This window comes from Oryctolagus cuniculus, chromosome X (genome assembly GCF_051225735.1).
Source record: "Oryctolagus cuniculus isolate XC-2025 breed Fujian yellow rabbit chromosome X, ASM5122573v1, whole genome shotgun sequence".
NCBI classification, from domain to species: Eukaryota; Metazoa; Chordata; class Mammalia; order Lagomorpha; family Leporidae; genus Oryctolagus; species Oryctolagus cuniculus.
In genome coordinates this window covers 131839689-131962561 of record NC_142888.1, presented here as the reverse complement: position 1 = coordinate 131962561, position 122873 = coordinate 131839689, and the positions used below count along the sequence as shown (strand labels likewise).

At 59.1% G+C, this 122873-nt stretch overlaps 7 protein-coding genes and 1 long non-coding RNA gene across 32 annotated transcripts; 4 read left to right on the top strand and 4 right to left on the bottom strand.

Annotated features, from left to right (window-relative positions):
• The first annotated feature begins 12505 nt into the window (after positions 1-12505).
• Positions 12506-34434, top strand: L1CAM (L1 cell adhesion molecule). Of its 5 annotated transcripts, XM_051837447.3 has the most exons (29): positions 12506-12640; positions 14072-14177; positions 21289-21480; positions 24508-24522; positions 24920-25025; positions 25235-25437; positions 26271-26393; positions 26498-26668; positions 26904-27015; positions 27124-27308; positions 27415-27546; positions 27694-27837; positions 28101-28212; positions 28321-28487; positions 28567-28723; positions 28918-29042; positions 29133-29243; positions 29443-29640; positions 29738-29808; positions 29940-30162; positions 30641-30756; positions 30927-31128; positions 31208-31330; positions 31425-31595; positions 31711-31830; positions 31931-32086; positions 32262-32396; positions 32667-32739; positions 33020-34434. In XM_051837447.3, the coding sequence occupies exons 3-29, from the start codon at positions 21405-21407 to the stop codon at positions 33249-33251; spliced, it is 3759 nt and encodes a 1252-aa protein (XP_051693407.3). In that variant the 5' UTR covers positions 12506-12640; positions 14072-14177; positions 21289-21404; the 3' UTR covers positions 33252-34434. The 5 variants fall into 5 exon arrangements, with proteins under 5 accessions (XP_051693407.3, XP_089179798.1, XP_008248502.3 ...); XM_089323672.1 differs by lacking the exon at positions 24508-24522; XM_008250278.5 differs by lacking the exon at positions 14072-14177 and having other exon boundaries at positions 12512-12640.
• A 1573-nt stretch (positions 34435-36007) lies between these two features.
• On the top strand, positions 36008-58719 carry LOC149119769 (uncharacterized). Of its 5 annotated transcripts, none has more exons than XR_016227644.1 (5): positions 36008-36289; positions 36782-37163; positions 53886-55033; positions 55461-55631; positions 57428-58716. It is a non-coding gene; the product is annotated as an uncharacterized LOC149119769 (long non-coding RNA). The 5 variants fall into 5 exon arrangements; XR_016227645.1 differs by having other exon boundaries at positions 36015-36289; positions 55457-55631; positions 57615-58719; XR_016227643.1 differs by having other exon boundaries at positions 36015-36289; positions 55457-55631; positions 57428-58714.
• Positions 46284-50420, bottom strand: LOC100355249 (double homeobox protein A). 4 transcript variants are annotated; one of them, XM_089324937.1, is made up of 3 exons: positions 50312-50420; positions 48949-49045; positions 46284-47372 (listed from the first exon to the last, which is right to left on the bottom strand). In XM_089324937.1, exon 3 carries the CDS (start codon positions 47294-47296, stop codon positions 46757-46759), a length of 540 nt encoding a protein of 179 aa, XP_089181063.1. In that variant the 5' UTR covers positions 47297-47372; positions 48949-49045; positions 50312-50420; the 3' UTR covers positions 46284-46756. The 4 variants fall into 4 exon arrangements, with proteins under 4 accessions (XP_089181063.1, XP_089181065.1, XP_089181064.1 ...); XM_089324939.1 differs by having other exon boundaries at positions 48973-49045; XM_089324938.1 differs by having other exon boundaries at positions 48949-49134; positions 50312-50398.
• Positions 58720-62909: 4190 nt separating the features above from the next.
• On the top strand, positions 62910-85051 carry PDZD4 (PDZ domain containing 4). 4 transcript variants are annotated; one of them, XM_051837474.3, is made up of 8 exons: positions 62910-63618; positions 79550-79785; positions 80595-80685; positions 81054-81152; positions 81585-81647; positions 81923-82024; positions 82180-82290; positions 82428-85051. In XM_051837474.3, exons 1-8 carry the CDS (start codon positions 63559-63561, stop codon positions 83979-83981), a joined length of 2316 nt encoding a protein of 771 aa, XP_051693434.1. In that variant the 5' UTR covers positions 62910-63558; the 3' UTR covers positions 83982-85051. The 4 variants fall into 4 exon arrangements, with proteins under 4 accessions (XP_051693434.1, XP_008248539.2, XP_051693435.1 ...); XM_008250317.5 differs by having other exon boundaries at positions 79550-79803; XM_070066838.2 differs by lacking the exon at positions 79550-79785 and having other exon boundaries at positions 63600-63618.
• A 1893-nt stretch (positions 85052-86944) lies between these two features.
• On the bottom strand, positions 86945-89669 carry SSR4 (signal sequence receptor subunit 4). 2 transcript variants are annotated; one of them, XM_089323671.1, is made up of 6 exons: positions 89307-89478; positions 88342-88524; positions 87735-87809; positions 87555-87644; positions 87268-87333; positions 86945-87135 (listed from the first exon to the last, which is right to left on the bottom strand). In XM_089323671.1, exons 3-6 carry the CDS (start codon positions 87804-87806, stop codon positions 87031-87033), a joined length of 333 nt encoding a protein of 110 aa, XP_089179797.1. In that variant the 5' UTR covers positions 87807-87809; positions 88342-88524; positions 89307-89478; the 3' UTR covers positions 86945-87030. The 2 variants fall into 2 exon arrangements, with proteins under 2 accessions (XP_089179797.1, NP_001164835.1); NM_001171364.1 differs by lacking the exon at positions 89307-89478 and adding an exon at positions 89603-89669 and having other exon boundaries at positions 87031-87135; positions 88342-88460.
• Positions 89670-90047: 378 nt separating this feature from the next.
• IDH3G (isocitrate dehydrogenase (NAD(+)) 3 non-catalytic subunit gamma) lies at positions 90048-97307 on the top strand. Of its 4 annotated transcripts, none has more exons than XM_008250275.5 (12): positions 90048-90138; positions 93309-93350; positions 93930-94027; positions 94232-94344; positions 95215-95275; positions 95394-95526; positions 95737-95870; positions 96097-96199; positions 96344-96490; positions 96757-96851; positions 96933-96993; positions 97102-97307. In XM_008250275.5, exons 1-12 carry the CDS (start codon positions 90058-90060, stop codon positions 97201-97203), a joined length of 1170 nt encoding a protein of 389 aa, XP_008248497.1. In that variant the 5' UTR covers positions 90048-90057; the 3' UTR covers positions 97204-97307. The 4 variants fall into 4 exon arrangements, with proteins under 4 accessions (XP_008248497.1, XP_017194045.1, NP_001164834.1 ...); NM_001171363.1 differs by having other exon boundaries at positions 90058-90138; positions 93309-93365; positions 97102-97203; XM_017338556.4 differs by lacking the exon at positions 93309-93350.
• Positions 97308-97348: 41 nt separating this feature from the next.
• SRPK3 (SRSF protein kinase 3) lies at positions 97349-101786 on the bottom strand. 2 transcript variants are annotated; one of them, XM_051837476.3, is made up of 15 exons: positions 101571-101786; positions 101368-101498; positions 101104-101212; positions 100917-101004; positions 100583-100670; positions 99935-100041; positions 99699-99864; positions 99576-99601; positions 99162-99288; positions 98837-99076; positions 98651-98751; positions 98195-98302; positions 98047-98116; positions 97856-97948; positions 97349-97773 (listed from the first exon to the last, which is right to left on the bottom strand). In XM_051837476.3, exons 1-15 carry the CDS (start codon positions 101708-101710, stop codon positions 97589-97591), a joined length of 1779 nt encoding a protein of 592 aa, XP_051693436.1. In that variant the 5' UTR covers positions 101711-101786; the 3' UTR covers positions 97349-97588. The 2 variants fall into 2 exon arrangements, with proteins under 2 accessions (XP_051693436.1, XP_051693437.1); XM_051837477.3 differs by having other exon boundaries at positions 99162-99285; positions 101571-101784.
• Positions 101787-102566: 780 nt separating this feature from the next.
• Positions 102567-116313, bottom strand: PLXNB3 (plexin B3). Of its 6 annotated transcripts, XM_089324652.1 has the most exons (38): positions 116177-116264; positions 115214-115280; positions 114872-114988; positions 114111-114195; positions 112773-113828; positions 112499-112678; positions 111986-112114; positions 111795-111895; positions 111255-111387; positions 110911-111067; positions 110716-110824; positions 110518-110632; positions 110246-110371; positions 110054-110170; positions 109727-109820; positions 109466-109635; positions 109203-109354; positions 108830-108935; positions 108302-108432; positions 107919-108095; positions 107607-107802; positions 107272-107511; positions 107030-107191; positions 106802-106953; positions 106561-106661; positions 106250-106473; positions 105958-106136; positions 105781-105847; positions 105159-105486; positions 104973-105076; positions 104766-104859; positions 104382-104554; positions 104119-104279; positions 103728-103875; positions 103541-103605; positions 103394-103469; positions 103201-103275; positions 102567-102981 (listed from the first exon to the last, which is right to left on the bottom strand). In XM_089324652.1, exons 4-38 carry the CDS (start codon positions 114150-114152, stop codon positions 102877-102879), a joined length of 5745 nt encoding a protein of 1914 aa, XP_089180778.1. In that variant the 5' UTR covers positions 114153-114195; positions 114872-114988; positions 115214-115280; positions 116177-116264; the 3' UTR covers positions 102567-102876. The 6 variants fall into 6 exon arrangements, with proteins under 6 accessions (XP_089180778.1, XP_089180777.1, XP_089180779.1 ...); XM_089324651.1 differs by lacking the exon at positions 115214-115280 and having other exon boundaries at positions 116177-116313; XM_089324653.1 differs by lacking the exon at positions 115214-115280 and having other exon boundaries at positions 104119-104243; positions 116177-116313.
• Positions 116314-122873: the final 6560 nt, after the last annotated feature.

Genomic DNA, 122873 nt, shown 5'->3' with positions numbered 1-122873 from the left:
ACTGGTCCACTTCCCAAATGCCCACAAAGACCAAGATGGGTCTGGGGCTGAGGCCAGGAGCGCATCCACGTTTTCCCCATGGGCGGCAGGGACCCAAGGACTTGAACCGTGACTGCTGCTTCCCAGGGCCTGCGTTTTCAGGAGCTCGCGTGGGGACTGGTGCTGTGGCGGGTAAAATCTTTAGGGGAAAAAAGTGAAGATGGGATTCGACCCCAGGCACTTCAATATGTCATGTGAGCGCCTCTCTCTCTCTCTCTCCTCTCTCTCCCTCTCTCTCTCTCTCTCTCTTTCTTTCTTTCGGGAAAGATTTCATTTATTTATTTATTTATTATTATTTATAGATTACTGGGACGAGAGAGAGAGAGAGGATAGCTTCCGTCTGCTGGTTCCTTCTCCAGATGACCATCCAGGTCTCCCACATGGGTGCAGGGGTCCAAGCCCTGGGGCCATGTTCTGCTGCTTGCCCAGGCGCATTAACAGGAAGCTACATCAGAAACAGATTGGGGCCAGTGCTATGGTGTAGACGGTAAAGTTGCTGCCTGCAGTGCTGGCATCCCCTATGGGCACTGGTTCGAGTCACGGCTGCTCCACTTCCAATCTAGCTCTCTGCTATGGCCTGGGAAAGCAGTGTAAGATGGCCCAAGTCCTTGGGCACCTGCACCCACGTGAGAGACCCAGAAGAAGCTCCTGACTCCTGGCTTTGGATTGGTGCAGCTCACTCGCTCTCTCTCTCTCTCCCGCTGCCTTTCTGTAACTCTGCCTTTCAAATAAATACATGAATAAATAAATTTTTTTTTAAAAGAAGCAGATCAGTGCCACTAGGCCCGCCCCTGGATGTGAGCACCTTAATATCTGCACCAAACGTCCAGGACAACATGTTTGACTTTTGTTTGTTTGTTTGTTTTTTCGTTGTTGTTTTTTGACAGGCAGAGTGGACAGTGAGAGAGAGAGAGAGAGAGACAGAGAGAAAGGTCTTCCTTTGCCATTGGTTCACCCCTCAGTGGCCGCTGTGGCCACTGGCGCACCACGCTGATCCGAAGGCAGGAGCAGGTGCTTCTCCTGGTCTCCCATGGGGTGCAGGGCCCAAGCACTTGGGCCATCCTCCACTGCACTCCCTGGCCACAGCAGAGAGCTGGCCTGGAAGAGGGGCAACTGGGACAGAATCCGGCGCCCCGACCGGAACTAGAACCCGGTGTGCCGGCACCGCAAGGCGGAGGATTAGCCTAGTGAGCCGCGGCGCCGGCCACATGTTTGACTTTTTCCAAATACTTACCAGAAGGGTTACTGACTCACATGATAAACATTAGATTTAAGTTTATCAGAAATTCCTGCATTGTTTTCAAGACTTGTTGTACGCTTTTAGATTCCTGCTAGCACTATCTGAGATTTCTAGTTCTGCATCTTGGCCAGGTTTAGATATTATCAGTGTTTACATTTTTAGCCTCTTTAATTTTTAAAAAAATTTATTTATTTATTTTTAAAGATTTATTTATTTATTTGAAAGGCAGAGTTACAGAGAGGCAGAGGCAGAGAGAGAGAGAGAGAGAGAGAGAGGTGTCTTCCATCTGCTGGTCCACTCCCCAGATGGTCGCAATGGCTGGAGCTGTGCCGATCCGAAGCCAGGAGCTTCTTCCGGTTCTCCCACTTGAGTGCAGGGGCCCAAGGAGTTGGGCCATCTTCTACTGCTTTCCCAGGCCACAGCAGAGAGCTGGATGGGAAGTGGAGCAGCTGGGACTAGGACCAGTGCTGATATGGGATGCCGGCACTGCAGCCAGTGGCTTTACCTACTACGCCACAGTGCTGAACCTCCAAATTTATTTATTTATTTATTTATTTATTTGAGTCAGGATAAAGCTGCCAACTGCCACCCAGCCACCCAGCTCTGGTTGTTGCGGCCATTTGGGGAATGAACCAGTGGATGGAAGACCTCTCTCTCTCTGACTTTCAATAAATACATCTTTTTAAAAAAATTTTAAAAACTATTTATTTGAAAGAGAGAGAGGAAGAGAGAGAAGGAGAGACCTTCCACCCACTGGTTGGCTCCTCTAATGCCCTCAACAGTTGGGGCTGGGTCAGGCCAAAGCAGGAGCCCAGAACCCCATCCGGGTCTCCCATGTGAGTGGCACTTGAACCATCGTCCACTGCCTTCCCTGATGTGTTAGCAGGGAGCTGGAAGGCAAGTGCAGAATTTCTGGAACGCGAACAGGCACTGTGATATGGGATGTAGGTGTCCCAAGTGGTGGCCCAGCCAGCTGTACCATGGCACCCACCTCAGCCTCCTTATTATTATTTTTTAATTTTATCTATTTGGAAGACAGAGAGACAGAGAAAGAGGTCTCCCTTTTGCTGGTTCACTCTGCAGATGTCCACAACAGCCAGGGCTGAGTTGAGCTCGGGCACTCCACCCCCTGCTGCCTTCCAAAGTGTTCTGTAGTGGGGCTGGGGGCGGAGCCAGGACTTGAACCCAGCAGTTCCAGTACGGGCTGTGGGTGTCCCAGTCAGTGACAACCTCCACACATACGTGATGTTGTTAATTTTCATGTATTTATTGGAGAGGCAGAGAGAGAGAGAGAGAGAGAGAGAGAGAGAGAGAGAGAGGACAGAGTGAGAGAGAACTCCTATGTACTGGTTTAGCCCCCAAACTCTTGCAATGGCCAAGCTGGGCCCCGGGCTGGAGCTGAGCCGTGGGCTGCAGGAGCTGACTTGCGTGAGCCGCCCACAGTGCAGCCTGCCAGGTGTGCCACAGTGGGAGACTGGAATCGGGAGCAGAGCAAGTGGGACGCAGCGTGCTCGCCGGTGTCTGAGCCCCTCACTGACACTCGAATTCGCATCGCCCTTATGGCTGCTGACGCTGAGGACCTTGGATCGAATTACTTGCTTTTGTGCTGAAGCGAAGTTCTGCTGTGCCTGTGCGTCTCCGGGTGTTTGCAGACTGTCCTAGCGTGGGCGCTGCGTGCACTAAAGACCGCAGCCTTAGCCGCATATTCCAGGCTCTGGGCTCGGGTCTGCCTCCGCCTCCACCTCCACTTCTGAAGATCCGGTGTCCAGCTGACATGCTCAGGAGGCAGCGCGTGGCGGCTCCAGTACTCCAGTCCCTGCTACTCATGTCGGGCTCAGATGGAGCCCCTGGCTCCTGGCCTTGGCCTGGCCCAGCCTCAACTGCTGTGGCCATTTGGGGAGTAAATCAGTGGATGGAAGATCTCAATCTCTCTCTCTCTCTCTCTCTCTCTCTCTCTCATCTGCACCTTTCAAATGAATACATAAATACCCTGTTCTTTCTCAAAATTGGGGCTGCCTTGACGTCTACAGATAAATCTGGGCAGGATGACACGTTGTTTGCTGGTGCACTCAAGGTCTGCAACAGCCAGGGCTCTAGCAGGCTGCAGCCAGGAGCCAGGCGCCCAATCTGGGTCTCCAGCATGGAGGACGGGGACCCAAGTACTTGAGCCGTCAGCGGCTGCCTCCCAGGGGCCTCATCAGGGAGCGGGCTTGGAAGCAGCGCAGGAGAGGACTTGAACTTAAACTTTCGGGCCTCAACATACGAAATGTACTAACACACAGTAGAATTAACAAGTGGATTTAGCAAGTTGTGGGAGAAGTAGAATGAGGAGAGCCATAGCTTGCAGTTTTCAGGGGACAGAGTTTGTGCTTTCCGGGCCACGAGGCAGCCCCGGTCTGTCGCTAGTGCCCGTGGTGCTACCGTACAGCTCTCGCAGGCACCTTTGACAGGCGCAGGAAGCTTCCCTGTATCCTTCGTGTACTGCGGCTCTTGAACTTCGCCACCTTTTTCCTACGCTTACTGAGGCCATTATTTTTTTCCTGGGAGAAACCCTACTTGGTCATGATATATTATCTTTTTAATTTTTATTTTTATATAGGTATCTTTTTAAAAAATATTTATTTGAAAGGCAGAGTTACAGAGAGAGAGAGAGAGAGAGAGAGAGAGGTCTTCCGTCCACTGGTTCACTGGTTCATTCCCCAGTTGGCCACAATGGCCAAAGCTAGACCTGGCTGAAGCCAGGATCCAAGAGTTTCTTCCTGGTCTTCCATGCAGGTGCAGGGGCCCAAGGACTTGGGCCATCCTCCTCTGCTTTCCCAGGCCACAGCAGAGAGCTGTATCGGAAGTGGAGTAGCCGGGACTCGAACCAGTGCCCGCATGGGATGACGGCGCTGCAGGCATTGGCTTAACCCGCTGTGCCACAGCACCAGTACCCCTTTTTTATACATTTTCAGATTTGATTCGCTGAAATGTTGTTAGGCATTTTTATCATGTATTCATGAGGGAGAGCGGTCTGTAATTTCTCTTCGTGTAATGGCAGTCCCTTGGGGACAAGTGCCATGCTGATCCTTGTTTTCCAGAGGCTTTCTGTAGAATTGCTGGTGATTTTTTTTTCTCTTTAGCAGTTTTCATGGTTTTATTTAAGCACAAACAAGACGTGAACCTGCGCTATCTGTTCTGTTCATTTTCTTCCCTGCGCAGCCTGGCGTCGGGCTGGCTGCCTCTGTGGCCGGCTGGGCTGCGCCTGCCACAGTTTTGCGGTTCTTGGAAGAAACACTGCAAACAAGCTCAGCACAGGGAGATCTACTCCTTTATATTGTGGACTAGGAACTTGCAGAAGTCCCTGAGGACATGTGCTCCGATTTCTTGTTGCTCTTGTAACCAGTGGGGGCTGGCGCTGGGGTGCAGCCGCCGCCTCCAGCACCAGCATCCCATATAGACACAGGTTCGAGTCCTGGCTGCTCCACCTCTGATCCAGCTCTCTGCTATGGCCTGGGAAATCAGTGGAAGACGGCCTGAGGCCTTGGGCCCCTGCACCCATGTGGGAGATCCAGAAGAAGCTCCTGGCTCCTGGCTTTGGCCTGGCGCAGGTCCAGCCGTTGCAGCCACTGGGAAATGAATCAGTGGATGGAAAATCTCTCTCTCTGTGTCTCCTTCTTTCTCTGTAATTCTGCCTTTCAATAAATATTTTAAAAATTATTTAATAATTTGAAAGGCAGAGTTACAAACGGGGGGGGGGGAGAGAGAGAGAGAGAGATCGATCTTCTACATGCTGGTTCATTCCCCAAATGGCTGCAACAGCTGGGGCTGGGTCAGGCTGAAGCCAGGAGCCAGGAGCTTCTTCCAGGTCTCCCACATGGAGGCAGGGGCCCAAGGCCTCAGGCCGTCTTCCACTGCTTTCCCAGGCGCACTAGCAGGGAGCGAGATTGGAAGTGGAGCAGCTGGAACTCAAACTGATACTCACATGGGACGCCAGCGCCATGAGCTGCAGCAACAAATCTATCTTAAAAAAAATAAATAAATAAACTAACCAAAAAATTTCCACTCTGGTGGCAGATACAGAGCTACTTAAGTTACCTATTTTTCAGCATTGGTCATTTGTCTTTCCTCTCCACTTTTTCTGATCAGTCTGGCTAGAGGCTTACCAACTTCATTGATCTTTTCAAAGAATCAGCTGTTTCCATATTTTTAAAAATATGGAAAATAAAAATTTCATTTGAAAATCAGAGTGACAGAGAAGGGGCGAGAGAGAGCTCTTCCATCCACTGATTCACTCCCCAACAGGCTGCAACGGTCAGATCTGGGCAAGGCTGAAGCCAGGAGCCAAGAACTCCATGTGGGTCTCTCATGTGGCTGGCAGGGACCCGAGTGTTGAGCCAAATTCTGCTGCCTCCCAGCCTCTGCATTATCAGCAAACTGAATTGGAAGTGGAGCAGCTGGGAGTCAGACCAGACACTGCACTATGGGATGCTGGCGTCACGAGTGGCAGCCTAACCCACTGAGATACAATGCTGGCTCCTGTTTTCCTGTATTTACCCTGTCATTTTCCTGTGCTCTGTTTCACTGACTTCTTATCTTTATTATTTCCTCCTGTTGCTTATTTTGGATTTAATTTGCTCTTCCTTTTCTGGTTTCTTAAAGTGGAAGCCTATATAATTGATTTGGGACCATTCTCCTTATTAGAAAGGCAGAGTTACAGAGAGGAGAAGGAGGGAGGGAGGTAAGGAGGTAGGAAGAGAGAGAGAGAGAGAGAGAGAGAGAGAGAGAGAGTTCCAGTCACTGTTTTACCACAGCACTGGGTCACTAAGATTTTTTTACTTTCACTTGTGATTTCTCCTTTGATCCATGGCTTAGTTGGGAGTGTATTTTTTCATTTCCACATATTCAGACATTTCCTAGGTATCTGTTGGTTGCTGATTTCTAACCGAACATCACACACACCATCCTTTGTGATGTACTGAGTTTGGTTCATGTGCACTGGAGAAGAGCGTGTGTCATGCTGTTGGGGTGTCGTAGTCTACAAATATCTATTAAGTCAATGTGGTAGGTGGTGTTTGTGCAGTTTGTTTTCTTATGGATATCTTTCCTATTTGTTGCATTAATGACTGAGAAAAGAATGTTGGATTCTCCAAGTAGGAGGGTATTTCCAAAAGTTCATGGGAAAACAGAAGTAAAAGATAAGTTTATTTATTTTGGTATAAACATTTCTGAAATGCATATATGATTTTTTGCATAATATGCATCTTCCATGAACTTTGGAGTTATCAATGTTTGTTGTTTGTATTTGAGAGGTTTGTTATTAGTTGCTTACTTATTTGAAATGATTATGTCTTTGTTACTTGTCCGATTTTCATTATGAAATGTCCCTCTTTATGTCTGGTAATATTCTTTAACTTGAATTCTGCTCTATTTGATTTTAGCATATCTAGAGCGGTTTTCTTATGCTCAATGTTTCCTGTATTTTTTCCCATACTTTTGCTTCTAGCACATCTGTGTCTTTATGCGTCAAATGTGCTTCTTGTAAATGCCAACAATAACTCTCATCCCACATGCTCTTCGGGACCCTCACTGTGTGCCATCCCAAGGCAGGATCCTCACTCTTCAGGCCTGGAGCCACCAGGTCAGCCCCTTGAGCCTTCCTTGGCTACAGAGCTATGAGAAAGCCAGAACCAGTCAGCACGGGAGACCACCTGCAAGGACTGGAAGGTGACAAGAAGAGGGAGATACCCAGGCAGCTTCTTCAGCCAGTGTCTGATGGCAACCATGTGGTATACCCTGAGGCACACCTGTCCAGGTGCTCCCTTCCCGAATTCTTTTTGCTGTTCCTAATGGTCATAGTGGCAGGTGTTTCACCTGGGGGTTAAGACCCCAGTTAAGATGGCAGCATCTCGGGCTGGCATTCTGGTGCAATGGGTTAAGCCATGCTTGCAATGCCAATCTCTCTCTTTCTGCTTTTAAATAAAATGAATACATAAATGTCTTTGAAAAAAAAAAAAGACCCCTGCATCCCACATGGGAGGCTCTGAGTTGGATTCCCTGCTCTAGCTCCCAATTTTGGCTTCTTGCTTATGATTGGGTCCCTGACACCCATGGAGGAGACCGCATTGAGTTTTGACTCCTAACTTTGATCCCCAGCATTTGGGAAGTGAACTAGTGAATGGTAACTATTTCTGTCTGCCTGTCTGTCTCTCTCTGTCACACACACAAATAAAAAATATCTATATATGGGGCCGGCGCTGTGGTGCAGCCGGTTGAAGCCCTGGCCTGAAGCACCAGCATCCCATATGGGCACTGGTTCTAGTCCCAGCTGCTCCTCTTCTGATCCAGCTCTCTGCTGTGGCCTGGGAAAGCAGTGGAAGATGGCCCAAGAGCTTGGGCCCCTGCACCCACGTGGGAGACCTGGAAGAAGCTCCTGGCTTCTGGCTTCGGATTGGCGCAGCTCCATTGCAGCCATCTGGGGATTGAACCAGCGGATGGAAGACCTCTCTCTCTCTCTCTCTCCCTCTCTCTCTCTCTCTGTAACTCTGTCTTTCAAATAAATAAAATAAATCTTTAAAATCTATCTATCTATCTATCTATCTATCTATCTATCTATCTATCTACAGTTGGATGGAAGACAGACATAATTTGACACCTTAATCATTTTAAATGTACCAGACCAGTAATCGCATCTCCTGGTGACCTGTAATCTACCTTCTGGTCATAGAAGTGGAACCATTCGATATTTGGCCCTTTGTCACTGGCTTCTTTCACTTGGCAACATGTTTTCAAGGTTTATCCATGTTGCTTGCAGCATGTGTCAAAACTTCATTCCCTTTCATGGCTGAGTAATATTCCGCTGTGTGGATAGACTGCATTTTGTGTGCCCACTCGTCTGCTGCTGGACATGTAGGCTGCTTCTGCTGCAGGAATCTGCGCCCCTGCTTCCTATTCTTTTGAGGGTATACTTAGCAGAGGGATTAGAATTATCATGTGCTAATTCTACGTCTATAGGTTTTTGAGAAATTCCCTTCCCATATCCTCAATTCACACACACACAAAACATGAATAATAAGCAAATACTTGTTGTTTTTTAAAGATTTATTTATTTATTTTTTAAAGGTGGAGTCACAGAGAGGCAGAGGCAGAGAGAGAGAGAGAGAGAGAGGTCTTCCATCCACTGGTTCACTCCCCAAATGGCTGCAATGGGCAGAGCTAGGCCGATCTGAAACCAGGAGCCAGGAGCTTCTTCTGGGTCTCCCATGCAGGTGCAGGGGCTCAAGCACCTGGGCCGTTCTCCACTGCCTTCCCAGGCCACAGCAGAGATCAGAAGTGCAGCAGCCGGGACCAGAACCAGCGCCCCTATGGGATGCCGGCACTGCAGGCGGCAGCTTTACTTGCTGCGCCACAGTGCCAGCCCCAATTGTTGTTCATTTAAAACAGTAAATTTGAGGGCAATTTGGGGCCGGCGTGTGTTAAGCTGCCACCTGCGGTGCTGGCATCCCATAGGAGTGCCTTTGTGAGTCCCAGCTGTGCTGCTTCCACTCCAGCTTCCTGCTAACGTTCCAGGAGTTTGAGCTGCACTGGGCGTGGCGGGCGTGGCCGAGGAATGGGGGTAACACAAGCGGCTCTGGCTGGCCGTTCTCCATGTTACTCGGCACCAAGGCTCTGCCCATATGGGCTCGTCACTGTCTTTCTCCAATGCCAGAGATGTGGGAGCAAGCAGGAAGCAGAAAGTAGAATGGAGCAGCAGCAAAGTAGTTGCTGCGTGGACAGAGTCGCCCTAATGGCCGCGCTGCGGTAGGAGGCTGGCAGTGTGGACCCGAGACCCTGGCCCCGCCTCCACTCTCTTCCTCATTCGCACCGACTCCCCTTCGATGGAGACACCGCAGCTGATGTGCAAGAGAAAGCAAAGCGCAAGCACTCCGCAGACTGGCCACAGGGCTCGGGGCACTGGGCAGGCCTGGGCAGGAGTCCCCAAGGGCAGGGGACTGGGCAGCACCTCTCAGAGGGAGGAGAGGCCGAGAATTTGGGGGCTGACGTCAAACAACCACAATGAAAGAACAGAAACAGGGCCCACACCCACCTGCCCGCAGAGGGTGGCTGCGCTTGGCTGTGGGCACAGCAGCTGGGCTCGGTGGGCAGCTGGGCCAGGCAGGGGTGCCCACAGGAGAGCTGGGCAGGGCCTCTGGGAGTTCCGCGTGTCCAGCCGGCAGTTCTTGGTTGTTGGGACTCTTGTGACAGAAGCCAGGAGCCCGGAGCTCCTTCTGGGTCTCCCACGTGGGTGCAGGGGCCCAAGGACTTGGGCCATATTCCACCACTTTCCCAGGCCACAGCAGAGAGCTGGATGGGAAGTGGAGCAGTCGGGACTCGCCCATATAGGATGCCGGCACTGCAGGCGGCAGCTTTACCCACTATGCCACAGCGCTGGCCCTGCAGCGGTATCTTTTTGAATTCAAAGGTGTCACTGGTGGCACAGGCAGCAGCTCCCTCGTGGAGCTATTTCTGCTGGAGCCTTCTGGGGTCCCGGCCTGGCGCCCACTCCTCCAATGCACCCAGCCACTGACTACACACCTGATGCTCCGTGTACACAATGCCTCTCTGCGCATGATCGCTTGGGGAATGTCTGCTTCCTGCCACCAATAGCCAGGCATACATAAGCCCAAACAGAAGGACGGCCATCGCAAGTGTCAGGCACGGGGGCCAGCAGCACCCTCCCGGGTGGATGCACACAGAAGCCTGGGTGTGAATGCTTGGAACAGCTAGAAACCACCTAGCAGTCTCACTGGGCAGCTCGCTAAACAGCCCACGATGGAGCCGAACAATGGAGTGCTATACTACTCAGCAACGAAAAGGCACACACACAAGGCCACACACTGCACAACACGCGTGTTGTGTTCAAGAAAACACAGAACGCAGATTAGTGGGGGCCAGGGACCCGGGGCGGGGGGAGGCCGTGGTTGGGTGCAAAGAGGCAGGTGGGGGCTGACACTGTGGCACAGCAGGTTAATTTGTCACTTGTGACACCTGCACCCCGTATTGGTTGGAGTCCTGCCTGCCCCACTTCCCTTTCAGCTCCTCGCCAATGCACCTGGGAAGGCAGCGGGCTCCCTGGTAAATCGCACTTCAGTTCAACTGATTTTTTAAATAGAGCTACGCCTAAGCCATGAACACATGGAAAGAGGCACTTGACATTAACAGGTGGGTGGGTGGGCCGGCCAAAGCCATCTGCCTGCCTAGTGACCCCAAAAGTCCACAGCAAGCATGAGGCAGTGGACAGATTAAAAAATTATTTATCTGAAAGGCAGAGTTATGGGGGTGGGGTAGATAGAGAAAGGGATCTTCCATCTGCTGGTTCACTCCCCAGATAGTTGCAATGGTCAGGGCTGGGCTAGGCCAAAACTAGGAGCCGGGAGCTTCTTCCAGGTCTCCACATGCGTGCCGGGGCCCAGGCACTGGGCCATCTTCTGCTGCTTTCCCAGGCCATAGCAGAGAGCTGGATCGGAAGAGGAGCCGCTGGGACTGGAACCAGCATTGTACGCCTCCGTTTTCTCATCTGTGAACTGGGGACATGTGTGTGATGGGCTCAGGGAGAGCAAGTGAGGCTTCCTGGCGGGGCTTGCTCGTGGAGTTCCTTGAGCTCTGGGCTGCAGCCTCGTGGCATGCAATGCAGGGCTCCTGTCTGGAGGGAGCTGCGCTAACACAGGAAACGTGCTCAGAACAACAGCAGCCCCACAGCAGTGCTCACTCACTGATTTACTGTAATGGTAGTAATGAATTCTTTTTCGCATAAACACAGACTGCGCCCATCATTATGCATCGCTCCAGCCGTATGAACGCCATCGCGGTAACCAGCACGAAGTACTAGGCTAGGTCAGCGATTTGCAGAAGTTGGGGATGGGGAAAAGGCTGGGAGCGGAAGGTCGGGGTGAGGGGAGTGGAGCAGCAGCTGGGAAGGAGAGAAGCCCAGGCCGGCTTGGCCGCAGCCTATCAGAGCCTGGATCAGCGCAGGAGGAAGCAGGGCGCAGCTCAGTGCCTTGTGGAAAATACCCCCTCTGCCCAGCTCATGGCCCCTGCCTCTTGACCCAGGTCAAGAACCCTGCCCTACTGGATCCAATGGAACCAAAAGGTGGGCCATGGGCAGTGCCCTGGTGCCCTCTCTCGCCGCCCTCTCCCCGTTCTCAGTCTTGTCTAGTCTAGGTGGGCCACCCCAAGCCTCCCCTGCCAGGGCAATGGGGGCTGGGCAGGAGGTGATCCCACGGGGGGCGGGGACTCCTGCCTTGGGGGTTCTCAGGAGGCCAAGCCCAGGGCCTCGGGAATGCTTCACTGGGCAGAGGCATGCCCATAAAAATACCGTGGCCACCAAGGCTGCAATCTGCCATCTGGACCCTAGGGCTTCCTTGCCCTGAGGCTGCGGCCGGCTCGGCTCGGCTCGGCTCGGCTCGCTATGGAATTCCTGCCCCCTCTGCCTTGCGTCGCCTCGCTCGCCTGCTAGGTCACGGCCGGGAGCCCAGGAGGGGCGCTTCTCTCCGGATGCTTTCCTAGCGGGGCTGAGATTGGTGCTGGCGGCAAAGGTCGCGCTGAGGCCAATCGCGAGCACAAAGAAAGGAGACACTGGGCCCGGGGAACCCGGCGGGGATGTGCGGAAAATCTGCGAGCCGGGAGTGGCAGCCGGAGGGGCACCCTTTCCGAAACCCTTTCTCCCCTGGGTTCTGCCTCGCCGCCCGCTGCAAGGATCTGGCCTGAGCGCTTCCGGGCGCGCGCGGGGTGGGGGGGGATTCGGCGGAGGGTCGGGGACTCGGCAGCCCTGCCCAGTGTGTGGACGGACGACGAAAGGCACGGACATCAGGGCGCGGCCCGGAGCGCGTTGCGTACGGGTGCCCAGCGTTGGCCGGTGTCCTCTCTCCACCGCTCAGCTCTGGGTCCCCAGGAGCGCTCCCGCCCCGCGATTCCCGCTCCGCGCCTTCTCGGCGGGGGCTGCCTGGTGGTCCGACCGGGGCGCTCTCGGGCTGGGGTCTCTGGGACTGCGAGTGCGAGTGCGGTGGGACCTGGCAGCAGAGACGGGGAGGCTCCCTTCGAGCTCCAGGAAGGGACCACCGAGGGAGTCCCTAGTCCACGCCGGGGTCGGCGGCCGGGCTCTGCTGGGACGAGGGGCGACCGCGAGGAGGGGCGGGGCCGGTGGCCGGGGAGGTGATCTCACTCCCCTCCCCCTCCCCTCCGCGCACGCCCGCCCCGCCCCGCCCCGCCCCGCTGCCGCCGCCGCCGCCGCCGCCGCAGCAGCAGCAGCATCGGCACCGGCCTCGCAGACGCGCTTGGGCGGCGAGTCCGAGGCCGGCGTGCGCGGAGGCTGGGCGGGCAGCCCGAGTGGCGGCTGCAGCGCAGGTAAGGCGGGCCGGCCTGCCGTGGCGCCGGGGCCGCGGCTGCTACCCCCTGCACCCCCGCCCCAGCCCTGGCCCCGGGCGAGGACAGGAGGGGGCACCGTCCGGCTCTGTCGGTGGTAACGGGCGGCCGGGCTGGAGCCCCACCCATGCCAGCCCACGGCTGTGGGCACCGGGGACGGGAGCGGGGCGGGGGACGAAGGCTGGGTGCCAGAGCCCGGCAGGTGAGGGGGTATCTGGGCGGCGCCCCAAATGCAGACCTAGGAGGCTCCCGGAAGGAGGTGATCAGGCGGGGTCTGTGTGGACAGGTAGGAGCAAAAAGTGGCGTGTCCCCACGGGTGTGTGCGCGCGTGGGAGAAGGAAAGCGACACCGCGACCGAATGCCCCACATCGGCCGTTGTGGGGTGTGGCCCTGGGCGTGGCTGCCCCTCATTCCCAGTCCGGGGCCCTGTTTGCCTGGCGGAGGGAGACTGGGCTAACCTGCCCTTGCACTGGGGGGAGGGGAGGGAACCGGGCAGGGCGCTGCCGACTCCTCCACCCCAAAGTGGGGAGGGCTTTGTTCTCCGCCTCCTTCTTTCCAAATTCCAGCCGGGGCTCCGCGAGGCTCCCCTCAAAGCCTGCTAGGGAGCCAGGGTCTCCTCCCTTGAGGCGCAGGGGCGCCTGGAGCCTTCTCGTAGGGGCTCTGCGACTCATAACGGGTGCAGCGGGAGAGGGCACCCAGTCGTGTGCCTCCCGTGCATGGCTGTAGCATGTGAGCCCGCCAGGTAGGGGTGAGGGGAGGGCCACCGTGCAAAGCAGGATCCTGGGGGCCCTGGCCCTGCCCACGGCGAGTCTTCCTGTCCCTGTCACTTATGGCAGGGGCCTCCATTCCTAGTGCCACCTTCCTATGTCAGATGTTGGGGCTCCTGTTGATGGGCACGTAGCACAGCCCGTTCCCGCTGCCAGGCCTTGGCACCTGCAGTGCCAGCCTATAGCTGTCCTCCCGGGGAGGCAGGCCCAGGGCCATCCGCTTGCCCCAGGTGGATGCCCTACTTCTGCCTGACGCCACCCAGAGGGCAGGGGCTTTTGGACCGGCCCAGTGCCGTCTCTGCTGACTCACGTGGCCATGACGGCGAATGAGCCCAGTGAGACTTTCCCCTACAGGAGCTCCTGCTGAGCCTCCTCTTCCTCGCCCCCTGCTCTGGCCGCTCGCCTCGACGGGCTCCCTGCTGCAGGTGCTGGGACTCGCCCTGCCTGGCCTCTCAGCTGGCACAGCACCCAGGCAGCGCCTGCACATGTGCGCCCCTAGGCTCCCAGTCCTGCCGGCGCTCTCTGGCAAGGGCTGGGACCGGAACTGAGACCTCCCCAGCTCCCTGGCTTCTGGCCATTTCTCTTTGCTGCATCTCAGTCTCTCTCTCCGTCTTTATTTATGCTTGTGGGTATTTGATCCCAACAGTAATACATCTTGCTGTGGTACACTTGAGACATACAGCGAAGAACAAAAGAAATTAAGAAGCGCCGGTGATCTGACCACCCGGAGGGAAACGCGTTCAGCCTCCCTGGTTTGTTCTAATCCACTCTCTAGAGGCTCCTCCCTCGGTGCCCAGCCCTAAGCCCCCTGCAGAGCCGCAGGAGGGCCCACAGCGCCCCAGGGTGGCGGATCCGGATCCTGCAGCCAGGACCTCAGCAGCCTGTGGGTGGGCTGGCTGGCATTCGCCAGGCAGTTAGCCGGGGCAAACCAGCCACAAATGGGGCCAGCACTGTCCTTGTCTGCATGGGGTGTGGACTCATTTTTTTCTTTTTGGTTATCTGAAGGGGAGAGGAAGGCAGGGAGTGGGCAATGGCCTGGGCCGAGGGCTACTCCAGTGAGCTGTGCCTTCCTGATTGGCCACCCCCTGCTCCGTGCTTTCTGCTATTGGCCCAACAAGCAGGTGCCTTCCATGGCACGTACTTGGCCAAGACTGGCAGGGGAGGGCGGAGGAGGCAGCTCCGTGTGGTGCCATATTGGCCGCTTCCCCAAGCCAATGATTTGGGACAGTCGGGCCCTCGCTTTTTCTGGCTCCCACGTGACGGGCACACTCATTGATTCGCAAGAGCCCTTTCAAGAAAGCCAGTCCTTGGTTGGTGAGGGCAATGCGGCCTTGTGATGGGGCACGGCTTGCAGCACTGGCCAGCCGCAGGAGGGCCTGGGGGGCAGTGTGGAGAGGGCTGCCAGGCTGGGGATCCCAGCCAAGCATGCGTGGGGGGCCCCACCTCGCAATTCCCACAGCAGGGCAGGCAGGGATTCTGAGTCCCCCTTGTAGGATCCCAGGCCGGCTGTGGATCTCCCTGGGGGATATGTTTCCGCTTTCCACTTCCTCTGATCTGACCCATGCCAGACACCACCCCCCCTTGCTGCCTTTGCTCCCACCTGTCAGCTGCCACAAGCCGTCACCTTTCCTTCCTGCTCAGTGGGGATTTGCTGCGGGAGTGGAGACGCCCCCTCCTCCCTCTGCTTGCTGCCCCCGCCCCCCAGCCCTCCGATACCCAAAGCTCTCTCTGCTTCCCCTTTTGCCTCTGAGCTCTCTGCCCTCTCCCCTAAAGCCCCTCCCTCTCTTGGGGGCCCTTGATGGCCCTGACCTTGGCACTGAGCCGTGAACCCCAGCACTGGGAGGGGGGAGGGGTGACCTCAGTGGGGCTCCACACTTTTGGTTTGGGCCCAGCCTGCCTTGGGAGCCCTGTGTGACCTGCAGAGTGAATGGTGCACCTGGTGGCAACCAGCGCGGCCCAGCGGCCTCCCGAGATAGCAACAGAGTCTGTGGCTTCCTAAAGGCTTCGGTTGGAGGGGAAGGGAGGAGCCCGTGGAGGGCGGGAGTCTTCTGCGGGGGGGGGGTGCGGGGGGGAGGGGCTGGATGATGGGCTTTCTAGAAGCTTCCCTTTGTCCAGTGCCCCTCACCCAAGGCCTCGGGAGCTCGCCTTGGCCCTTCTGTATTCTCCCAAGGTTGGAAAGCTACAGAGGGGGTGTCCGGCTAATCGCAGCACTTGGCAGGGGCTTGGGTGGAGCAGGAAGCTGGCAGCTGGTCAGGGGGCACCTCTGAGCCCACGCGTCTCCATCTCCGGAGCGTGAAGGTGGAGTGCCCCAGGAGCCCCGGGAACTCAGCTCTCCCACCTAAAGCACCCAGGCGGGGCCGCGCGAGGAGAGCAGGAACCAGGCTAGAGATTTGCATGGGACGCGGTGCTGCTGGGAGTCTGGGGCTGTGTGTGTGTGTGTGTGGTGGTGGGGCTCCTAGGAGCCTTATTTGCGTGTGGGGGGGGTGATGTATCTGGTTGCACGTGTGTGCGTGCGGGAGCAAGTGCGCACACACATCCTCCCGCCCCCACGTGGGTTCCTCACATGCCCCAACAGGGCCTCTGCCGGGAAGGGAAGGGGTGGGGCTGCGGGTGGTGGCTGCCTGGCATGGGGATGGAGCAGTGGCTGCAGTGGAGGGGGTACTGCCTCTGGCCCCCTCCCCAGCTGGCTTCCTTCATGCTTTAGGAATGCCAAGGCCTTGGGGAGGACAGAGGCCCCATTGTCTGCCCCAGGCTTCCTGTGGTCCCTCGTGCCCTTTAACCCTTTGCGAGTGGGGAGCCTGGCCATGTCTGAGCTGTTTCCAGGGCCCCCAACGCTTGAGCCAGGTGTCCTGGGACCAGGCGGTCTGCACGGTACACCGCAAGAGGAGGCTCCTCCTTGGCTGCGGGCTCTGTTGCCTGCCCGGCCCTTCCCCACCTCCTCCTCCACAGGCCTGCCCCCTCCCCTGAAGCCCCTTTCGTGTTACACTCATCTGGCTCGCGGGGGGGAAGGCCCTGTCGCCCACTGCTTTCTCATGCCCCGGGAGGCTGGAGCCTTGGCCCGGCTGGCCTCGGCCTCCCTGCGAGCACAGAGCACAGCAGTGCGCCCTTGTTGTGCCCTCCGAGGAAGAGAGAAAGGGGTCAGAGCCGGCCGAGGTTGTGGCTCGCAGGGGAGGGGACCAAGCAGCCCAGCCCGTCCCTGGGCTGAGGCCTCTATGTTGTGGAAGCCCCCAGAGCCCCACGCTGAGGGATGGGGATGGCGCGGATGGTTTGGGGCCAGGCCCCTGCTCCGGGCTGAGACGCGACGTCGGTCACATCCCACTTGTGTGTGGCCTCCCTCCCAAGGTTGCGCTGCCTTCTCCCCACATTTGCCTGCCATCTGCCTAGCAAATAGGCCGCTGGGAACGCAAGCAGGCACAGGTGAGCATTGCCAGAGTGCCTGGGGGTAGGGAGGTCACCCAAGAGGAGCCTTTGGCAGCTTCGGGAGCCTCGACCTTGCTAAAACCTCACCCCTTCTGAGCGCCAGTGCACTTCCCGGAGCCTCGGTTTCCCCGTCTGTAAAATGGGAGTAATGGTAGCACCTCCTCCACGGGACAGTGTTGAGGATTAAACGTTTAGGAGAGTCCCTGTGAATGGACTTAGCGCAGCGGGGCCATTACAGGTGAGCTGCGGTTGCCTTGGAGACCAAAGCCTCAGGTGGGCTGAGCGCATTGGGGAGGGCTGCAGTGGGGAACCCAGAAGCCTCAGCAGCACTCTTAAGACTTCGGGGCCCCCAGGTCCCCCAGGGGCTCCCTGGAGCAGCCCCCTTCACGCAGGAGTATCTAAATAACTCAGCGGGCTCCAGCAAGGCTTTCCCGCACTGCTAGCAGAGAGCTGGGCTCCATCACCATAGAAACCCGCCAGCCTGGGGAGGAGGGTGAGGGAAAGCCTTAAAGGAACACAGTGCAGGGGTGCAGGTGAACCCATGGGCCTGGGGGCCACGCTCAGCCTGCGGCACACCTCCCAGCCCCGCCCCTGCTCTAGCCCGCAGGGTCACGGGCACCCAGAGAGGGCCTGGAGGTCCTTGTCTCTTCTTCAAAAGCCCTCAGGGAGGACCTGGGAGCCGGTGGGCTTGGTGTGCTTCAAGGTTGCAGGTGGCATTGCAGGGGCTCCAGAGGGACCTAGGGTGGGGCTCGGGGAGAGTCTCCGCTGGGGCCTGCAAGGAGCCCCTCCCTCGGTGCCTGACGCTGGTCTCCTGCGCTTGTCCCCCTCGGTTCCTGCTGTGCCCTTTGTCCCTGCCTGCGTCCTGTGTGTGTGTGTGTGTGTGTGAGTTCCCGATGTTAGGTTGGGGGCTGGAGCGACTTGAGAGCAGCCCCACCTTTGTACACAGTCGGCGCACAAACACACCCACACGGACACACGCTCACACGCTCGCTCGAGGTGGTGCCTGTGGCTGCGCACGCACCTCCCCCGCCTCCCCCGCCCCCCCGCCGGGCGGCTGTTACTCACTGCTAGCAGCAATCTTGGAAGGATCCACTGGGAGCCTCTGGCTGCTTCTACCCCTCCCCTCGCTCTCCCCACCGGGTCCCCACCTGCTCCCTGGCATGCCTGGGTATGCCAGCAGTGGGCCATTCATCTTGTCTTACAACCAGCCTCTGGCCCCAGCGCCACAAGTGGGCAGGGTACTTGCCGCTCTGCAGCTGAGGGGCTTTGTCTGCCTGCCTGCCCTTCAGCCCTGCTCCTCCGTGCAGCCTGGACTGCAAGCCTGAGGAGCCCCCTTTGCCGCCCCAGACCCATCTTCCTCCCTTCCCTGCCCCTTGCCTGGCACACCCCCTGGGGACGAGGACGCTGCGGAGGCGCAGGCGCAGGCGCACGCGCGGGGGCCCAGCCCTCGCTTCTCGCCGTGTCTGCCATTTCTCAGCGGTGCTTTCTGCGGCTGTCTCTCACCCTTTGTGCTCCCTCTTCCTCGTCTCTCCGTTTCTCCCCTGCCCCGGTCTCTTTCCATATTTCTCCATTTCCCTAACAGCTCCCATCCTGGGTATCGAGCTGCCTTTGTTTCCTCTCGGCTCCCGGCCCCAGCCGCTCCTGTCCCCTCCTGCCTCTTTTCTCACCCTGTCTGTCACCTTTGGCAGACCTGGCCTTGACTCCATCTGTAGTACACTTCCCCCTCCCCTGCTTCCTTGCTCTTGGTGGTGCTGATGGGGGGTCGGGGGCCTGCTGAGCTGACAACCTTAGCTGCTTGCTCTGTCATTGCCTGAGGGGTGGTGCAAGATCAGAGGCCCAGCAGCAGTGGGAGGGGAGGAGGGGGAGCCCCGCTCAGCTGTCAGGGGCTTCTCAAACCTTCTGGCTCCTTCCTGCCTGTCGCTAAGTGCTCAGGGTGGTGACAAGCTGCATGGCAAATGCCAGGAGGCTGCCGGTGAAGCCAGGGGGAGTTGAGATGCGACAGAGAACGGGGACCGGAGGCTTGGGAATAGTGTGTGTCCGCTGTGGGTGCATGCAGCACCCCGTTCTGGGAACCTAGACTTGGAGGACAAATGGAGGAACCGGCACAGGCACAGCAGGAGCGGTCACTGCTACACACAGCACCCAAGCTCCTCGCGGGAGGAGCAGCCTTCCTCCAGCTTCCCTCCCCTCCTCCTCTCAGGACCAGAGCTCCCAGCTCCCAAGGCTGCTGCTTGATCGCCTGCTCTCTGATCTGAGTCTCCTACTGCTTCCGACAGGCCTTGAAGTCAGGCCACCTGGGGCCCACCCTGATCGTACTGGTTTTGTTGGGGGAGGTGGGGGCTGAAGCAGCCTGGCTCTTTGCAGGTTGGAAACTGGCCATTCGTGCTCCGCTTCCGTTCTCGCTGCCCAGGCCTCAGGCAACCTGCTGCCTTCACTGCTGTCCTTGGGTTAGCCCCTTACATGAAATGATCTGCGGATCCTGGTTGGCCGCTTTCTCCCAGTGTCCAGATGTCAGCATGGCATCGGAGGCCACTGGACCCACTCTTCCAGTGTTCAGCCTGATGCTTAGTCCCCCTTTCACAGGTGCCTGGCTGGGATTTAATAAGGGCATCTGGGGTGGAGCTCTTGCTGGAGCACTCACTCTGCCCCCTCCCTCCCCCTTTTTGAAAAGATTTATTTCTTTATTTAAAAGACAGTGTTACAGAGAGAGAAAACACGAGAGACAGACATATTCTATCTGCTGGTTCACTCTCCAGATGGCCACAACGGCCAGGGCTGAGCCAGGCTGAAGCCAGGAGCTTCTTCTGGGCCTCCCACATGGGTGGCAGCCACCCAGGAACCTGGACTACCTTCTGCTGCTTTCCCAAGTGCATTAGCAGGGAGCTGGATGGGAGGTAGAGCAGCCGGGACTCCAGTCGGCGCCACTGTGGGATTCCGGCATTGCGTGTGGCGGCTTAGCCAGTGCACCACCGTGCCGGCCCCAACACTCTGGCCTTTTCTGCACACTCGCCACTTGCCTCTCTCCCACACCTGTTCCTATTCCTATCTTCTTGGGGGTCTCTTTTCTGCTCATTGTCAGAGGAAACTCCTCTCCAGACCTGCAGGCTTTGGGGTCCTTTAGGCATGGCTGGCCGTGCTTGGGCTCGGAGTGGTCACATGCGTCAGCTGAGCCCTGGAGACTCAGGAAAAACCTGTAAGCTAGGACTGCCGGACACTAGAGAGGCACTAGGAATGCTGCCTTGGGAAATGTCCCAGAGCTTTCTCTGACCTCTGCCCCGACCCCAGCTGGCCTAGAGCATCTGGAAGCAGAGGCCACAGTGGCCTCTAGTATTCCCCAGGGCACTCACTTTTTTTTTTAACTTGAGAGGTACAGTTACAGTCAGAGAGAAGCAGAGAGAGAGAGAGAGAGAGAGAGAGGTCTTCCATTCGCTAGTTCACTCCCCAGTTGGCCGCAATGGCCGGAGCGGGGCTGATCTGAAGCCAGGAGCCAGGAGCTTCTTCAGGTCTTCCATGTGGGTGCAGGGGCCCAAGGACTTGGGTCTCTTCCACTGCTTTCCCAGGCCACAGCAGAGAGCTGCATCAGAAGTGGAGCAGCCGGGACCAGAACCGGCGCCCATATGGGATGCCAGCACAGCAGGCAGAGGCTTTACCTGCTGCGCCACAGTGCTGGCCCCTCCTGTCAAATCTTGAGGGCAGGCTTCCTTCCCCATTTTTTCTTCCTTCAACTGCACTTCAGAGAAGTGCAGCCATCTTGGGGCCATGTACTCACTTCTCTATCAGCTTTTTAGGTCTGAACAGCACCCAGGGATCACTTGGCTCTAAAGGCCATGGCAATGAGACTATGGGAAGACTTGTCTTCTGCACATGTGTGCATGCATGCGTGTGTGTGCACACGGACATAGAAGACATAGGGATTCTGCACAGCTGGCAGACACACTGCATCACACACACCACATTTCTCCAGATACACACCAATGCACGTCCAGTTGTGAGTGTACCCCACCCCCCAGAGAAGACATCCAAGCGTGTGCATGGCTGCACACATGCCCTGTGCGGCTCCACATCCACACACATTCCCATGGACACCTGCTCACAGGCACATCCAGACACACATGGGAATGGCGCGCATGGAGTGCCCTGCAGTAGGCACAGTGGAGCCGATGGGGGCAACAAGTTGGTGCTGGGGAGACAGCTGGTGGGAAAGAGGCAGACAGAGAGCAGGGAGGTAATGAAAGGCAACCTGGAAGCCCAGCCAGAGCTGTCTCTTCCAGGTTTCTCCCTCCAAGGTGGGGGTGGGGTGGGGGAGGCAGGGCGAGGGAAGCTGGCCAGTGGAGGGCGGATCTGTGGGCGGGGCCAGGAGCTCGGACTCGCCCAGATGTTAGTCACTAACGTCCGTCCCTTTTCTCCTCCCCCACCCTTCCCTTCCTTTCTCCCCTCTCCCAGTGCCTCCACCCGCAGCTCCCGCCCCCAAGCCGCCCACCAGCTCCTTTCCCTCCGGCTAGAGCCTGAGCCAAGCCGGGTGGTCTGTGCCGTGCGGAGCCGCCGGCGCCGCGGGGAAGATGGTCGTGGCGCTGCGGTACGTGTGGCCTCTCCTCCTCTGCAGCCCCTGTTTGTTCATCCAGATCCCGGAGGAATGTGAGTAGCTGAAGGGAGTCTCGGCGCCTCCCTTTGCCGCCGCGCTGGGCCGCTCTTTATCTTCTGCCACCTCACCTTCTCTCCGCTCCACAGCCTCCCCCTCCTTTCTTGGGGCGTAGCGCGGGCAGGAGATACCCAGGAAATTGGATGCTCCTCGAGAAAAGGGCAGGCTGGAGGGCTCGGGGTGTGTCAGCACCGCGGACAGTATCCAGAGCGGAAGCCAGGGGCGTTTTCAGCACCGCGGACAGCGGCGCCAGCAGGGCTCTTGGTCTGGGGCCTCTCCACCTGTCCTTTGCTGGCACCATCCCCGCCCTAGGGGTGTGGTGGGCAGAGAGTGGGCCCGTTCCCAGTCCTCAGCCAGCTTGTGCAGAGATCTGGATTCAGGTGTTGCGTGCATTTCTGACTTGTGTGGTCACATCTTGAGCCCTTCTTAGCTCTGTCTCTGAACAGAGACAAGGAAAAGCACGTGGGTCTAGCCTGGTAACCCTCCGGATCTTTTCACTGGGCAGTTATTTGGTGGGGGTGTGGTGGAGCTGCAGGAGCATGTGTCTGTGGTTCTGAGCTTTGTGGGGGGAGGTCACGGGTAGGTGTGTGGGTTTTAGAGAGTTATTGAGCTTGAGTTTTTGTGTATACTTGTGAGTCTCAAAGACTGTATTAGTATGTGTGAGTGTGTGGCATCATGGTTGATTAAGAGGGGGTATTTGTGAGTCTGACTTTGACTTCCTATACAGGTAAGTGTATGCATCACTACAGCTGTTAGTTACTGATCAGCTTTGTGAAGGTCTGTGGGTTGTGTATTTTTGTGAGTGGGGCTGTGGCCACATGGTAGGTGTTGTTAGTGTGATGGTGTTTTCTGTTGTGTATGAGGGAGAATTGGAAACTCACTGCACTAACGGATCCTGTTGGAACTTGTTGGGACATTTCCAAGGGTATCATGGGGTGGGGAAAGCTGTGCCAGGACAAGAGCTGAAGGATGTGGACTTGGGAGGTGCCTGGTAGTGGGAGGACTCAGTGAGCATTTGAAGGAGGTGTAGGGGTCTGACGGAACCAAGGTTGGCTATGCCCTCTGAAACACATCCGTGGAGGTCTACACAGCCACCCACCACAGGTTCCCATGGATCCTCGTACCCGCTGGTAGACACGGATACCTGTATGCAACCAAGTGCAGAGCTAGCAAAGGTACAAAGATGCTGACTGGCCACACAAACAGAAACACAAGTACACAAGCGAGGGTTTTTAAAAGATTATTTACGTATTTATTTGAAGGTCAGAGTGACACAGGCAGAGGGAGAGAGAGATCTTTCATCCACTGATTCACTCCCCAAATACTCACTGAGGGCATCAGCCAGATCTCCCATGTGGGTGGCAGGAACACAAGTACTTGGGCCATTGTCCATTGACCCCAGACTGGACTCTAGCAGGAAGCTGGATCAGAAGTTTGAGTAGTCAGGACTCTAACCAGGCTCTCTGATGTGGAATGTGGGCAGCCCAAGAGGTGGCTTTACCTGCTGCACCACAATACCCACCCACCCACCCACCCCAAATTAAGCTTTTATTTTTTTAATTTTAAAAAGATATATATATATATATATATTTGAAAGGCAGAGTTACAGGGAGAGAGAGAGAGAGAGAGAGAGAGAGAGAGAGAGATCTTCCATCTACCAGTTCACTCCCCAAATGGCTGGGCCAGGCTGAAACCAGGAGCCAGGAGCTTCTTCTGGGTCTCTCACATGGGTGCAAGAGCCCAAACACATGGGCTGTCTTCCACTGCTTTCTCAGGCCATTAGCAGGGAGCTGGGTCAGAGCAGCTGGGACTCCAACTGGTTCCCATATGGGATGCCGGTGTTGCAGGTGGCGGCTTAACCCACTGTGCCACAGTGCTGGCTGCCCAGATGAAGTTTTTAGATACAGAAGATGCAGAGGTGGATGTACAACACAACACTCCCCGCTGAAAAGTAAGCGTGCAGAAAGGCCTGCAGCTTGCTCAGGGAAGGTAGAGCCAAGTGCAGACAGACACACGCTGCAGTGCGTACCTCCAGGGCATCCGCAGATTCTTAGTCGTGTACTTGCTTCCCTTCCCTCTCTGCTTTTCAGGGACTGTCCCCTTACCCCAGGCACGAGCCTGCCCTCCTACCAGGTGGGCACACACATGTCTGTGTGTGGCAAGGTTAGGGAGAAATTACAGAAAGATGGTAGTGGGGACAGAGAGAGAACTAGGCCAAAGCCCATGGCCCGGGGCATGGACCCGCACCTGCTGTTGACCCCAATACAACCCAGCAGGCTGCTGGGACTCTCCCTGTTGAAGCCAGCCTTCCCACTCTCCCTCCCTCACCCCTCCAGCCCCCTGTCATTTTCTGCTTCTTCTACCCACTTGATTTTCCCTCTCCTGTCATTCCTGCCTCTCCCCAGCCAGAGCCTCTGCCTTGTCCCCAGGGAGCGCCCACCTCCTGCCTGAGCCCTTACGCTGAGGACCTCTGCAGAGACAAAGCGCCCCTCCCCCTCTGCTGGGCTGAATCCCGGGGCTGGGGCAGGCGCTCTGGCTGGCTGGGAGGAAGGAAGTGCAGAGAGTGCTGTGGGCCATGGAAACTCCGATGCAGCAGGGCCTTGGGGAGGGGCTGGAGCGGGAGGGGCAGCGGCTCTGCAGGCTGGGCCTGGGTAATTGAAAACACTGAGCTGTGCTAATTGGATTAGGAGCTGGGGGGGGGGGTGCTCTGGCTGCTGGCGTCCTGGGTGGGTGGGGTCAGTTCTGCAGGCCACACTGGGCCCTGCCTGGGAGCGGTGAGGTCACTCTTGTTAAAGAAAAGATGTTCTTCCTGCCCTTGCTCACGGTAGCCCAGGGGCAGCTCTCCCCCTGCGTGTCTCTAAGCAGGGGAGCCCTCTGCGGGTCCCAGGCCGGCCCAGGAGGAGTTGCCCAAGCCCAGTTGCCACCACCACAGCCTCCTCTCCTTCCCCTTCGTGCGTGGGCCCTGCCGAGGCTGCCTGTCACTGTTTCTCTCCGTTCTCTCCCTGGCTGCCGGGATGGCTCAGATGAAGGATACCACGGTGAGTCGAGGGAGGAGTGGGTGTGTCTCACAAGGCCAAGGCACAGCTGGGTGCGCGCCAGGCCGGTCCCAGCTCTCCTGGCTCTTGGGTCCTCTGTGCCTCTTGCTCTGGGGCCCGCGTGCCGCCCCACCTGGGTTTCTGTGTGAGCGCACACTGTGGCCCTCTCCTTCTCCCTGTCAGGGATGTGTGCTTCCTGGTTGTCGGGCCTCCGGCCTTTGCTTCGCTTGCGGTCATCTGTCTGTCCCTCTCTCTTCCTACATGGGGGTGTCTGTGTGCCCTTTTCTCCCACGCTGATGCTAACCCCTCTGAGGGCTCCAGACCCTGCTTCCCCGCTCACGCCAGGACGGGGTGGAGGCAGTGATGCCAACACGCCACTCTCCCCGCTGTGTGTCCGCAGTGCTGGAGCCGCCGGTCATCACAGAACAGTCGCCACGACGCCTGGTTGTCTTCCCCACAGACGACATCAGTCTCAAGTGCGAGGCCAGCGGCAGACCCCAAGTGCAGTGAGTGACCGTGCCCCCGCCCTCGGCCTCCGGCTCTTATGACTCCCTGCCCCCCCTAAGTTCTGAGCCCCGAAGCCTGCAGACCTCCCTCAGGGCCGGCGGTCCTTGCCTTCTCGCAGGGCAACCCTTGGGGCCCCTGGCTGCCTTCGGCTGTGCATGCAGCCTGTCCCAGCTGCTGTCCCCGGTGCCAAGGCCCTCTGCCTGCACAGGTTCCGCTGGACGAGGGACGGCATCCACTTCAAGCCCGAGGAAGAACTGGGAGTGACTGTCTACCAGGCGCCTCACTCCGGCTCCTTCACCATCACGGGCAACAACAGCAACTTCCCCCAGAGGTTCCAGGGCATCTATCGCTGTTTCGCCAGCAATAAGCTGGGCACAGCCATGTCCCACGAGATCCAGCTCATGGCCGAGGGTACGGCGCGGCGGTGTGGCTCTGCTGGAAGCTACTGTCGCTCGGGTGGCTGTTGAGGGTGCAAAGGGTCTGGGTGGCTGCCAGCCCTCAGCCCAGTGGCCTCTTCCTCTTTGGCTCCGGCCACGTCCCTTTCCTCACTCCGTCTTCTCCCCTCTGTGCTGGTACTCACTTCACGCGCCTGCCTGGTGGTGGCTGCTGGCGAGCTTGGGCTGCCAGACTCGTCTCAGCGCCTGTTTGTCCCTCTTTCTGGCCAGCCCTGTCTGTCCGGGTCACTGCTCTGGCTGGGTCTCTGTCCCTGTTTCCTCCTCCATCACTCCTGGGTCCTCTCTGCCCATGTCTGCAATCTGTCCAGCACCTCTTCCCTCGGCTTTCCCTCTGCAGGCTCCTCCGCCCCTGCGCCCCCTCGGCCCCTCCGCATGCCAGCCCCCCCTCCAGCCCCCTCTCCTGCCTGCTCCTGGGCTCCATCTTTATGTACGCAGTGCTTTCCCTGGGGTCTTCCCTCTGCATTCCGTCCTCCCTGAGCTTTCTGCCTCTTGAACACTCTCCCCTCCCCTCCCAACCCCTCTGGTTACCTTGGGAACCGTTGCCATGGTTTCCGTGTCAGGATGATGGAAGGGTCTGTGACTCCCAGGCTGTCCACAGCTCCCTCCCCCACTGCTGCACCTCAGCCTCCCCCAACCCGTTCTCATCCTTTCTTTGGGGAGAGGCATGGAGGCTTAACCCTTGATGGCCACCTGGCCCCCCCGCTCGCCGGCTCCTCCTGCCCTGTCCATCCCGGGCTAGCCCGCCCTGCTGCTCTCCCCTGCCCTGCACTGCCTCTCTGTGCCCCCTAGGGGCCCCCAAGTGGCCAAAGGAGAGGGTGAAACCTGTGGAGGTGGAGGAAGGGGAGTCGGTGGTGCTGCCGTGCAACCCCCCGCCCAGCGCGGAGCCGCTGCGCATCTACTGGATGAATAGCAGTGAGTGCCAGCGAGGGCTGCCACGGGGGCTTGGGGTGGCAGCGGGGGCTGTCCCCGATGGAGCCCCTGACGCCTGCCCCGCCCCGCCCCGCCCCGCCCTGCAGAGATCCTGCACATCAAGCAGGACGAGCGGGTGACCATGGGCCAGAACGGCAACCTCTACTTTGCCAACGTGCTCACCTCGGACAACCACTCGGACTACATCTGCAACGCCCACTTCCCGGGCACGCGGACCATCATTCAGAAGGAGCCCATCGACCTCCGGGTCAAGGCCAGTGAGTCCCAGGGGCTCTGGAAGCCCTCTCTCACCTGTGGCTGTGCCCGTTGACCACACAACCTCGAGGGCCACTTGGCTGCCGTGTCCACCCCGCCCGGGCCCCTTCCCGGGCCAGCAGGGCAGAGCTGAGGCTCTCCCCTTAGAGAAGCGAGCACAAGCCAGGAGCTCAGCAGGGGGTGAGCAGGGTGGGATGCGCAGGGTGGCCAGGCCACCCACACCCTCTCTCCTGGCAGCCAACAGCATGATTGACCGGAAGCCGCGCCTGCTTTCCCCCACCAACTCCAGCAGCCACCTGGTGGCCTTGCAGGGGCAGCCTTTGGTCCTGGAGTGCATCGCCGAGGGCTTGTGAGTCCGGGCGCCTGGGGCAGGGGCAGGCCAGGCCGAGGCCACCCCAGCAGGGCCCCAAGACAAGCGGCCTGTCCTCTCTCCCTCCCTCTTTCCTCCCTCGGGCAGCCCCACGCCCACCATCAAGTGGCTGCGCCCCAGCGGCCCCATGCCGGCTGACCGCGTGACCTACCAAAACCACAATAAGACCCTGCAGCTGCTGAACGTGGGCGAGGAGGACGACGGCGAGTACCGCTGCCTGGCTGAGAACTCGCTGGGCAGCGCCCGGCACGCCTACTACATCACCGTGGAGGGTACGGGGCTGTGGCGTGCACGTTCCCCTGTCTGCCCCAGGCCCCCCACAACGGCCGCTGGTGGAGAGCAGGCCCCACGCTCAGCACGCCTCTGCCTTCTTCTCAGCCGCCCCGTACTGGCTGCACAAGCCCCAGAGCCACCTGTACGGGCCGGGGGAGACCGTCCGCCTCGACTGCCAAGTGCAGGGCAGACCCCAGCCAGAGGTCACCTGGAGAATCAACGGGATCCCTGTGGATGGTGAGCAGTGCTGCGGCTGGGGCAAGGGGTGCCGTGACCCTGGGGCTTTGGGGAAGGAAGAGACATGTGAGGTGGGGCCTCTACACAGCTCAGTCTCTGGCCTGGGCCCATGGAGCGCTCTCCCCCCCAACCCGGCTGCCCCCACAGAGCTGCCCAAGGACCAGAAGTACCGCATCCAGCATGGTGCCCTGATCCTAAGCAACGCACAGCCTAGTGACACCATGGTGACCCAGTGTGAGGCCCGCAACCGGCATGGGCTCCTGCTGGCCAATGCCTACATCTACGTTGTCCGTGAGTGACCCCCTGGGGCTGCCTTTCTCCTTGCTGACACCTTTGCCCCACAGCTACCCGGGGGCGGATGGCAAGGGCAGGGGCTTGGCCGCTAAGGCTTTTGGGAAGAGGCAGGCTATCAGCTGCGCCTGAGGCACGGCCGGTGGGGAAGCCCTGTACACCGGGCTCTCGGGCCGAGCGTGCACTGGTCGGAGCATGGCTGGTTTCTCTCAGCAGGGCGGCCCTGAGGCCAGCCCTGTCTCCCGGCCCTGTTCCTCCCCCAGAGCTGCCGGCCCGCATCCTGACTGGGGACAATCAAACATACATGGCAGTGGAGGGGAGCACTGCCCACCTGCTCTGCAAAGCCTTTGGGGCGCCCGTGCCTACTGTCCAGTGGTGAGCACCCCGTTCCGTGGCCATGCAAGCTGGGGAGAGGAGAGAGCCCAGGCTGGTCGAGGACAGCCGGGCCCCCACCCCCACCTCCAACGCGTGCTCTCTCTCCAGGCTGGATGAGGAAGGCACCACGGTGCTGCAGGACGAGCGCTTCTTTCCCTACGCCAATGGCACTCTGGGTATCCGTGACCTCCAGGCCAATGACACTGGGCGCTACTTCTGCCAGGCTGCCAACGACCAGAATAATGTGACCATCATGGCTAATCTGCAGGTCAAAGGTCAGGCAGGTCCCCGACGGGACTGCTCAGGGTCTCTGCAGGACATCAGAGTGACCCGCTTCCCCTTCCTCGCCCTCAGAAGCAACTCAGATCACACAGGGGCCCCGCAGTGCAATCGAGAAGAAAGGCGCCAGGGTGACGTTCACGTGCCAAGCCTCCTTTGACCCCTCCTTGCAGCCCAGTATCACGTGGCGCGGCGACGGGCGAGACCTCCACGAGCTTGGGGACAGTGACAAGTGAGGCTTGGTGGAAGGGGCCCAGTGGGAAAAGCCGGAGGCCCACACCCCTCGGCCGTGGCCATGAGGAGGCGCTCCCCTGCTTTGAGGGGGGAGGTTCTGCAGAAGGAGGAGGAGACGGAGGGGAGGGGAGCCCCCGGGGCAAGGCAGTGGCGGGTCTGCTGGGCACCAAGGGACACACAGCCCCCTTGCAGGTACTTCCTAGAGGCCGGGCGCCTGGTCATCCACAGCCTGGACTATAGCGACCAGGGGAACTACAGCTGCGTGGCCAGCACTGAGCTGGACGAGGTGGAGAGCAGGGCACAGCTCCTGGTGGTGGGTAAGTTGGAGGCTGGTGCCATGCCTCTAGTGGGGGGCAGTAGGGGTGGCTCTCCAGGGGGCCAAAGAGTGTCCCTGCTTGGCCCCCCAGGGAGCCCTGGGCCCGTGCCTCAGCTGGAGGTGTCAGATCATCACCTGTTGAAGCAGAGCCAGGTGCGCCTGTCTTGGAGCCCCGCGGAAGACCACAACGCCCCCATTGAGAGTAAGAGAGCTGAGTCTTAGGTCCTCCCTCCTAAGGCACTTGGCTGCAGCATCGCCCTCCGCCCTGGGACAAGCACGTGTGTTCCAGGGGCTCAAGGCTCCTCATGGGAGACCCAGACTTCTGCCCCGTCGCCCCTTTCCCTCGCCCTTCTCCCAGAAGCACACAGTGACAGCTCCGTGGCCCATTCGCTTCTTGGCAGAGTATGACATTGAATTTGAGGACAAGGAAATGGCGCCGGAGAAATGGTACAGTCTGGGCAAGGTGCCAGGAAACCAGACGTCTGCCACCCTCAAGCTGTCGCCCTACGTCCACTACACCTTCCGGGTGACCGCCATCAACAAATATGGCCCTGGGGAGCCGAGCCCGGCTTCTGAGACCGTAGTCACACCGGAAGCAGGTGGGACGGGTGGCGCCCGCTCCTGGGCCCCGTGGACGCAGGTGGAGTGGGCGCATGGGGGGCTGCAGTGCCGATGGCTCCACGTATTCCTCTGCAGCCCCAGAGAAGAACCCTGTGGACGTGAAGGGGGAAGGCAATGAGACCAACAATATGGTCATCACGTGGAAGGTGAGGGGCCCAGGACTCAGCTGTTGGCTGCTGCCCCTTGGCTATGCTAACGAGCAGGGGGCCAGGGGCGGGCGGGCCCCAGAGGCGGGAGCTCTTGGCCAACCACTTCCTGTTCTGCTGCTCCCCTGCAGCCGCTGCGGTGGATGGATTGGAACGCCCCCCAGGTTCAGTACCGCGTGCAGTGGCGCCCTGTGGGGACCCAGGGGCCCTGGCAGGAGCAGATTGTGAGCGACCCCATTCTGGTGGTGTCCAACACGTCCACCTTCGTGCCCTATGAGATCAAAGTGCAGGCCGTCAACAGCCAGGGCAAGGGCCCCGAGCCCCAGGTCGTCACTGGCTACTCAGGCGAGGACTGTGAGTATCGGGGCCCCGCCCATCTCCGGACACTTCAGTGCGTGCACCCTAGGCTGAGGATGTGCCGTCACCTGCACGCATGGCCGTATGAAACCCCAGAGACTCCACAGCGGCGCTTTTTGTGACTGGCAGTCCAGGCTCCACGTGCACCTGCTAGCGGCAAAGCCCACCGTCCCTGTGGGGGGCGGACCTGGGACAAACACCCAGTCCTGCTGCCTTACTTCTCTTGAGTCTGGGGCGATGTTTCCACATGTCAGCTTTGATGAGCGTCAGGGTTTCCTCTGTGTCAGCTCCTCCCAATAAGTGGCCCATACAGAGACCCTGGTACCATGCAAACGCCCTGGCCCTCATCCAACTGCCCTGGCTCCATACAGCAGCCACACCCACCTTCCTGTGTGGGGTGCGGGTGGGAGGGGGGCGCCTGGCTAGCTCAGCGGAGTGGGCTGTGGCTCCCTCCGAGTCCACTGGCTCTTTGCAGACCCACAGGTGGGCCCTGAACTGGAAGACGTCAAGATCCTCAACTCAAGCACGGTGCTGGTCAGTTGGTTGCCTGTGGACCTGGCCCAGGTCAAGGGTCACCTCCGGGGATACAATGTAAGCGTGCAAGGCCTGGGACCCAGGGAGCGGAGCCCCAGGGTGAAGGGATGGGACCGAGGGCACAGCTCTGCCAGCTGGCAGCCACTTTCCTGGGAGCCCCTGGGTTGGGAGGCGAGGGCCCCCTGCTGGATGCTTCTCTCCCGTGAGCGCTCCTGTACACTGTGCAGGTGACATACTGGTGGGTTGGCAGTCAGAGGAAGCACAGCAAGAGGCATGTCCACAAAGGCCACGTCGTGGTACCCGCGAACACCACCAGTGCCATCCTCAGTGGCCTGCAGCCCTACAGCTCCTACCACCTGGAGGTGCAGGCTTTCAATGGGCGGGGACTGGGCCCTGCCAGCGAGTTAACCTTCAGCACCCCGGAGGGAGGTGTGTCTTGCTCCCCGTTCTCCATGCCCCGCCCCTCCTCCCCGGAAGTACGCAGACTACCGCCCGTCTCTGCCCACAGTTCCCAGCCACCCCGAGGCGCTGCACCTGGAGTGCCAGTCGGACACCAGCCTGAAGCTGCACTGGAAGCCCCCGCTGAGCCACAACGGCGTGCTCACGGGCTACATGCTCTCCTATCACCCTTGTGCGTGCCGCACGCCGAGGAGGGCGGCCCGGGGCGGGGCGGGGGGGACACAGCTGGCAGCTGAAGCCAGCCGCCCTCCCGTCTATCCTCGCAGTGGGGGACGGGGGCCAGGAGCAGCTGTCCTTTGATCTTCCGGATCCTGACCTTCTCACGCACAACCTGACCAACCTCAGTCCTAACATGCGCTACCGCTTCCAGCTACAGGCCACCACCAGGGAGGGGCCTGGCGAGGCCATCGTGCAGGAGGGAGGCACCATGGTGTCCGGTGAGCTGGGGGAGGGTCGGCCTGCAGCTGAAGGGGCTGCGGAGGTGGGGAGGGGGCAGTGCTTAGGCAGCCTTGCAAGGCCCACACCCGTGCCCCGGGCTCCTGCATCCCCCAGGGACCCAGGACTTCATCAACATCTCGGCCACGGCGGGCGAAAACTACAGCGTGGTCTCCTGGACCCCCAAGGAGGGCCAATGCAACTTTGGCTTCCATATCCGGTTCAAAGCCCTTGGGGGTGAGCAGGAAGGGATCCCGGGGGCGGCACGCGTGCTCTGGGCCCCAAGGGGTCACCCAGCGCTGCCGCTCACCCTGCTGCTGCCCCATCACCTCTGCAGACGGGAAGGTGGGCGCCTACCTCCCATCACAGTACGTGAGCTACAACCAGAGCTCCTACACGCAGTGGAACCTGCAGCCCGACACCCACTACGAGATCCACCTGTTCAAGGAGAAGATGCTGCTGCACCAAATGGCTGTGAAGACCAACGGCACGGGTGAGGCACCCGCCCCCCGCACAGCTGCCACGGCCCAGGCCCCTCCCTCCCCCACCCCCGTGCCAGACAAGGCCCAGCCTCTTCGCTCACCAGAGGCCAGGGCACAAGGCCAGGACTTGGGAGCGCGGTGCCTCCCGGGGGCTGGTGTCTCACTCCAGGCCATCTCCTGCCTAAGGCCGTGTGCGACTGCCTCCTGTTGGCTTCGCCGCCGAGGGCTGGTTTATCGGCTTCATCAGCGCCATCATTCTCTTGTTCCTCATCCTCGTCATCCTCTGCTTCATCAAGCGCAGCAAGGGCGGCAAATACTCAGGTACCCGCCTCCTGATCCCAGCACCCCAGCACGGCTCTGCGGGAGGCGCGCGGGGCTGCGGGAACAGAGGAGCGCCCAGCCACCCCGCTCTTGTCCCCGTGCTCTCCTCAGTGGGCTGGGAACATCAGTCGATGGCGGTTAGGCCAGTGCCACCGCGGCGGGGGTGGGGTTAGCCCTTGAGGGTGCTTGGCACCGAGGGTCCTGGGGTGCGGGAGGGTGGGGTCAGGCCAGGGTGGGAGAGGAAGCTGGCTCCTCCCTGTGCATCTACAGTGAAGGATAAGGAGGACACCCAGGTGGACTCTGAGGCCCGGCCAATGAAAGACGAGACCTTCGGCGAGTACAGGTGAGCCACAAGCCACAGCAGGTGCACCGGCCCCCGCCCCGGCCCCAGCCTTGCTTTCGTATCTGACTCTCTCCCTCTCTCCTCTCTGTGCTGCGGGTGACGTCAGGTCCCTGGAGAGGTAAGGCAGCCCACGCCCCGCAGTGTGTGCTTCAGGGTGCCGTTTGCTCCCCAGCTCTGGGGAATGCAACACAGCCAGCTGCTCCAAGCAGAAGGCGCCTCCAGCCAGTTGCTCGGCAGCTGTCCCACTCACACCCCCCCCCCCTCCAATCTGCCCCTGCAGCGACAACGAGGAGAAGGCCTTTGGCAGTAGCCAGCCGTCTCTCAATGGCGACATCAAGCCCCTGGGCAGTGATGACAGCCTGGCCGATTATGGAGGCAGCGTGGACGTCCAGTTCAACGAGGATGGCTCCTTCATTGGCCAGTACAGTGGCAAGAAGGAGAAGGAGGCGGCGGGAGGCAACGACAGCTCAGGGGCCACCTCTCCCATCAACCCTGCGGTGACCCTAGAATAGTGGGGTCCGGCCGGGCAAGCTGAGGAGGGCTCGGTCCAGGGCCAGGTGTGCAGGAGAGCCAGAGGCCAACATGCCCCAGCCCGATGCCTGGGTGGTTCCCTGACCTTGCGGTCAAGGCCCCTCCTCCCTCCTCCCTCCTCCCTCTCTCTCTGTCTCTCTGTCTCTCTCTCTGCCTCCCTCCAGCAGGCCCGGGCAAAGCTTGAGTTGGGGCAGAGGAGAGGAACTCACTGCCTCAAATCCCCGTCTTACCACCTGCGTCCCACTTGATTGCCAAAACCCAGCCACACCCCTTCCTGGCCACATGCTGCTTCGCCCCACTCACGTCAGGGGCCTTTGGGTGCTGCTTTACCTGTCCGTCTGGGCAGAGGCAGTGGCTTGGGGGAGAGGAAGGAGGGTGGCCCGGGAGCATCTCTGGGCTGCTGTCCTTCTTGCCCCCAGTCAGGGTGGGGGGCGGGCCTGCTGGTGTCTCTTCTGGACCAGGGCTGCCACCTCCTCCCCCTCCCCCAGCCACTCCCTGACCAGCCTGGCTGGGACTGGGGACGGATCTCGGTGTCCCCACCATCTGTTCCCTTTTCTTTGCCATCTCTGCTCCAACCGGGCTGAGAGCTGTTCACGGGTGCGAGGGAGGCCATCTGGAGATCCCAGAGTTTGCAGCCTCCAGTGTCACACACAGGTGCACGCCCCAGCTCCATACACACGCTGCCTTCGGTGCCCACCAGACAACGTCCAAGTGGCCTCCATCTCCGCCGGGCACGGAGCGGGCACACGTCCCCCCGTTGCCTACCGCCCGGTGCCTCCCAGCCGCCAGCCAGCGCACCCCAGGACCCCTCAGCAGCCCTGCCCTCGCCCAGCCCTCCCACCCCGCACCTTGGGAATGTAAATACGCCGTGACTTTGAAAGTGTGTGCCCTTGCCCTTTCCCCATATGCCACTAGTGTGTAGGCAGATGTCTGAGTCTCTAGGTGGTTTCTAGGATTTCTAGCAATTAGCTTTGATGATCCCAGCCCAGGAAAATTTAAAACAGACAAAAAACAAGGAAAGATTGGTTCTCCCAGCTCCGCTGTGCCCCTGCCCACATGCCTTTGCTTGGTCTGTTGATGAGCCGTCTCCAGAAAACAAAAGTCTCTATATATATGTACATAAATATCAGAACTATAATAGGCGAATAAAAAACTGCAAACGCACAGACTCTCACGTCCTTTGCCCTGGCGCTTATCTCTGGGGCCCTGCTCCCGACTCACTCCCTGTCTCCGGCTGCAGCGGCTGGATGCTCCACGCACCCTTCCGGGCCTCACTGTCCACCGCATGGGTGCTGTCCTCCTGAGAGGAAGCCCTGGCTCTCGCCACAGCTGGGTCTCTCATTGCCACAGGGGGTAGGCGTGGGTACCTGCTGCCACCTGCCCGGGAGCACCTGACTTGCCTAAGCCACTAGCAAGCAGGGGCGTCCGTCTCCCTGGCTCTCGGAGGTCTCCACCTTGGCCCCACTACGTCTGGCCTGCTCTTTTCTTTTGCCATTGGATCAGTCCTGCTAGCATCCAGATCGTCCACTCGTAGCACCCGGAGCTCTGCTCCTATTCATAGTGCCCGTGGTCCGCACGTGCTCACCTGGAACAGCACCTGCGGGCTCTCCCGCAGCCTTGTCCCAGCACCCTGGCCACCAGGACGCACATGCCATGGTCATGGTGGGGATGAGGGCATCCCAGGCACTGCGCCACACACCTCCTGCCTCCCTGGGTGCTTGCTTTGTTTTTAATTAACACATTTTTTTTAAAGATTTATTTATTTATTTGAAAGTCAGAGTTACACAGAGAGAGGAGAGGCAGAGAGAGAGAGGTCTTCCATCCGATGGCTCACTCCCCAGTTGGCCACAATGGCTGGAGCTGCACTGATCCGGAGCCAGGAGCTTCTTTTGGGTCTCCCAGTGGGTGCAGGGCCCAAGCACTTGGGCCATCTTCTACTGCTTTCCCAGGCCATAGCAGAGAGCTGGATTGGAAGAGGAGCAACCAGAACTAGAACCGGTGCCTATATGGGATGCCGGCGCTTCAGGCCAGGGTGTTAACCCACTGAGCCACAGTGCCGGTCCCAACACATTTTGTTTTTTAAGAGTGATCTTGGGTTTAAATAAAAATTAAGCTGAAAGTAGAGTTGCCTGGTGCCCCTCCCCCTACTTTTTTTTTAATCTGCTTAATCTGGAGCCACCTCTTTTATTTTTTTTTTAAGATTTATTTATTTATTTGAAAGGCAGAGTTACACACAGAGAGAAGGAGAGGCAGAGAGACAGAGAGAGGCAGAGACAGGTTTTCTATCTTCTGGTTCACTCCCTGAATGGCAGCAACGGCTGGAGCTGAGCTGATCCAAAGCCAGGAGCCAGGAGCTTCCTCCAGGTCTCCCACGTGGGTGCAGGGGCCCAAGGACTTTTCCACTGCTTTCCCAGGCCATAGCAGAGAGCTGGATCGGAAGTGGAGCAGCCAGAACTAGAACCGGTGCCCATATGGGATGCCGGCACTGCAGGCGGTGGCTTTACCCACTCCGCCACAGCGCTGGCCCCTGGAGCCACCTCTTGATCAAACCTGTGCCTGTCTTTGTGTTCTGCCACCTGCACTCACGGCCCACCCGCTCCCGAGGAAGGCGCTTGCTACTTCACCCCGAAGCTGGCAAGGCACGCCTTTGGCAGCAGCTGAATCCAATCTTTGGATTTTCCAACACCTGCAAAGCCAGCTTTGTGGATCCCAGCTGGGAGCACCCGCACCCTCAGCCCCGCCAGGCATCGGATTGCCAGCTCAGAGACGCCAGCCAGCCCCTCCCCCTCACAGGTGGGCGGTCCCAGCCCCATGGGGGCCCTGGCTCCATGTCTGAGCTGTGTGAGCCCAGCGCCAGGTACACACTACCTGCCTCAGCGCTGACGGCCCCTTGTCTGAGTTGCTGAGTCGGAGGAGTTCCAGATCTGGCTGTTTGTTCTCCGGCCTGAGGGGCTAACAAAGCCCCCCAAGCCAAACTTGATTCTCTCCCACTTTTGGAGACCACAAGTCCAAGATCAAGGTACTGGCAAGGCCAACAGTGTTGTGAGTCAGTGGGTTAAGCTCCCACCTGGTATACCCGCATCCCTCTGAGTGCAGATTTGAGTCGCAGCGCTCGGCATCTGATCCAGGTCCCTGCTTATGCCCCTGGGAAGGCAGTGGAAGATGGCCCAAGTGCTTGGGCCCCTGCACCCATGTGGGAGACCTGGAGGAAGCTCCTGACCCCTGGCTCCTGGCCCCTGGCCCGGACCTAGGCCAAAGGCAGTAGCGAGAAACTCCATCCAGGTCTCCCACGTGGGTGACAGGGGCCCAAGTACCTGTCCATCTTACACTGTCTCCCATGCTGATCAGCAGGGAGCTGGATTGGAAGCAGAGTCGCACGGACTCGAACCAGGCACTCTGATAGGGGATGCGGGTATATGAGGTGGGAGCTTAATGTGCTGTGCCACACCTCCTGCCCCTCCATCTGCCCATTTATTTGCATTTTTAAATGTTTTCTGTATTTATTTGACAGAGAGTGAGAGGAGAAACATCAGTCCTATCTGTCTCGACGGCCAGATCTTAGCTAGTGGCTCCATCCAGGTCTCTCACACCGGTGGCTGGGGCCCCACAACTTGAGCCCTCATGACTACTCCCAGGGTCTGCATTAACTTAGAGTCGCTTTCAGGTGCAGGGACTAGGACTGACTACTTGAACCGCAGCTCAGCTGTGGCTCTAAGTCAGTGACACTGCCTTCGAGAAGGAAAGCGTAGCTGCTGTTCTTCCTGAGGCCTTGTCTGTGGCTGTCATGTCGCCCTGGTCTGCTCCGTTGATGACACCGTCCTCGCTGGCTCTGATGGGCGGCAGCCAAAAGCACATTGGAAGCCTCCGAAAGAGGGTGGGAAACACATCTCACGGTAAGTTGGGAGCACCAGACATCAGCGACGTTTCTGGGGTGAGAGGCGGTGCTGTGTTAAGGAGGGTGCCGCCCATTGGCTGTGTAACTCACAAGGCCACAGTTTTCAGTGGGGACCAGAGCAAAAGACAGCAGGGGCGGGTTGCAGCACGAGCTGCTCCTCCAACTGGACCTTAGGACCTGCAGCATGGGCATCGCTGTGCACAGCCCTAAGGCTTAGTGGGAAATCCATGCCCTCTTCTTCCGGTCACTCTTCCCCCATGAGAAATAGCTTGGCTGTAGTAGCGGGCCCTGGGGGACCCTGAACCCTTCCGATGGCAGCGACCTGATGACCTGAGCGTCCCAACCCAACAGGCCATGGCACAGCACCTCTGAGCACGAGCCACACGCTCCGCTGGTGTCAGGAAGCAGAGCTGCACGAGCAAGTGCCTCTAGTTCCTTTGACATCAACTGTGCAGCAGGGCCCCTCTCCCTCGGTGCATGGCTGGGTCCTCCCAGAATGCTCAGCGGCAGGAGGGTGACTCTTGATGCACAAGGCAAAGGATGCTCCTGCCAGTGGGCATGGCTGTGAGCTGTGGGCTCACTGCCTTTTCCTCTTCTTAAAGATGTATTTATCTGAGGGGCCAGTGTCGAGGTGTAGCAGGCATCCCGTATGAGCACTGGTTTGAGTCCCAGCCGCTCCTCTTGCGATCCAGCTCCCTGGTAACGCGCCTGGAAAAGCAGCGGGAACATGATTTAAATACTCGGGTTCCTGCAGCCACACGGGAGACCCAGATGGAATTCCAGGCTCCTGGCTTCACTTTGGCCCAGCCCTGGGTCTTGTAGCCATTTGAGGAGTGAACCCGTGGATAAAATATCTCTCTCTCTCTCTCCCTCTCTCTCTGCCACTTTGCCCTTAGAATAAATAATTAATTCCTAGACAAAATGAACCAAATAAAATAAAAATCAAGTTTGGGGATAGGCGAATAGCACAGCAATTGAGCGGTCTCCTGTGATGGCTGCTTCCTGTTTCACAGTGCCTGGTTTGAGTCTCGGCTGCTCCACTTCCCATCCAGCTTCCTGCTAATGCACACCCAGGGAGGCGGCAGAAGGCCGACCAAGTGCTTGGGCGCCTGCCACCCACGTGGGAGACCCAGATGGAGTTCCTGGCTCCTGCTGCATCCCTTGATGTTGTGATCATCTGGGGAGTGAACCAGTGGATGAAATTCTCTCTCTCTCTCTCGCCCTCTCTCTGTCACTCTGCTTTTCAAATAAATAAATAATTTTTTTAAAAATTAATCAATTGTGGGCTCCTAAACATTACAGAAAGAAGAAGTGTCGCAAGGGCTGGTTTTGTGGCGCAGCAGCTTAAGCTGCACTGGCAATTCCGCCACCCCATAGTGGAGCGCCAGTTTGAATCCTGGCTGCTCTGCTTCTCATCCAGCTCCCTGCTAATGTGCCTGGGAAAGCAGTGGAGGATGGCCCAACTGCTTGAGACCCTGCCACCCATGTGAGAGACCCGGATGGAGTTGTGGCTCCTGGCTTTGGCCTGGCCCAGCCCTGGCAATTGTTTTTATCTGGGGAGTGAACCAGTGGATAGAAGACCTTTCTCTCTCTCTCTCTCTCTCTCTCTCTCTCTCTCTCTCGGTTGCCCTGCCTTTCAAATAAATAAATAAATACTTAAAAGAAAAAAAAGACAAGTGTTATAGCTTTGTATAATTTCTCCATTAATTATGTTGCTTTAAAATATAGATATTATGTATATATACATATATAGCTAACTAACTTCTTTTCCTTCCCCTATTTTGTAATGCAGCAGTTGGCTTCAGTTTCCTGTTTCGTCCTAGGTCACTGGGGCTGGCTCCCCGCACCCGCCTTGATTCTTTGATTCTGGCCTCTGCTAGGCGCCTTGAGAGCAGCACGAGACGGAGAGTGGCGGGCTGCCGGGCTGGGGGAGGCTCTCGCTCCTCCCTGTTTGCTTTTGCTCGCTCGCTCTTTTCTATTTTTATTTTTTTAAAGATTTATTTATTTATTTGGAAGACAGAATGAGAGAGAGAGATAGAGAGAGAGAGAGAGCTCCTCCATCCTCTGGTCTCAATGGCCGGAGCTGGGCCGATCTGAAGCCAGGGGCCAGGAGCTTCTTCCGGGTCTCCCATGTGGGTGCAGGGGCCCAAGGACCTGGGCCATCTTCCACTGCTTTGCCAGGCCACAGCAGAGAGCTGGACTGGAAGTGGACAGCCGGGTCTCGAACCGGCACCCATATGGGATGCCGGCACTGCAGGCAGCGGCTTTACCCGCTACGCCACAGCACTGGCCCCTATCTCTCTCCTTAAAATATTTACCGATTTGTTTGTCTGAAAGGGAGAGAGAGAGAGAGAGAGAGAGAGAGAGAGAGAGAGTCTTCCTTCCTCTGGTTCACTCCCTAAAGGCCACAATGGCTGGGGTTGGCCAGGCTGCAGTCAGGAGCCAGGAACTGCATCCAGAACACCAGCACAGGTGGTAGGGACGCAGGAAACTGAGACGTCATCTGCTGCCTCCCAAGCACATCACAGGAAGCGGGGGCCGGCGCTCTGACACAGTGGCTTGAGCTGTGGCTTGCAGTGCTGGCCCCCATGTCAAGCAACGGTCTGAATCAGGCTGCTCCCCTTCCAGTCCAGCTCCCCGCTAATGCTGCTGGGAAAGCGGCAGAGCGTGGCTCGAGCACTTGCGCCCCTGCGCCCGTGTAGGAGACCCAAAGAACTCCTGCCTCCTGGCTGCAGCCTGGCCCTGTTCTGGCCATTGTGACCCTTTGGGGACCCTTCCAGCTGATGGAAGATCTGGTCTCTCTGCCTTTCAAATAAAATAGAAAGAAAGAAAAAAATTAAAATTGCAAAATGTTGCTTGAACCGCACTTCTGAGAAGCATGCAATGTTCTCCGAGGTTACGTCAGCATTGTCCCCTCGCAGAGCTGATGGCAGAGTCACAGGCAAGGGATTGACGCTTGGAGCTCAGGGCTCACCACCAACAGAGACCCCAGAATCAGTGTAAACTGGCCCTGGCCCCGAAGGCACTATACTCACGATTTGGGCTATTTCAATCCCTGGAAACTGGACTAGGGTGATCCAGGATTTCTTTCTTTCTTTCTTTTTTTATTTAACAGGTAGAGTTATAGACAGTGATAGAGAGAGAGACAGAGAGAAAGGTCTTCTTTCCGTTGGTTCACCCCCAAAATGGCCGCCATGGCTGGAACTGCGCCCATCCGAAGCCAGGAGCCAGGTGCTTCTCCTGGTCTCCCAAGCGGGTGCAGGGCCCAAGCACCTGGGCCATCCTCCACTGCCCTCCTGGGACACAGCAGAGAGCTGAACTGGAAGAGGAGCAACCGGGACTAGAACCCGGCGCCCATATAGGATGCCGGCACCACAGGCGGAGGATTAACCAAGTGAGCCATGGTGTCAGCCCCTGATTTCTAGTGCACACCAGCCTTCACTGCGAATGATTTTTCCTTTGCCATACACGATGTCCAGCACACAATAGAAAATAAGCAGGTGATAGGAAGAGAAGAAAGTGTAATAAAAATCAAATTAGAAAAGCAACAGACAAAAAAAAAAAAAAGCAGCAGACAGTATGGGCCAGCGCTATGGTGCAGTGGGTTAAACAGCCACTTGTGACACCATTATGCCAGTTTGAATCCTGGCTGCTCCCCTTCTGATCTGGCTCCCTGCTAATGTGCCTGAGAAGGCATCGGAAGATGGCCCAAATCCTTGGGCCTCTGCCATGCATATGGGAGGCCTGGATGAAGCTCCTGGCTCCTGGCTTTGGCTTGGCTAAGCCTTGGCTGCTGCAGCCAGTTGGGGAATGAAACAACAGGTAGAAGATGGTTTTCTCTCTTTGTCTGACTCTGTCACTCTGCCTTTTAAATAAATAAATAATTTTTTAAAGCAACAGGTACAAGGAACAGAGCCACAGGGATTCCAAATAATGGCATGAACAGATACTTTAAAATATATTTAATACATTCAAAGAAACAAAAGGCAAAATTGAGAAATTTAGCAGACAGTTTGAGATTACGAAAAGAAGTCTCATGGGGCAGGGTTGTGGCTGAGCAGGTTAAGCTGCCGCTTGGGGTGCCTGCGGCCCTTATCAGAAAATTCTTTCTTTAAAAAAGATTTACTTATTCATTTGAAAGCCAGAGAGAGAGAGAGAGAGAGAGAGAGAGAGAGAGAGAATTGATTTTCCATTTGCTGGTTAACTCTGCAAATGGCCGCAACAGCCAGGGCTGAGCCAGGCTGAAGCCAGGAGCCAGGAGCCAGGAGCTTCTTCCGGGTTTCCCATACGGGTGGCAGGAGCCCAAGGACTTGGGCCATCTCCCACTGCTTTTCCCAGGCCATTAGTAGGGAGCTGGATGGGAAGTGGGGCAGTCGAACTTGAACTGGTGCCCATATAGGATCCTGGCATCACAGGAGGCAGCCTCACCCACTGTGCCAGAACGCAGGCCCCAGAAAACTCTTTTTATCCCTGGACACACACCTTTCATAATGGGAGTCAGCTTCTCCTAGGAGAGATAGGGGTCCTTCCCCCACTCCCGCAGAGCTAGGCTTTGGTTAATTGGAAATTAATAAACATGAGGATGAACAGGTGCTGGTATATTGGGAATTTCTCCCTTGCCGATCATTGGAATGCCGTAACTACCACCTTGTGAATCCATATGATCGCAACCGGTGGAGCAGCTTCCCCATCAAGGCTGTCACTCCAGCCACCCAGCTAAGCCCAGCTCATCCTGCTGGCCTACACACCAGCCAAGCACTAGCCGTGTTCTGTACGGCATCCGCTGCGGATCCAGTGAAATAAAGACATTTTCAGGGAAGGAAACCTGAGCCAATTGTTTCGTAGCAGGGTTTCCAGGAAAGAAAGCACTAAAGGGGCGGGCATTTGGTGCAGCAGTTATAGGGCACCTACCGCTCACATCCAAGTGCCTGGATTCCAATCTCATCTCCACTCCGCAGCCCAGCTGCCTGCCCGTGTGGGCCCTGCTTCCTGCCACCCATGTGGGACACTGGAATGAAGTCCTGGGCTCCAGTGTTGGGCCTGGCCCAGCCCTGGCTGTTCTAGATGTTTGGGGAGTGAAACAGCACATAGCCGATCTGTCTCTGTGTCTCTCATGCTGTCCCTCTGTCTGTCAAATAAAATGAAAATGAATCACACACACACACACACACACACACACACAGAGAGAGAGAGAGAGAGAGAGAGAGAGAGAGAGAGAGAGAAAGTACTGAAGGGCATTTGTCTCGCCTGTTTTGTGCTGCTATAACAATACCACAAATTTTGTAATTTCTAAACTACCAATGGGCTGCGATGATTGAGTTCCTCACCCAGTCCTGGCTACTGCCGGCATTTAGGGAGTGACCCAGTGGACAGATGGACAGAGAGCTCTCTCTTTCTTTCTGTTTCTCTGCCTTTCAAAGAAATGAAAAGGAAAGAAAAAATTTGCTTTGTGAGTCATAGATGGTTTGAGGGGCATCTCGATCTTGCATAGTATGACCAAATTACAGTGTCTTTTTTTTTCTTTTTTAGATTTATTTATTTGGGGCTGATACTGTGGCAAAGCAGGTTAAGCTGCTGCTTGTGACCCTGGCATCCAGTAGGACCGCTGGTTCGAGTCCCGGTTGCTCTGTTTACAATCCAGCTCCCTGCTAATGCACCTGGAAAAGCAGTAGAGGATGGCGCAAGTACTTAGGCCCTGCCACCCATGTGAACCAGTGGCTGAAAATCTCCCCATCCCATCATATGCCTCATACCTCTCTCTCTCTCTCTGTTACTAATCCCTCCGGAGTGGCAGAGAGAGAGAGAGAGAGAGAGAGAGAGAGAGAATCTTTCATGTGCTGGTTGTGACAGCTGAGTCTGGGCCAGGCCTAAAGCCAGGAGCCAGGAATTCCATCTTGGTCTCCCACAGAGAGTACTGGGGCCATTATTTGTTGCCTCTCAGGTGCATTAGCAGGAAGCTGGATCAGAAGCACAGGAGTTGGGATGCACTGTGAGATGGGATTCCAGAGTTGCAAGTGGTGGCTTAACCAACTGCGCCATGATGCCGATCCCCAGTGTGTCTTTATTTTAAGTGTTACTTATTTTTATTTATCTGAAAGGCAAAGCAAGATGGAGGGAGGGAGGGAGGGAGGGAAAATCTTCTGTCCTCTGGTTCACTCTCCAGATGCCCCCACAACAGCCAGAGCCAGGCCAGGCTGAAGCCAGCAGCCAGCAGCCAGGAATTCCATCCAGGTCTCCCACATGGGTGACAGGGGCCCAAATATTTGGCCTGCCACCTCCTGGGGTGTGCATTAGCAGGAAGCTCACTCGGAAGTGGAGGTGGGACTCAAAGCCAGGCACATCCCAAGGCCTGCCCCCAAAGGTTACTGAAAGTTGACTAACTGTGAAGATAGTTTTTTGGAATTGGCTATTGATGAAAGATTGAAGATGAATTTTGAGAACATAGCATCACTCCATTTTAGGTAAAAAGTAAAAATGAATATCCTGAATTTGTGAAATTTACCTTTGAAACTCTTTTAACAACTTGTTCAGAGGCTGGCATTGTGGTACGGTGGGTTAAGCCACCTCTTGGGACACTCACATCCCATATTAGACACGGTGCCTGGTTTGAGTCCTGGCCACCACTTGCTTCTGATGCACCCTGGGAAGCAGCACTGATGGCCCAAGTACCTGAGTCCCTGGCACCCACAGAAGAGGCCCAGATGGAGGGCCTGGCTCCTGCTTTCAGCCTGGCTCAGCCTTTGCTGTTGAGGGCATTTGGAGAGTGAACCAGTAGATGCAAGATGTCTTGCTCTCTGTCTCTGTCTTTGCCACTCTGCATTTCTTTTTTTTTTAAAAAAAGTTATTTATTTATCTGAAAGCCGGGGGGAGGAGGGGAAGGGCGGAGAGAAGGAGCCATGACTTGAACTAGGGCTCCTGTGGGATGCTTGGATCTCAGGAGGCGGCTTAACCCACCACGTCACAGTGCAATGTCAGCTCCTCTGTCTTTCAAATAGATATTTTTTTTTGCAAATAAATTTTTTAAAAGATTTATTTATTTTGAAAGTCAGAGTTACACAGAGAGAGGAGAGGAGACAGAGAGAAAGGTCTTCCATGTGGTGGTTCATTCCCCAAATGGCCACAACGCCTGGAGCTGGGCCAATCCGAAGCCAGGAGCTTCTTCCAGGTCTCCCATGTGGGTGCAGGGGCCCAAGGCCTTGGGCCATCTTCCACTGCTTTCCCAGGCCATAGCAGAGAGCTGGATCAGAAGTGGAGCAGCCAAGACTTGAACTGGCACCCATATGGGATGACGGCACTACAGGAGGTGGCTTTACCTGCTACGCCACAGCGCTGGCCCCTGCAAATAATTTTTTTAAAAAATATTTTATTTACTGGCCGGTGCCGCGGCTCACTAGGCTAATCCTCCGCCTTGTGGCGCCGGCACACCAGGTTCTAGTCCCAGTCGGGGCGCCGGATTCTGTCCCGGTTGCCCCTCTTCCAGGCCAGCTCTCTGCTGTGGCCAGGGAGTGCAGTGGAGGATGGCCCAGGTGCTTGGGCCCTGCACCCCATGGGAGCCCAGGAAAAGCACCTGGCTCCTGGCTCCTGCCATCGGATCAGCGCGGTGCGCCGGCCGCAGCGGCCATTGGAGGGTGAACCAATGGCAAAAGGAAGACCTTTCTCTCTGTCTCTCTCTCTCACTGTCCACTCTGCCTGTAAAAAAAAAATTTTTTTTATTTACTGGAGAGGCAGAGTTATAGACAAAGAGAGATAGAGACAGAAAGGTCTTCCATCCACTGGTTCACTCCCCAAATGGCCACAGCTGGGCTGATCCAAAGCCAGGAGCCTCTTCCAGGTCTTTCATGAGGGTGCAGGGACCCAGGCATTTGGACCATCTTCTACTGCTTTTCCAGTTGCATTAGCAGGCTGTTGGATTGGAAGTGGAGCAGCTGGAACTCAAGCCAGCGTCCATATGGGATGGCAGTGTCGCCGGCAACAGCTCTGCCCACTGCACCCTAGTGCCAGCCACTAAGGGATAATTTCTAACCCAACCTACTATACCCTCACACTTTCAAAAGTCAAGAAGCTTGTTCCCCTAATCCTCGCAAATCCCGTGACTGCCGGACCATTGTCTGCCAGGCTTCCATGCATACTTGATGGATCGCCTGCATGGGCTTCCTCTGTTCCTCTATGGGATGACACTCAACTTTCATCGCCTCTTGCTTGGGGCAGAGGATTCGCCAGAGGTTTGGGACCATCGTTCTTTTCTCTGGTCTCACGATTCCATCCGAGAGAGTGACAGTGGTGCCACATGCGTAGCAGACTTTTTCACACTAGGTGGGACAGAGGTCTTTAGACAAATTGCAAGGTTGCTAAAGGCAATATTTAGGAAATATTTAGGGCATCTGTTGTCACCTGTGGGGCTGCTCATTTGGCAAATAAAATAGCTCCCTACCAGCAAAAAAAAAACCCACAAAGTGGTCATTTGGTCTCTAGAATCTGAAGAGGTTTGGGACAACTGAAAGTGGCCGCAGCCTCTCCTCGGATTCCAGATTTGGTTTCCCTGCCAAGTTCTCTGTTGTCCCTTCCCATTGCACGTGCCATCACGCTTGCTCGCTGGGGACTGCAGTTGAGCCTGCACAAGCACATGGCTTAGTAGCAATGACTTGAGCTACAATTCTTGACAGTAGACTTAAAATGAATACTTGTGTATGGGGACTCTTTCAAAGAGTTCATTGAAATCCATATTCTAAAAAACTTGGGCATGCATTTCCATTGTTAATGTTTAATTTATTTCAAAGGCATAGTGACTGAGCCACAAAGAGAAAGAGATCTTTCAGCCAGTGAGTGGTCCATTCCCCAAATGCCTGCAACAGCCCTGGCCACAGCTAGGAGCCCAGAACGCTGTCAGGATGTCCCATGTGAGTGGCATAGACCTGAGTACTTAACCCATGAGCTGTTGCTTCCCAGGATACAGGAGCAGGAAGCTGGATTTGAATAGGAGGAGCCAAGACTCCCACCAGGCCCTGCGATAGGAGAGGCAGGCATCCCAGGTGGCAGCTTAACCTGCTGCCCAAACACACCTGCCACAAATTTCAACATTTTTTGAACTAAAATAAATTTACCTTTTTTTAAAAAAATATTTATTTGATAAGCAGAGTGACAGAGAAAGGGAAAAAGGGGCATATAGAGAGATCTTGGCTGTCTCCCCAAATGGCTACAATGGCCTAGACTGGATCAGGCCAAAGCCAGGAGCCAGGAACTGCATCTGAGTGTCCCATCCGGATGGAAGGAGCCCGAGTACTTGGATCATCTGCTGCTGCTGTCCCGGCACATCAGCAGGAAGCTGAATCAGAAGCGGAGCAGCTGGGTCTTGAACTGGTGTTCTTATGGGATGGTGGCATCACAGTGGCTTAACCGCGGCACTGCAACACTGGCTCCTGTTAGATTCGTTTTCATTGTCCCAATGTCTGATGACTTTTGAAACCAGGATAGGTCAGTCGGGCTGTGTGGCTTCTCTTGTATTTGCCTCGTGAAGTCCTGTTTACCATTTTTTGAAGGTTTGTCTGGAAGTCTCAGGGAACAGGTAGATTTCTTGAAAGACTTGAAGCAACCTCAGTGCTCTTCTCCCTGGTCTTCCTCATCAGACTTTATTTTTCTTTGCCTATTGAATCTGTTTCGCCGGTTTTGAAACCAAGTTTGAATTCTTGACTCAGAAACTCCGGTTTCTTTGGCAAGTTGTTCTCTGCAATCAATTCCCGGGTAAGGGTTTTCCGTAAATGCCTTGATGAGGGTGTGCAGTTGAGAGGGGCTGTAGTTGATACGACACCGTCTGGGTTCTCTTTGTACAGTAGAGAGATTTTGAACTTGCTCTTGAGGACAGTCTTCTCCATGGCCTTGGCTTGAGTCTGAAGCTTCCTTAAGCTCTGGTCTTTTCTGGAGTGGGTATCGTGCTCTTCGATTCTGGAACCAATGTTGGATTCTTGACTCTTCGATGTTGAAGTCCAAAGCAAGCTTCTGTTTGGTAGCGTAACCAGGGTATGGCTTTTGGTTGAAGACGTTGATGAGGATTTTCAGTTGCTCTTCTGTGAATCTTGTACGACTGCGGGGATTATTCTTTGATAGATTCTGGTTTGAACAGTTGTCTTCGGCCATGTTGGAAGACAATTGCAGACACTGCTGCTGGAGCCCAGCAGGCGAAGGAAGGCAATCCCAGGATCTAAGCACCTGTCTAGGACACCAAAAAAAATTTATTTATTTGACAGGCAGAGTGACAGAGAGAGGGAGAGGGACACATAGAGATCTTCCATCCTCTGGTTGTCTGCCCAGATGGCTACAATGGCCTGGACTGGGTCAGGTCAGACAGGAGCCAGGAACTGCATGTGAGGGAGTGTCCCATGAGAGTGCAGGGGCTCAGGGACTTGGATCATCTGCTGCTGCCTTCCCAGGCACATCAGCAGGAAGCTGGAGCAGAAGGGGAACAGCTGGGCCTTGAACTTGTCCTCATATTAGATGTCAGTGTCACACGCAGCAGCTTAAGCCACTGCACCACAATGCCCACCCCTCTATAAACCTTTTCAAGTACCCTCATGTATTTGGTGTCTGTCATACCACAGGGAAAATTTGGAAAACTATAGGATTTCAGGATTTCCATGGAAACTAAAACATCTCACGTAGAACTTGGTAGTTGATTCATCAAAAGCTATAGCACAGGGGCCGGCGCTGTGGTGTAGTGGGTAAAGCCACCACCTGCAGTGCCGGCATTCCAGATGGGTGCCAGTTCGAGTCCCGGCTGCCCCACCTCTGATCCAACTCCCTGCTATGGCCTGGGAAAGCAGTAGAAGATGGCCCAAATCCTTGGGACCCTGCACCCACGTGGGAGACCTGGAAGGGGATCCTGGCTCTGGATCGGCACAGCTCCGGCTGTTGTGGCCAATTGGGGAGTGAACCAGTGGATGGAAGACCCCTCTCTCTCTCTCTCTCTGTGTAACTCTTTCAAATAAATAAATAAATCTTAAAAAGAAAAACTATAGCACAGCCTGCTCAGAGGTCAGTAATAATTCATTACAGAGCTCACACAGAGAAGTCTCTAGAGGCAACAGCTATCTGCAGAGCTGCAAAGCACAAAGGGTTACGCCATCCCTTCTCTGAATCCCTCATGTTCCTTCTGGCTACTCTGCTTTTGATCCAGCTTCCTGCTCATGTGCACCCTGGCTGACAGCAAATGTGGCGCATGTACCTGGGTCCCTGCCACCTACATGGGAGATCCAGATGGAGCTCCTGGCTCCTGGCTTTGGCCTGTCCCATCCCTGGCTGTTGTGGCCATTTGGGAAGTGAACCAGTAGATGGAAGAGTGTTCTCCCTCTCTCTCTCGGACTGCCAACGTTCAACACTGGAGTTCAGTCTTTACTAGATAATGACTGTGGGGTTGTTTGATCAATTACTTAAGGGCTGAAATTCTCAGGTATATGTGATGCCCTTTATCTGTTTGATGAAAAACTCCAGAAAATTTGGGGGGCCTTGCTATGAAAATTCTTCATCAAAAATTTAAATTGTAAGACTCCAGGGTTAATCTACTGCTTAGGCTTGGTTAGGGAAGACTTTACAAGGGTCTACGAAACAGTAAAACTAATGGACCGAGAATCTCAGCCATTGGAGCTTGGTGCCTGAAAGCAGATAGAATTCCCCTTCCTTCAAGAAATCAGCGCGATCCCTCCTGGGGGCTGCACTCCACCCTCTGCGTTCTTTTCCAAGCTTGACAGCCTGAGAACAGCTGGCTCAGCACCACCCCCTTCATTGTCCCTTACCTGGCTTCCGCGATATAAACTCACCCCGTCGCCACGCTCCTGCCCTCTGCCACAGGTTCTGTCTGTGCACGCTGGCAGTTGACCACCTCTTTTCCTCCTGGAATAAATTCGTTCTGGCTGTGAGTTCGAATCCTGCCTCCTCTCTGTTCTGCCCCGCCCTTCCTTAGAGTTCACCACAGCTCCAGCCTGCAGTGGTGAAGAGGTCACAGATGCTGGTGAAATGAATGTGCCCGCTGCTTAGCAAGGCTGTGATTTAACCTTTCCCCAGCGGTGGGTCCACTGAACGGGTGTTCTCCCCAAGGCGAATATTGCACTGAATTTAAACAGCCACTCTATTGTAATTCTGATCCTTGCTCAGGAAAAGGGGAAACAGCGGAAGTAGGAAGCTAGGCAGTTAGCCTATGCGTGTGTGAGAGGGGCCTGAGGAAGACAAAGCACCTGCAGAAGCCCACCTAGGAAGCAGCCCAGGACTTCACACTTCAGTCCTGCCCGGACCCTGATGACCTTCCAGGTGGTCTCCGCCTGCCTCCAAGGGAAGCTCTCCAGAGCACCCCCCAGCACAGCAGCGCAAGGGTTACCAGGCCTTCGAGCAGGCAGCTGCCCTAGGGAGGCACCTGCCGGAGCCAGGTGGGCTCCCCAGGCTGATAGCACCGAGTAGGAAAACCTGGGAGGAACGTGCTTTGTCCTGGAGGGGAAGGAGACGGCGGGAAGCACTGAAGCCCTTCTCCTTGTGAGAGGGGCCACTCAGCGTCCTGCTGAGCTGCCCGCCTGCCCGAGTGGCCCACCGGCAGGGTCTCTCTGTTCTGATGGATGCCCCGCCCCACCACCACTGCTCTCTCAGATTCAGAACAAGAGGCTTCCTTCTGCCCCCTCCCCTTTCCCTGTGGGCATTTCCATCTTCGTCCTTTTCAAATGTATGTACATCTTTTTAATAGCCAAGAAGAACTCTGTAAGCCATCATCCTGGAAGATGCTGTGTCTGGTCCCCCCAGTTCCTGGGAGGAGGTGGGCTCTGAATTGCAAAACCTCCCAAGTGGACAGGCTGGCACCTGCTTCTACTGGTTTTTTGTTTGTTTGTTTTTTTTTTTTTTACATTTATTTTACTTATTTGAAAGGCAGAGAGAGAGAGAGAGAGAGAGAGAGAGAGAATCTTCCATTTGCTGCTTCAGTCCCCAAGTGGCTACAACGCCCAGGGCTGGGTCAGACCGAGTTGGGAAGGAAGTGTTGTGGAGCAGAATTCTAAGCACAGGCTCAAACATGGCACGCAGCATGCTAAGGTTTACTTACAAAGTAAGCGTACACGGGCGCCTGGGGCGTCATTTAGGGAGAGTGAGCTAGGAAAGGGAAAAAGGGAAAACTCATACCCTGCTCTTGTCGTCCCAGGTCCACAAGCTGAGAAAAGTAACCGCTTGCCCCTTCACTGGGCTTTTATTGACTTCAAAAAAGGGGCGTGGTTACATCGTATTCCCCCCCCCCCCCCGCCCCCACCGCCCAGGTCCCAGGTGAAGGGAGGTGCATCTTGGGTCATCTGATTGCTGATAGGCTTACATGGTGGGGTAGGTGTGGGCTGTAGCCCATGAACTTAATCTGTCTCCCTGAGTTTTCCCACTTCAGAACGGGGAGCTTCTTCTAGGTCTCCCACATGGGTGCAGGGGCCCGAGCACTTGGGCCATCCTCTGCTGTGTTCCCAGGCGCATTAGCAGGGAGCTGGATGGAGAGTGGATCAGCTGCAACTCGAACCAGCACTCTTAGAGGATGCCAACAACCCACTGAGCCACAACGCCAAAGCCCTCTCGTCTACTTGCAGAGAACTTTCCTGGTTGGGGAGATTTTGCTTTTGACCAGAGCAGTGGGGAGAGGCTAACATTTCACTACATGAAGCTATGTCAGTGGAATACCCACGTGGAGGGAAACCATTTTGTGCAAACCTTGATTCAAGCAGAGCATACAGAAGGAGAAAGTGCACAGATGACCAAGGCGCAGTGGATGCGTTTTCCCAGAGCGGATCAATCCACATCACCCAGAACCCAAATCAAGCAGTGGACCATCAGGGCCAGGCCTCGTGTGCTCTGGACACTGGCAGCCCGTGTCGCAGTGCCTGTTCGAGCCCTGGCGTCACTGCTGGCTCCAGCTTCCTGCTGATGTGCACCCTCGGAGGCAGCAGGCGACGGCTCAAGTGCTGGGGTCCCTGCCACGCACGTGGGACTCCTGGCTTGGGCCTGGCCTAGCCTGAGCTCTTATGGGGGCATTTGGAGAGTGAACCCCTGGATCAGAGACCTCTGTCTGCATCTGTCTCTGTCTCTCTACCTCTCAAATAAAGCAATCAAAGCCAAAATTAAAAAGGAAAAACAAGAAACAAAATATTAGATACCCATTAGGGCTGGCGCTGTGGCAAAGCAGCTTAAAGCTCCGGCCTGCTGTACCAGCATCCCATATGGGTGCCACTTTGAGTCCCGGTTGCTCCACTTCTGATACAGCTCTCTGCTGTGGCCTGGGAAAGCAGCAGAAGATGGCCCAAGTCCTTGGACCCCTGCGCCTGCCTGGGAGATCCGGAAGAAGCTCCTGGCTCTTGGCTTCGGGTTGGCGCAGCTCTGGCTGTTGTGGCTAATTGAGGGAGTGAATCAGCAGATGGAAGACCTCTCTCTCTCTCTCTCTCTCTCTCTCTCTCTCTCTCTCTGCCTCTCCTTCTCTCTCTGTGTAACTCTGACTTCCAAATTAAATAAATCTTAAAAAAAAAAAAAAGGAAGCCCTAAGTGGACCTTGAGATAAGAGCCAGCAGCCCTTTCCTGGGGGGGTGGGGGTGGGGGTGGGGGAATCTTCTTTCTGAATTGTATTTATTTATTTATTTAAAAGGTAGAGTTGCAAAGAGGCAGAGAGAGAGAGAGAGAGAGGTCTTCCATCTGCTGGGTCACTCCCCCAAATGACCGAAACGGCCAGAGCTGAGCTGATCCAAAGCCAGGAGCCAGGAGCTTCTTCCAGGTCTCCCACGTGGGTGCAGGGGCCCAAGGACTTGGGCCATCTTCCACTGCTTTCCCAGGCCATAGCAGAGAGCTGGATTGGAAGAGGAGCACCCGGGTTTCGAACCGGCTCCCATATGGGATGCTGGCACTGCAGGAGGCGGCTTTACCCACTAGGCCACAGTGCTGGCCCCGCACACAAAATCTTGATCAATGGGCATCTTCTGTGTGCTGTGGGCCAGCACCCGGCCTGTGATCAGGCTCAGTCTCCATTGTGTGTTCCCTGGGCTCGGCCGCTCCTCTTTTATATCAAGCTCCCGTCACTTGCACGAGTGGCTGTTTCCAGTGCGCTCCCAATGGAGTTTTTGGTCCACTTCCTCCCGTCATCCCGCGAGTGCTGCAGCTCCTGTGGTTTGCCAGGTGGAGGAGGGCACAGGTCGGAGCTGAGAGACGCCAGCGTGGGCCCCTTGCCACCTGGCTGCACCACTGCTGAAGCTGAGTTGGGGGGAACCCAGGGCGTTGCTTCTGTGTGAAGTGCGGAAGAGTGGACGTGCTGCTTCTCTCGTTCCCACGGCAGGCTGCTCTCGGAAGCAGCGTCCCTTGTCTGTGCCCGGGAGTCCCTGTGGGAGTCCCACAGCCCTGTGCCTGTCCCACATCTATGCTCATGTGATCCGGTGACGCTCCTTAAATCTGCTGAGTAACGAGTTCTGTGGAATGATTGCTTAACATTGAATTATCCTTGTGTTTCTGCACTAGACCCGTCTTTTCAGCTTGTAAATGAGTTCGGGGCTGGCATCGTGGCACAGTGGTTTAAGCTGCTGCCTGCATCGCCAGCATCCCCCCTTGGAGTGCACGTTCGAGTCTTGCTTGCTCGGTTTCTGATCCAGCTCCCTACGCGTGTGCCTGGGAAAGCAGCGAAGATGGCCGAAGTGCTTGGGAAGCCCGGGTGGGGGCCAGGATTAGGCCTGGAGCAGCCTTGGCTGTTGTGGTCATTTGGGAGAGTGAACCAGAGGACACAGGATCTTTCTGTCTCTCTCTGTCGTTCTGCCTTTCAAATAAATACATCTTTTTGAAAAAGTCTCATTGACACACAGTGAATGTTCATGTTATGGGTGTTAGGTTTTAGGGTTCATGGAAGGACAGAAGACTTTACTTTAAGGCAGACAGAGTAGAGGGGGTGTAAAGACAGAGTGGGGGTTGAGCCTGTGCGGACAGAGCAGAGGCTTCCTTGGCTCGGGGCAGCAGGCACAGAGCCTGCGGGGCCTGTGGGGAGCTGCAGGGCGCCACACGGACCTGATAAGGGTGGGGGACATTCCACGAGCCTGCACTGTCTCCTGGGCCTGGTGTTCAGGTCCTGTGTTCTCACAGGTATTAAGAGCTAAAACTGATGCTGGTGCTGTGGCGGAGTGGGTAAAGCCGCTGCCTGCACTGCTGGCATCCAGTAGGGGTGCCGGTTTGAGTCCCGGCTGCTCCACTTCCGATCCTGCTCTGTGCTGATGCACCTGGGAAAGCAGTGGAAGATGGCCCAAGTCCTTGGGCCCCTGCACCCATGTGGGAGACCTGGAAGAGGCTCCTGGCTTCAGGTCAGCACAGCTCCGGCCATTGCAGCCATTTGGGAAGTGAACCAGCAGATGGAAGACCTCTCTCTCTCTCTCTCTCTCTCTCTCTGCCTCTACCTTTCAAATAAACAAATCTTAAAGAAGAAAAGCGCTGTATGTTCTAACATAAGATCAGTATTTAAAAGGCAGCTGAGGAGATTGGTGGGGATGGCAAGATTCTGTGGGATTTGGATTCCAAGCTTTTGTATCTGCTTTAAAACGGCCTGGTGCAGACACCGTGCTGAAGAGGGTGGCTCCGAAAGTTGTTCCGGAGAACCAAGGGGCTTCTAACAGAAGCTCCGACACTGGGATTGCTGGTGACAGGATTCTAGGGACTATGGATTCCAGGGTTTGGATTCTAAGCCTTGTATTTGCTTTAAAAGCCCCTGATGCGGACACACTGTGCTGGACAGGGGAGCTACGGAAGGTGTTCCAGGTTAAGGAGTTGCTGACGAAAGCCCCATCAGCAGGAGTTCCTGGGCAGGCCGTCTCTAAGAAGATCCTCTTGGGATCAGTTGCAGCTTAATGAGAGGGACCTTACCAGGTGCTACTGCGCACGACTACCTCCGTGCAATCAGGACTAAACCTCTGCCTCTCGAGTCTTCACACGTGAACTCAAAGACCCACCTGATTACTCCTGTAAGCCAATCAGAGACCCTAAGTACCTCTTCAAAGCAGAAAGATAAGCAAGGCCTTTGCCTTCCTCACATCGGGACTGCTGCCCCTTAAGGCAGACGTGCTGTATTTGCCTCTCTCGAGTCTCTCTGGGAACTGTTATTAACAATAAAACTCCTAATGGGTTCTTCTATTGTAACTCTATGCTCAACCTAAATGGGTTAGAATCTACTCAAGGGTAGCCTATCACCACCACTATCTGGGAGTCTGAAAGACATGTTCTTTTCACCTTAACAGGTACTCTATTTGCAATTGGTTTGTTCCAGTTTTGCCTTTGCTAATTAACAAACTTACATGTTTCAGAATTCGACTTCTGGGAATAACTGGCTATACAGGGGACACAGCCATGGGCGGTGACGGAGACTGCTCCAGCTCACAAAGCGAATTTGTTAGATAGGATAGAGACTTCCAGACCCAGGACAGGCAGGGCCTGCACTATGCCGCTCATAAGCAGGAAGCAGCTCCAGAAGATGGATGAGTCCACGCCCTTAAACATCCCCTAGGATTAAGCGAATGGAGTCTCTGAGGGGGAATGATGTAAGCAGCACACAGGATAAAATTGACGAGGTTTCTGAGCTGGAAGACCACGCCTTCACCACGCCCCTGTGTGACCTCATGCCCCTACCTGACCACACCTGGGTGCCCACCTGCCAATCAGGCTAATTAACCACAGCCCTTTGGAAGTGGATTAAAAGCCTGGGACGCGGTGTGCCCCGCCCTCTCTCTCCTTTCCTTGGCCTTTCACCAGTGCGTGGCTTGCTGTGGCCCTGCGCCTCCAGGGCGTGTAGCCTCCAAGCCACCTGCCCCGTGCTTCCTGGCCTAGGTGCTCCTCCATGTGGCTGGCTCCTGGTGCTCGGTATGAACCCAGATTTACCTCTCTCTTGTAGACAGGCCCAACTCTCCTATGCATTTCTCTCACTGAATAAAAGCTTAAAGATGTAAAAAAAAAAAAAAAAAAAAAAAAGAGAGCTAAAACTATACAATGGCTTTGTTCGTCTCCAGCTTCCGGAATACTGTTTGGTCAGAGGGAGCCTTTACCTCTTTGGCTATACTGCTGGAATACATTTGCTCATTGAATATTTAGAGTTGTTGCATTTGTGTTCCAAACTCGGAGTTCTTCCCCAGGTTTCTTTCTGTACTCTTTTTCGTAGTATTAGGGTTATTGTTGCTTTTGCCAAATGAATTAGAGGATTTCCATATTTTTGTATAGACTAGACTAGTTTAAATGATGTTAGCATTATTTCCTCTTTTTAAAAAGATGTATTTATTTAATTGAAAGGCAGAATTACGGAGATGGAGAGCAGAGGCAGAGAGAGGTGTTCCATCTGCTGGGTCACTCCTCAAATGTCCAGCAATGGCCAGGGCTGGGCCAGGCGGAAGCCAGGAGCCAGGAGCTTCTTCCAGGTCTCCCACATGGGTGCAAGGACTTGGGCCACCTTCTACTGCTTTCCCAGGTACATTAGCAGAGAGCTGGACCGGAAGTGGAGCAGCCGGGTCTAGAACTTTTGTATTGATAATTGCTACTATTTTATAGTTTTATTTTATTTTATTCATCGCAGTTTTTAATCACTATCCTCCAGTTCTTTTCCCCACCGTGGGTCTCTTCTGCTGTTCTTTTTTCTGGTTTTCCTTGAGATTTCATCCATCCTCCTCTTTCCTTTTCTAAGATTTACTTATTTTTTTGAAAAACAGATTTACAGAGAGAGAGAGATCTTTTTTTAAAAGCTTTATTTATTTGAAAGTCAGAGTTGGAGAGAGCGAGAGAGAGAGAGAGAGAGGTCTTCCATCCGCTGGGTCACTCCCCAATTGGCCACAATGGCCGAAGCTGTGCCGATCCGAAGCCAGGAGCCAGGTGCTTCCTCCTGGTCTCCCACGTGGGTGCAGGGGCCCAAGCACTTGGGTCATCCTCCACTGCTTTCCCAGGACACAGCAGAGAGCTGGATCAGAAGTGGAGCAGCCGGGGCTGGAACCGGTGTCCATATGGGATGCCAGCACTTCAGGCAGCTTTACCTGCTGTGCCACAGTGCTGGCCCCGAGAGAGATCTTTCAACTGCTGGTTTACTCCTCAAATGCCTACAATGGCCCGGGCTGGGTCAGGCCAAAAGCAGGAGCCTGGAACTCTCTCTGGGTCTCCCATGTGAGTGGCGGGGACCCAAGCACTTGGGCCACCAGCAGCTGCCTCCCAGGGTGTGCATTAGCAGGGAGCTGGGGTGGAGAGCGGTGCCAGGACTTGAAGCAGGCACTCTGGTGTGGGGTGTGGGCATCTCGACTTCTAAGGCAAATACCCACTTCTCTTTTCAATTTTGTTTTCAAAACTTATGCTGCAGAAAAATTGTAAAAATAGTACAACGATTGGTTTTATCCATGTAACAGTATACTATTTGGAAGTGAAATGTGGGGCCAATGTTGTGGTGTAGCGGGTAAAGCTGCCACCTGCAGTGCCCACATCCCATGTGGGCCCCAGTTCAAATCCCGGCTGCTCCACTTCCGATCCAGCTCTCTGCTATGGCCCGGGAAAGCAGGAAAGATGGCCCAAGAGCTTGGGTCTTTGCACCCGCGTGGAAGACCCAGAAGCAGCTCCTGGCTACAGCCTGGCCCAGCGGATGGAAGATCTCACTCGCTCCCTCTGTGTGTAGCTCTGCTTTTCACGCAAATAAAATAAATCTTTTCAAACAATGGAAAGAAATACCGATGCACGTTACAACATGGATGAACCTCGTGCTAGGTGAAGAAAAGCCGGAAGCAAGAGGCTGCATTTGAGATGTTCTCACTGCTCATGAAAGCTCAGAAGAGCAGAAAGGAGCCCGCGGGGCCCCGGGCTGGAGCAGGGCCGGCACGGCGCACTTCTCTTCCAGGTGGTGGCTGTATGACATTGTAAACCTACTTCCAGCCGTGTAGTGTCTGGACACTTTAAGGTGGCTAATATGGTGGCTTGTATGTTTTTGGTGGGATGGGGTACAGCGTTGTGGCGGCCCTGGCCATTGAGGCCGTTTGGAGAATGAACCAGTGGATGGAAACACGTGCTTGCGTGCGCTCTCTCTCTCTCTCTCTAACTCTGCGTTTCAAATAAAGGAAGAAAAGCACAGCACACCTATCCCTGAGCACCTGCGTGACCTTTATCCAGGCACACCGGTTGCTGCGTGTGGCTGCATTTGCAGGCAGTCACTAGGATATTTTTACCATCTTCTCCATTTGCATGGCTGCTCTCACACGTCTTTCTATTTTGCCTGTCTCATCTGATTATAACCAGAACACATGGCCAGATTTGGAGTTTGTGGAGATTTGTTTGTGGCCAAATACAAAGGAGAAGTGTCCATGCCCACAGCCCAGCTGGGAGTATTCGGCGGAGCCAAGGCTGCTTCTCCCCGAGCCAGAGGGCTGTGCTGGAGCTCCTCAACCGACTCTCACCATTCCCGTCTCGTCTCATCTCCCTGCAGGCCCGGAACCAAGCCTGGACCTCCAAGCAGGGCAAAACTCCTAGGCTGCATTGACCGTTAATTTACTATCTCAACGTGACAATGAACTATGTCAGAATACGGACAATATATATGTACAGCTTAAGGAATAAAAATAAACCGTGCACGCGGATGGAAACAGACATTCCCATGCAATTATTGTTTATGAAACCTGAGGAAAGAAAGCCCCGCAGCCCTGGGAGTGCTGAAATGACAACACAGATGGAAGCGGTAGTTAAAAAAAGAAAAGAAAGATTCTTCCTCCAGTGGAGCATTAGGCCCACGTGGTTTGACAGAAACTCTCCCGACTGTGCAAAGCAGGGCTGCTGCCCAACTCTGTCAGATCTTCATATTAGCCACACAGAGACTGAACACGCAAGGCCAACTGTAGGTCCATTCCAGGCTTGAAAACAAAATAGAAAAATATAGAACATCCTAGCAAACCAGGTCCAAATGTGTATCAGCATCTGTGAATGCCGGTAATGCGAGGGTGGTTACTACTAGAACATCTATGAATGGGCCGGCACTGTGGTGCAGCTGGTTAAAGCCCCAGCCTGCAGTGCCAGCATCCCATGTGGGTGCTGGTTCGAGTTCCAGTTGCTCCACTTGAACATGCTTGATTCCAGAAGCATTTTCTTTAGAATTAGCCCACTCCCAGGGCCTCTGTCCAAGCTTGCTCCTAGAGGTGCCAGCAACACAGTGTGAAAAAAAAAAAATTCCGTCATTATTGCTGATGAAGTGACCAGAAAAAAAAAAAAAGATTTAAAGATAAGTTGGTGGCGCCGGCGCCGCGGCTCACTAGGCTAATCCTCCGCCTAGCGGCGCCAGCACACCGGGTTCTAGTCCCGGTCGGGGCGCCGGATTCTGTCCCGGTTGCCCCTCTTCCAGGCCAGCTCTCTGCTGTGGCCAGGGAGTGCAGTGGAGGATGGCCCAGGTGCTTGGGCCCTGCACCCCATGGGAGACCAGGAAAAGCACCTGGCTCCTGGCTCCTGCCATCGGACCAGCGTGGTGCACCGGCCGCAGCGCGCCGGCCGCGGCGGCCATTGGAGGGTGAACCAACGGCAAAGGAAGACCTTTCTCTCTGTCTCTCTCTCTCACTATCCACTCTGCCTGTCAAAAAAATAAAAAATAAAAATAAATAAAAAAAAATAAGTTGGTGGCAATACCAAGAGAGTTCAGCACAGAGAAGCCAGCAGGGCTAGGGTGGGCGGGGGCTGCATTGTGGCACAGCAGGCTAGGCAGCCCCTTGCGTGCGGCCATCCTCCATCAGATCCTCGGTCTGAGTCCTGGCTATTCTGCTTCTAGTCCAGCTCCCCGCTAATGCACCTGAGACGGCAGCAGAAGATGTTCCAAGTGCTTGGGCCCCCGCCACCGCCGTGGGAGACCCGGGTGGAGTTCTTGGCTCCTGGCTTCAGCCTGGCCCAGTGCTGGCTGTTGCTGTCATATGGGGACTGAGCCAGCAGGTGGAAAATCTCTGTCTCTCCCTCTCTCTCTGTCACTCTACCTTTCAAATAAATGATAAAAACCTTTAAAAAACCAGCCAGATGGTGTGCGTGTGTGTGTGCTGTGGCATAGTGGGTTAAGCCACCTCTTGGGATGCTCACATCACGTGTCAGTGTGCCTGGCTCAAGTCTTTGCTACTCTGCTTTCATATCCAGCTTCCTGCTAATGCACATCCCGGCAGGCAGCAGATGATGGGTCAAGGACTTGGGTGCTTGCTACCCATGTGAGACACCCAAATGGAGCTCCTGCCTCATGCAATTGGCCTGGCTGGCTCTGGCTGTCCCAGGCATTTGGGGAGTGAACCAGCAGATGGAAGATTCTCTCTCTCTCTCTCTCCTTCTCTCTCTGTCTTTCAAATAAATAAGCATAAAAAAGTAGCATTAATCTACTTCCTGGAGCTGGCCCCTTGGCAGCCCCAGGTTGGTGTATTTATTTATTTATTTTTAAAAAGGCCAAGGGGCCAGCACTGTGGCGTAGTGGGTAAGGCCGCCCCCTGCAGTGCCAGCATCCCTTATGGGCTCTGGTTTGAGTCCTGGCTACTCCACTTCCCATCCAGCTCTCTGCTATTGCCTAGGAAAGCAGTAGAAGATGCCCCAAGTCCTTGAGCCCCTGCACCTGCATGGGAGACCTGGAAGAAACTCCTGGCTTCGGATCGGCACAGCTCCAGCCATCGTGGCCAATTTGGGAGTGAACCGGTGGATGGAAGACCCCTCTCTCTCTGCCTCTCCTTCTTTCTCTCTGTGTAACTCTTTCAAATAAATAAATAAATCTTTAAAAAGAAAAAGGCCAATTATGTATATACGACACTCACAAACACATAGGAAATTTTCTTTTGTAAAAAGAGCTCATGTACAATGGTAGCAAAAACTTCAAATTACTCAGAAATAAATAAAATGAAAGAGTCAGAGATTATAACCATGTTTTAAAAAATCTTTTTAGGGACTGGGGTTGTGGTGCAGTGAGCTAAGCTGCCACCTGCAATGCTAACATTGCATATGGGAGTGCGGATTTCTTCACTCCACCTGCTGGTTCACTCCCCCAAGGGCCCCAACAGCCAGGCCTGGGCCAGGCTGAAGCCAGGAGCCTGCAACTCCATTTGGGTCTCCTATGTGCGTGGCAGAGGCTCCAGTATTTGGGCCATTATCTGCTGCATCGTAGGAAGCTGGATCAGAAGCAGAACAGCCGGGACTCAAACCAGTACTCTGATAAGGGATGAGTGCATCCCAAGCAGCGGCTTAACCACTTGTACCACAAAGCCAGTCCCTAGTCATCTGGTCTTTGACCAATGAGCAAAAGCCATTTGATGGGAAAGTCTTTTCAACAAATGGTGCTGGGGCTGGCGTTGTGGTGCAGCAGGTAAAGCCGCTGCCTGCAGTGCCAGCATCCCATATGGGCTCCAGTTTGTGTCCTGGCTGCTCCACTTTCCATCCAGCCCCCTGCTAATACACTTGGAAAAGCAGCAGAAGATGGCCCAAGTCCTTGGGTCCCTGCCGCCCACGTGGAAGACCTGGATGAAGTTCCTGGTTGGCTTCCCCCTGGCCATTGCGGCCATCTGGGGAGTGAGCCAGCGGATGAAAGATCTCTGTCTGTCTCTCTGGAACTCTGCCTTTCAAATAATAAATATTAAAAAGAAGAACACATCACAAAGTTGCCTGTAAAATGCAGGGGGTAACGTAGGTGACCTTGGGTTTGCTGATGGCATCTTTGGATACAACACCACCAGCAGAATCCATAAAAACAGAGTAGCAGACACAGCTTCTGGGAAAGCCAAAGGCAAAGCCTGGGAAACAGGGGTCCTGAGTCGCACATCTGACAGGGTGGGATGTAGAGCAGGGACCATCCACTCAATGGAAGAAAGAGCCAGCCAGTCCAGGGACCATTTGCAGCTGTCTGCAATGGGTGAGGGGAAACTCTTCCGTGGGTGCCATGGTGCCCTGCGCAGGTCCAGGGTTCCTGGGTGGAGACATCGTATGAAACACACACATTTAACAGGAGCGCTCCAGGGACCCTGGAGGACCGTGGGGATGACAGCTCTCACCACGCGTGTCTCGAGAGCATGACATTCCATCCCAGCCTGGCTGTCCTACTGGGACAGTCCCTGCACCATTCTCTTCATGGCAAGTTCAGCTCACAGCAGTGCCCACATCTTCCTTCCCTGCTCTTAGGCCTTTGTATTTGTTAGGATTTTTTTCATCACAAGAAGAAACTGAGCAGGGGCCTTGCTTGGGTTCCGGCAGGTCCCGGCTGCAGTGCCAGCACGGCTCCAAGAGCCAGCCACCCTGCTGGCGCTGGAGGGATCTGTCCATGGTAGGTGAGCTGCTGTGTGCAGTGGCAGGGACTTGGAGCCAGCCCTGGGACATCAAGTGCCTATGCCAGTGGAGCTGTCCATCAGGGCAGAGTGTGGTCAGACCCGCCGGGTCCTGAGGCCAGGCAGGCACAGCAGAAACCCTATGCAAAGGGGTGTTCAAGCCCAGCCCAGCGCCCACTGCCCGACTGGAGCCCTGAGTCACTTCCCTGTCGCACACAGGTCCTGCCCCTGAGCTCATGCCTGCGGACTCCATGCCAGGAAACACAGGTGGCCGCCACATGGCAGCCCCCTCGGGGCAGGGACATCAGTGAGGGGAGCCCCTCTCAGGAGCAGCACGCTCACTTGTCCATTTTGTGCAGGGAGAAATGGCCTGAGATAAGGGCACTGGCACAGTAAGTTTGGCCAGCAAACAGAACAGGCTCGGAGTAGAGGTGCCCAAGTGCCATCACAGAGCATGCTCTGCCAGGGGAGCCCAGCAAGGCCAGGGCGGAGGGAGGCTGTGGTGGAAGGGCTGGAGGCCAGGCTGACCTTGGCACTGCCGGCAGTGACCCATGCTGAACCCTCAATGTGACAGCATTCCTCAAGGAGACAGGCGGGGCCTTTGGTGGCAGGTTGCAATTGGCACAGCAGCCCTGTCTGCAGATCCCTGACCCCTGATCTCTGGGAGCCACGTAGGAAGGAAGGGCTTTAGGGGCGCCTGTCCCAGTCGCGACTGTGCAATGAAGCTCGCAGCAATTTAACCCAGGGACCCTGGGCAGCCGGGCCAGGGACTCCCGGCAAGGCAGTCTCCCAGGCACCTCCTGGGGACCCCTGCTCTCCATCCGCTGCCGCTGCTTTCCAAGCAAAGGCCCTCTCCCTCCAGACTCATTCAAATAGACTGCACAGGTAGTGGGAGAGAAGAGGCAGACAGAGAGATGGCTAAAGCAGGTGCCACCCCCACCCCACCCCCGCACCTGAACGGCGTGGACAGCTCTCTGCACCTCCCCACGCCACGCTTTCCCTCTTTTCTCTAAACAAAGGTGTCCATTTCAGACACAGCGAGGGAATGGCTGAGTTGCGGGAGGCAAGCACTCATTAAGGAGAAGCCAGAGGGAGCAGTAGTGGCGTTCGGGCTGCCACGTCCAAGGCGCTGGCAAGGGCTGAAATCTCGTCCCCCTTCCGAAACCCCAAGGTCTCTTGGGGATCCGGGGGGCAGTTCCTCCCAACAGGACCCCTCTGTCTCAGAGCTGCAGCTTGCAGGCGACAGGTTCAGCGTCAAGTGCAGCCGGAGCGGACGGCAGGGGTCGTGGGGTGCCAGGGGCTCGCCCGGCCGCTCTCATCAAAGGTCCTGCCCTGGGCTTCCCGCGCCAGCTCCCGTGGCTTCTGCAGCCCCCAGCCGCTCCCGCCCCCACCCAGCCCGGCTCCACTCCCCCGCGCGCGTGCGCCCCGTCCCGCACCCCTCCCCCGCCGCCGCCGCCACCGCCGCTGCCGCCGGCGCGCGCGCGCGCGTGCCCGACGTCCCGGGCGGGAGCTGGAGACAGCCGGTGGGCTGCGGGCCAGAGAGCGGGGCGCCGGGAGCGCCGAGAGCGTGGCCGGGCGAGGTGGGAGCGCCGGCGCAGGCCTGGCCGCGGGCGGGGGCCGCCGCCGCGCCGCCGCCCCGCTGTCGGCCCGGCCGGGCCGCGGTGCCAAGCGCAAGGGCCGGGTTCCCAGGTCCAGCGGTCATGGGCGGGAGCCGGAGGCGGCATCGGCAGCGGCAGCGGCGGGCCCCGCGGGCGGGGAGGCGCGCGGCCCACGGCCCCTGAGGGTCCTCGGCGGCCCGGTGCTCCCCCGCGCCTCTTGGGGGTCGTAGCCTGGCAACGCCCGGTGCTCCCGCCCATCCCCCGCTGCCCTTTTTTTCCCCCCTGGCCGGGTGCGAGGGAGCATGCCCGCGCCTGGCCTTGGCCATCGAAGAGTTAAGTCGAGGGGCGTGGAGCTGTCCTCCCCTCGGGGGCGTCCCCCCCTCCCCCGTTAGTCCCCCCCTTCCCCGTCGCACTAGGGTATGGCCCCCGGGCCCGGCCCGGGACCGGAGGTCCCGCGCTCGGGCCAGTGAAAGCGTCTTCCCGTTCCCGCCCTCTTCCTTCCTCGCCGGCCAGCACCATGGGATGTAATATGTGCGTGGTCCAGAAACCGGAGGAGCAGTACAAAGTGATGCTTCAGGTAGGGAGGCTGGGCCGCTGGCGCTGGGGGGCGCGGCCCCGCCGGGACGGGGCAGGCTCCGTGGGTAGGGCGGGCGCAGTCCCGGCGGCCAGCGTGGCTGGGCAGGAGGGCTTGAGGTGGAAAATGCAGGGAACAATCCTCACCCTCAAATTCTGGGTTTGCTGGGTGTTGCCCCTCCGTGGGACCCAACCACAGATAGGGGGAACTCAGTGGAGGTGGGAGAGGGAGGCGCGGCACCCTGACTTGGGCACCCTCAGAAGACTGGGACACGAGCCCCAGGTCCAGATCAGCCCGGGGTGGGAAGTTGGGATCGCACTGGTTGGGGTGTGCTTCGGTCCTGGGCCCCAAGAGCCAGGATGCGCCTTGTGGCCAGCGCCAGAGCGGGATGGAGGTTGCATAGCAACCGGTTCCTTCCCAGCACAAGTCCTCCCCGCTGGACCCAGGGTAGAGGAGGGAGCTGGGAGCCCGCGGAGCTGGGGGCGGCTGAATGTTGGTCCCAGCGGGCCAAGGAGGGGTGGGTGCTCCCTTAGGCGCTCACTGCCAGGATGGCAGACTCCCAGGCCCTTGTGTGTCTTGGGTGAGAGCGTGCCACCAGGGTTGGCGAGGAGGGCAGCCTGTGGGCAACAGTGCCTGGCCAGCCTTCTGTCGGTCCCGCCTTGGGGGGCGTGCACCCAGCGAGTGGTGTGTCGCCGCTGGGGGAGGAGATGCCAAGCCCGGATCCTTGGCCCTGCCACCCAGCCCCACAGCCCTGAGTGGGGCTTCCTTGCCTGTATGTGGCGTGACTACGTGAGTGCGTGCCTGTGCCCCGTCTGTGTGTGTGTGTGGAGGCTCCCCTGGCCCCACACGTGTGTACTTTCTGTGTGCGCTCTGCGAGCTGTCTGGAGAAATGTCCCGGGTGGTGTGGACTGAGACCCACTCGTGGCAGGAGGGGGAGGTCAAGGTCAGAGGGAGTCCGGACCCAGGAGCAGACAGGGGCGCAGACAGGTATGCATTTAGTGGTTCTGGCTTCAAGTTCCGAGTTGATGGCTCAGGATGAGGGAACAAGTGCATGGTGGAGTGATTTTGGCTGGAGAAAATGGGGAGGCTTCTAGTCCAATAGGGGCACCCCTGCAGACATCACCTGGGGCAAGGGGGGCAAGGGGGCACAGCAGAAGGAATCGGAGGAAAGGGGGCAGGGAGGGGTATAAATCTCGCCCCAGGCTGGCTGCGTTTCTCATCTCCTCTCCTGCTGCCTGCCCTCTGCAACCCCCCCCCCCCGCCGCCCCGCCGCCGCCGCCGCCGCCGCCGCCCCCGCCCCGCGCCACCCTGTCCGACCCTTGCAGTTTCCCGGATTGACCTGGCTGCAGCCCAGAGGGCCTCGTGCAGAATCTGCCTTGGGTTCAGGGCTGGCTGGTGGGAGGTGGGCTGGGCCGGTTACTTGATGGCGATTCCAGATCCCATTCTTACTGCTTCCTTCTCTGGGTTCCAATGCAGCTGTCTTCTTTGAAATATTACAAAATTTCTTGCAAAATTTATCAGCGAGACAGAGAACAAGCTGCCCTCGGCTGGTTCACTCTGCAGAGGCCTGCAATGGCCAGTGCTGGGCCAGGTCGCACCTGGGAGCTGAGTGCAGGTCTCTCACGTGGGCGGCAGGGACCTAACTGCTTGAGCCATCCCTGCTGCCTCCCAGGAGCCAGAACATTGATGTGGGACACGAGCATCTTCACCAGGCTAAACACCTGCTGGAATGCGGCGGTCTTGACTTCCTTGGGGAAGCGTTGGCATGCTGCTTCATTTTTGGCTGACTTTCAGGGACCCGTGGAAAGGAAAGAGCACCCGTGGCTGGGACAGGATGCTGGCAACTCCCACGGCAGTTGGGGCGGGGTGGGGGGGCTGGGGCTGCCTTTGGGAAGGTTCCATGTCGGAAGAGGGCCTGAAGTGCACCTGGGTGGGAGAGTCCCCTCTACTTACTGAAAACACAACCCCAAATGGCAGACAGAATGGAGTTTTATTTATTGGTTTATTTTTAACGATTTATTTATTTATTTGAAGTGCAGAGAGAGACAAAGAGATCTTCCATCCACTGCTTCACTCCCCAAATGGCTGCCATAGCCACGGCTGGGCCAGGTCACAGTCAGGAACCAAGAACTCCATCCGGGTCTCCCATGTGGGTGCAGGGGCTCAAGCAATTGAGCGATCCACCACTTTCCCAGGCACATTAGCAGCTAGCTAGATCAGAAGCAGAGCAGCTGGGACTCCAATATGGTGTGTAGGCATTGCAAGCAGTGGCTTAACCTGCTGTGCCACAGCACCTGCCCTGGCTGCAGTTTTAAAAGCAGAGCTATGGGGCCAATGCTGTGGCATAGCGGGTAAAGCCAACGCCTGCAGTGCCGGCATCCTATATGGACGCTGGTTCAAGTCCCAGCTGCTCCATTTCCGATCCAGCTCTCTGCTGTGGCCTGGGAAAGCAGTGGAAGATGGCTCAAGTGCTTGGGCCCCTCACCCACATGGGAGACCCAGAAGAAGCTCCTGGCTCCTGGCTTCAGATGGGTGCAGCTCCAGCCATTGCAGCCAATTGGGGAGTGAACCAGCGGATGGAAGACCTCTCTCTCTCTCTCTCTCTCTCTCTCTGCGTGTAACTCTGACTTTCAAATAAATAAATAAATTTTTTTAAAAAAAGTGGAGCTGTCCTTTAAAATTAAGGGGGGCAGGCAGATGGAGAGCAGTGGAAACCTTTAGACAGCCCAGGCCACCAAGGAGAGAGCTTCCTTCCCATAGCTGCAGCCGCTCTGCTCTTCGCGGCGGAGAGGCCACTTTCGCTGCTGAAGCCCGGTCAGCTTCCTGGACGATTTGCCCAGCTCCGAGCACCGCCCCCCTTCCCCGGGCTCTCCTCCTTGTCTCCCTGAGGGAGCTCATCCACAGGCACAGGAAAAGGTGGTGCAGTCCACGGGACGGACTTGTAGCAGAGCCAGAGAGGCCTGGACCCTTGCCCACCGCCAGGTCAGCAGCCCTCAAACCTCTAGCCTTAAGCTGCAGAGCCTTTCCCCTGCAAGTGCTGCTTGGGCCTGGCGTTTGGCGCAGCACGGCCCTTGTCATTGCCTCGGCTCACATACCAGCTCCAGCCTCCTGGGAGGCAACACAGGCTGGCTCAGGGGTTGGGTTGAGTTCCACGGTTCCTGGGGCTCCTGGCTTGGTGGAGCCCCAGCTGTTGCAGGCATTTGGCGAATGATCCAGCAGGTGTCTGTCTGTCTGTGTCTCTTTCTCTGCCAATAAAATAATCAGTGGCTACTTTCTTGAGTTATATTTACCATAGCATACAGTTTACCCTTTCCAAGTGTACACACTGGTCTTTTTTTTTTTTTTTGTATATCACAAAATTATGGGACTGTCACCACTAGTTCCAGAACATTTCGTCACCTTAGAAAGAAACTCTGATGTGCCTGGGAGAAGCAGCCAGAGATCAGGTGCCAGGGCCCCTGACACCCATATAGGCGACTTGGATGGAGCCTGGCTGGTGCAGCCATCTGGGGAGTGAATGAGCAGATAGAAGCTCTCTTTCTCTCTCTGCCTCTCCCTCTCTTTCTGCCACTGTGCCTTTCAAATGAATGAATGAATGAATGAATGAATGAAATCTTTTTTAAAAAATTCTGGAATCCTTAGGAATAAGCTTCCCAAGCTTCCCAGCCCCACAAGAGCCTGGCAACAGCCAAGCCACTTGCTGTCTCTTGCGATTTGCCTATGCTGGATATTCCCTCTAAAGGAAATCACACAACACAGGACCCTGTGAGTCTGGCGTCTTTTCGCACCATGTTGTCAAGTTTCACGCCATCTGCAGCATGTCTCAGTGCTACATGATCCTTGCGGATGGTAGTCATTGTATGGGGTACCGCGTACTATTTTCTCATGAGCTGACGGGCGTTTGGATCGTTTCCACCTGTTGGCTGTTGGGAATAGTGCTGCTGAGCTCCCACTTTCCATTCTCCCCAGCACGGTATGAGGATTCCAACTTCTCCACGTCCTTGCCGGCACTTGTTCTTTGCTGGCTGTTTCTGAAGCCAGGAGCCAGGAACTCCATCTGGGTCCCCCACGGGGCTGCAGGGGCCCAAGGACTTGGGCCATCCTCCACTGCTTTCCCAGGCCACAGCAGAGAGCTGGATCGGAAGTGGAGCAGCCGGGACTTGAACTGGCGCCCATGTGGGATGCCGGCACTGCTTAACCCGCTACTCCAGAGCGCCGGCCCTAGCACAGTGGTTTAAGCCTCCACCTGCAATGCCAGGAAGCTGGCTCTGAGGTGGAGCAGCCCAGGCTTGAAGTGGTGCTGATGTGGGATGTGGTGTCACAAGCACCAGCTTAACCCACTGGGACACAACTCTGCCCCCGCCCTCCCCCCACCCCCCACCTCCTCCCGCCGAAGTGACCTTTGAATTCTGCAAGTGTGAGGCCTGTGACTTTGTACATTTTTCTTTTCAAGATTGTTTTGCGTATGCTGGGTTCGTTGAGCTTCCATATGAGTTTTAGGATCAATTTGTTAATTTCTGGAAAGTAAGGTGGGATTTTGATAGAAATTGCATTGATTGGGTGACTTTCCAGTTGTTCAGGTCTTCTCAAACTTCTTCCAACAATATCTGGTACTTCTGTTACATTTATTCCGTAGTTTAATTCTTATGATGCTATTGTAAATGGAATTATTTTTGTTAACTTCATTTTTGGTTTTCTGATTGCCACTGTATAGAGAGATAATTCATGCTGTATCCTCACTTATTAACTCTGATAATGGTCTTTTAGTGGTTTCCTCAGAATTTTCTGTATTGTAGGATCATGGCATTGGTGAATAGAGCCTTTTTCATCTTAATTTTGAATGTGGATGTGTTTTTTAAAAAAATATTTAATTTGGGACCAGCACTGTGGTGTAGAGGGTAAACCGCCTGCAGTGCTGGCATCCCATATGGGTGCCGGTTCAAGTCCTGACTGCTCCACTTCCAATACAGCTTTCTGTCATGGCTTTGAAAAGCAGTGGAGGCTGGTCCAAGTCCCTGGGCCTCTGCACCCGAATGGGAGACCTGGAGGAAGCTCCTGGCTCCTGGCTTTGGATCGGCACAGCTCCCGCCATTGTGACCAGCAGATGGAAGACCTCTCTCTCTGCCTCTCCTTCTCTCTGCCTCTCCTTCTCTCTGTGTAACTTTCAAATAAATAAATAAATCTTTTAAATATTTATTTTATTTATATGAAAGGCATATTGACAGAGAGGAAGAGATCTTCCATCTACTGATTCACTCCTCAAATGGTTGCAATCACCAGAGCTGGGCTGGTTTGGAGCCAGGAGCTTCTTCCGGGTCTCCCACATGGGTGCAGGGGCCCAAGCACCTGGCCATCCTCTGCTGCTTCCCCAGGCACATTAGCAGGGAGCTGGATGGCAAACCGAGCAGCTGGGACTCGAACCGGTGCCACAATGGTAACCCTCCCCCAACCTGGATGCTTTGTATTTCTTCTTTTACCAATGTGCTCAGTGCCTGCAGCACAGTGCGAGAGCGGGCATCCTTGCCTTGTTTCTGATGTGAGGGAGGCAAGCGCGTTCCTCACCCCGAAATCGGAAGTGAGCCTGCGTTTTTCCTAGAGCGTCGTGAGGTGGAGTGTTCCTGTCTTCAAGCCTTGTTGGATTTTGTCAAATGCCTTTTTGGCGGCTATTGAGGCCATCACCTGGTTCTGCTCCTCTAGCTCGCTGATCCGGCCTACCGCAGGCACTGGGAAGCCTGTCAGACCTTCAGCCCCATTTCGCACTTCCAGTCCTGGTCTCCTGGCTCACTTAATAGGCGAGGGGTTACAGTAGCAGGTCGGCTAGGAAAACAAGGGCCGGTAAGCTGCTGCCTGCGACTCCGGCATCCCGTATGGACGCCGTTGAGTCCTGTCTGCTGCACTTCTGGTCCAGCTCACCGCTAATGCACTGGGAAGGCAGTGGAGGGTGGCCCAAGTCCTTGGGCCCCTGCACCCGCGTGGGAGACCTGGAGGAAGCTCCTGGCTCCTGATGCCCCCTCCTCTTTGTCAGACCAGTCTACACTGGCTGTCCTCCCTGACACTCTTGCTTGGGTGGGCTGCACTCCTCGTGGGGCCGCTGGGACCCGAGGAGCAGGCCAGTGGGGAGGACACCTCTCCCGCCCTCTGGGCAGTCTCCCAGGGGTTGTTTCCTTAGCATCTACTTGCGGAGGCCCCACTGTGCAGCCCTGTCGCAAGTGCTGGGGGCGGCAGGGGGACACCCAGACCCCGCTCCCAGGGGTTGGGGGTTTCGGTGTGTGACACACCCTGCTCCACCTGCCCTGCCAGCACTTAGTGCAGTGCGTGGCACCAGAGGCCGGGAGAAATGCATGCTGTGGTGGAAACAAATGCGGGGGGGGCTGAATTCGGACAGCTGCAGGCCACCGCAAGGCCACTTTGGGAAAAGAGCTACGCAACCACACATGCATGCCCCAAAGGGGAAAGTCCGCTGCTGCAAGCGCTCAGCCGCACGCCAGCGGAGGCAGTGGAGCGCTGTGGTGATGTCAAGGGAGGCAGCTGGCTCCAGCCCTCACTCGCTGCTGTTGGGCCAGGGCAAGTCACTGAAAGTGTTGCTGGCTTAGGGCCTCAGTTTCCTTCCCTGTTAAATGGGAACGAATGGGGTGACTGGGACAAAATCCGCAGACTGTACATGCCCGGCAGCACTGTCCGCACTGCGACCCCTGGGGAGGGCAGTATTGCTACTGCGTGGCTGTGCAGTGGGTCGCTGTGGGTGGAAAGTGGCCGGAGGGGGCCAGCACTGTGGTGTAGTGAGTAAAGTCGTCCCTGCAGTGCAGCCCCCCCCCCCGTATGGGCGCCGGTTCTAGTCCCGGCTGCTCCTCTTCCGATCCAGCTCTCTGCTGTAGCCTGGGAAAGCAGTGGAGGATGGCCCAAGTCCTTGGGCCCCTGCACCCATGTGGGAGATCCGGAAGAAGCTCCTGGCTCCTGGCTTCAGATCAGCACAGCTCCGGCCGTTGTGGCCTCCTGGGGAGTGAACCAGCAGATGGAAGACCTCTCTCTCTCTCTCTCTCTCTCTCTGTCTGTCTGTACCTCTCTGTAACTCTGTCTTTCAAATAAATAAAATAAATCTTAAAAAAAAAAAAAAAAGCAAGTGGGCAGAGCAGCCTTCCGCGTGCTCATGTGACAGCGCCCAGGGAGAGCGCAATGTTCAGTGTGTGTTCGGAAGCAGCAGCACAGGTGAAGAGCCCTCGAGTAGCGAAGCGGAAGGTGTGAGCTGGGAGCTGCACAGGTAGGCTAGTGCACTCCTGGCGGACGGGCTGCGCCGCCCCTCTCCCCCTGCGTTCTGCCTGGCCGTGCTGCAACAGGCGCTGCCTCAGCGCTTGGCTGCCTTTTGCTCTGATCAGTGGGCCAGGGAGGGCTCTCGGGTCCTGCGTGTCCGCTGCCCTGCAGAGCAAGGGCCTCACATAGGCACTTGGGCTCCATCAAAGCACTATCAGCTGCACATTTAAACCCTGGGACACAGTTCTGGGTTAAAGGGGCGTGAAGCGCTAACAGCGGGTCTCCTAGCTGAGTGCCTGCTTGTCTTGATGCACAGCTCCGGCGCTGACTCCATCCTCCTGCTAATGCACACCCTGTCAAGAGACCGGAATGGACTCCCTCGCTTTAGCCTTAGCACAGCCAAGACAGGCACCTGTGAGCCAGCAGATGAGCGCTCTCCGACCCCTCCCCCACCCCGTGCCCTGCCCCCACCACTCCGCTGACTTTTTATTTCTTAAAATCCCGAGGTGTCAGTGTTGCGGTTTCGGGGAGGATGGGCATAAATGCTTCTTCAAGTACGGGTGTGTGCCGAGAGGGAACAGTCGGAGCTGGGAACCTTCTTTCCCAGCCTCAGCTTTTCTCATCTGCGGAGTGGGTTTCGGGACCCACCCCCAGCACCTGCCCCTAGAGTCACCAATGAGAGGGAAAGGGACCTTCTTCCTGGTCACACAGGAAGTCGCAGGCCTGGGCTCTTTGCTCGGCTTCCTCTCCCCGCTTCCCGCCTTCCCCAGGACTCGGGGTGCAGTGAGGGCTTCCAGTCGCGCCACGCGCAGTTGTACGCGTCCGCGGTGCGCGGGATGCGGGATGTGTGGGGAGATCCCTGGAACAAGTGCTGGGGAGGCGGGGAAGGCAGGCCTTGGGGCCCCCGAGGCGGTAGCGGCAGCGGCTGGAGGCGGGTGGGACCAGCTCCCTGCTCCTGCCGGCCCCGCACCGCTGCCGCCGCGCGTTCTTTGTCTTCGGTTCCGGGCTCCGGGGGGCGGGGCGAGCGCCACTGGAGCCCCGCCTTCCGCCGCCAAACCCTCTGGCTCTCTCGGGCCTTGGAAAATTTTTCTCATGCTCCCGATGCCTCTAGAGGGGACAATGCACTCCCGCATCCCCAAGCTACATCTCGAACTGCCCTCAGCCTAGGGTCTGCAAAAGTTCCCGAAGGCATTATGTTTTATTTCTTTCTTTTTTTGTATTTTTATTTATTTATTTTCATTTCTTTGAAAGGTATAGACATGATAGAAACAGGGACAAGGGAGCAGCCAGGGCTGGGCCAGGTTGAAGTCAGGGGCTTGGAACTCAGTCTTGGTTTCCTGTATGGGTAGCAGGGACCCAAGGACTTGCCATCACTGCAGCCTCCCAGGATGTACGTTAGCAGGGAGCTGGATGAGAATCAGTGGCGTGAGCACGCCGAGGCACAGGACACAGGCATCTCAAGCAGCTGCTTAACCCCTGTGCCAAACACCTGCCCCATCTCATCATTTCTTTTATTTCTTTTATTTGGAAGTCAGAGTTACACAGAGTGAGAAGGAGAGGCAGAGAGAGAGAGAGAGGTCTTCCATCTGCTGGTTCACTCCCCAATTGGCTGCAACGGCCGGAGCTGTGCCTATCCGAAGCCAGGAGCCAGGAGCTTATTCTGGGTCTCTCACGTGGTGCAGGGGCCCAAGCACTTGGGCCATCTTCTACTGCTTTCCCAGGCCACAGCAGAGAGCTGGATTGGAAGTGGAGCAGCCGGGACTCCAACTGGCGCCCATATGGGATGCCAGCACTGCAGGAGGCGGCTTTACCTGCTATGCCACAGCGCAGACCTCCTCATCAATTCTTTTCTTTTTCTTTCTTCTTCTTTTTTTTTTCTTTTTGACAGGCAGAGTTAGACACTGAGAGAGACAGAGACAGAGAGAAAGGTCTTCCTTTCCGTTGGTTCACCCCCCAAATGGCCGCCACAGCTGGCACACTGTGCTGATCTGAAGCCAGGAGCCAGGTGCTTCTCCTGGTCTCCCATGGGGTGCAGGGCCCAAGCACTTGGGCCATCCTCCACTGCCTTCCCGGGCCACAGCAGAGAACTGGACTGGAAGAGGAGCAACCAGGACAGAATCCGGCGCCCCGACCGGGACTAGAACCCGGTGTGCCAGCGCTGCAGGCAGAAGATTAGCCTAGTGAGCCGCGGTGCCGGCCCCTCATCATTTCTTAAATGAGGGACAGTTCCTAGCTGAATTCCACGACTACGGGGGACATGATCAAGCTGCTTTGGTGGCTTGGGTTGGGGACAGGGTATAGCTAGAGAGTGCAGGCTGGAGTGACACACACCCGCGGGCTGTCTCCATCCTGCCCCCAGGGGCCTTCCTCCCCAAGCCCTCGTCTCTTCTGGAGGGACACCTGAGTGGCTGGGCACTGGGCAGCAGTTGTTATTGCGGTAAAACATCCAGAGCATGAGACTTCCCCGTGGCTGACATCTAGTCCATTCACTGTCTACAGCAACAGGGACGCTCACCCCAGGAAGCAGGCACCACCCCGTGCCGCCAGCCCCTGGCATCCATTAGTCTGCTCTGTCTCTGTGGGTTTGTCTAGTGTGGGCATTTCTTATAAATGAATCTTACAATCTGTGGCCCCGTTTTCAGTCTCTTCAAGGTGCAGCATGTATCTTTAAAAAACGTTTTCTATTTATTTTCATTTTATTTCCAAGGCAGAGAGACAGACAGACAGATGGAGACGGGTCTGCCATCCGCTGGTTCACTAACCAGCAGCCCAGAACTGCATCCCAGTATTCCATGTCAATGGCAGGGACTCAAGTACTTCAGTTACCATCCGCTGCTTCCCAGGGTGAGCATTGGCAGGCAGCTGGATTGGAAGTATGAGCTAGAACTGGAACCCAGACCACTGTGGTGTGGGGTGCAGGCATCCCAAGGGGTGACTGAAGCGCTGCGCCACGTGCCTGTCCCGGGACCTCATGTCCCCCTGTGTGCGGACATTTGGGCCGCTCCCAGGTCTTGGCTGTTATGCGTAGCGCTGCTGCGAACATTTGTGTACAAGTCGCTGAGTGTCTCCTCTCAGATCTTTGGGGACTGCTGAGTCACACACAACAGCTCTGTGTTTAACCTCTTGAGGAGCTGCCAGACTTGTGCGGCAGCTGCCCCAGTTTTCAGTCCCGCCACCAACGTGAGAGGGTGCCGCTGCCTCCACATCCTCCCCGCCACTGCGTGGGTTCGTCTGCAGGACTGCAGCCAGCTCTGGGTGTACTGTAGTGTCTCAGTGTGATTTTGATGGGCACTTCCTTGGCGATTTGTGATGCTCAGCACCTCCTTTTTCCTGTGCTTATTGGGTGTCAGGGTTGAGGCCTCCCTGGCCTTGGTCCCCAGCCCAGTAGCAGCTCTAAAACAAACGGACTGACCACACCCCGCCGGCTGCACTGCCGTCCCCAGGGTTAGGAGTCGTGTTCGTCTCTCTTCATCAAGGCTTTCTAGGTGCCCAGTCATCCCACCCCGGGGCATCACCCGGGCCGCTCCCTGCTCACTTACTGCAGCCCAGCGTAACTTAGGCACAGGATGCAATCTGAAATGGCCTCATTATAAAAGCTATGCTCATGGCAGGAAATGCTATAAAGAAAAATAGAGAAGATGAAGTCATTACAAATACTGTTGTTTTTAAAGATTTATATTTTTATTTATTTGAAACGCAGAGTTACAGAGACAGGAGGGAGGGAGGGAGGGAGGGAGGGAGAGAGAGAGAGAGAGAATCTTCAATGCACTGATGCACTCCCCAAGTGGCTGCAATGGCTGGGGCTGGGCCAGACTTAAGCCAGGAGCCAGGAGCTTCTTCCAGGTGTCCCACATGGGTGCAGGGGCCCCAAGGACCTGGACCATCTTTCGCTGCTTTCCCAGGTGCATTAGCAGGGAGCTGCAATGGAAGTGGAGCAGCCAGGTCTTGAACCTGCGCCCAGAAGGGATGAAAGCGTCATGGATGGAGGCTTAATCTGCTACCCCATAACGCTGGCCCCACCTACAAATACTATTGTCCACTGATGAATTTCTTGCCATCTTTAATAAAGTAATGTGTCCGATTCATACAGCCATACGATATGCATGTGCATATGTAATGTGTGCGTCAGTGAGAAAGCCTTTCAAGAACCCCAGAGCCCATCGTGCCCGGAGCCAGTGCATCTGCAGACAGGGGAGGCGCGTGTGAGCTCCCGCACCCTCCCTGCCTGCAGCAGGTCCTCTCCCACGTGTACTTCACATTTGATCATGACACTGTTCCTAGGATCCAAACATGCTTTCAAGAACAATGTAGCCAGAGTTTAAAAATCTTTGGAGAGTAGAAAAAGCCCTCTGAGCTTTCCACTCTCCGCGTGCATCTTGCCCAGCCTCTCCTCATGCATGGATGTGTTTTATAGGAGAGTTCTCATGGCTCACCTGTTGCTCCATCTCTTTGAGAAACAGGCTGGGTTTTGGAAGGCTGCAGGAGAGGGCAGTGGTGCAGGTCCATTAGTTATACACTGCAGTAAAGGTCATCACAATGGGTCATACGATGGGACGTGAAATACTGTGGAATATCATGCAGCCATAAAGGCGGATGTGGTGGCGTGAGTGTTTGGTCTGTCTGTTATGATGCCCATCACTCATCTTGGAGCACCAGGGTCTGAGCCCCGGCTCCTGAGTCCACCTTCCTGCCAGTGCGCACTCTGGGAGGCAGTGGTGATGGCTCAAGTACTTGGGCCTCTGTCAACCGCTGGGGAGGCCCGGCCTGGCCCCAGGGAATAAACCAGTGGATGGGACCTCTGCCTCTGTCACTCCTTTCCCTCTAGCTCTGTGCCTCTCAAAGAAATTAATGAGCCATCCCGGTAAGCATTATGGTCAGGGCAGAAGTGGTCCCAAGAGGCTGTGTGTTCTATGAAACGCCTTGAATAGCCAAGTTCACAGAGATGGAAATTAGATCAGTGGGTGTCAGGGGCTGGGGCCGTGGAGGATGCGGACTGATTGCTTTACGGGTATAGGGTCACCTTTGGAGTGTTGGAAATGTTCCAGGATCAGATGGTAGGGATGGTTGCCTAGCACTGGGAATGCACTAGATACCTCTGAATTCTAACACTTTAAAATGGTTAGTATATAAAATGTTCAGTATATTTACCACAATAATAAGAAGTTTTTTTTTTTTTTAAAGCTGCTTTGGACATCCTTCTAGTTAAGTGATTGTTATGATTTTGGGCTAAATGACTTCGAGCAAATTCCCTGGGGTCAGAATCAGATGAAGAGGGGATCTAGAAAGGAGACCCGGGGCAGAGAGGCAGGACTTTCAGGTATGGGAAGTGTTGGAGGATCAAGTGGATTCCTTCTGGATTGTTCCGAGAGGTACGTTGCGCTTGATGAAGGAGACTTTTTTTTAATAGCGAGTGTTTTCTGACAACGGGCTTGCTTCGCAAATCCCAGTTTCCCCAGTACCAGAGGCAAGGCGGATTCCTTGCGGACTGTTCCAAAGGAGGTAGGTTTGCACTTGATGAAGGAGACCTCTTTGAAGCTGTTTTCCGACGACAGGGTCCAGGCCTCAAGTCTGCCCGTACAACCTTGGCGCTGGGGGCCCCTCCGTGGTCTTCTCCATCGCTGCCCTGAGCACTTTGACCTTGTGCTGGTCCTCTCGGCCAAGGTGTTGGATGAGTTGTCTTGCCGGCTCCCTCGTGGCTGTTACAATGCAGCCGCACGTGAAGCTGCGGAAGCTCTTGTGTGTGCCCCCCTCCTGGCTCCCCCTCATGCTTGCTGTGGCTTCCACGGTGGCTCCTGACAGTGACTCAGGCTCAGCCAGGGAACTCTGGCCAGGAGCGGGCGTGACTGCTGGTGTGGGTGTCTGTGCGCCTGTGTCTTCATCGTTTGCCTTTGTCACAGAACCTGCTCCTGGGACAAAGTGCAGGGCCCACAGTTAGCTGCGGGGGCGGGGCCTGTGCGAGGGTGGTGACAGTGAGACAGTCGGGGGCTCCTTCTCGCTTGTAGATGTGTCAGGAGGAAGGGCAGGATGTGACGGATCAGATCAGCTCCCATGCCAGATTGACAGAGAAAGATATGGAGAGCACAGGTGGAGAGAGATGGAGGGGCAGGCAAGGACACAAGCCGTGTGCAAAACAGTGCACTCTAGGGACGGTGGGCACAGTGGTGGCGGAATGAGCTTAGCGAGGAGGCCCTCCACTGCCAGCCCACACCCAGCCCTCCCACAGTGAGGGGGCTTCTCCCAGCCAGCTGAGACACTGTGGTTCGGAAGGCCTCCTTGCGGCTGCCCTCTGCGACTCCCCTTAGGCAACCAGCAGCCCCAGCCTGTGCTTCCTTGGCTTGGCGCAGCACGTGGGAAAGTACGGGACACCGCCGGGACGTTGCGTGTGCACTGCCATCGAGCCTCGCTGTAAGAACGTATTGAAGGGGGCTTTGACGCCACCCGTGTACACCCATCTGCAGCCTTTGCTCAGGTTGCTACCGAGTCGGCAGGAGCTTTCCATGGTAGGGATCTTCTCCGAGCCTGTCTTCCCCCTCTGAGTTGGAGTGTCCAGAAGTTGTGCATCTTTCCCATTATTGCTTGCCCTGTTGTGGTCATTAAGAATTTCTTGTCTGTTGCAATGCGATAAAGATGGTTCTGTTTGCAGAATGAACCAGTAGGTAGGCAGGGTGAAGGTCAGGGACATTAGCAAGTTTCAGAGCAGGGCGGGGCTCTGGCAGGACGGCAACAGAAGGAGGTAGCTCGCTCTGGCAGGACGGCAACAGAAAGAGGTAGCTCCTCGTCATATGCCTGGCCCTGGCCTCCACCTAGAGAACTGCCTCTCCGGGTGACAACCCAGCAGGCTGTCACAGGCCATCACTCTGATGCTCCCTGATCTGAGGTGCAGAGACTGTGCATGCGCCCATCCCCCTCCTGCCGTCCCAGGCCCTGCCAGCGCGCTCTTCCCCGTGTCTGCGCCCAGTTTCCATAGCAACGCTGCTGCTGGGTAACGATCGCAGGGAGAGACATTCCTGTGGTTCTCAGTGTCAGTGGAGCATCCCACGGTGCGGGTTGCCCTGCTCTGGGAATTGCGGGAGGTGCGATTCGCCCAGAGACACCTTGAGGTGAAGGTTGTGAAATGCAAAGCCCCATGCGGAACACCTGCCGCTGTCCATGGTGTAAATGCTCCCGCCAGAGCCACCGAATGACGTCACTGAGCGCGTGGTTGGGCAGAGGTGCACCTCCATAATCCTTCAGCTTGCAGACACACTGGATGGCAGTGACCCCGAGAACACATCGCAGACAGCAGGGGTAGTAAAATCACCAGCCAGGGATGAGGTTCGGGTGCAGGCTGCCTTTGTTCTGAATATCATCCGTTTGGTTAGACGTTTCTACGATTAAAGTGTTGACGGTGGCTGTTTCGCAGATGTCCCGGCATGTGCTGGCTCCAGGGACCCCGACGGGGCTTCCAGGCCATCCTTCTGTCCCTTTGTCTCTGCCTCTCCACTGCCCTTGCACCACTCTCACAGTGAGCACCTTAGTGGCCGGCAAGTTGTGCTTCCTTTGTACTGTTTGATGTTCTCTAAGAAATGTTCTCTAATTATGCACAAGATGAAAATCTGCCGGGAGGCCAGTGCGATGTGGGGCTCTGGGAAGTCTGGAGCTGCCGCGGGGCGTCCCATCTCTGTGCACAGGGCTGGATTGTTGTGTTGAGGCCATGACCAGATTGTGTAGTCCGACTTGGCATCGCTGAGAGAAATCCGGGGGAGGGAGGTGACGCCATGACAGAGGGTCCTTGTAACCTTCCAAACATTGGGACAACTCATTAAGGCAGTGAAAGAGCTGTCATGTGGCACAGCCATCACTGCCCACGGCCTCCTGTACCCCGCCCTGGGTGGGAGCGTGGGGGCAGCTTCACTCCCACTTCAAAGAAGCCTCCTCTCTCTTCTCTTGGCCCTTCCCTTCCTTTGCCCCCTGCATGCCGGGTGTCACCTACGTAGGGAGGGCACAGAAGCCTGTGCTGTGGGGCTTTGTCATCCACTCCCCAATGCAGGCTGCAAGCCACAGGCCATGAATCCGCGGCACATTTGCTAGGTCTGTCTTGGCCATTAGTCATTCTTCACCACTCCTCCAACGAGGACCTGCAGTCAACGCAGGCCAGGTGCTACACAAACTGGTGACAGGCTGGCGCCAGCCTTGTGCCCAGGGTACCTTGAGGTCACTGTTGGCTCCATCCACCTGGGGCCATCTGGAGATGGGGACTTTCCCTCTCCTGCCTCCAGCCCCCCACCATCCTGCTCTTTGTGCGAAGCTGCTCAGTGCATCTCGCCCAAGGTGGTTGGGGTCAGGATGCAGTGGGGACCCACTTGAGATGCGCAAGAAATGGGGATGGCCTGAGAGAGGGGCTCAGGCACAGTGTCTGTCCTCGAGCCTGCGACTGAGTTGTGGTGAAGGCAGAGTCAAGGGTGGCTGCTGCCGAACGAGGGGCTGAAGGCTGTTCCCCAGGCGGGGGCAGAGCCTCCAGCCCAGGGCGCAGACTCCGGGTCCCCCCGGCCCTCTGTGAGAAGCGGGGGTTTCCCTGGGCATGAGCGCCCCCAAGGTAGCCAGGGTCAGGGGCGGCCAGCAAACTGGCTGAGCAGAACTTCGGCTTGGACCCTCAGAGGGGAGGAGCTGCCCTCGCGGGTTCTCACAGGGCGTGTCTCTGCTGCAGGTAAACGGGAAGGAGCTCTCCAAGCTGTCTCAGGAGCAAACCCTGGAGGCCCTGCGTTCCTCCAAGGAGCCCCTGGTGATCCAGGTGCTGAGACGCAGCCCCCGCCTGCGGGGGGACAGCTCCTGCCATGACCTGCAGCTGGTGGACAGTGGCACTCAGACCGACATCACCTTCGAGCATATCATGGCGCTGGGCAAGCTGCGCCCGCCCACTCCGCCCTTGGGCATCCTGGAGCCGTACGTCCTCTCTGAGCTGTGAGTCGTCCTCAGAAGGGCCCTGCGCCGGGCCTCCGGAGAGCCGTCCCCACGTCCTTAGCCTCTGGAGCTGACCGGGGCACCCAAAGCCTCAGTTGCGTGCAGGCTTCCGGCGTCAGTCTGGGCACTAGATCTGCCCCCACGGCCAGCGGGGGCACCGGCCTGTCCAGGAAGCTCGCTGCCACCAATGCAGCTTCTTCGGCCAGCTGGCTGGCTGCGGGTCAGGCCCCGGCTCCTCCTCCATCCTCTGTCCTGTGCCGCACCATCGTCTTCTGCCTCACAAGCATCACTCTTTGCGTCTCCGTGCATTCCTTGTCTGTCCCATTCCTCCACCTGCTCTGAGCTCCCTCCATCTCTTCGGCTTCTCTCTCGGGCCCACTCGGACGATCGGCCGAGCACTGGCTCATTGTGCCCAACCGTAGGGAGGGCGGGCCTGGCTCCCCCTCTCTGGTGAGCCCAGCCAGCCCCTGGAGGTGGAGTGGGTCCCCTCTGCTCTGCACAGGTCCCCAGGGCCTGGGTGACTCTCAGGGGCATTGCATGAGTGAGGCCAGTGCTGGGTAGGGGAGTCTGATGTGGGGGCTGGGGTGAGGAGAGCAGGCCCACAGGGGTCCTTGGAGTGGACCCTGTGCACATGCCCGTCCCGTTGGAGAAGTGCTTTCTGGAGAAAGTAGCTGGGCCACGTGGCCTGGAGTGTGCACCAAGGCCGAGCACAGTGGGACCGGCCAGACAGGGAGCTGGGACGAGGGCACGGGAGGAGCGTATGGCTGGCTGATCCCGCTTCTCCTGGGCAGTCCCCCCATCAGCCATGAGTATTATGACCCGGCGGAGTTCATGGAGGGCGGCGCGCAGGAGGCAGACCGTATGGACGAGCTGGAGTACGAGGTGAGCTGGCCCAGGATGGCCGTTGGCAGCCTCGCGTAGGCCGGGCTCCTGCTGCCCCAGGTGGCTGGGCCTCGTGGCCCTTCCCGGTGTGTGCGTGACTGAGCCAGGGCGGGTATGGGTGAGGCTGCGGTTCGTCTGTGTCGCTGAGTCCGTGTCCCACGCATGTCTGTGTCCTGCGCGTCTTGAGTGTGTCTTGGGCATCTCCTGGTGGGGGAGACCGTCGCACGCACGCGCCACTTGGGATGGTAAGACAGTGAGTCGAGGGGGAGGCGAGGCACCAGTGGGGCGGCCACTGCCGTGGGCCTCCCTGCTCATGGTGTTCCTGGGGCTTTCTGCCTCTGCTTGCTCCCTGGGGCTCCTTGTGGCAGGAGGTGGAACTGTACAAAAGCAGCCACCGAGACAAGCTGGGCCTCATGGTGTGCTACCGCACGGACGACGAGGACGACCTGGGCATCTACGTGGGAGAGGTACGGAGCAGTGCCTGGGCGTGGTCGGGCACAGGGAGCACCCCCGCACACACTGCCCTAAGCCCATGACCTCTCCACGTGGCCCACGTGTGGCTTGGAGGCCACCCACAGACCGCAGAGGCCAGGAACGGGGGGACTTCAGCTTCAGCGTGTATTCAACTGCCACATCCCCCTCCTCCTTGGCTCTCCTCGTCTTTGGCAGGTGCACGGCCAAGAGGAAGGATGGGCCTAGCTCTAGCCTAGTAAAGCTAAGCTGCCTGGCCTGGCAGGCCTGGGGGTTCGCTGTGGGGGCAAGCACGCGGCCACCTGCACTTGCCCAGCTCCGATAAAGACCAGGCCTCCGGGCAAAAGGAGCTTGTGCGTGAGCAGGCTGCTTTGGGGGCCCCAGGGTGAGGCTGTCCCTCACACCGCCAGGATGCTTGTGTCCTGCAGGTAAATCCCAACAGCATCGCAGCCAAAGACGGCCGGATCCGCGAGGGAGACCGCATCATCCAGGTGAGTGCTGCAGGCGGCCAGCGGCCCACATCCCTACTGCTCTCCCATCACGAGCTTTGCCTCATGCCACGCAGTCGGCCAGACCTCGACCCCGGGCTGAGCCTCGGCTCAGCTGCCCCAAGTGGCCCCCAGGTGCACGGCCTCTGCTCCTCTCCCGCGGCCGCAGCTGTCCCGGAGAACACACGTGCTCTGTGCGGTAGCCTGGCTCAGCGTGCTCAGGGCCTGCCCGAGCAGCAGCCCTGGCGTGCTTGCTGACCATCGCTGGCCTGCTGCAGATTAACGGTGTGGACGTCCAGAACCGAGAGGAGGCGGTAGCCATCCTGAGCCAGGAGGAAAACACCAACATCTCACTGCTCGTGGCCCGGCCCGAGAGCCAGGTATTTGGCCTTCTGTCTGGGGAGCTGCCAGTGTCCGTGGACAGGGACCACCCGACACTAGGGGGCCAGGCTTAGGGCTTAGGAAGGGGGACCACGGGCTTGTCTGGGAGCGCCCTGGAAGCAGTGGGCTCACCATGGCAGCCTTGTGCTTGCAGCTGGCAAAGCGATGGAAAGACAGTGACCGGGACGACTTCCTGGATGACTTTGGCTCTGAGAATGAGGGGGACCTCCGCGCTCGGAAGCTGAAATCCCCTCCCGCCCAGCAGGTGAGGCGGGTGCGGCAGCATGAGGGAGGGGCTCAGTGTGTGCAGGATGGGGGGGGGGGCGTCTCCTTGCCAGCCTTAGCCTCGGCCCTGGCTGGAACAACAGCCGAGACCTGAAACCCCTTGGGGTCCTCCTGCAGCCACCGCAGCCCGGAAATGAAGAGGAGAAGGGGGCGCCCGATGGAGGCCCAGGCCTGAGCAACAGCCAGGAGCTGGACAGCGGGGTGGGCCGGACTGACGAGAGCACCCGCAACGAAGAGAGCTCGGAGCACGACCTGCTGGGGGATGAGCCCCCGAGCAGCACCAATACCCCTGGCAGTCTGCGCAAGTTTGGCCTGCAAGGGGACATGCTGCAGAGCCGGGACTTCCATTTCAGCATGGACTCGCTGCTGGCCGAGGGGGCGGGGCTGGCCGGGGGTGACGTGCCGGGCCTCACCGACGAGGAGTACGAGCGCTACCGGGAGCTGCTGGAGATCAAGTGCCACTTGGAGAACGGCAACCCGCTGGGCCTCCTCTTCCCCCGCGCCTCGGGCGGCAACAGCGCCCTGGACGTCAACCGCAACGAGAGCCTGGGCCACGAGATGGCCATGCTGGAGGAGGAGCTCCGGCACCTGGAGTTCAAGTGCCGCAACATCCTGCGCGCGCAGAAGATGCAGCAGCTCCGGGAGCGCTGCATGAAGGCCTGGCTGCTGGAGGAGGAGAGCCTCTACGACCTGGCGGCCTGCGAGCCCAAGAAGCGCGAGCTGCCCGACATCTCCGAGCTGCCCGAGAAGTCGGACAAGGACAGCACCAGCGCCTACAACACCGGCGAGAGCTGCCGCAGCACGCCGCTGCTCGCCGAGCCCCTGCCCGAGAGCCCGCTGCGCCGGGCCACGGCCGGCAACTCCAACTTGAACCGGACTCCTCCCGGCCCGCCCGGCCCCGCCCCCACAAAGGCGGCTCCTCCGCAGGGGAGCCCCGCCAAGTTCCGCTCGCTTTCCCGGGATGCCGAGGCGGGCCGCAGACAGCACGCAGACGAGCGGGTCCGCCGGAACCCCAAGATGGGCGTGACCCTGGAGCGCGTGGGCCCCGAAGGCAGCCCTTACCTCTCGCGCCGCCATCGTGGCCAGGGCCAGGAGAGCGAGCAGTATCACAGCTGTGTGCAGCTGGCGCCAACGCGCGGCCTGGAGGAGCTGGGCCACAGCTCCTTGGGTTTGGCAGGTGGCCCTCGGGTGGGTGGGGTGGCGGCTGCAGCCCCCGAAGCGCCCCGCATGGAGTGGAAGGTGAAGGTGCGCAGCGACGGCACGCGCTACGTAGCCAAGCGGCCGGTGCGGGACCGGCTGCTGAAGGCCCGCGCCCTGAAGATTCGGGAGGAGCGCAGTGGCATGACAACTGACGACGACGCGGTGAGCGAGATGAAGATGGGCCGCTACTGGAGCAAGGAGGAGCGCAAGCAGCACCTGATCCGTGCCCGTGAGCAGCGGAAGCGGCGCGAGTTCATGATGCAGAGCCGCCTGGAGTGCCTGAGGGAGCAGAGCGGCGACGGCAAGACCGAGCTCAACATCATCGCCTTGAGCCACCGCAAGACCATGAAGAAGCGCAACAAGAAGATCCTGGACAACTGGATCACCATCCAGGAGATGCTGGCCCACGGCGCACGCTCGGCCGACGGCAAGCGGGTCTACAACCCTCTGCTCTCCGTCACCACTGTCTGAGCCGCCCGGCCTGGCCCAGGAGCCTCCTGTGGCCTGGCCCTTCCTCCCCCTTAGAATGTAGTGTGTGTGTGTGTGTGCGCGCGTGCGTGCGCAACACACGCCTGCCTGTCTTTGCCTGTGCACAGGACTTAACAGATGGAAGCCCACAAGGAGAAAGGCACCTGTCTTTCTTCCTCTGCCTCCTTCTCCCCAAGCAAAGCACTGGAGGCACACCCTTCAGCTGTGGGTGTGGGTCGTGTGTGGGCGCGCACACCACACACACCCATGCACACAGTAGCTCTTGCTGCATGGCTGCTTGGAGACAGGGAAGTGGACAGCAAGGAAGCCAGCACCGCCACTGAGCGCAGCTTTGCCCCCTGCTGGAAGCCGCAGTTACTTGTAGACAAAGGCAACCCCGATTTTTGTGGTTTTTCTCCCTTTCTGTGCTTGCCAATAGTTGTTTTTCTGTTGTGTGGACCCGCCCTGGGGGTTGGCAGCTCCCTCAGGTGGTCGGACAAAGGTGGAACCCTGAGTGTTGGCTGGGAAGAAGGTGGGGGGAGGAGGAGAGGGAGGGCTGGGGTGGGAGGGGAGGGGAGGGGAAGGTGGGAGGAGGGGGAGCAGCTGTCCTGGTGGCCTCCACTCTTGCCGTGCAGGGATGAGGCTCACCCCTGGAGGCCACCTCCTCCAGTGAGCGACATAGAGTGAAGCTGCAGGGACACGGGGGGCAGCGCATACCCTAGAAGAAACCACTGCGCCCGCGGCTCTGCCCAGCACCCTCTGGAGGGGGCCTTGCTTTTGAGTGGCCTGAGGAGGTGCTTGGCTGTCCAGGGCATCTAGAAGCCAAGCCCCATGAATGACACAAGACCTCAAGCTGTGTGGCCTGGAGAGGTGGCACTCACCTGAGTGACAGGAGGGTGGGCCGGCTGGGAGGGAGATGGCCCCAACCCCCTCAGGTTGTACAAGTGTGCGCCCCTTCTGCCTGTGGGGTGCCCCTCAGGCTTAAAGAACCTGACTGGAGGCAGACAGGCTGGCCCAGCCCTGCCTCCACCTGCATCTTGAGAATAAAGCAAGCTGCCTTTTTACTCCGTGGAGTCCTGGCCTCTGTTTGCTTTTTTGGGGGGAAGGGGGCAGGGCTGGGGTCAACTGCAGGCCTCCTGTGCACACTCTGGGAGAAGCTGCATCAGTGTCCCTTGTCACTTCTGGGTGTGACCCAGCCATAGGGTGGTGCCCAGGTGCCCAGGCAGGATGGGAGAGGCAGGCTCTCCGTGGACACAACTGGCAAGTGGATGGAGCCTGAGGAAGGAGGTTAGAAGCTGCGCTCCCCATGTGGGCGCACCGCTGCGCCTTGCTAGGTAGCGCTGGGCTGCTGCACGTTAGTTAGAGCACCCCTCCCCCAGCCAGAGACCTATGGGTTCCAGCGCCCAACAACATGTCGAGATGGGCGGGAATGAAAACTGCAGGACTCCGAGGAGGCTGGGTCTCAAGGGCGGTGAGGCCCGTCACAAACCTCCCATGGGAGGAAGACAAGGGAAAAGGCTTGGCCTGTAGGTGAGGCCAGGCCACAGGAATGATGGCTCCCCCGACCCCCCACACCAGGGCCTCTCCAGCTGAGGGGACACTCAGGGCCCATAGAGATCCCAGCGCACTGCTGCAGAGAACTGGCTGGAGCTGGTCACAGGCCAACCGTTCCCTGGCCTTTCTGCAGCCGCTGGGGGCACCCCGCTCTTCCTCCCATGACATGTGGGCCAGAGGGAGGGCACTGTGTCACTTACCTGGCTCAGACAGAGGTGGCACCAGGACTGGCAGCACTCAGCTACTGAGGCCTGGGAACGGTTTCCCACTCAGGCCCCGCTGCCACTGTGCCTGCTACCCCCCCCCCCCACACGCAGGCCTCCTGCCTCGCGGATACTGACAGTGCGCCCTGCTGGGGCTCACTGCACTATACAATGAGCCCACCGCGTGGCACAGGATTCAACCGCTGGTCTCCTGGGTGAGGACACAGCTCTTCCTGGGGCCTGCCCATTCCTTTGGGTGGGAATCCAGGTTCCTCTCCAGTGCGGAGACAGCCCTCAGCAGGCAAAGCTGGGTCGAAAGTGATCCTCGCTGCACTGCACGCTGGCGCAGCCCGGGCAGGGGAGGGCCTCGGCACCGAGGCACCCGTCCTCCCAGGTCCGGGGCCTTCGCCTTTCCGAGTGCATGCCGGGGGATGGCGGCTGCACCAATGCCCCGACGCCCTGGAGTAGGCACTGCTCCCTCACACTGCAAAGGGCTCAGTGGAGATGTGCACCGGCCTCTTTGGTCCCAGGGCCTTCAGTGCCACCCCCGCCCCAGCTGTTGTGCCCGGAAAGCGGGCTGGGAGAGGCTGGGAGAGCACAGTCAATGTGCAGAGAGCAAAGGGTTCCTCAGAGGTGCAGTGGTGTTCGCCCGGGGAGGAACACGGAGCGGGCAGCCCGCTTCAGAAGGGCCGCCCCGAGACAGCTGTGTGCTGCACACTGCAGCTGCAGCTGCGGGCCCCGCCTGCATCAGCAAGCAAAGCTTGGAAAGCTTTGTGGGGCCCCTAACACAGGCACAGCATGAAGATGGGGCTGGCCGTGCCACCGCGTGTGACCCACGGTGCTGGCTGCTGGGTGTGGGGGTGTGGGGCAGAGCAGCCCCTTCACGGCTCTCGCGCCCAGGCTCGGCCAGAAAGGCTAAGGGTCCCACCCTAGCCCAGCGCCGGAAGGCTGGCAGCCCAGGGACAGGGCGAGGGCAGCAGTGGATGTGTGCTAGGAAGGACGGGCCAATCCTCGGGCCCCCAGCCCCAGGCCCTGCCAGCGAGCAGGACAGGGACTCGGAGAAGGTGGCCACTGGGCAAGCGGGAAGCAGGCAGGAAGGCTTCACTGGGCGAGGGAGCGCGTCCTTCGCCACTCTGCCTCTGCTGTCCAGGCAGACGAGGAGCTGGCCCCCAGATCGCACCGTGTGGGAAAAGCAGAGCGACACAAGGCAGCAGCCCTGGGTCCTGGACGCGCCGCTCGTAGCGCCCAGTGACTGTTTATTCACTAAGGAAGGAGGGCTGAGGGGCCTGCCACTCTCAGGCCTGGATGTGGGTCTTTGCGCTGAAGGCCAGGTAGTAGATCACTAAGCCAATGCCTGCGGCCAGCACCTCCGTGGAGACCCAGGGTCCGTTCCAAGTGCCCTACAAGAAAGATCAAAGCCAGCTCAGCTTCCCTCGGGGGCACAGACTCACTGGCCAATCACGGCCCAGCAGGCAGAGAGCACAGAACCTTCCCTCACCCCACACCCCCAAGCGAGGAGCCAGGCCACTCACCCGATGGTCCACACTGACTGTGAACAGGGGCGGGATGATGGAAATGTCCTCATTATTTCTCTGCGCCTGCAAAGGAGGGCAGGGGCTGGGGTCAGAGGTGGCCAACGGGGTGACGAGGGGAGGAGAGGAAGGGACGAGGGGCAGGTGGCACAGGCGTGCAGGAGCACGGGACGGGGCTGTCGCTGTGCCCTGCACCGGTGAGCCCCCGCCCAGTGCCAGCCGGGGCGGACAGCAGGGTGAGCAGGGCAGGGGCAGCTGCAGGACGACAGGTCCCGAGCAGTCCTCACCTTCCTCAGGAGGCTGTAAGACTCCTCGTCAAAGAACCTGACCTCGTAGGTGCCCGCGTGAGCGCTCTTGTGGTCCAGGCTCCAGGACACCTGGGCGGGTGGGCAGGGTGCACGTGAGGGGGCCGTGACACAGCGACACTCAGTGGGCCCCCGAGAGCACGCAGATCTGCCGTCGCTTACCTGGTACCGCCCCACGTCCTGACCCCGGGTGACAGGGAACTGTTTTCCACTGACATCAGCGTAAAGAGCCATGTTCTAGGTGAGAAGACAAAGGGGAGTCACCTCCTCTCTCTGGCCAGGAGCACCATGCAACCACCGAAGAGGTGAGGCTGGCACAACCGGAGCCACGCTGGGAGAGCAACACCCACCGCCTGCTGGCACTGTCTCTCTGGGTCTGTGTCCTCTGGGAGCGAGTCTGTTCCCGGAACCCGCGAGGGGGTGCTGGCGCCAGGGAGACCCCCACCATTGCCCAAGGAGGGCTGCCCTTCAGAAAGGGCCTACTCCCCGCTTGGGGCTTTTAGGAACGCGGGCCTGTGCAATCCCGAACTTGCGGCACACCCAGACTCTCTCTCTCTGGCAAGCGGCATCCAGAGCAGAAGGGCGAGGCTGGGCGTGAGCCTCGCTCTCTCCCGCAGCGCAGACCCAGAGCAGAGCAGGCCCGTAGGAAAGGGGCCTTGCTGTGCCCTGCCCCCTCCTGCTCCCCAGGAACTGAGTTCCAAGAGGAGCACCCCTGGCCACGCCCACCTCTTGCCCCTCCGTCCTCCTGGCGGAAGCCGCACTGCCCCACCTGGACCCTGTTCTTGCACGTGAGGGAGATCTCCACGATGAAGACGGTCTCGGTGGAAATCACGGCGTCAGAAGTGGTGTAGTAAGAAGGGGTGATCTGGGGCTCCACGCACGCCTCTGCTGCAGGGAGGAGGCAAGGCCGGCGTGGGCGTGCTGGAGCCAGGGCACAAGGGCCCTCCTGCCCCTGCCACGGGAGGTGTGCGACACACAGCCGGGGGTCAGGCACGAGTGCGATGGCAAGGGGGGGGGGAAGGCTGGGGGAACAGGGAGGGCTTTGCAGTGAGGACTCATGCCAGCGGAAGGGGGGCGAATGTGTGCAGGGGGCTCGCTTCAGTGCTGGCACCCACGACAGGGAGCCCCGGGGTCCAGGCCAGGATCAGTCCAGAGGACGGGAAGGGCATCTGCCTCCAGCAGCCCTGAGGACCCGTGGGAAAGGACGATGCCACCGAGGTGGCGGACAGGAGGCAGAGAGATGGCTCAAGTGCGCTAAGCCGGACAGCGCTTTGGCTCCGGGCAGGAGGAACATGCCGGGGCGTGGGGTGGAGGGGGTGTGTGTTGGGGGGGTGCGGGGGCAGTGAGTTGGGGGCCAGTCTTCTCTGCCTGCCGCTCCATTGGGCCTTTCCCTATGGAGCCCCCGAGGGGTTCACGGCCAGCTATGTCTCTTGCCAGACATCCCTGGTACAGGGCAGGGAACTGCGGGGTGAGAGAGGTGCGGGCAGTCGGGAGGGCCGGGCTGGCACCAGCGTGAATGTGCAACAACTCCCTTTTAGCCACACTCCAGGCTGACTCCAGGCTGTCCTCGACCCTGCCCCGGGGCTCGGAAGCACTCAAGGCCCCTGCTGCCCGTTTCAGCCCCACACTCCGGCTCTCTGGCCTGCTGGGGAAGCCTGGCCCGCTCCGCACTGCCGGAGGTGGATCCTGCCCGACCCCCCTCTGAAGCCAGGCGACGGCTGCGACGTGTGTCACCTTCCCTGCTGGAGCTGACAGCCGGGGCCCACAGTGTAGGCTTTGCGGCTCTTTATCACGAGCGGATGACGGAAGGATTTGACTGTTTCTCCCCGCAGCCTGGCTGCTTGGCAAACGTGCGTGTGGTCCACTGGTGGCTGCGCCGCGACGCCGGCTACCTCTCGGGGAAAGGCCCGGTCTGCAACAGCGAGCCCCGGGAAGGGCCTGCCCTCGCTTCGCCCGCACCCTTCCTCCCCCCAGCACCACCTGCCGTGGGACAGAGGCTCGCCAGAAATAAACTCCGGCCAGGCCGCTACCTGAGCAGCAGGACAGGCCGGAGAGCAGGAGCAGCGCCAGGGCGCCGAGAGATGCCATCGCCGCCATCGCCTCTTCTCTGCCGACGCGAAAAAGAGCGAGCTCGCCTGAACACGAGGGGCAGACGAGGAAGCGCGACGCGTAAGCGGCCGCGATAGCCAATCATGCTCCGGCGGGCCGGGCCAGGCTTCGTGACGTCGCTAGGGGCACTGACGTGTCCCCTCCCCGAGCCAGGGGCCCAGCTTGTCGCGCCCCCCCTAAGATGGCGGCAGCGGCAGCGGCAGCGCGGCCGGGAGCCGCGACGCTCCAGGCACCGGAAGGGGGCGTGGCCACCGGAGCGGCTGCGCGCATGCGCAGCGCCGGGCGCACGTCTGCCGTGGGGATTTCGCCCAGCGCCGAACTCTCGCGATAGCGATGTCATAACTGTTGGAATCTGCCGCGGCTCTCATTTTCCAACATGGCGCTGAAGTTGACGACGACTGCAGGTGCCGTCGCGAGGGCGGTGTTCAAGCCAGCCGTCCTCAGCCGTCCTTGGGAGGTGAGGGGGAGCAGGCCACGGCGCAGCAGCAGCGTCCGCTACGCGGGGCCTCGCACACCCTTACGGCCGGGCCGGGTTAGAGGCTCCTAAAACGGTCTGATGTTCCATTGGATGCGGGCCCCGCTAAGAGGCAGGGAGAGGGCCAGGGTTGATTGGCCGCTTCTGCTGTCTCTGTGCGTCGGGGGAGAGGGCGGGAGGTGTTTGGAGTGTGGGTGTGAGTATGCGGCTGTGGAATGGCCGAGATTGGCTCGGTCCGTCTCTCCCAGGGGTGTGTATCTGTTGGGCTGCGGCGGCTCCCTAGTGTCTGTGAGAGTCCTCCCGAGACATTCAGGAGTATCCCGGCTCGTCCCGTACTCACTTGCTACTCAGGTTACCTTCTAGTGCGCTTCGCCACCTGTCCCGATGGGGTGGAGAATCAGACGTTCCCAGTAACCCCCATCCCCGTGCCCCACCCCCCACTCTCTGTCGGCCCCGGACGCCCTCCGGAACCGCCTGGCGGGGGCGGGGATGGAGGTGGGGGCTTCTATCCCTCGGTGGTGCTTTTGAGGGCTTGGTTGTTTAGTGTGGCTTCCTGTCCCCAGAGCTCGTGCTCTGTAGCGGCGAGCCAGCCCTGGCCCTGGGAGATGAGAGAGATGACCTGCAGGCCTTGCTCTCCCACTGCCCCGCTACGTGGCCGCCTCTTTCTGTCCACTGAGGGGAAGAAACTTCATGTTGTCAACTTTGACCTTCAGGAAGTCTGTGACTTTGCTGACAGTCCCCGGAGACAGCGCTCTCGGCTGTGCACCTCCCCGCCCCTCCCCCGTGCCCTGAGGCTTTGTGAGAGTCTGTTTAAAAGCTGACTTCCCCCTGCTCCCTGAGGGAGTGACAGCAGCACAGACAGTCTTTCCAGAGGTCTTTCTCTTTTTTAAGACTTAACTCGTTTATTGGAAACTCAGAGCTGCAGAGAGAGGGAGAGAGGTCTTCCACCTGCTGGCTCGCTCTCAGATGGCCAGAGCTGGCCAAGTGCAAGCTAGGGGCTTCTTCCGAGTCTGCCTCCTGGCTGCAGAGGCCCAAGGACTCGGGCCATCCTGCGCCGCTTTCCCAGGCTCCTGCAGTCTGCAAAAGGCATTTCTCTCCCTCCTGAGCTGCGTGTGTGTGTGTGCCTTTGTTGGGGAAACAGCGGGGTGCACTGGCAGTGCTTTGCCTTGAGACAGGCTGCCCTGGTCTGGGAGCCCTAGACAAAGCTGCACGCCTTGGGTCCGGCGGAGTGAGACCTCCTGGGAAGGCGTGCAGCCATGCAGCCACCCCTGGAACCAGATGCGCGGAAATGTGCTAGAGGGAGACGCCTCGGTCCCAGAGTGGCTGCGGCTGCAGCTGCTCCGGGCTTTCTCCCGGGGACCCGGGGTGATCTGGAGGGCAGCGCACGGTGCATTTGGACTGAGGTCCTCCTGGTCTCCATCTTTTTCTTCGTTTTCCAGTTTTTAAAAAGGTGTATTTATTTGAAAGAGATAGAGAGAGACTCTTCCACCTGCTGGTTCACTCCCCAAATGGCCAGAACAGCCAGGGTTGGGCCAGGACAGAGCCAGGAGCCAGGAGCTCCAGCGAAGTGGCAGGGGCCCGAGTACTGGAGTAGCTGACACTGGAATCGCACTGCAGTATGGGACGCCAGCCGTGTAAGCAGCAGCTTAGCCTGCTGTGCCGTGACACCGGCCCCTCTTGCTTTTCTGATGTGCTTGTTTACTCTGGGCCACACGCTGTGCTGAGTTTTGTTTTGTTTTGTTTTTAGGTTTATTTATTTATTTGAAAGAGTTCCACAAAGAGAGAGATCATTCATTTACTGGTTCACTCCCCAGATGGCCGCAATGGCCAGGCCTGGGCCAGGCTAAGCCAGGAGCCGGGAGCTTCTTCCAGGTCTCCCCCATGGGTGCAGGGGCCCAAGGACTTGCGCCATCCTCCGCCGCTTCCCCAGGCGCATGAGCAGGGAGCTGGATGGGAAGTGGAGCATCTGCGTCTCGAACCAGTGCCCATATGAGGTGCCGGTGTCGCAAGCGGTGGCTTTACCCACTGCACCACCGTGCCAGCCCGCAGTGCTGGGTCTTGAGATGACAGTAGGGAACAGACAGACGTGGCCGCTGCTCTCAGGGTCCTGAGGGTTGGGGAGGGAGCAGTGCAGTGGATAACCTAGGGAGATGTCCGTTGCTGTTGGCGGAAGGAAGGAGGTAGGGCTTGGGGAGCCAGCTTTGCCGCCTCAGGGCATCGCGAAAGGCTTCTGCGAGCTTTATTGAGAGCCTGCAGAGAAGATGAACCCAGATAATTGACACGAGTGTCAGAAAGTGGAAGAATCCTGCGTGTGCCCGCACCTGCGGATCTGGGCGCCACGCAGATCCGTCGAGGAGACTTTGAGGCTCTGGTCCTAGTGGGCAGCTCTTTCTGGGCCCTGGCTTGTGACTGCCAGCTGAGTGGACCCAGACAGGTGATGTTAGCCTGCCTGCGCCTCCTGCGTTCTGCGTAGTGGGCCAGGCACAGGGCATCCCCAAGTAAAGAGCAGGACCTTGGCCCTGCCGCCGTCTCCTCGGTTGTGTTGCTAGGCGGCGTGCAGCAGGCACTGGAGACACGAGCCTCTCACTCCATGACAGTGGGTCATTTCAGAGCATCTGGCCTGTTTGGCCCTAGCTTTTGCACTGAGCTTTCACGGAGCTGGGGACATGTGCCATCTATCTAGGCCACGAATCATAGAGGCGGCTGCAGTCTGTCACCGTGGTGTGACGAGGGGAGATGACAAAGGCGCCCGAACGTCGCGGCTCTGGAGTGCGGTTTCTCTATTGCGCTGTGGTTGCTTTCCTCTTTTTGCTTGTTATGCTGTGCATTGCTGTGCAGTGATTGGCCAGAAAAAAAAAAATCAGAAGCCAGAAAGCAGCAGAGGCTGCCCACAGGTTTGGTCCTGAGCTGGTCCAGGAGCTGCAGGCCGCAGAGAGGTTGAGGGTTGAGGTGACTTCTGGTGCTTCAGCCACGCTGTGGAGGCGCGTCGGGCCGTGCATGGTGCATGCTGCTGTCTGCGCGCTGTGCTGCGCCGCTGGGGGCCTGTCTGGGCGCCGTGGCGAGTCTCTGCTCCCGACCAACTGCTTGGCTAGCCCTTGCCAACCCGACTGGGGGCCGACCCCAAACACTGGCATTTGGGTTCTCTTTGCCAGGTTCTAAGTACCCATGAGGCCCCCTGGAGGAGCATCTCCTCAGTAAGTACCGCCCATGTACATGCACGCGTGCCCTCGAGGATGTGTGTACGGGTGAGGCTGCCTCTGTGCGTGTGCACACACTGCATGTGTTAGTGTGCACGCTGTGTGTACGTGTGGCCCTGGTGGCCTGCCCTCGGAGCCACAGCCTCCAGAGGTCACCTACCTACCCACCCTTTGCCTTGCCCTGAATTGTGCTGGACATAGCCCTAGGGAACAGGCCCAGTCCGTGGTCACAGCCTTGTTCCTCCATCCTTGGCTGATCTGAGTCTTCTTCCTTTCTGTTGCCCACTAGCAACAAACAATTGTGAGTATTCTTCTTCTCTGCCTGTGAGATTTGGGGGGTCTTAGTGGCTTTGGGGTTCAGCCAGGTCCAGTCGGGCCCGGGGCTGCTGCTGACGAGGCAGGCAGCCCCAGGATGAGCAGTCTTGGCTGGGCTGGGGGTGTCCCAAGCTGGCACCTGATGATTGGCCAGCCTGCAGAGTCGGCACTGGTGGGGAGACGGGAACTGGCTCGGGCCCCTGCGTGCTGAGCCGGGACCATGTGGCCCTACTCAAAGTCCCCCCGGCCCTCTCCTTGCAGCCTCCATCTGCGAAATATGGCGGGCGGCACACAGTGACTATGATCCCCGGGGACGGCATCGGGCCGGAGCTCATGCTGCACGTCAAGTCTGTGTTCAGGTATGAAGCCCCTGGGCCTACCTCCCCTTGCCTTCTCCCCAGCCGGGGGGGGGGGGGGGCGGTGCTGAGCGCCCTGTGCCGACATGGGCAGTGAGCCCAGAAGCCCACCCCGTGCTAGGGGCACCCGGCACAGCAGAGTGCACGGCGGGCTTCAGCCAGCGTCTCCTCCCTTGTGGGCGCTGTCCTGAGCCTGCTCTGTCCCAGGCATGCGTGCGTGCCAGTGGACTTTGAAGAGGTGCACGTGAGTTCCAACGCTGACGAGGAAGACATCCGCAACGCCATCATGGCCATCCGTCGGAACCGCGTGGCCTTGAAAGGTGGGCTTGGGGCGAGGCTCGGGCACGACTCGTTCTCGTGGGGCGCCACAGCTGATGGCAGGGCTTCTCTGGCTGGGTGGGGGCCAGGTGGTTGGAAGCTCCCCCGAGCCTGTTCACGCAGCGATGCTGAGTTCCCGGTGGCAGTGGGCCGTGCCCCTGCCGCTGCCCCGCCTTCCCTCCTGAGGCAGCCCTGTCTGCGGGGGTCAGCCGTGACCTGAAGGCTCTCTTCAACCCCGTGACACAGAGCCGAACGTGCCCCTCCCGAGTTTCCCTCACTTGGGTGCAGGTTGTTCAATGGTTTCCATCATGCACTCTGCACCCTCAGCCCACCTGCCCTGTGAGAAGAGCATGTGAACAAAGCCGAAGCGGGGTGGAGCCCTGGGCCCTGGCACTCAGGTGGACACCGTCGGGCAGGGTGCGGAGGGGTGGACAGCCCTGGTGGGCTGCTGAGAGAGGCCTCTCCGCTTGGCACCCTGTCCCTGCCTTCTGCCAGTGGCTGCTGCCTGCCTGCCCGCCCCGGCTTCTGGTTCCCTTCCTCCGGGTACCCTGGGCCACTGGGCAGAGCTTGGCCGAGCAGTGGCCTTTTGCAGGCAGCCCCTGCCTACCCCTGAACTTGGGCTTGAGTGGCTTCTCGATGTGGGGCCTGGCAAGAGCTGCAAGGTGACCTTGCTGGCGCCACCCTGGCCGGCCAGCCTGTTAATAAAAGAAGTGGTCACTTCCTGTGAAGCCAGGTCTGCAGCCAGCTGTCAGCCCTTACTCGTTCGCTTATTCATTCATCCAGTAAGGCCTTATTGAGCGCCTGCTGTGTGCCAGGTGCTCTTCCAGGTCCTTGCAACCCCTGAGCCTCTCCGTCTCGCATTTGTCCCATAGGCAACATTGAAACCAACCACAACCTGCCACCATCTCACAAATCCCGAAACAACATCCTTCGGTAAGGCTCAGATGCTCAGGTGGCTGCTCCGTGGGGCCGGGGTGAGGGCTGCCGGCAGAGGGGCGCGGCCCTGGCCGGCTGCCAGGGAGCTCGCCGTGCCCCGTTCTGTGTCCCCCAGCACCAGCCTGGACCTCTACGCCAACGTCATCCACTGCAAGAGCCTGCCAGGAGTGGTAACACGGCACAAGGACATAGACATCCTCATCGTCCGGGAGAACACGGAGGGCGAGTACAGTAGCCTGGAGCACGAGGTGGGCAGGGCCTGGGTGACCCTGGCAGGTCAGGGGCTGGGAATGAGCCTGGCCAGCTTCCTTCAGGAGCTACGAAGAAGTGGGGCCTGCGCTCAAGGGAGAAGCCAGGAGTACTCGGACTCGGGTGCTTCGCGCCGTGCCCCACAGAGAGGCGCCCCGAGGGCGGGCTGCGACAGGTCACGAGTCTCTTGTCCGCTGTTCTGTTCTCAGAGTGTGGCAGGAGTGGTGGAGAGCCTGAAGATCATCACCAAGGCCAAGTCCCTGCGCATTGCTGAATATGCCTTCAAGCTGGCCCAGGAGAGTGGGCGCAAGAAAGTGACAGCCGTGCACAAGGCCAACATCATGTACGTGCCCCCACCCTCTGCTCCGGCACTTGGTGTCCGGGACCTGGCCACACCCAGGGCTGTCCTCGCATCCCCTCTTGGGCCTGCGCTCTGAGAGGAGGTGGGGCAGGATCATGCCAGGGTTTCGGATGAGGGGCAGATTGGCAGTTAGAGCTGAGCCTCCCAGGGCCCTCAGCACACCCTGTTGCAATGGGCCAAGCCCATGTCCTGTGTCCTCCTCTTCCAGGAAGCTGGGCGATGGGCTCTTCCTGCAGTGCTGCAGGGAGGTGGCGGCCGGCTACCCCCAGATCGCTTTTGAGAGCATGATTGTGGACAACACCACGATGCAGGTAGGAAGCTCCCCCAGCCGTGCACACGTGCACACACACACCCCTACGCCCCTGCCCTGGCTCGGGGGCCTCTCGCCCTGGACGCCCAGGCTTCCGGCACCTGTGCTTCTGAGTCTGCTCTTCAGCCCCTTTTCTGCCCTGCAGCTGGTGTCCCGGCCCCAGCAGTTCGACGTCATGGTGATGCCCAATCTCTACGGCAACATCGTCAACAACGTGTGTGCAGGGCTGGTCGGGGGCCCAGGCCTCGTGGCTGGGGCCAACTATGGCCATGTGTATGCAGTGTTTGAGACGGTGAGTGTGCCAGCGACTCTTTCCAAGGCCACGGTCCCCTGTTCGCCAAGGTGTGCAGCCTTCAGCACTAATTGCAGCGCATGCTCGGTGCCCCGCAAGGAACCCCAGCGCCAGCAGCACTTTGCCCTTGCTCCTGCCCAGGCCCTGCACCTGCTCGCCTGCCTTCGGTGTCTGAGGATGCGCCTCTCCGGGCCACAGCGCGTGAGTGGGCCCCTGCCCTGTGTGCGTGTGTCCCCACCCAGCTTCCTCTGCCTTACCCTCTCCAGGCTACCAGGAACACAGGCAAGAGTATCGCCAATAAGAACATTGCCAACCCCACAGCCACGCTGCTGGCCAGCTGCATGATGCTGGACCACCTCAAGTAAGTGGCTCCCGATGCCCGGCCGGAGGTGCCTGGCAGCCGCCTAGGCCCCGCGGGCTGAAGGCGGCCTCTCTGCCCTAGGCTCCACACCTACGCCGCCTCCATCCGCAAGGCTGTCTTGGCATCCATGCACAACGACAACGTGAGGCTCCCTTGCCCCTCCCCCCATCGGTAGCGGGTGTTGAGCTGGTGTACCTCGGCCTTAGCGCCAGGCCGCCCGCAGGGTCCATAGCCTGCCCGTGCCCCGCAGATGCACACCCCGGACATCGGGGGCCAGGGCACCACCTCGGAAGCCATCCAGGACATCATCCGCAACATCCGCATCATCAACGGCCGGGCTGTGGAGGCCTAGGCTGTCCCGGGACCGGCACGGCGCACTCCTCAGACCCGCCACGCCCCCGGCACCCCTAGCGGCGCCGTGGGCAGATCCCAGAATAAACCAGTTTCTTGTCCGCAGACCTCGGCGGCGGCGTGTGTCCCTACCCAAGGTGCTGGTCTTTCAGTGCACGCTTTATTAAGAAACACACGTACTTTCCCTCTCGGAGCACGCTCCAGGAGGCTCACGGGCAGGACAGACTCTGCAAGAGCAGCCTGGCCGCAGCAGCCCCCGTCCTGCCATCAGCGCCGGGGGTGGGGTGGGGGGTGGGACTTGTCCCGCTTTCGCTCAAGGCACTGAGAGCTGGGGGGGGGGGGGGCGCAGCAGGCCTGGCCCAAGCTGCCCCAAGCCACAGCGGGGCCTAGGGATTGAGCCAGGGGTGCTGGAGGCAGTCGGCAGCGCTGGCCCGCTTTTCAGGGATGTACTCCATCATGGGCAGCAGGAAGGCGCTGAACTGCGTGGCCTGCTCCAGGGGCCACTCGTACTTCTCCATGAGGACCTCGTAGAGGCCCCAGTGCTTGAGGTTGTGGATGTGCCGCAGCTCCCCTGGGGGCGGCAGGCTTTAGGCTCCACGCCCGCTTCCGGAGGCTCCGTCGCCGCCCCTCCTGCCCGCCCCCCCGGCTCCCACCTCTGCGGTTGAAGAACTCCCGGGAGTAGCGGCCTGAGAGCGCGAAGGCTGGAGGGATGTCTCCCAGAAGCTCCACGATGTGAGCGATGTGGTCTGCGGGCCCAGAGGAGGTTGGCCGCTGCCGGAGGAGGCCCCCAGGTCCCCCAGGCCCCCAGGCCCCCAGGCCGAGCCCCGGGCCGGCCTCTGCCTACCCTCATCACGACTGTAGTCCTCTCCAGAGTGAGGCTCGAATAGGTAGTCTCCGGTGGCCAGCTCGAAGGCCTGCGGAGCGGGAGGAGGGGAGGCAGCTGGCAGGTGGGCGGCCGCCGGCTGGAGGCGCCTGGGCGTGCCCACACTTACCATGCACGCCGTGCTCCAGATGTCCGCTGGGGGCCCGTACTCCGCCCCGATCAGTACCTCCACGGCCCGGTACTGCCGAGTCTGGATGTCCTCAGTAAAGTGCTTGTGCTGGAGGCAAGGGGAGCCCTAGGGACAGGCGCCAGGGCCCAGGCTGGCGTGCCCCCACCCGCTCCCGCCTCTGGGCAGTGGGGCTTGCTCTGAGCCTCGGGATCCCCCACGACCCTCGAGGGACTGGCTGGTGAGCCGAGGCCGAGGCTGACCCCTGCCCGGTAGCCCCCTGTCCCTTGCCCTGGGCCCAGTGCTGGCTGGGGCTGCGGCAGGCAGTGGAGCTGAGGCCTGGCGCGGGCCACTGCTGAGCGAGCCCCTGGCTGGCCAGTGCCTGCAGCAGGCTCCCTGGGAGCTACCCCGTGCCTCCCCCCTCAGCCCAGAGCTCTGCTCTCCAGGGTGCTCTTGTACCACCCAGCAGGCGTTGCCCAGGTCTGCGATCTTGATCTTGATCTTGTCTGCATTTTGGGGCTCCAGGGGGTTCACCAGAAGATTCGAGGCACCAAATGGTGCTGGGGAGGGAAGAGAAAGGAGGGAGACTGAGCTGGGCCAGCCCCTCCTGGCCCTCGGTGCCCCCTGCAGCCTCCATCCACTTACTGCTGGGCGACAGGAGGCCGCCGGTCTCGCGCTGATTGGACGAGCCCGAGAGGATGGAGCAGGAGGCCGCAGAGAACAGGGAGCCCGAGAAGCCGGAGGTCTGCGAGCCAGCACTGAGGCTGCGGCCACCCCCTGGGGCCGGGGAGGAGGAAGCTGGCGAGGGGCCGGCCCCAGCACCCCCAGCGTGGCAGCCAGAAGATGAGGTGGAGCCGCTGCCCGCCTCGAGCCTCAAGCCAGAGTCTGGGGAGGCGGGCAGGGGTGGCTCGTGAGCAGACGGCGCGGTCAGCGCATGCGCTCAGGCGCAGCGCCCCGTCCAGCCCCTCACCCTCGGCCGCCGCCTCCATGGCCTCCAGCCTCTGCAGGTCCCGCAAGCGCTCCTCCAGCAGCCGCTTCTGCTGCTTCCGTTTGCGCCTCATCTTCTTCCTCTTGTTTTTGGACAGCTTCCCAGTCTGCTGCCAGAGCCAGGGTCACCCAGGGCCCCGTCACCCACCTGCGGTCTGCTTGCCTGGGGTGCTGTCCCTGCCCAGGGCTCCCGTGGCTGCCAGAATGCGACGCCCACCCTGACCAGCCACTTACTCCCTGCAGCTCTGGGTTGGAGATGACCTCTGACCCACCCTGTGTGCCGCCATCATGGGGCCCCAAGCTGCTCCCACCAGGGAGGTCCCGGAGGTGAGGGGTGCAGCCAGTGTGCCCAAGGAGGGGGAGAGGAGCAAGGAAAAGGGGGATGCCCCCAACTTACCAAGACTTCCTGGGGGGCAGTGCTGACTGGCGGTGCAGGTGTAGGGGAGGAAAGGAATGGAGACTCTGGCAGGCGCACAGCCCAGAAGCCCCCGCCCAGCCCTAGCCGTGTCCTCCTCGGTACCTGTGGAGCGGGACGGGGGTGGGGCCCCTGACTGCTGCCACTCGGTGGCCTCGGCGGCCAGGCGCCTGATGTAGGCGTCCCCCACGCACAGCAGGATGTTCTCAGGCTTGATGTCCGTGTGGATGATCTTGCACTTGGTGTGGAGGTAGTCCAGGCCATGCAGCACCTAGGGGGAGCCGCCGCTGAGCTCCCGGGGCCTGCGCAGGCGGGGCGGACAGCCCGCGGGCAGTACCCACCTGCCTCACGATGCTCTTTACGCAGGGCACGGGCAGACCCTGGTAGTTGGACTTGATGATCCACTTGAGGAGCTGGTGGCCCAGCACCTCCAGCACCATGCACACATCTGGGCCTGGAGTAAAGGGTGGCCAGCGGGCACACGGCTGGGCACAGGCGCACCCGCCCTCCGCTGGCGCTGAGCAGCGAGGCTCAGGAGGCAGCAGGACTTGCCCGGGGGCCGGGAGGCACCGCCATCCTGCTGCCGTTTATAGCATCCCTGTCACTCAGAGGTGTGCCAGTTGGGATGGCACATTTTGTGTTCACCCTGGAGGTGGCACTGGGGGAGCAGACCTACTCCCGGTGTTCCTTTATGCCCAGAGGCCCTGTGGCCGTCCCCAGAAAGCAGGGGGGGGGGCTGCCACAGAGGCGGCCCCTGCTATTTAGAGGAAACTCAACAACGTCTACGTCTACAGGTAATGCCAACCCGGTTCCCCACTCGGCCCCTCACACACCTAAACGCCAAGTCGTCGAAGGGCTGAGGCTGCTTCAGAGACCCGTGTCGCTGCATGGGGATGTCCCCATTGCAGACCAGCACAGAGGCCCTGGGAGCTGGGAGACCTATGAGCTGGCCCCTTCGCTACCGCGCTTCTCTACATCATAAAGGATACGGACTCCATTAACCCCGGAGATCCTGAAATCATCAATGAGCTGGACAATGGTCTCTCTTTTGGGGTCACTGGGGTCACTGTCCCGGACCTGGAACAAAAGCCAAGAGGCCACATATGGCTGCAACCTGCCTCTCACTAGCTGCTCCCCTCAGCGTCCTCTGGGCCCCCGCTGGAAGAAAAGCCGCCTGCCCCTCCCGTCCCTCTGCCTAGTCCAGCAGAGCCAGCTGGAGCCTGCCCTGGTGGGAGCCCCGCCCCGCCCCGCCGAGCCCCAGCAGGCCCTGCACCCACATGGGCAATTCCCGGGGAGCAGGGAGCGGTAGGGGAGGTGCCTCACACATTTCAGGAGCTTGATCTCATCCACAGCTGTCTCTGTGTAATGCCCCGCGCTCTTGACTACTTTCAGGGCCACGAAGCGCTTGCGCCTGTAACACGGAGACCACTCATCGTGGTGGCCTTGAGCGAGCCCAGGGGCAGGAGCCTAGCCAGTGCTGGGCCCCGGGGCAGACAGGGCGCACACTCACTGGATGTCCCAGCAGAGCCACACGGTGGAGAAATGGCCCCAGCCCAGCTTGCGAACCACGTGGTATCGCCCATTGAACAGGTCACCAATCTTCACAGGGTAGTAGCCACCTGTCAAAGGAGTCCGTGGATGACAGTGGGGGCACCTCCCGCCCTGGTGGCCATCTGGCTCACGCGGGCCCGGGCTCCGGCACCCTCCTCCTCCCCGGGGCCACCCTGAGCTCCTGCAGTGGCTGTGCGCCCGCGAGCGCGAGGCCAGGCCTCACCCTTGCAGTAATCCTTGGGGTCTTCCTGTTCTTCGTCGTCGGAGCCCAGGAGCCCCTGCAGCATCCGAGGCGCTGGCGCGGCCGGGGCCAGTTCAGAGCCCGAGGACTCGGGCCCGCAGGAGGCCTGCGAGCTGCGGGGAGGGTGGGCGGGCAGTGAGTGTGTGGAGCACCAGGGGCCCCCGGATGCCCGGGCTGAGCCCTACCTGCTGCTGCTGCTACCACTTTCGCCGCCGCCGCCGCCGCTGCCGCTGCCGCCCACGCTGGCGCTCATCCCGGCCTCGCGGCCCGCGACTCCGGCGCCCCGGGCGGCTGCTCCGGTGGGGCCCGGCCGCGGCCCGCGCATTTATAACCTCGGCCGCTGATCTCACCCGCCTTTATAAATAGCCTCCCAGCTGCTCCGCTGTGGGCAAGGTATGCGGCGCGGGGAGGGGGCGGCGCACGACGGTGGCCCGGAGAGCCCGGCCCAGCCCCGGGGGCCAGAGGGAGCCACCGCACGGGGTCGCCAGTGACTCAGTCCCTAGGCGGTCCTCACAGCTCCCAGACAGGCCGAGGGGGACCAACTACACCGGGATGAAGCCACTAGGACCGCAAGCTAAGCCCCGCAGCCAGGGCTGACCGCGGGGACCACCTAGGAAAGGCTGAGATCGCTGCGCTCCAGGGCAGAGCAAATTCTCAGAGCTCCCAATTGGTCCCTGGAGGCGACCCCTCCCGTTCCCATGGGAACCCCACCCCCCCCCCCCATTCCCGGCCTAGTTCCTGCTTTTCTTGTGGCTCATCAACCCCTCAGGAGGAACGCAGTACTCTCCTGGGACTGGTGCCGCTGGGGACCCCTGGCCAGGTGGGACATGTACAAATGTGGGAAGTCTCCCATGTAGGGTTCTGCCCCTCCTCCACGATCCGCCAACTGCCCACCCTGCACCAGCTCCCCGTGAGGAGCAGACGCGGCCCCCATGACCTTGGGGTAGCCTCCTGAGAGACCAGGAGCGTTGGGTGCCCAGACAGGACGGGTTCAAGGCTCGCCAACACCGGCCCCGCTGCAGCGTGGTTGGGAGCCGGAGGCCAGCTGGGGTCTACTGGGGAGTCAGGAGGAAGCCGAGGGGGCTTGGCAGTAACAGCGGTTATGTGAAGAGATGGCAGGCAGAGAATCGGTGGGGTGGGGGTGGGGGTGCAGCTTTCCTGATGGGACGCACGGGCTGGGGTTGGGCTGTTCCGCAGAGACACGAATATTTTATTTCCAGATGTGACTCTCCAGCAAGCAAATAAATACCACGGGGAAGGGGCAGGGAGGGATCAGTATAAATTAGCAACAAGCCAGCTGCAAAGGTGTGCACTCGCGTGGCGGCCGGGGAGGGGGAGGGGGCTGCTAGGGAGCTGTTGGGCCCCCTGCAGCCCCTAGCTGTGGCAGCCCCTGCGCAGCTGCTGGCTCGGTCAGGGGCCATAAGGCACGATGGTGGCAGATCCTGCTTGCTGCTGTGGAAGCTGCGGGGCCTGGCCCCCCGGTGCTGGTGCTCACAGGTCAGTCACTTTGTTCTCTACCAGGGCAGCGACCTGCTGCAGGCGGCAGGCCAGCTGCATCTTCTGGCCCACGGGGTCCTCCTCCAGGGCGCTGATGATCTGCCCGGCGGGGGTGGGGGGAGAGGAGAGGAGGGGACTCCCCTGACGCCCCGCACTGCTGGTATCACAGCGGCGGCCCAGGGATCCAGCAAGGGAATCCAGATCAAAGCCTGGCCCCTTTGCCCCCACCTGGGCCCTCCGTCCTCCTGCCAGGATCAGGCGCTGGCAGCAAAGTGCCCCGGGCCCTGCCCCCTCCCTCGGGAGAGCCGTGGGCCTCACCTGGTCGTAATACCTGTGGATGTGCAGATAGAGTTCCTGCAGGGCTTCCAGACAGTGCGGAGCTGAGGTGTACTTCTGGGGGGAGGGGAGAGGAGGGGGCGGTAGTGAGACCCCAGCCTGGGCTGCAGGCGCTGCGCCTCCTCCCTCCACTCTGCCAGCTCTTGGGCCCCACATGTGCAGGGTGCAGCCTCACCGCAGAGAGCTCCGCCAGAGCCGAGTTCATGTCCTGGCAGCCGGCGGCAGAGCTCTGGCGAATGTCCGCATAGTATCTGCAGGAACAGCAGAGTTCGGGCCAGGGCAGCCCCCATCCCTGCCCGGCCCTGCGGGCTCCCACACCTACTTCTCCACCATCTGCTTGTAGCGAGGGATCTCCCGGGCGTAGAGCAGTTTGTTCACCGGGGAATCCTGCTCCGGGTGGAGGAGGTGCCAGGCGTGAGTTGGGAGGCGGAGGAGCCCGCAATGTGCCCGCCTCCTGCCCGCCCCAGCTGCTGCACAGCGCCCCCTGGCGGGGGCTCCTCTGCTCTCACCCGGCCCACTTTGTGCTCCGAGATGGTGCAGGAGTCCATGAAGGTCTGGGCAATGACGGCGAGGATGGCGTCGACGTTGTCGGACACCCTCACATCAAAGACAAGCTGTGGGTTCTTCAAGGTGTTCACCCAGAACCGCAGCAGCAGGCTGGGGACAGAGGCTGGGCCTGGGCAAGAGTCCTCCCCCTCCTCCGGCACCGCGGCCCTCCCCTCCCACCCTAGCTGGGAAACCCGGGCAGCCACGCCCTGGCGGGGGCCCCCAGCCCCCATTTCTACAGCATCTGCCCTGGGCCTCAGCTGCCCGGGTGAGTCCGTGCTGGGGGTGGGTGTGCGGCAAAGCCTGGGGCTCCGTGGCCCGCCGGCGCGGTGCTGTGGGCAGCGGGGAAGGCACCTGTTAGTCTTCCAAATGTGCAGGGTCTCCGGGTCTTCAATGCCGTGCTTCTCTGCCAGCTCGTCCAGGAAGTCAAACAGGTACTTGACGGCGATGGGCACGGGCCGGTTCACGCTGAGGATGGCCTGGAATGCGTCGTCCACGAACTTCTGCAGCGTGCCCTGCGTGGCGGCGGGCCAGGGCCAATGCGGGGGAGGGCCTCTCCAGAACCACGCCCATTCCCCCGCCCCAACCCCGCCCCCCGCTCCGCTGGCCACACCCACCTTCATGGAGAGCAGGCGAGTGAGGTAGATCTCCGGGATGGTCTTGGCCCGCGCCCGCTCACGCTCCCGCAGGCTGTTGCGCCGCACCTTGGCCTCTTCCGGCTCCTCCGTGGCCTTCACCAGATGCCAGAGGCGTATCCCGCCCTCCTCACCATCCTCCGGCATGGGGAGATCTGAGAACACGGGAGCCCGCTCGGTGTGGAGCCCTGCCTCCCCGCCCGCTCCTGCGCACTCTGTGCAAGGGAGGCATGTGGGAGAGCGCGGTGGCCCGGGGACTCGCCGGGCCCAGCAGCCCGTGGCTGGTGTGCTGGCCCCAGTCCCGCAGCACGCAGCGCCTGCTTGCGCTACAGGGGCAGGTGGGCGAGTCCAGGCCAGAGGACTCACTCTCTCCCGAGGGGCAGCTCTGGGCCAGGTTCTGGGAGACAGTGCCGCCGTTATGTAGCTGAGGGATGAGCCCCACCGTTGCTCCATCTGGGACCTGGCGGGGAACAGGGGCGTAGAGTCGGGACCCCTTCGCGGGCCGATCCCCGAGGCAGGGCCTGCCCCCTGCTCCCGTCCCCACTGCACCCCCGCCCTGCCTGTGCGCCCCACCTTGTAGTGCTGCAGGGTGTTGAGCCTCTTCCAGTGGTTGTGCGTCACGGAGGTCAAGTCCTCGTCGGACAGGGTTAGGTGACCAGCCAGGCCCGAGCGCCACTCTGAAGGAGGCCAGGAGGAACTGAGCGGCTGCACGTAGCAGAGGGGCCGGGCACGGGTCCCTGGCAGGGCTGGCCCTCTCACCGAGGTCCAGGGCATGCACGGAGGGCCGCTGCGAGAAGGGGGTGCCCTTGTAGACTTGATCCAGCACCTTCTCCTTGACCTGGGTGATGGTGTCCGTGTCGAGCACCCGGGCCGGCACGCGCTGCACCTCGCTGCTCCCCACGGCCCCGCCAGCCCCAGGGCCCAGCAGCACCATGAGCGTCAGGGGCCGGAAGTCCACATCCTCCCGTAGCAGGCGGCTGTCATTCAGGGTCCGCTTGGCCTTGCCTGTCACGGCATCTACGGGCCCCTTGTCCACCTGGTACTGGATGGCCCGCAGGAGCATGTACAGTGGCTCACCAGCCACCTCCTACAACCAGAAAGACGGGCCCGTGTCAACTCCAGGGGCCACCATGCCGGGTGAGGCCCAGCATGGGTAGGGAGGGGGCAGCTAGCAGCGCAGAGCAAGGGTGGGCGACAGACAGGAGGCTTGTGCAGGGGACATGGCTCGAAGTCCCGCCCTCTCCAACCCCTCTCTGGCTGAGGCCCCTGGGGGACTTTGGGCACAGGCCACAGAGGACATGGGCAGCCAGCAGTGCCCGTCCGGCGGCAGGGGAGGAGGGTGCCCTGCAGGGTTGGGGGCTGCCTGGACCTGGGCCCTCACCCGCAAGAAGGCATGGAGACAGATGGACAGCCAGTTGGTGAGCAGTTTCTCCACCATGGTCTCCGTCCTGTGGAGAGCAAGCCCCGGGTCCCATCCTCGTTGCCTCCTGGGGACTCCTGGCCCCACACGCCCTGGGGCAGAGCCCGCCCAGGCCATGCACGCAAAGGGCAGGCCAACCTGCGCAGCATGAGCTTGGGGTTCTTGTGCACGTAATGGGCTGCCAGGTCACCAAGGAGAGTTTTCATGATGTCGGTTAGGTACTCCAGCTTGCCGTGCAGGGCCAGGGACAGCAGCGAAGCCACGTGGCAGCGATCCCTCTGCGAGAAGCCCGGCTGCTCCTCCAGCGTGTGGATGAGCTAGGCAGGGAGCCAGGGCTCAGGTCCGGAAGCCACACCCCCCACCTTAGCGATGGCCCTCTGGCCCAGCCCCCCACGTCTGCCTGGAGCCCCTGCCCGCACGCGGCCCTCACTGTGAGCAGGAAGAGTTTGCTGTTGAGCAGGTTGGAGAGCTGCGTGAGGCCCTGGCGCACGGTGGCGCGGCGGCCCTCTTCCCCGGGCCGCTCGAGCTCCGGCTGCAGCGGGCAGCCGCCGTGGCCCGGGAAGAAGGCGCGCTCAGCATACGTGTGGTAGTCCAGGAAGGGGATCCCACTGGCCTCCAGGTCGCTGCTGAGGTCGGTCATCTCGGTCATCAGGTCTGCGGGCCGGGAGCCACCGGGTGTGGGCCGGGGCCGGGGCCGGGGCCGGGGCCCTCTGCCCAGCCCCCGCCCGTGCCCACGCGCACCTGTGAACTCCTTCCGGCACTGGTCGCCCACGCCCGTCTCCAGGCTCTCCAGTTGCACCAGCACCTTCTGGTAGTCGCGCAGGGCCTGCTTGCTCTTGTGCCTGCAGCGGCGGGCCGGGCGTCAGTCACAGGCCGCAGCCAGCATGCCCCTTGCTCCCCCACCCCACCCCCCCACCCCGTGAGGGGAGGAAGTGTGCGCAGACGTGTGCGTGTCTGTGTGCAAGGCGCCGCGGGCCCTCACCTGTACATGAGGGTGAGGAGGAGCACGGCGGCGGTGAGTGCGGCAGCACCCATGCCCAGGCCCACCTGGGCCTCCACGGGGAAGGCAGCCAGCGTGGGCTCCGCCTCGTACTGGACGTGGCCGAGGGCCAGCCGCACGTTACCCATCTGCACCTGGGGGAGGGGGCGGGCAGAGCGTGTGAGCGCGGGCCTGCAGCGCCCGGGCCGGCCGCCAGGGGCGCAGACTCACCACGAACTGCGGCAGCGCGCCCGAGCCGTTGGCCGGCTGCGGGGCGCGTGGAGGCGGCTCGCAGTACAGGTGGGTGAGCGTGAGCGTCTTCACGCGGCACTCGCCGTCGCCGATGAGCACGCGCACCTCCTCCTTGCTGATGCCCAGGTTGAGGCCCTCGCCCTGGAACAAACAGCGAGAGCCTGAGCTGGGCCAGCCCCCACACAGCCAGCCCCAGCGCGCGCCCTGGCGGCGGCGCTCACCTCCACGTCCAGGACGTGGCCTGGTTTGAGGCGGTAGGGGCGGGCTGGCCCCTCCCGGCTGAGGGGGGCCAGGCGGGGGTTGGGCTGGTACAGGAAGCCCTGGCCCCCGCTGGCGCTGGCGAAGTCCACTTGCACGTTGTCTAGGGCGAAGAAGACCCGCTGGGGGCGCGCCCCGTCGGGCACCGCTGGGCTCCGGCACAGGAGGAGGCTGGACGAGTTGACAGCGCAGATGGTGGAGCACTGTGGGAGGCCAGGGCCGGGCATGCGGGCGGGTGCGCCGGGCACGGCGACCCGCCCCACTCCCTCACTGGGTACAGCCGGGGGGGGGGGCTCACCTGCAGCAAGCCCCCCTCAAGCTGAATACAAGCCTGGGGGTCAGCAGCAGGAGCCCTGCAGCTCCTCCTCGGGTCCGGGGCCTGGGGCGGGGCCCCCAAAGCCTGCACCTCCGCCTCACCCTCCAGCCACACGGACAGCAGGGGCCGCCACACAACGTCCAGGCCCGTGCCCCTGACTCGGATCAGCCGCCCACCGCTGTGCCAGGAAGACAGGATGGACAGACAGTGGGCAGCGCAGCCCTGCCCCAGCTGCACCCCCTCCCTCTGGCTCAGTGCACAGCCCACCCCCAACAGGGTGACCCCACTTCTCACCCCCGGAAGCTGACGCTGGGCTCTGCTGCCACCAGCTGCGGGTTGGCAGTGTAGTGGAAGCGGCTGCTGGGCAGTGTGCGCCGGGCGTGGCCGAAGACCACGAGGACCACGGCTTCTCCCGGGGCAGCCTGGGGCATGGTGCGGCACACGATGGCGTCGGGACACACCGGCTCCCGGCTGCAGGGGCGGGGAGGCTCTCAGCTTGGGCCCCGGCCCGGCGGCCTTCACTCGATGAGGAGCACAGGAACCACTTCTCTCAGAATCTCACTGGGGGCCTTAGGGAGCCTTGACCGCACCGTTTAGAAGGGGCGCTGGGCAGTTAGGCCTGGGCCACGAGGCGAGCAGCCCCCGTGCCCAGCCGACAGGTGGGGCTGGGTACTCACATGGGACACGGTTGGCCTCCCACAAAGGCACTGATGTTGCCCCCCGTCTGCAGGTGCTGGCCATGGATGGTGAGCTGGGTGCCCCCTGCCTGGGGCCCCCACCGAGGGCTCAGGCTCAGCAGCACAGGGTCCTGGGGAAGGGGGCACAGTGCAGTAGGCGTGGCAGCCTGGCTGTGGCTTTCCCACTTTGAGCTTTGAGGGGCAGGCTGCTTCTCTAGGAACCGCAGCTGCCACCGCCTCTGTCCCCCAGAGCAGGCTTTGGTGGCTGTGCCACACAGAGCCCCTGTCTCCTGCTGCTCCCATCTCCAAAACGGCCCCACCCTAGCCCAGGGCTCAGGCCCCAGCCTGCATGCCCCTCCCTCTCCCAGTCCCTGCTGCCTGCCTCCCACGCTGGCCTGTGGCGGTGTCCTCAGCATCTCGCCTCCGAACCCTGCACGCCCACGACTCCTGGACACGCTCTGGGACGCAGGCTCACGTCGTCCCCTCGGTGCCTGCCCTCCCACTGTCCCCTCCAAGGTGGGCACTGACCTGGTAGGTGAAGTGTTGGCTCGAGATGCCTGGCCGCCGACTCTTGATGGCCACTTGCACTGGCCCCGTGGTGCCATTGGGGGCGGGAGATGTCACACACACGATCCTGAGGGTCGAGGCCCAGTGGCTGCTCAGGGCCTCGGGCAGCTGTGGGCTGCCTGCCAGCCGCTGCCCAGGCCCCGCTGCCTCCAGCCCTCCCTGGCTCGTTTTCCTGTAGGCTCTGACCCAGGGCCTCGCCTTTCTTGGCCACAAGCCTCCCGTCTCTCTGGGTGGCCGCTTTCTGAGGGCTTCCCCACCTCGAGGGTGGGGGGAGACACCCTGCCTGCTCCTGCCCCGCCCCCGCCCCACCCTGCCCCCTCTTCGGGCGCCTCACCGGGCAGAGGTGCGGTAGAGAGAGGGGTCGGGGCTGCACGGCCGACCCGCCACACTCACGGCATCCCGCACGTCATCGAAGGCCCGGCCCAGGTTGGAGCCCAGGATGGTGAGGGCCAAGCCGCCCTCCGGGGGGCCGGTCAGTGGCTGGATCTGCAGTGGGGAACGTGCCTGAGAAGCTAGGACGGCAGGGCGAGGAGCGGGCAGCATGGCGAACGAGGGCCCGCCGGGAACCGTGGGCAGCCCTGGAGCTGGGGTGCTCACCGCATCGATGCTGGGTGTCGGGCACAGCCCTTGCACAGCTCCCGGCGGGCACAGCGGCCCATAGCGGCAGGCGGGCTGGCCGGCCCCACACCATACACAGCCCAGGCTCCCATTGGCTGCCTGGCAGTGGCTGCAGTCCGGGTGCCCCACAGCGCAGTCGTACAGGGTCACTAGGGAAGGGCAGGCGGGGCACTGAGACGCTGCCCCTGCGCCGTGCACCCCGCCCCTGCACCCCAGCAGCCTTGCTGTCCCGGGGCTCACCATGCACAGCGCCGGCATTGTCCAGCCGCTGCGCCTCGCCACGTGTGACGTAGATGGGCACTGGGAGCTCCCGCTGGGACAGGGACGGGTGGAACTGAGGGCAGAGGGCAGGGTCAGGCACGGCCCCAACTCTGGCCTTCTCCGGTACCCGCTGCCGGCGCTCAAGAATGGGGGTGATTGTTCCCAGGGCTTGGCACAGAGCAGGCTCTCATGCACGACAGTGGTGAAAGCCGAGGCCGGGGGCGGGGGGGAGGAGGGCGAGAGGGTTTCGGCGGAGTGGGGCATCAGAGGCCTGGCGAGGCTGGGGGAGGAGTGGTCCATGCGCACCTGCTGGGCCTGGCAGTGGATGAGGCCTGAGTCCTCGTCCGCCTCCTCCAGGGAGGCTGGCAGCCTCCGCACTTCGCCGGGGAGCTCCAGCCAGCAGTAGTAGGAAGCGGGCAGGCCCTACGGGGGAATGCGGTCAGGACCTCGGGCGCCGCTGTCCCCGCTGCCCTGTCCCCTTGCCCACATGGAGCTCACTTGGAAATGCTGAAGGTTGTGCACACGCAGGGCCACGCGGCTCTCCCAGCCCACAGGCACCAGCTGGGAGCCTGCCAGGCCCTCAACCTGGGGGCAAGCCCCTGGGCCACGCGCCTGCATGTCCACCTGGGGGAGTCAAGAGCCCTTTGTTAGCCCCACAGGCCACAGGCGGCCGGCCCGCACGGCGGCGGCAGCGGCGGCGGGGCGGGGGGCAGAAAGGCCGGCTCCGCCTCTGTCCCGCAGCCTCTGCTGTGCGCAGCGGGCTCACGCACCTCCTGCGCACTGTACACAGTCTTCTCGCCCTCTGGGCAGTGCTCCCCGTACACGCAGAGGCTGCTCTGGGGGCACCAGTGGCACCGCCAGAGGCTGCCCACACAGGCGCGGCACCTGCAGGGGCACGGGGCTGTTCAGGTTGGGCGCTGGCTGGGGTTGCCACCCCTACCCAGCAGGAGCCAGGCTGGAGAACTCACGGGGCAGCCGCCTCCAAGGCCCGGACCGCACTGCAGTCGTAGAAGGAGAAGTTGGTGGCAGCAACAGCCACATCTTCAAACATCAGGGCCAGGGCCAAGGTGACGTGGTCTGCGAGCAGAAGTGGCAGTGGAGCAGCGCGTGGGGCTTCTGCCCCTTCCCCCTCTGGCCTTGGGCCCGCCCAGAGGCCCCCTCACCTGTGCCTGGAGGGTTAGGTGGCAGCTGGTCTTGGGGAGGGCTGACACAGGCCACGTGGGGCCCTTCCACGTGAGCCAAGCTGTCGTAGTCCCCAAAGGCACAATGGAAGTATTCATCGGCAGCCAGGGTGGGCAGCCGGGGGACAGACAAGGTGACCTGGGACGCACGGGAGGGGAACAGAGGGGTGGGCCCAGACCACAGTGGGGTGGTGGCTGGGTGGGACAAGCAGGGCAGCGGCTCGAGGCAGCTGAGGGAGGAGAAGGAGCAGAGGAGGCAGCCAGGGGCGACCCCTGCGGGCAGCAGCCGTGCTTCCGGGAAGGCCCAGTGGCGGTGGGCACCTTACCTGCCGCTGCTCCTGGCGGGGGTGGTGGGCCGGCAACAGGCTCTGGATGTGGAGGCAGGAGCTGTCCTCCTCATAGCTCCACAGCCACTGGTTTGGCTGTGCTGCCCGAGTGCACTGGCCCTTCCGGGTGCACCTGCCAGGTTACCATGTGGGAGATTGGGAGGATGGCCTGGCTGGGTGCAGTGTGCTGAGGGAGGACCGGGCTGAGGACACAGATCTGGCCCTTGACTGTGAGAGGGAGAGGCTGTGGTGGGACCTGCAGATCTGATTTAGGATTGCTGCACAGGCCAGGGGACTCTGGCAGCTGTGCGGGGTGGGGGCAGAGGTGACAGAGGCCGGGGGTGGGGAGGCTGCGGGAATGAGACATGACCAGGCGGGGCAGTGTTGAGAAGAGGGGCCAACCAGATTCATGGCTTCGTGGCAAAGGGCAGGATGCGGGCCTCAGTCTGCGCCTCGGTGACCAAGGCTGGCCTCCCGGCACACATCCTCTTGGCAAGCGCTACCTGTTGGCTCAGGCCGGGATGTGAGCCCCACACTCACCTGCCCTGGAGGACACACCAGCCGCACAGCGGGTCCCGGGCCTGCAGGCAGCTCGTGCAGTCTGCGAACTGGGGGCAGGTTGCTATGGGAACCTGGTCCACCTGGACAGGCAGGCAGGGAGGGAGGGAGGGAGACGGGGGTTAGAGAGCTGCAGGCTGTGTGGCCCTCCCTGACCCAAGAGCAGCTCTCACCTGCTGGGCGGTGAGGACGTAGACGTGGCTGCCACTACTGTCCACCAGCAGGTCTGCACTGATGGCCGAGCCTGGAGGCCCCACCTGCTGCGAGTGGTACACCTGGCCTTGGGAGCCATTGATGAAGACCTGCTCGGGGGGACAAGGACAAGGCTGCTCCAGGACTCCCACCAGGCAACTACAACATGGGGAGGGGTGGAGACAGAAGCACTGTAGACGAGGTGCTCAGACAGCTGGGGCCGCTCTGCCAACAGTCACCAGGACCCCACGGAGACGCTTCTGGGGCCAGTTTGGCTGTGAGCGCCAGGCACTGCCTGCCCTGCCCCCACACCACCTTGAGCTCCCAAAGGCCGGGGAAAGGTGGGGCCGCCTCAGGAGGCTCCTGCATAGTCATCCCAAGCCACCCACGCGGGAAGTGGCCAACAGTCACGTGGCTAGGCTGTCGGAGCCATGAGCAGGGTGCAGGCTCGGGAGGAGGGCAGCACAGCCACCCCCCTTCAGTGGGGGCCTCACCTTGTGTAGCTGGCCTTGGGTGTCACCCAGGAAGGCTATGGTGTGCCCATCCGCCTGGAGGGCAGCTACAGCACTGATGGGCTGCCCGAGCCGCAGGACAGGCCGGGCCTCCAGGGGCTGGCGGCCAGCGATGGGGCTGGGCGTGTGCTCATCACCACAGGGGTACGACTCTGGGGAGTCCTAGAAGGGCAGGGAGCGGCGGGTCAGGCGAGGAGGGGCCGGCCAGGCCTCGTGGCACGTGGGGTGGGGGCAGGCACCAGCGCAGGCCACTCACGGGAGGCAGGGTGACACAGCGCGACGTGACACCGTACTCCACAGTGGCTTCCTCCGCCCCGCTGGGGCCCCGGCCACCTGCCGTGTAGCAGAGGCGCCGGGCCTGCTCCATGCGTCTGTGCAGCTCCACCAGGGGAAAGGCACACAGGGCCGTCTGGGCCCCTCGGGCGCCCGCGGCGAACGCCCCTAGTAAGGTGCCAGGCGCGAGGAAGGCGGCCTGCACGAGGCCCTGATCCTGGCAGGAGAGGGGCACTTCGACATAGGAGTAGAGATTGGCGTCCCCCAGGCAGACCCTGGCCACGTAGGAGCGGTACTCGGCCTGGGCGCGGGCGCCGCGTCGGCGGAACACGAAGTAGGCCCAGTGGGCATCAGCAAAGGCCCCCACGTAGCTGTTGTTGTAGTCGGAGAAGTCACCCACCACGAGGCGGCCCAGGCCCTCGCTCGAGAAGGGCTGAGGCCCGGCCAGCTGGCGCACGGCCAGGGGCGGCACCCCTGCCGACAGCTTCCCCGCCAGGCCTCTGGCCACGAGCAGCAGGTCGCGGCCCGGCAAGGGTACCACCAGGCCCACCGTGGCCACTCCGGGGGCGTTGGCAGCCACAAACTGCCCGTCCCCGGGGTCCTCAGCCTGGTACAGCACCTTGGTCACGTCCCCAAGGTGCCGCTTCTCGCACACGCCCTGCCTCACCTGCCCGCAGGCCAGCAGCTCCTGGGCCCGGCTGCTCACCACCAGCAGCTGGTTGGCGTTGTCAGTGAGCTGGGCCTGCGGGCACTCGGCTGGGTCCCGGAACGGCAGGCAGTCGGGACTGTCAGCGACGGGCCCGGTGACAGCCACCGCCTCGAGCTGCAGCTCAGGGCTCAGCTGGAAGAGGTGGTTCACGGCGCCCACGTAGAGTGTACCGCGGCCCGGGGCCAGCGCCAGGTGGTTGAAGGTGGTGTTGGGGGCCGAGAAGCGGTGAGCTCCAGTCAAAGGCAGTGGCTCTGGGGACAGCAGCAGCAGTAGAAGCAGCAGCAGCAGGAGGCCAAGGCCAAACGGAGGCCAGGGAGCCATCACAGGCGCCTAGGAGAGAGCCAGGCAGCCTGGGGCCCATTGGGAGGGAGCCACCGGCTCCCAGGGGGCACAATGACACTCCCCAAAGGCACGAGTCTGGGCAATGGGCCAGGACAGAGGGGGCCGAAAGCAGGGCTGAGACAGGGGCAGGCGGGTGGACAGGGGGGCCAGGGACTCCCGGGGAGAGAGAGGGAGGGGGTGGGGAGGCTGAGAGACAGAGGGGGAGAGAGAGAGAGAGGCAGAGGTAGAGGCGGTACTGAGGAAGGACAAAGAGAGTGGGGGAGGGCGCACCCCGTGCTGCGAGCCGAGCCGGGGAGGAAGGGATTCTTTCATCTCAACTTGACAGGCGTCTGGATTGTGGGAGAGAGGGCAGATCCTGCAAAGCCACGCATGCAGGAACGCAGGCACCGTGAGTGACAGAGGGCCCGGGCTGCAGAGCTGAGCCACCGTGGCGTGAGGAGGCAGGGATGCAATGAAGCCGGGACGCCCAGCCCCGGCGTGGGAGTAGGATGTGGGGCGGCACAGAGTGGGGGAACCATGTCCTCACAGACGAGCCGGGAGGCCCATGCAGTAAGTGGGGACACGCACAACACGAGGGCCAGGCAGAGAAAACCCGCCCCGGACAGCTGCAAGAGGGAGCGTGGGGGGAAACTGAGGCAGCTGGGAGCTGCTGGCTGAGACACTGGCGCACGGGTCCGGAGGTGGCAGGGAATGGGGGTGGTCAGGGCAGGGGTGGGGGAGACCTGGGGAGGGTGCTGCGCGGAGGTCAGAGCGTGCGGTGGGGAGTGAGGGGGAGGGGATCCAGCCTCTCCTGCTGCGGCCACCACCTCACTGCGGGCAGAGCCCCTGGAAAGGGGACAGTAGCCTGAGGCCCAGATCCTAAGCTGAGCCAGTGTGCACACGCCTGGCCGTGTGGGCATGTGCCACCCAGGCCCAGGGCAGCGCCCCAAGCCCCTTATCTCGGGAGCACAGACAGGAAGTTGGTGGCAGTGTCTGCTGGGGCCCTTCCCTCCTAGGGACATCTTTGGGGGACACGGGACCCAGGCACTTACCGGCAGGAAGGGCTCCAGCAGAGGGCTAGCCCAGGGCGGGTGGCCTGCTCCAGCTCCTCAGCTCAGCTGCCCGAGGGCAGTGGGGACAGGCGCAAGATGGCTGTGGGGGGCATTGTCCTGAGTGGGAGGGAGACAGTCAAGGCTCAGCCCCATTCATGCCGGCCCTGGGGGAGGAAGAGGACTGGGCGGGGGGGGGGGGAGGGCAAGGGCCTGCCGACCGGGCTCCACCACAGCTGGCAGCTTTGTCACTAGTGGCCGGGCCAAAGCAGCCCTGCCTCCACCCCAACAATGTCCCCTCTGTCCGGAGGCCCAGACCAGGGACCCACTATCTGGTGCTCTTACCCCCACTCGGCTGCTCCGCACGGGGGCTCCCTGCCACACCACGCCCCCAGGAGACACCCCCTAGGATCTAGGGACAAAGGGACAGGGTTTCCTGCTGTCAGCCCTCCCCATCTGGCCTCATCACGCTGTGCCCGCCGTGGGCGCCCCTCCCCCCAGCCCCCTGGGTCCCTGTGAAGGGCACAGGGGTAGGCCTCAGAGTCCCCGGGACAGGGCCAGTCTCAGCCTTGGTAGCCTTGGTGCCTGGTCGCCGTGCCAGCCCTGGCCCTCAATGCCAGCCTTTGTCTGGCTGAGGGCAGAGGAGGTGCTGACAAAGGCAGTTCGTCCAGAAGACCTTCGCCCCCGCCCCCCGCCCGCTGGAAGACTGGCCAAGGAGCACAGAGCCCTGAGCCGTGCCAGGTGCAGTGTGGTGGTAGCGGGCGGTACCAGTGAAGGATGCTGCACAAGGGGCGTGGAGGACACTCAGTCACCCGGACCCCAACCCGTGGCTGGGTCTGCCCCCGCTGCCAACCCCCACCACCCATGTTGCCGGTAGGGAATGGAGAGCCACAGGGCCCGTGGTACAGGCACAGGTGTGGTTGGGTTGGGGTCTCCGCCTCCCCCACAGTGCATGGCAGCAGGCTCCAGGGTGAGGGGCAGGGCGGGCTGCTGCCACCTGGCTGGGCCAGTTGGGTGGCTGTGGGGGTGGGGAGCCAGGCCGGCAGCCTCCCTGCTCTGCACCCTACCCAGGGCTGGCACTGGCTCCTATTTGGGGTCGGAAGCCCCTGTTCCCAACCTCCTGGTGCCAGGGCCACCCCCTGGTGGGAGGTCACCAGTGTGGGGAGGTGAGGGCTTAGCGCCTGGGTGGCTCCTGTGCGCCCTCGCCTGAGCCCAGCTGCTCCTCAGTGCGAGCACGCCCCGCCGCGGCACCCCTCGCCCTGGCGGTCGCAGCGCCCCGTGCCCGCGCCAGCCCCGGCTCCTGCCTACCTGGGCGGGCTGCCGGCGGGGACCAAGCAGCAGCTGGCAGCGCCAAGACTGCGTCGCCGAGCAGCCCCAGCCTCCCTCCCCACAATGCAGTCGCGTCTAGCCCGTCTCATCCCCGCGGGGCCGGCCGGGCGGTCCAGCCCCTCCCAGCCCGCCCCTTTGCCCGACACTGCAGGGCAGGGCGCTGCTTCCCTCTGCTGGCCGAGGCAGGCATGGCAGAGGACTGACCGCAGGCGAGGGTGGCGGTGCCCCGCCCTCCATATGTGGGCATTCTGTAAGCTTCCACGAAGTGCCTACTAGGTGCTGTCACTAGAGTAACCCGGAAACAGCGTGGTGTGAGTGTTAGCACATTTACTCCTCCCAGCAAGCCTGGCTCACAGGTTGGGAAACTGGAGCACAAGTGTGTCAGAGGCAAGACTACTTGTTGCGGCCAGTGCTGTGGTGCAGTGAGCTAAGCCTCTGCTCGCGGTGCTGGAATCCCTCCCATATGGGCGCCAGTTCAACTCCTGGCTGCTGCTCTTCCAATCCAGCTCTCTGCTATGGCCTGGGAAAGCAGTAGAAGATGGCCCAAGTGCTTGCGCCCCTGCGCCTGTGTGGGAGACCTGGAAGAAGCTCCTGGCTCCTGGCTTTGGATCGGCACAGCTCCAGCCGTTGCGGCCATCGGGGCAGTGAACCAGCAGATGGAAGACCTCTCTCTCTCTCTCTCTCTCTCTAACTCTACCTCTCAAATAAATAAGTCAAATATTTTTTAAAAATTAGAAATAATTTATATACCGCAAGTTCCAGCCATTTAAAAGTGCACAATTCATTTTTTTAAAAGACCATGTGTTAACCACAGGACAGGCCCCCATACTAGACCATCAGGGTAGGTAGCCTCGAAGCATGAAACTTGGCATATGGGTGCCCAGGTCTGCAGTCACAGAGGGGGTTGCATGGTGGGGAGGAGGCAAAGGCAGGAAAAGCCAGGAGACCGTGCAGGTGGGGAGTGGAGGACAGTAAGGCGGAGGTGCCGATGAGGCCGCTGGGCTGTTGAGGCCAGAAGCTGTGTTTGTGCACTGGAGGTGGCACAGGTCACTAACAGGACTTGAAGGGGTCTGGGGATGAGGCCGAGGCAGAGGGACCCACAGGCTGAAGGCCCAGCAGATGTTTAGTTCCTTCGAACACCACAGAATAAAAAAGTTGCCCAGATGTAGGTGTGTCTTTTTTTTAAGAGATTGATTTATTTATTTGAAAGTCAGAGTTAGAGAGGCTGGGGGGGGGTGGGGTGGGGGACACTTCCATCCAATGGATCATTCTCCAAGTGACTGCAATGGCCAGGCTGAAGCCAGGGACCTGAAGCTTCATCTGGGTCTCCCACATGGGTGCAGGGGCCCAAGGTCTTGGGTCATCCTGTGCTGCTTTCCCAGGTGCATTAGCAGGGAGCTGGACTGGAAGTGGAGCAGCAGGGACTTAAAGTGGCATTCATATGGGATGCCGACACCACAGGCAGGGGCTTAGTCCACTATGCCACAGCACTGGCCCCTTCAAGTTTTATCTATTTATTTGAAAGACAGAGAGGAGGGGAGACACACACACACACACACACACACACACAGAGAGAGAGAGAGAGAGAGAGAGAGAGAGAGATCTTCCATCCACTGGTTCACTCCTCAAATACCCCCAGCAGTCAAATCTAGGCCAAGCCGAAGCCAGACACTCCCTCTGGATCTCCTGCATGGGTGGCAGGGTCTCAAGTACTTGAGCTGTTGCCTCTAAGGGTCTGCCTTAGCATCTGGCACTCCGATACGGGATGCAGCTGTGCTAAGCAGCGGCTTAACCGGCTGTGCCACCACAGCTGCCCCTCCCCCTTCCCCAGGCCTATTGTCTGAGGTCGTTTGTCCATGGAGCGCGGTCCATGAGAGGGGTTTGAACCCGAGGACCCAGGCCAGCGCCACACGGATCGTTCCCTTGGTCAGTGCTGTGTCTTCATCAGTGTCCCTACTGAGAGCTGGGGAGGGGAGGTGGCCTTGACTGGCCTGATGCTGTCTCTCTGCCACGAGCGAGGTGTCCTTGATGCTGGAGGAGGACTTGCTGGGTCAAAGAGGACTTGGGCCATCTTCGACTGCTTTCCCAGGCCTTTAGCAGGGAGCTGGATCGGACTTGAACCGGCGTCCATATGGGATGCTGGTGCTGCAGGCGGTGGCTTAACACGCCGCGCCACAGCACCGGCCTCAGCATGAAGCTTCTGCATCTCCATAGCTTCACGAACGTGTGCCTGGCACACCTGGGACTTTTTTCCATTACACAGGGTGTGAAGTGGTATCTTACTGGATTTCAAATTGGCATTGCCCGCGTACTAGTAATATTGGGTCTCTCTTTCTTCCTCTGGGAAATGCCTGTGCATGGCTCTGCTGAGCTTCCTGTGTAGCTTGTCTTTTCCTTTTTATAGCTCTTCTCTGTGTATTCCTCGTAGCAATCCTTCTCCTCCACCTGTGGCTTGTTAGATTGCTCATGGTGTCATCTGATGAACAGTAGGTCTTGATTTTATTTTTTTAAATGTTATTTTATTTACTTGCAAAGGCAGTGTTATGGAGAGGGGAGAGAGAGAAAGAGAATCCTCCATGGGCTGGTTCCCTTGTGCCGCTCTTCCCAGGCACATCAGCAGGGAGCTGGATTAGAAGCGGAGCAGCTGGGACTCGAAGCAGTGCCCATCTGAGATGTCAGCAGCATGTATGCAATGCCTTTACCCACTACGCCACAAGGCTGGCCCAGATCTTAATTTTAACATAGCAGCATTTATCAGTGTGTCTTGTTTAAGAAATCCTCTCCTGGGGCCAGCTCTGTGGAGTAGTGGGTAAAGCTGCCACCTGCAGTGCCGGCATCCCATATAGGAGCCGGTTCAAGTCCAGGCTGCTCCACTTCTGATCTAGCTCTCTTCTTTGGCCTGGGAAAGCAGTAGAAGATGGCCCAAGTCCTCTACACCTGTGTGGGAGACCTGAAGGAAGCTCCTGGCCTCAGATTGGCACAACTCTGGCCATTTCGGCCATCTGGGGAATGAACCAGCGGATGGAAGACCTCTCCCCCTTTCTCTGCCTCTGCTTCTCTGTAACTCTGCCTTTCAAATAAATAAATAAATCTTTAAAAATTAATACAAAGTAATAAAAAGCTCTTTAGAAATCCTCTTGAACTTGTACATAGTGTGAGGTAGGGGTGTTTATTGCCCAGCTCCATGCTTTAGCCTGGTATCGGTCTTGGTACTTGGGGGTCACTTGGCTTCTTTCTCCCTCTCCTCCTCCTTGCTCCCTGCCTCCTCCTCTTCTTCCAAAATGATCTTGCCTGTTTTGGTTCCTTCAGTTCTCTTGTCGAGTTGCACGGGACGCTCTGTTGGGACTTGAGAGGCATTGTGGGCAGATTTTGTTGAACCCTGGGTCACTCCGGAGAAGTCATCGCTGAAACCGAAGGAATGCACTGTCTCTCGGGATCCCGCTCCTCAGAGCCTTTCACTGATTTTTTCTATAAAGGACTCGCATATCATTTGTTCAACTTTCTGCCAGGAACTTGCTTTTTTATGCGAGTGTAAACGCTCTCTTCTATTTCATTTCTTTTTGGAGAATGTGTTGCTGGTGTATAGAGAAACAGAGGCTTGTTTAGGATACGGATTTTCTACCAAGTAGCTTTATCTACTCTCATATTAACTGCAAGAATTGCCTTTGGAGTGTCCTTGTGGATTCGCTTTGGTTTTCTGCTTATACAATTGTATCATCTGCAAGTAGCAATCATTTTGTTTCTTCTCTTGCAGTCCTTTTAACCTTTTCTTTTTTCTTAAAAAGACATTTCCATTTATCTATTTCCCTCTTAAAATAATATTTTGTAGGCCGGCGCCGCGGCTCACTAGGCTAATCCTCTGCCTGTGGTGCCGGCACCCCGGTTTCTAGTCCCGGTTGGGGCACTGGTTCTGTCCCGGTTGCCCCTCTTCCAGGCCAGCTCTCTGCTGTGGCCTGGGAGTGCAGTGGAGGATGGCCCAAGTGCTTGGGCCCTGCACCCCATGGGAGACCAGGAAGAAGCATCTGGCTCCTGGCTTCGGGTTGGTGTAGCACGCCGGCCGCAACGCGCCAGCCATAGTGGCCACTTGGGGGATGAATCAACGGAAAAAGGAAGACCTTTCTCTCTGTCTCTCTCACTGTCTAACTCTGCCTGTCAAAAAAATAATATTGTGTATATTATTTATTTGAAATACCGTGTTACAGAGAGACAGGGACAGAGGGAGAAAGAGATCTTCCATCCTCTGCTTCACTCCTCAAATGGCTGCAACAGATGGAGTTGGGCCAGGCCGAAGCCAGGAGCCCTGAATTGCATCCAGGTCTCCCACATGGGTACAGGAGCCCCAGCACGTGGGCCATCTTCTGCTGCTCCTTCAGGCATATTAACAAGGAGCTGGATAGGATGGGAAGCTGGCATTGCAGGTGGGGGCTTAAACCACCGCAGGGGCCGGCGCTGTGGCATAGCCGGTAAAGCCACCGCCTGCAGTGCCTGCATCCCATATGGGCGCCAGTTCGAATCTCAGCTGCTCCACTTCCGATCCAGCTCTCTGCCATGGCCTGGGAAAGCAGTAGAAGATGGTCCAAGTCCTTGGGCCCCTGCACCCACATGGGAGACCCGGAAGAAGCTCCTGGCTTCAGATTGGCACAGCTCTGGCTGTTGCAGCCATTTGGGGAGTGAACCAGTGGATGGAAGACCTCTCTCTCTCTCTCTCTCTCTGCCTCTGCCTCTGCCTCTCTCTCTGTAACTCTGTCTTTCAAATAAATAAATAAATAAATCATTTTTTAAAAAAGGAAGTCATGAAGCATGTGATTAAAAAAAAAAAAAAAAAACCACTGTGCTACAATGCCGGCCTCCTAAATTATTATTTTCCCTCCTTCTTCTTCCTCCTCCTCTCCTTCTTCTTCTTTGTTATTTTTTTCTCTTTTTCCCTCTATTTCTTCTTGAGTGAGATTTTTTTTTGAAAATATTTTATTTATTTATTTGAGAGGCAGAATTACAAAGAGAGAGAACTAGAGACAGAGATCTTCCATCCGCTGGTTCACTCCCCAAATGGCCACAATGGCCAGAGCTGTGCCAATCTCGAGCCAGGAGCCAGGAGCTTCTTCCAGGTCTCCCACATACATGCAGAGACCCAAGGCCTTGGGCCATCTTCCACTGCTTCCCCAGGACATAGCAGGGAGCTGGATGGGAAGAGGAACAGCCAGGACTTGAACTGGCGCCCATATGGGATGCCGGCACTGCAGGTGGTCGCTTTACCCAGTATGCCAGTGCGCGGGCCCGAGTGAGATGTCTTTGTTGTGGTAGTTTCAGTGCGCAGTTGAGTGGTGTGAGTCATGTTCACGTTGTTGTCAAGCAGAGTCCCACAGCTTCGCACCCTGCAGATACGAAACTGTCCCCATTAAACAGCTCCCCTTCCCCTCCCAGCCCTTGGAAACCATCAGTCTACTTTCCTTTTTTAAAGTTGTATGAGTTTGTTTATTTGAGATGCAAAAAACAGAGTCAGAGGACAGAGCTCCCACGTGCTGCTTCACTCCCCAGAGGGCTGCAACAGCTGGAGCTGGGCCATGCCCACGGTGGGAGCGGGGAGCCCAATCCAGGACCCTTGTGGGGCTGGTAGGGACCCAGCCACTTGGGCCACCACTGCTGCCTCCCAGGGTCCACATTAGCCAAAAGCTGGACCCGGGAGTGGGGCCAGGCCTGGAATCCAGGCACTTTGCTAGGGGATGCGAGCGTCCCAGCGGGCAGCTTAAGCACTGCTGGGCCATCTGTGTCTGGCTTATGTCACTGAGCGTAATGTCCTCAAGCTTAACACCCCAGGATTTCCTGCCCTTTGATGGCTAATTAATAGTCCATTTAGTTTGTCCCTTGGACGTTTGAGTGCTCTGTGCCTCTTGCACTGTGAGCGCTGCTACTGTGAGCATGCTTTCGCTACTTGGGGTACACGCCCACGCGCGGGATTGCTGGGCCACACGCTAGTCCTCTCTTTCTTTCTCTCTTTCTTTCTCTCTTTCTTTCTCTCTTTCTTTCTCTCTTTCTTTCTCTCTTTCTTTCTCTCTTTCTTTCTCTCTTTCTTTCTGGCAGAGTGGACAGTGAGAGAGAGAGACAGAGAGAAAGGTCTTCCTTTGCCGTTGGTTCACCCTCCAATGGCCGCCGCGGCCGGCGCGCTGCGGCCGGCGCACCGCGGCCGGCGCACCGCGCTGATCCGATGGCAGGAGCCAGGAGCCAGGTGCTTTTCCTGGTCTCCCATGGGGTGCAGGGCCCAAGCACCTGGGCCATCCTCCACTGCACTCCCTGGCCACAGCAGAGGGCTGGCCTGGAAGAGGGGCAACCGGGACAGAATCCGGCGCCCCGACAGGGACTAGAACCCGGTGTGCCGGCGCCGCTAGGCGGAGGATTAGCCTAGTGAGCCGCGGCGCCGGCCGCTAGTCCTGTTTCTAGTTTCTTGAAGCCCCTGCATTCTGTCTTCCACAGCAGTCGCACCACTTTCCACTCCCACCAGCAGTGCACCAGCGTTCCAGTTCTTCCGCCCCCTCGTCCCAGTTTGAAGCCTTGGCACCCCTGGCAAACATCTGACCATAGTGCCTGGCGTTGTGGTGCAGCAAGTCAAGGCACTGCTTGCAAAGCCAGCACCTCCTATCGGAGCACTGGTTAGAGTCCCAGCTAAAGGCAATGGAAGATG

Excerpts from the sequence above, each read along its gene's own strand:
- L1CAM (XM_051837447.3), top strand. The coding sequence starts at position 21,405 with ATGGTCGTGGCGCTGCGGTACGTGTGGCCTCTCCTCCTCTGCAGCCCC. Across the intron at positions 31,331-31,424 it reads CATGCTCTCCTATCACCCTT|TGGGGGACGGGGGCCAGGAG; the intron begins GTGCGTGCCGCA and ends CTATCCTCGCAG. Across the intron at positions 31,596-31,710 it reads GGGAGGCACCATGGTGTCCG|GGACCCAGGACTTCATCAAC; the intron begins GTGAGCTGGGGG and ends TGCATCCCCCAG.
- LOC100355249 (XM_089324937.1), bottom strand. The coding sequence starts at position 47,296 with ATGGCCGAAGACAACTGTTCAAACCAGAATCTATCAAAGAATAATCCC.
- IDH3G (NM_001171363.1), top strand. The coding sequence starts at position 90,058 with ATGGCGCTGAAGTTGACGACGACTGCAGGTGCCGTCGCGAGGGCGGTG. Across the intron at positions 95,871-96,096 it reads GTGCACAAGGCCAACATCAT|GAAGCTGGGCGATGGGCTCT; the intron begins GTACGTGCCCCC and ends CTCCTCTTCCAG. Across the intron at positions 96,852-96,932 it reads ATGATGCTGGACCACCTCAA|GCTCCACACCTACGCCGCCT; the intron begins GTAAGTGGCTCC and ends TCTCTGCCCTAG.
- PDZD4 (XM_008250317.5), top strand. The coding sequence starts at position 63,559 with ATGGGATGTAATATGTGCGTGGTCCAGAAACCGGAGGAGCAGTACAAA. Across the intron at positions 81,153-81,584 it reads TGGGCATCTACGTGGGAGAG|GTAAATCCCAACAGCATCGC; the intron begins GTACGGAGCAGT and ends TGTGTCCTGCAG. Across the intron at positions 81,648-81,922 it reads AGGGAGACCGCATCATCCAG|ATTAACGGTGTGGACGTCCA; the intron begins GTGAGTGCTGCA and ends GGCCTGCTGCAG.
- SSR4 (NM_001171364.1), bottom strand. The coding sequence starts at position 89,669 with ATGGCGGCGATGGCATCTCTCGGCGCCCTGGCGCTGCTCCTGCTCTCC. Across the intron at positions 88,461-89,602 it reads CGGCCTGTCCTGCTGCTCAG|CAGAGGCGTGCGTGGAGCCC; the intron begins GTAGCGGCCTGG and ends TCCTCCCTGCAG. Across the intron at positions 87,810-88,341 it reads CGTGCAAGAACAGGGTCCAG|AACATGGCTCTTTACGCTGA; the intron begins GTGGGGCAGTGC and ends CTTCTCACCTAG.
- PLXNB3 (XM_089324651.1), bottom strand. The coding sequence starts at position 114,152 with ATGAAAGAATCCCTTCCTCCCCGGCTCGGCTCGCAGCACGGG. Across the intron at positions 110,372-110,517 it reads CTGTGTACAGTGCGCAGGAG|GTGGACATGCAGGCGCGTGG; the intron begins GTGCGTGAGCCC and ends TGACTCCCCCAG. Across the intron at positions 105,487-105,780 it reads GTCTCCATGCCTTCTTGCGG|GAGGTGGCTGGTGAGCCACT; the intron begins GTGAGGGCCCAG and ends TTCTGGTTGTAG.
- SRPK3 (XM_051837476.3), bottom strand. The coding sequence starts at position 101,710 with ATGCGCGGGCCGCGGCCGGGCCCCACCGGAGCAGCCGCCCGGGGCGCC. Across the intron at positions 100,671-100,916 it reads AGATCAAGCTCCTGAAATGT|GTCCGGGACAGTGACCCCAG; the intron begins GTGAGGCACCTC and ends CTTTTGTTCCAG. Across the intron at positions 98,752-98,836 it reads CGGCCTCCTGTCGCCCAGCA|CACCATTTGGTGCCTCGAAT; the intron begins GTAAGTGGATGG and ends TTCCCTCCCCAG.